The following is a 144,179-nucleotide window of genomic DNA, read 5'->3' on the forward strand; positions in this document are numbered from 1 at the left end:
TTGTATCAAATTATATCGTACTGATTGTAACACTACTTAAAATATTATATTTAGCCTAGTGCAATATATATTGCACAGTCAAGTCAGTAGACATTACATATATTACATATTGTAACGTATCAAATTGTAACGTATCAAATTGTAACGTATCATATTGTAACGTATCATATTGTAACGTATTGTAATGTAATGTGACAAAATGTAACATAATTTAATGTCAACTAACTTTACATAACTTTAAGTAACTTTAAATGACTTTGCATAAAACAAAATAACATCACATAATGTAGGAATAACAGCGTTGCTAGACACCGCCCTGTTGATTGTGGCTCCCTACTGCTCTTCTTTGTGTGTTTCTTGTAATTTTTTCTGTCTCTTTTTGGTCATCTTTATATTTGGAGTTGGTCATGACTTTGTACGGCTCATTTGTTGGTTGTGGACACCAAACTGGTTTTGTCTTCAGTGAAATTTTTACTACTTTTTCTCCTGTGTTTGTCTGGAGATCCTATATGTAACCATGGCCGCATTGTTTACATGTGAAATCCTCTGTTAGCAATCTGTAGCATGTCAGTGCTAACCAGTGCAAGGCCGGAGAAGGAGGTGAGGTTGACGTGCTGGTTCTCAGGTGTGAGCTAAGAAGGGACCACATGGACCTGTCCTTCTATCCAATGTTATTGGGAACGTAAGATCTATCTCCAATAAGATGGACAAGCTAGCCGTGCTAACCCAGCAACAGAGATTCACAGGGCTATTCACAGACATGGCTAACAGAGCTAACACTGGATCTTGGAAGAGCTTCACCTGCTGTGAGCAGACAGGATCCAGGAGACAGAGACTGAACAGACTGCTGAAGAAGCTCAGTCCTGGACCCTGTGGAGGTGGAGACTGGCTGAACTGGACAATGATGGACAAGCTGTCATCATCTATTTTTTTATGGACCTTTTTGCACTTTCTATAAACTTTCTGACTTTCGTTTTCTTGATTGCTGCTGTGACTCCTCCTGAATTTTCTCTTGGGGATAAATAAAGTATTTTCTATTCTATTCTATTCTATTCTATTCTATTCTATTCTATTCTATTCTATATCATATTGTATGGATCCGTTTTGTATTTCTTCACTGTACTGTGCTATAGTGTATTCCATTTTATAGTTTTCTATTCTAAAGTATTTCATTGTGTTGTAATGTACTATATTAAATACCATCATGTGTTCACCTGAAATGTAGGTCAACAGGCAAAGCAAGGCAGGTTTACATTTCACCAACAAGGCAATAAAAGGAGCATGTTGAAAATAAGTACCTCTCAAATACAGAGTCAATTTTTTGACAAAAGTTAAGCATATTCGCTTTGCTGAAACTGCCACTTTGATGGCTGAGCCAAAGGAACACATGTTGAGTACTCCAGCACACGATGACAGCCGTACTTTTGAGCTCAATCTCAAGTTTGCTTTCATGCTGAAATGCGGGGTTTGGAGTATAAACTTTCTGCTTGAATTAGTTTGTGACTTTTAAATAAAAAAGTCATCTGATTAAAAATGTGGACCCTGTGCTCAGAACACTGAAGCTGATAGTGTTTCAAACTTGTCAATTATATCAAGGATCCCTTAAAGTTTCCTCCTCATACATCCAACTTTCCTTCATTCAAAGGGTTTTCCATTTTTGTTGCAAGTAGTTTGATGTTTGAAATTGAATGTATTCTTGATGAGGGGAGCAGGGAATTGGCTGGCTGTCAGATCAGCACCATTATCTGCCTTTTAGGTTTGAAGCAAATTAGACTTGGGGTCCCTGAGGTGCCTGGACCCTTGCATACTTGCAGTGTTGAATTCTCACTGCGTGTCACTTCCTTGATGGAAATTCACTTTAATCTGAAGAAGATTCATGCCCCCTCCGGACTCGTTCACAGCCTTTTTTGATTTGTTTTCAGGGCATGTAAGATAGCATTTTTTCTCCACCTGAATATAAAAAATGCTCAAGCATGGAAGTAAAATACCTGATGACATTTTTGACTGATTATGAATCTGGTGCAGGCTTGCAAAAATGATGGAGCCATCACACCAAATGAAACATGAATGCAACCTCAACACACTGCAATACTTTGATGTTGCAACATGAGCCAGTAGCATGTCAGAAAATAAGAGCTAAGATCAAAAACATTATTAAAACATCAGCTGCATATGAAACAAAAAGGTGTAATTCATACAGCGATGGAGATTTCACTTGGTGCATGGATTGGAAACACTGCATGGGTACTGTGGTGATAGCTTCACAGGGCTGTGCAAATGATTTAATTTAATTGTATTTATCTTCAGGGGAGTGCTGGTGCAATTTAGTGCTGCACCTTGGGTAGGGACTGCTATGCAAAATTATCCTGCTGGTAAATCTTTGAAATGTACAACCCAATTTCTGTAATAGCCTTGCACATGGCTACAAATTCAATAGTAACAAGGGGAAATGCTGCTTTTTAATCCTGGGGGGTCTTTCTTTCAACCACGTATCTTAGATTAGTTTTACTTTTTTGACTGAAGTCCCTTGGATCCTTGGTGTTAGCTTATTTTCTGTGCAAAATGCATGATTCTGAAGTGAAGCTGAATTATTTCTTGTTTTTGAATCTACAACTTGAGCCTTGGCGACAGAAAGGAACCCAAACCCTCCAAACATACTCACACACTAACGCCCACACACAATTTTTCCTGCATCAAAAACATGCCTGTGAACTAACATAAAACACGCTTCCACCACCCTAAGTTGGACATTTCAGTCGCAGCACAGCTCAGATCTTGCTTCCCTACCACCGCTCCCATCCATCTTGTCTTATCTGTGTTTATAAGCCATCAGGTGCGTTGTGTCTTACTCATTCCCACAGGTAATTTGACTCGCAATATATTTTCAGAACATCTTCCAGGCGCCCAGAATAGTCCAAATCATTACGCTTTCTGGCAGCGTGAGCGAAAGGATTAAACCAGAGAGGAGCCAAGGAGTGTCAGGATTTGGTTTGTTTGTCCCAGCTGTGTTGTTTACAGGCCTCTATGCTGTAGTCTACAGACAGCAAAGAGAAGTCTGGGTCCAGGGAGCTTTGTCGAGCCTATCTCCCCTCACACTTATTTGCAGGCTGTGTGTGTCCACCATCAGGGAGTGATTGACCACTAGCCTTAGATTGAAATTGATTGCATAAGGGCTGCAACAAAGAAAGAGTGTTGATATTCTGGTGGCAGCCGTGCAGGAGTGTCACAGGACGGGATGCTGCTGTCACCAGAACAACTGGGTTCTATATTAACGTATTGTCTGGTAGTCAGATCCCTAAGATCAGACAAGGCCTTTGATCCCAGAGATACTGTGTTTCTAATTGGGTTGTATTGATCGTTGCTGCTCAGACTCATGACTGCACAGTCATGATGAATGTCAGTCTGTTGTGCTGAACAAAACAAAAAAAATGTTGCCTCCAGTTCAGCTGCAGCTTGAGTGTCTTTATGGTTAGATTCTGGTTCAAAAAGTTTGATAAGAATTAAACTTGGAAAAGACATCATCACCTTCTCAATTTGGCTCACTGAAGTTGGAAGAACAGAGCTCTCTTGCTTTCAGATTTTACATCTTACAATTATCATGGCCAGAAAAAAAAACAAACAAACATATATATATTTTTAATTAGACCTTAGTTTTACAAGTGATTTCAGTCAAACTAAGGAAAACTAATGGAAATGTGTGTTATTCCAATGAAAACATGGCATGATTTGTTAAAAAATTAAGTTGCTTTTAAGTGAGTCAGTGTTTTACAAGTATCCAATGGCATGGAAAGAAAAACAAAGTTAGTTTCCCAAACACTGTTTGAAATCATGTCCAGCACAACAGCTAAGTGAAGCCAAAACTTTAAGAGCTCCCCCTGGTGGTTGGCTGCAGAATAAGTCATTTCATCCTACTTTCTACATCTCAAAATAAAGAAACTCAAAAAAGTGAGTTCTGTTTCAGCAATTAGTTCAATTTGTTTGAACTAGTTATTTGATAACTGAGCTGATGTGATGTCCTGACCTGCAGATTAGTAATGTGAGCTCCACTTGTGTTATTTACCAAACCAACATGGCAATCTGCTCTACTTTGTGCCGTACTGATCTGAGGGACCTTTGGTGTTTAAGTGTGACATTACACAACAACACTTCACATGCACATGTCTCAGCTCCACTTGTGCAATATGTCAGTGTCCATGGAGGCTGTACTCCACGTCTCACAATAAGAAAAGATTGAGTGGTATGCTGTTCATACCAATATACAGTTTTTCCTTTACAGCTTTATTTACATTCCCTTTGGAACGTAAATCCCTGAATGTATAATATATGAACTGTTGAGTAAGATGTAAAGGATAAAAGTAATCCGGGCCTGCAGCTCATTGATTTCACATTGCATTTGTTATTTGACATTTGAGTGTGTCTATAGATTTACACACCCCTCATTTTCCTGACATGTTGTGTGACATTATGCCTCAGTTCCTGCGAGCAATTGACATTAACTAATCATTTAGCCCGGTGCATGTCTCAGAAAATTCATCTGACATTTAAAACAATCACCGAGTTGTACATACATGCACGACATCATTCGGATCATTACTGAAAGTTGCATTGACGCTGACGCAGGCTCCATCTGAGAGTGTGTGCCACTGACTCATTATGCTGCATTGGGTGCCCCAGGAGGAAGGAGGGGGCAAAGCTTGAAGGATTGCACAGCATATTAAATCTGTCTCACTAAACATCAGTAGAATGAAGCCTTTCCTTGAAGATCTGAATGTAGATGTTTAAAAACAAGGCAGTGGATGGAAAGGAATGACTTTTAAGTTGCATGCAATCCAGAGATGTGAAGTGCAGGCAACCATATGATGAATATAGAAGCAGGTTAATGTGATGTTCGTTTCAGTTTGAATGGGTGAGTCAGTTTCTTGCATGCAAAATATAATAGCTTGCAGAAGAAAACATATTAACTCATCATTTCATCCAATTATGAACACCTGCCTAAGCAATCAACCTTCTGGTGTTTGCAAACTCTGCAGAAACACAGTGAAACCACCCTAATTCCTGCTGAGTGTTTGCACTCAAAACAAAACACCCTCTTAAAACATCCCGCCCATAAAAGAGTCCAGACTAGACCGGGGCAGCCGAGGCCATTAGACCGAGGATAAATCATTGAAATGGTCCAGTTTAATGACAAGACACTTATCTTTATGTGCTAATCTGCACAGCTTTATTGCTCTGGCCTGGCTGTTTGGTAGTGTTTGCAGGTTCTGTCAGGTGGAAGACTCCTTTGTCACGTTCACGTTGGACTGAAATCAAATGTTGTGAGAGGCCTGATTCCTTTCCAAGTCAGCAGATCACAAGAAGGAAGAAATTTGGGCAGTGAAGATTCTAAGAGGATCCAGAGCTGTGCATTTAAATGTTTAATTTCTGCTTTAAAGCACATTATAGTTTGTAGGGTACTTTTCTGCCTCTGCCACTTTCCATCCAATAAATGCAGGATTCATCATGGAGAAAATCTGTTGTGTTGTTTGCTGTATTTGCATAATGTAACTGTTTATCGTTCTCCATTATATAATGGATCCATTTCTCACAGTCAGCTAAAGACATGCCCCTCAGACATGTTTGTTTCAAATGCAATGAAAAATCGCTGAGGTGATGAGGACTGAGTAATGAAAATTCAGGCTTTCTTTGCCTGGGGCTGCCGCAGAATGCGTGGAACCTCTCTGGCCAGGAAAACTTTGTTGGTGAACCTCATCGGCGGAGGCGTGCTGACGCCATCGAGGACAGAAGAATCGCATATTGTTCTTCACACTCCTTGTTCCTGGCAGGTTCAGGTTCACACCTGACATTCAATGAGTGTCAAAAGTCTCAGAAATGGTTGACTTTGAGGGGATTAATCAACACCTCAGTTCACATTTGCACCAGATGTAACATGCTTTCATATATATCCATATATCCAAACTTCTACTTCAAAGACGGAAAGTGAGCATTGCAACAGGTCTATAAAAGCACCAGCAAGATCTTACAGCTTGATCCCTGACACAAGGGTATTAGACACAAAACTAAAACATTTGGTGACTGTCTTCAACTTTGTATATTTTTAAACAAGATGTTAGCTTCTTCAGTTACAGCTTTCACTTAGCATTGTTTCAGCTTATGCAGTGACACTTTATATCCATGAAAGCATCTCATATTTTTACTGTTAACTATCAGGGTATACCCTCCTAAAGAAGAACCTGTCATCATAAGATATCCACTTGCTATCCTAAGACAATGATACAGCCTCCAGGAGCTGTGGTCAATATTATTTTAGATTAATAGAAATCTATGATGGATGATTGGGGCCAAAATCAAACAGATTTAAAGAGCAGCTTCCAAAACTAAAATGAGAAATCAGCAACCTCCAAAATAGTACTTAACTCTAAAACTTATTCAAAATATGAGTACTTTCAGCACATTAGCACCAAGTGTCAAAAGTATCAGGGGTGTGAATCAACTCTGCTACAAACTGAGTCTGTCGAGAGTCCACACTGTTTCCTTTTCTGATGGTGTATATTTGTAAGATTGACATTTTTTGTCAGGGTTTAATGTAAGTGGGTGTTTCTCTTGATAAAACAATGACGTTACTAATAAATTAGCCAATTACACCACAATATTTACAAAAAACAACAACTCATAATCACTCATTCTTCAGTCTGCACTATTATGCAACAAGAAAACTCTCCGCAAAGCTGTAGAACACACTGATTTAATTAGAAACACTTGATGTTATTTCAGGAGGCAGCAATTAGTTTTGTTTCATTTGTTGAATGTAATTAGTTTTTCTCCACTTGATTACAGTCTGTGGTTATAGAAATGGGAACAAGTGAAACATTTTTGCTTCCACTTTTTTAAAACCAAGTCAACCATGCAGGAGTAAAACATAACCTAATATTGCCATGTCATATTATTGGTATAATTTACGCCATCAGCATTCAGTCTCATTAAAGTAACTTGTTATTGCAGCTTCCATGTAGAACTGGGGGTTATGTCAACCAAATAAATATGACAGATAAAGGATTTTAAATCTGATATACTTGACACTTCAGTTACTTTAATTTCTTGTCTTTTACTTTATAAAAGTCATTAACTGTTTTCTGCACATGGGTTGCTGGTTTCATTTACCCCATTGTGACACTGTGTGTCTTGATAAACACAAGGTTGTGTTCAGCCTCATGTTTTCAGGGTGAAGTAACCTCAGCTGGAAGTCCAGACAAGCCATTCAGGATGAGCTCCGCAAGCGTTTTGATAAAACTAAGCAAACCTCACACAGTGGATGGTTTAGAGCTCAGTAACTCATTACACTGAAGGGCTGTCTAATTGTTTTGATGACTAATTTAGCTTTGTGGAAGCTGGTGTTTGTTTACTCTTCTCCCTGCGGGTCCTCTGTGTCTTTGCTGAGACACAGCAGCTTGTTTCATTGGGAGTGTATTAAGTGTCCCTGTCCTCGGAGCATCTGTTCCCTGCAGCAGGAGATGTTACGTCTTCCCTCAGCTCCAGACTACTCATGTCAAAGTCTGTTTTTTACAGCGCAGGGAAAATCTGAATGGGGACACAGTTGCAGAGGAAATAAACCTATACAGCAGCTCGTACAGGCAATTTCTCCCAGGGAGCGGTTCAGTTTTTCAATGCAGGAAAATAAATCTAAAAATAGACATCACATAAGACTCTTTTTTGGGGAGACAAACAGTAAACCTTTTTTATATGCACTTACTTCCCAGTTTTTAAATGTTCAGAGTCCCGCCCCCCAGTGAAGAGTGGGCTGGTTTGGCAGGTTTAGAAGTTCACTGCATATAGTGGTTGAAAGCAGATGATTTATAGCTCACTCTTCAGAGGCTCTCAGTTTGAAGTAGGTTGGATGGTTTGCGGTGACTCTTTAGCTTGAAGTGGGAAGAAAAAGCAGATTCAGACTTCTAAAACGTAGTTTTATTTCAAATGTCCTGTTTATTGTACTTTAAGGAGGTGTTCATGAGGTCGGCGCTGTTTACTGCAATACTAAATCTTTGCTCTGAAGATTATTAATGTATTTTTGAAAGCAACTCACATTCAAGTAAGAAAATTCACAGAAGTTCTTTTTCAAGACAAAAACAGACTTCAAAACTGTACAAAAAGTAGCATCTTAACTACGATCAATCTTTCATACAGTAGATCTTGAGGTACTACTTCAAAAATTACTTTAAAAAAGTAGGTAGTGTCATAGAGCCTAGGGAAGCCACACACAAATACAATCAATTTGTCTCAGGTTTTCAAGGTGATGGAATTTTTGCCAGTCTGTTCAGTCATATGTCAAATGAGGCTCTCCATGCTGATTGGCTACCATGGGGAAAAGGTTGGCTGGTGGTCAGATTTGTCAACACTTTGGATGAAGTAAGTAGATCAGGGAACAAAGCAATTTCACAGCATCTATGTGTATTATTACCTTTATTTGCACAAATATTGCAACTTCCATCAAAAATTCAAGCTTCCCAAAAGAAACACACAAATTTACATTGACTTCACTAGTAATTCACTTATGCAGACGATTTCTTCATGTTTATTGTGAACACAAAATAACACAAGAGTCAACAAACTTACTCTCTCTGCTTTTCTGACCACACAAAGTGCTTTTTCATTAAGTTTACCCCACACTCATACACAGGCAGCTCAGTCATGTTTGTTCGAGATGCAGAGGTATGACACATTTTTAGGTTAAGTGCATGTTCCTGACAGGCTGTAACAGTGGCTGGGATTATCTGGCACAGACCTCAGCTAGTTCAGATCATATCTCAAAGGCAAAGAATGGTTGCCCCTACCACTGACCATTAATCTCAATGGATCGCCTTGACACAGGGAGTTCCCCAGGGTTCGATGCCTGTATCACTATTAATCAACCTGCGTGGTCATGTTCCTTCAAGGTCATATCATACAAGACAGTAATGGTTCTAATCAAAGCTACACAGACAGCATCCACATCCCCCCAGCTCCTCTGCCACTGAATCAGGCTATCTGGGGTCTCTGCAGTGATGCTTGGACCAGATTGATAGAATAGAATAGAATACAATAGAATAGAATAGAATAGAACTTTATTGTCATTATAACAAGTACAACCAAATTGAAGTCACAGCAGCAATCAAGAAAACAATAGTAAGAAAGTGTATAGAAAGTGCAAACAGGTCCATAAGAAAATAGATGATGACAGCTCGTCCACCATTGTCCAGTTCAGCCAGCCTCCACCTCCACAGGGTCCAGGACTGAGCTTCTTCAGCAGTCTGTTCAGTCTCTGTCTCCTGGATCCTGTCTGCTCACAGCAGGTGAAGCTCTTCCAATGTGGCGTTGGTGTCCAGGGTTAGCTCTGTTAGCCAAGCCTGTGAATAGCATGATGCTACTCTGCCTTCTAGTATTCCCTCTGTTGCTGGGTTGGCACAGGTAGCTCATCCGTGGAAGGACAGGTCGATGTCGTCACTTCTTAGCTCACACCTGAGAACCAGCAAGTTGTCCTCACCTCCTTCTCCTCACCTTGTGGGAAGACATCAGGCCTTGCACCAGTTAGCATTGTTATGCTACAGGCTGCTAACAGCTGAGTTCACATGTAAACAATGCAGCCATGGTTTCATGTAGGATCTCCAGACAAACACAGGAGAAAAAGTAGTAAAAACATTGCTGAAGCCACAAAAAGTTTGGTGTCCATGACCAACAATTGAGCCATACAAAGTAATGACCCACTCCAAATACAAAGATGACGAAAAGGTCAATTAATTAATGGTTGATAGTGTGAAGCTATAAAAACTACCTTTAAGCAAAGAGACAAGTTGAAATCAGTATTCTATGTGTATTCCAGACAAGACACGTACAAAGTAATCATGCCTCTGGCCTGGAATTCTCAAAAAGACTAAAAACCTAAGCTTTAATGAATTTTATGGAATCAAATCTGTCTGTATTTATGTTTTATGGAGTTTGAACAATCTCTTGAAATGTGAAATTAACGTAATAAATCTTACATGACCAACAGTAAGTGTTGTCTGAATTCAGAAATTTTGTGGTTTTAACATTTTAGATCACCCTGTATGATAACTGGTTGCAAAAAAATCTCAGGACTGGGGTCCCTCAAGGAGACTGCCTGGATCCTCTATTGTTTACCACTTGAACCTACAACTGTGACCCAAAACACTACGACAGTGACACTAAAGTAATTGAACATGTAAGCGTACAGGAAGCCTATTCTGAAGCAAAGGGACCTAACCTTTGCTTAATTAAAACTTTTTGTTGACTTTGGGAAGATAAGGAGTATTAGACTTCCCTCCAAAGAAGGTGAAACTAAGCTTTCAGCTGATCTGGTGGAACGACGAATCATATCATTTGACATTCATTAACACTTTGTCAAAAAAACAACAACAGGAGCTCAGAGTCAGTTTAAGCAGTTGACATTATCTGCCTGGTTTTATTAGATCATGCTGTCAGCTCTGGGATCTCATCACCTCCATGTCTGACACCTTTGTTGTTGCCTGAAATAAATAGGTTTTTTTTTCTCCATATATGAGAAGAGAGCAGCTGCCGTAACAGGCATTTCATGCCGTGAATACTGGGGAGGTTTCAAAGCTCTTTTTTTTTAGAGCCAGGCAGCCAGAATACTTTTTCTAATCCAATATTGAACAATTTCCATTTTGTGTTGTCATGGCTCTAAGGAGGGCAAGTATTCTCATCCAGTACTTCAATACGTTATCAATATTCTGTACGATGACTTTTGATTTTCCTTTTTTATTAAACACACTAATAATATACTAAAAACTTTTAAATTACATATTTAACAGATAATCAGCTGACTGGATTACACTGATTGCTGTCAAGTGTATTACATAAAAAGATTTAAACGGATTGCAAAAGGAGCTAAATAAAGACCCCAAGTGGACTGCCTCTTGAACATGGTGAATATTTTAACAATTTGGAGAGGACCTCAAAGTTGCCTTTCCTACTTGCCAAACCTAAATGAGGGGATTTAAGTAATTTTGTGAGGATAAAGCGCTCTCCAAGGTGCTGAAAATAGGTGTTAGCTGCAAATGACATGTCCCAGGTACTTCTCAGATTATTTCAGGAGCCAGTGGTGAAAGCATCTGCCAGACTGTCTTCTCTCTTGGTTGCATATTCTTAATCTTTAGAGGCTTTTCAAAGTATTCCTTATAAAGTGTTCTTCATTAGTATTGTCAACCTTTAGGATTAGATCCCGTTTGTTGCCTCCTGCTCTGTCAAGTGATTGCCAAAGTTTTAGTTTAGTCAACCTGGTGGCTGCAGTCTTTACTCTCCTGCCAAGTTGTTTTTGTGCTTTTGCCAAGATAATAAAATCCATTTTTGAATCGTCTTCAGTCCCCTGCTTTGTAAAACTGCACTTAAATTCCGATTGACCATTTTTTACACTTTCCTTTGGAGAAGAATTGGATATACAGCCGGCTGGAATGAGACCCTGGATGGACTTATAATGTACACAGAGGGAGACAGCATATCTTGCTGGTCTGGGAGTGTCTGGGAATCTTAAAGAGCTCGGATAAGTTGCTGGAGAAAAACATATTTTGGCAACCCAATGTATCTGAAAATAGAAAATACATACATCACAAGAGGCATGCACAGGCAGCACTGAAGGCAGCACATATCCCCCTACACACAGGCATACACTCATACTCTTAGTGAAAACCTTCCTACAGTGCCTCACACTCTTGTTGGCGACTTGACAGTTCACAGAGATTTTCCCATGAAATTGATTTTTCATTGTATTAAAAAGTTTTCATTTGGATAAAACTGTCTCTGGTGTCTCAAAGTAGGATACATTAATTAAATGAGACATATACAGGTCAAAAAGTCTCATTAAAAAAGGAGAGCAGAGGATTCATGGCGGGGAGCTGTTAGATGGCTTGGACCAACCACAGTCAGACTGTAAGACTATATTTGTGCCTTAGATTCGTGACCAAAGCCAGCCTCAATTAGAACATTTCTAATATTTGCAAGGACCCTTTGCACTTTAAATCACACAGACTCTTTTTAACACAGCCCCCTACACAACCTGCACTTATGAATTTGAATATTTGATGTAAATATTCCCTCTGCAGTTATTCCCTTTGAAACAAGCCAATGTCACTTCAAAGAACCTCTCAAAATGTGGTGTCCCATACCAATAGGAACCCTTTGAACAGTGATGGCAGCCATGTTAATCCACTGTTGATCTACCCTTGGATCAAGCTGTTCCAAAATCAATAAAGCCCATGAAAGCTGGCCTTCTGGTCTCTATCACATCCTTTACATCCTCTAGCTAATACACTTCAATACCATGTGGAATGTGAAAAGACCGCTGGCATTTACATTATGTAAGTTCAGTAGAATCCCCATCACTGGACACAGTTTGTTGATATCACACTCAAGCATAAGAAAAGGACAAAAATATCACATAATACTTGTAATTTCTTAATATGTTTTACATTAGTAGAAATGTGGGATGGCTCTTTTGTTACATCACAGTTTGATAGAAATATAAATAGTTTGAAATCATTTTTGGAAAAAGAAATAAAGTAATTGAACTCCATTTTATGTATGCTTAAAAAATTCTGTACCAGCAATATGTTGCACCAGGTTATCTCATATCATCACCAATTTCCCAAATTTTATTATTCAACAAGTTTTGCGAAGTTCTGACATGCTTGTTGTTGACACAGATTTTCAGTCACAGCTCTATCATGGTTCTCTCTCCATCAGTTGTGTTTGAAAATGAGGTGAAAAGTGTGTAGTGTTGATTTATTTAACATTGTATTACATTATATGCACATATCACTATACTGCTTCTACAAAGAAGCAGTAGAAATTGACAGTAGAAGGTGTTATGATGGCAGAGATTAAATAAATAAGGTGTTTGCTGGAGTTGCCTAAGGTGCCTGTCTAAAATATACAGAGAATCTTCCAGGTATCTAGTACAACACCCTGTAGTAAGCTGTATAAAGGCTCTAAAATGTACATATTTTTATTTCTTTGGAGCTTTGAAGGTAATTTGCTAACACCAGATAGCCTGAGCTAGAAGACTTGCCTTCATGTCTAAATTTAAGAGCTTCAGGTCAATCATACTTTAAATTAAGTTTAGTCATGTGTATACCTCTCACTTCATGTGTTTGTTCTTTTCTAAAAGCAGAAGGTAAAAACGGGGCTGCTAGAGGTGTCCGTTAAAGCCCCACAATGGCTTAATACATTACCCTCTAAAAGAGGTTCCTACTTTATAAATTCGACAGTTTGGATCTAGGTGGAGCTTTAATACTGTTTTTGGTACATTAGGAGCTCCGATATGGAAACCTAGCACTACGCTAATGTATAAAGGGAAACTGCGTTAATATGCTAGCAGTTAGCATACAACAATAAAACTTTTGTTTTTAAGCAAAATTGAATCACTGAACACACAAACAAGTGTGATAGTCTTGCACAAGAGACTCTTTTTTAATCCATTCAACATGTTTTATAGCTCTTTATCTACCAAAACACAATAGAGCACTTGGTGCTAGCTTAATGCTAACATACATTGGAAATTGCATTGATATGCTAGCAGTTAGTACACATTGATAAAACTTTGTTTTTCCAGCAAAATATCAATATTCCTCACTCAACACACAAATATATGTACAAAACTTCCTCACAACAGATTCATTTTCAATCCATTCAGCATGTTATATCTCTCCTACACCACACAACAGTGGTGCGGAGAGAGAGCTGTCATTCCGTCTTGGACAGGCCACTTATGTACGATCACATGTATGCTGCGTTTCCATTTTTACATACTTGGAAGTCGGAATTTTTCCGAACGTCTCTGAGGTTGGAATTCCGGAGCTCCCACGCCACCCCTGAGTTCCCAGTAGGAAATTCTGAGTTCATGGGTAAATGGGTCGTCATTAAGCTCCAGTCATCTTCTTTTTATTATAGAATTTCTGGCTAGTGTTTGTCACAATAAATCAGCTGAATAGTTTTATTCAATGTTTATATACAGAAATACTGCTGTTAAGGCAATTTTTCCAATTCTGCAACTGGAACGCTGAACTTGGAGATGACATCAGTCCCGTTCCCAACTTCCCAATTCCGAGTACAAATGGATCGCAGCATTAGTCTACTTCAGCGTGTAAAAAATCAGGCTACAATTAAAACCATTAGCAAAAATATCAATATTAACCACACAGCAACGATAAAAATGCACTGTTTGGGATGATTTGATGACAAATTTCAGCTGTGACTGAAAATCTGCGGCAACAACCAGCATGTCAGGACATGTGCATCACTTTTAAGCGTCCCCTGGTCTTTGAAGCATTTCCTAAATGCTGCGCATGTGTTGTCACATTGATGATGATTTTTTCTTAACTTACGTGCGTTTTGTCTTTTTGCCTGTTTTCTTGAGTTGAAGTGCTGTGAGCTCTCAGGGCCACCGTAATATATGTATTTCCTTTCAAGACTTTTGTGTGTTTTTGTTTCTTGGGTATGTGAGATACTCACTGTGATAGCTTCCTTTGAAAATTCCCCTTCTACCGGATATAAATGTGCAGTTGATCTTCTTTTTTAGGTGTCGCCCATGTCAACATGCAGCCCACAGACATGGATGAGGCTTCACTCCACTCCATATTTTGTTTCCTGCTCTGCCTCGCCAGTATATCTGATCTGAACACGGCGCGATCCTCTCTGCACAGCATTTCCACTCCAGCACAGCGACCAGAAGCTTCGTCTGCCGGACAGAAGTTGAGTCAACACGCTGGGAAACGCGCCGCCTGGATTTATGTGGCACTTCCAGACTCACTGCCGATTTTTGTGCAGCTCAAGGGGACTTTCTTTATCATTGTCGCTAACTGTACACCCCCCGTTCTGCTCCTGGAAATGTGTTCATAGGCACTAATAGTTGAGTTGCAACCATTAACCGCCCGGTCATTAAGTACCTGCAGATCTGCTGCAGGGGAGTTTCAGCAGCACGCGGGACCTCACAGAGAATACGGATATTCTCACAGCGTGAACAATGCTCAGATTACAGACTATCATTTGCACTTTTTCTGTGCTGTCTGTTGCAGCCAGAGCTGATTTCAGAGCGCGGAACTGCAGCGAGGTGAGGGAGGCTTGCACCGGGAGAGGATTCAGCTTCGCGCATGTTCCTCTTCAGGAGATCCCAGGTAAGGCTGGACGGAATGACACCTGTCTGTCAGACTCATGAGAGCCAGAGTCTTGTAAATAGACTTTGGGATTGAAACACGTCTGTATTTGATGTTAAACTCTTATTGAAAAAGTTGTAAACCTCATTTTATTAAGTTGGTGATTTATTGTGATGCAAAGTGATTTACTTTACTGCAGGGCTTTATAAAGGGACTGTGAGCCTATCAGTGCATCAACACGTACATCTAAACAACCTGTCTAGGCTGCTTTAACTGAAACTGAAGTTATCACACAGTTATCTAACCAAGATATTCCCATATGGCCTGACTGGATTTGCACCCATTTCACCCTTCAGGTGGCCCTATCAAAGTGACCCCCCCCCCCCCCCCCCCCCCCCCCCCCACATTTAAAACACTTGGTCACACAATCCTGAGGCTATCAGTTTAAAAGAGCCTACATTCATGCTGCGATAACAATATATCCCATCAGCCAGCATCAATAACTCAGTGATTGTGCTAAGGCTCCCCCCGGGCAGCAGCAGATGTGGTGCGATCTGTCTGCCTGTGTCCAGTAGAGGTCTCTGACTGTGCAAACCAAGCAGAGATAATGAGTGGTCAGCTCTGCAGGTTAACTCCTGCTGGCCTGTGAAAAGGAAGTGATAAGGTGAACTGATTTAGCAGCAGTCTGTATCTAGGATGAGTCACCCGTTCTACATAATTAAAACAACTTCCCTTTGGAGCAATTAATTAAAATCGCCTTTTAATAACTTATAAAGGATTTCATGCCATTTTGCATTAAAGCAATACGACTCAGGAGGTTATGAAAAGACTCGCTGTAAGATGCATTCAAATTGAATTAACTCTAAGGAAACAGAAACCAAAGAAACAGTGACAGAACTGTATAAAATTAAGATTTTATAGCAGGCATATGCTAAGAGTGGACAAAAAACTTTCTGTTAAAGCATGCTGTTTGAATAGATCGAGAGGCCTTGTAAAGTGTAAGTAATGTGCTCTTAAATCCATAAACTTGCCATTCTCCTTGCATGTTTTTATAATTTGAATATGTCCAAATCTGCAGAGAAGAATAAGGAGTTTTATTCCAGCTGATTCTTCCCTCCTCATCGTCATTATTATGCTCCAGGGCCACAGTTCTCCCTGTAAAGCCATAAATCTGGCACAAGTAAAAGGCTGCATATTTGATAACAGGCACACCTGTTCAGAGCCGGGTTGAATAACTACCTGATTAAATCCTTTGGATCCAGGTCCCTGACATCACAACTAATCTGCCAAATGAGCGCAGGATTCAATCTCTCTCATCTCCCAGTGATGTCATTCTGAATGAACGTCTTTTGATCTGCTCTTTGAATGAGCCGTAACCTTACATGTCTGGAATAGACGAGGCATTATCAACAGCTCAGCAAATTCACACGCCGATGGCCGTGCCCTTCAAGGCTTGCCACTTATTGCTTCCTCTCACTCATGCAAACAACAATCAGGCTGAGACACATCACGACCAGAGTATTGAAACACCTTTCACTGAAAGGTTAATTGAATAGCATGCTGTTTGTGGAGCTTATTAAAACCTTCTTCACAATGTTTTTTAAAGTTCTTTAAATGGATTTCTCTGTGATTACAGAAAGCGGTTTTAGTCTCTCTGAAAGCTCCGATGAGGAGTTTTTAATCTTGTTATGAAACAATACTCAAACCAACACTATAAATTCTTAATCGTCCACAAAAGCAAATAAGACATTCAGCTTGAAGAAAGTTTTTAATGCTGCAGTGTAGGTGTCAGATAAAGCAATTACCATAAAACTTGGTTTACAGGCCAAATTTTTAAAACCTTTTTTAGCCATAAAAAAGTGAACTGCTTTCTGTACAGCTGTATTTTACCCAGACAAAATCTAGCAGCCACACTTTTTTTGCTTTTGCCCTCGTACTTTGTAATCATATATGTTGAGACAGAAGTTGAAAACCTTGAAAAGTGCCAGTTCAATGTGAGTCTTGGCCTCACCATCAACACCACCATAGGCTGTGCCCTGTGTGGTGAAAACTGATGCACCTAGAAAGAGCTGCACATCTGCACAAAAATTGCACATTGCTGAAAGCGACATTAGTCTTCATACTGGAGCATTGTTTGAGCTTCTTTTCCAATTGGAGCCCACCTAAACAGACCTGTGCCACTCATATTACAGGTTTTATGGTAACAGAATGTTGCAGAGCCAAAGCAAAGATTTATGGTGAGTTTTAAAAAGTTCCCAGACGAGTAAAAAAATGCAACATTACTATTCGAATTTATAAAGTCCTAAAAGGAAAGAATTTTTGACTGATTTATTTTTTCATTTGCCTCAGTGCATTGTTTCCAATCACTCAGCTCTCTGAAATAGGTGTTACCCTCCTTTGCATCCTTCGACAGCCTGTGCTTATGTGCTTCCCACCTCAGTCAGCAAGGTGCAGTGTGAGTGTAGTTAAATCCTTTGTGCAGCATTTATATGTATGTATTCCATGCAGCAGATTCAATGAGAGCTGTTTTGGAGCAGTCACTGCAGGGGTTAACAGTGCCCATGTGGCAGCCTGGGAGCATCTCCAGCGATGACATTACTCTGCAGTTAATATTCCTCCACTTGTGGATTAGCTGCTCCTCATGGGACTCTGCGTTGAGTGGCTCTCAGGCTTCCTGTGTGGCTTATTGTTTCTGTCAGCCTTACAGCTGCCATCGCTCTATTAACTCTGACGATTTGTAAGAAAGAAATGACAATAAAGACGCTCTCGCTGCTTCTGCGTCTCTGGTTTGAATGTCTTACCACACTGATATTTCCAGATAGATTTTTCTTGTACTCTTGTACAAGTTTGTATAATAATATCCAGAGCTTTCTGTATGTTTGTGGCCAGTTACAGATAAAGAAATAACAGGTAGACTTGCTCTCATCCACTGCTGCAGTATTTCATAAAAAGCTTTGTTTCTCAGTGTTTTTGTTGTTCCCATTGTTTGGTCAAACAGAAGCAACCAGGTCAGGTGAAATGACTGCAGGGTTATGACAGAAATGTTGTTATGATCCGGAGCCTAAAGGCTCAGCCGGTGCAGTAATTCCACAAGACTAAGCTGATGCTTCTGCCTGCTGACCAGGCCGCACTGGAAGCTGTCAGCAGCTACAAGGTGGAGGCATTTAGAGCATGGGAGCATGAAGTTGTGGATTGCTCTTCAAGTCTTTGAGTGTTTGCACATCTAAAAACACCCTGATAATCCTCCCCTCTGTAGCTGATTTATATTTAATTCAACTGCAAACAAATTCATGTAATTTCAGCTTTATTTGTTGCTCTAGTGAAAGATCAAACCTGCACTCAGCCAGGCCCCCCTGCCGTCTCAGTTTCACTCTAGATTACCAAACGTCTGAGGCAAGATGGGAGGATATGGAAAGTGAGTCACAGAGCAGGCTGCTGGATTCAATGGAACTTCTTAGCATGTCAAACTCTGCGCTATCGTTTGACGTCCGGCTCTGTTTACTCCCTGCCAGGAGGTGGAGGTGGGACAGAAATAACGGTGCTGATATTTTATGTGATCCTCAGCCGCCTGCACAACGATGCAAATGATCTCTGCTGGAGCGTGTGATGTGCACAGGTTCTCTGCTGTCATGTAATGGGATGGAGAGGATTAAAAAGGGCTAAATGGGAGTGCATTCACAGGAAAGGGCCTGTTGTTACCCCCCTTCAGCATACGCCTTTATTACTGTGATGCATCGTCAGATTATTGTGACCTTTCTGTCAGTCGCATGCACAAAGAGATTGGAAAATACAGCCGTGGCTGGGGAATTTATGATGGCTTGATGATTGTTGTATCTCTTCTGCAGACATCAAAATATTTGTGATAAACGATCTAATAATTGCACTTTCGGGATTTATTGTTTACTATACGGTAGCACTTGTATTTTGCGCTGTATCCTGCAACGTAATGTAATGCGAATGTTCCCCACTGTGAAGCAGAGGGTGGAGGCACTATCTGGGGAGAATCATCCAAACAATCATCATTTTCTCCCTGCTGCAGAGGGGGATTTCTCAAACGCCGCCTCCATCTCTTTGTCATCAATCATGTTCATGAATGCCAAAATGGCCTTGTGATGGCTCCTCTCTGCGGGTGGTCCCTCTGAGAGCTGCAGGAAACATCGTGTCCTGCAAATGGCTGTGGGGCTGCATGGAGAGTGGAGCATCACAGCACTCAGAGCATATTATCAGATTAAAAAAGAGAAATGTTTGATGGATTTAATTGTTTTTTCTGACTGTTTGTTCTAATTTTAAACACAAGAGATTCTTTCTGAATCATCATCAGATACATTGTAATTCACCTGCAGAGGACTGAGTTTTTATGTTATTTATATGTGCTTAAACAATATGTATGGTATAAATGTGGGTGTATGTTAAGAGAGACAAACTTCCTTCCTCAGTTTGAGTAGTTTCCCCACCCCACATGTGTGACAGTGTCAGCCTCAGCTTGACTGAGGGGCAGAGGCAAACAAGTAAAAAGGGCAGCAGCTGCATGCAGCGCAGCATCCGCCTATGAGACTTTTTGTGGAATTTAGATGTAAAGCCGCCTGTGGCACAGCCTTTAATGCTCTGCATCTTGCTGTGTCCACTTGAAGCATTTCCATTTGGCCACATAACTCTGGTTTTCGTCCTTTCAAGAGCGCCCTGAGGAGGACATTATTATGTTTACTCTACATGAAGAGAGTCTCAAGGGAACTGGGCTTCTTCATTTCTAAAATAGTTGTCTTTCTTTTTAATAGTTTCTTGTTTTATTTCTTAATGTCGGTAATAAGTTTGAATTTTCTGTTTTAATCTATTTTTCTTGAATGAGTTACTGACGTCAAAGGGTTATACTGTTTATGAATCCAAATCTGCCAAACACACATATGATAGTTGATATGCATCGCAGTTTTGACTGATTTTGTAAAACTCCGCTGTTTCAATTCTATCTGACTTGTTCGATGCTGCTTGGTGTTTTGCTCATAGCAGCTTCATGTTGGCTTTTGATGAGTACGGTAGACTTATGAAAAGTGTCTCAATCCTCAAACTTGTTGATAACTATTACCATAGAAATATAGATTGACTGATTTATTAATTGGTTTGGAGTGGAGTTGGCTCAGCTCAGACAATGCCACATGCCTCTGAGCTCCAGTTAGAGATGGAGAAACAAACAAATCAAAATATAAAGAAAGCTAATTTTGTGTGCATATGTTTGTAGCACTGTCAGTCAATTCTAAACAAACTGCACCCACACGGTGATTAAAAACCAGATGATTGAGTTTGAAAGTCTGCATTTTTAAAAGCCTTAATGTCACTGAGAAGTAAGATTTAAGTCCCTTAAAATGTGATTATGTTTACATTTTTTCTTATAGGACAATCCTTTTTCACTCTAACTAAAGTACCTGATCTGTTGTCAATTGATTTTTATCTCATCATCAGCATTGCAGCAGCTCTCTGTTTCTGCTCAGCACAGCACGAAAACATTTGAGATTCTTTGGAAAAGTACAGAAATGTCTTCAGGGTCTCTTTTTTTTTTGAAAACACCAAAAGCAGCCTGTGGATAATATTTTCTAAACCTTAATCCTGTCTGTGACCCAAACTTTCTATTTATTCTGTTTGTGGCCTTCAGCGGGGCTTATGTCCAACCCTCTGTTGCTCACAACCCTGGATGCTGAAATGTGAATAAAGCCTAAACAATTTAAAACCTACAGGGGCTTCAGCTGGCAGTTGAGCTGTTATTAGCAATGCTGTTTGCTTTGCTAATTCACAGAGTATGAAATGTGAATAAGAGAATCATTATTCAGCTATTTTCAGATCAATTGCCTTTATTCACACATAAAAGCCTACATCTAAGAGTAATTCTGAATACATTATGTTAGGGGACAAAAACACATGAAAGAATCATGGGTTTATTGGAGCTTGACCAAATTAAGTTAGCCTGACGCGCCTTTAATTACACAGTTCATCAGCAGCAGCTGTCATTGGGGTTACTGGAGGAACGATGCTGGGAACACAGCCTTGAAGAATGTTTGTCAGACTCATTTGAGATAAATCCACTGTTAAAAAAACAACAAGGAAATGGATACACGATTCCCCAGAGAGCACATGGCAAAAGCTGTTTATTGGTTGGAGAGAAATTTGAATGTCAAAGAATGAGCGTTCCTGCTGTCAGTATGAGATTGAAAAGATGTTATTTTGATCTATTAGTTTCTGTCAACAGCTGTCCAATTAAATCCTGACCTGAAGCGACTGAAAAACAGCTTTTGTTCCTTGTTTAAGAAGCCACATAGACACATTCCCTTTTTTCTCTCATTTTTTAAACTTAAAACCACTGAAATTCACAGAAAACACAAGCCACAAACCTGATCTGTTACAAAAATACAGCACCTAATACCAAACGTAAGGGGAAAGTTTGACTGGATGGGTATGTGAGTTAGAATACTGACAGGGTGAGCTGGGCCCTGCGACCTGCGACTTGAACAAGTTGACATATTACAGACTGGGTTCAGACACACACATCGGCTATAGCGGCCATATTGGTAGTGGCAAAGGCTTTGGCCGTTTTCCAATTCGCATACTATACTAGCAGTGCCTACTGATTTGACCAAAATGCAGTATGCAGTATGCAGTATGCAGTATGCAGTATGCAGTATGCAGTATGCGAACAAATGTCAGAGTTGTAGTATGAGAAAAACAACTGGATGACGTACTGAATCGGGAAAAATCCACAGTATGCATCGGACCAGTCTGCTTCGCCTACTGTTACCCACAATGCAACGCGCCTGGTCCCATATCAGAAGTGAAAATGGCAGAGGCGGAGCGACAACAACCGGAGTACCAGAGAAATATAAATGTAAGAGCCATGTCTTTTTTATCTTTAAATCCTCATCATCTCAACCGCTGAAAGTTAATATAAAATGCTCTCTCTGGCAATATATTTGCAGATAAGTTACTCGCAGTTTGTTTATTTTGTACATTTTCAATAAAGTTTTTCGGGGAAAAAAAGTCAGCCATAGCTAACTTCCGTTTTCTTCGAACTGAAGACCAGCGTAGAATACTACAAAAATTAAACCAACTGAACAGTCATACTACATACTACATACTGCTTATGAAAGTAGTATGTAGTAGGCAGTGCCTACTACATACTACTTTCATAATCAGTATGTAGTAGGCGAATTCGGAAACAGCCTTTGTACACCTGTCGGTCACGCGTCCCTGAGCTGTGCCTCTGATTGGTCGAGCTCCTGGTCTTAATATCCTCTGAACGGCTGAGTTGGAAAAAGATTCACCCCCTGTACTATGTGTGCTGATAGTAAAATTAGCAATTCAGACAGGAGACATTTTTTTGAACCAGACTGTAAACAGGTTAATTTCTGCTTTGAAAACATTTTTTTTGGCTTGGTGTGTATGTGACTTCTGGTACTTCTAGAGCCAGCCTGAAGCAGACACTAGAGAAACAGCAGATTTTTAGCACTTTCACATCAGCTCATATTCTTAGACCGGAGGTTGCTGCTTGGTTCAGTGCCACATATGAGTGATGTCAGACAAAAGTCAGGTCATGGTATGGGCTAGTTGGCGCTTAAACAAAAAATGTATAGGAAGTCATAGGACCTTAAAATGCCAAAACTTTGAGTCAACTTCCTTATTGTTTAAAACATGGTAGTGTACAATGAGCCTGTTTCTATGGCAGAGCAACCCCCCACAGTGAGACAAAGACCCCCAGTGACACACTGTTAGAGTTCAACAACCCACTCACTGTACACCATCCCAGAAGTCCTCAAGAATTCACTCAAGGCGCTGACACTGTTCCCTACTACTAAGCTCAAACTCTAACTTCTTACTCCCTCAAATCAAACTGTAAAGTACTTCAGAGACTTTGGAAAAAGTTTGAGATCCACTGTCATATTTTACTGTACCTCGCAAGCAAATCCCTGACTCCTGCTTCTCTGTATACATAAGCCGATCACACAGACATATCTGGCACATGCCTGTTCCTGATATCTGACTGCATTGTCAGATTGTGTTTATTTATATATTTACCGGACTTGTTGACACATTTTCACCCTCTGGTTTCAAGCCATCAGGAAAACAATCCCCAATGATCAATGTGCTTTTCTTCATTGACACGAGGACTGGTGTCACGGCTTTTAGCTGCGATGCGTATCTGGTTCTTTTCCCCGACCCTTCATCTGCCTGTCAAAATTTAGTCCATCGTGAAACAAAGCCCCCCTCAGATGCCTCTGTGCTGTCGTTGGATCTATCTTTAGCCTCAAGTCTGCAGCTCTTGGCTTGTTGTCAACGTCTGACTAGACATGATGTGCAACTGGAGATGATGTTTGCGTTCACATGGGGCAATTCGGTGCGGTGGGTCTCTGGAACTGGGCATGGGGAGCATGTAAAGGACACTTTGAGTGTTACAAGGCTAATAACTGCATTTGTTGGTAAACTGAACTGTAAATACTGACTGAAAGGTAATGATCAGTGCAGGTCTCCAGGCACCTTCAGTTTTTGCAACCCAGCTGCTACCTGTAGTGCTGCCTCTGCCATGCTCCACTTAGCAAACTTGTCGCAGAGGAGAGTAGCTCGCCTTGCTCTCGTCTCGGTCTCGGGGGCTTCCAGGCGTGCTGCCCATGTGGATCGAATATCCACACTAGTCCTCTCATGCCTCTGCTGGGCCTTTTATTACATGCTCCTCCAATAAATATCAAAGGCAGACATAGTGCTACATGCGCTGATTATGTGCTGCTTGTCATTCCAAAATGTGCTGCACATGGTGTTAGGGAAAGCCATACATTAATCTCAGCTGCAGTGCTACTGGGGCACTTTGCAGAACGGTATGTATGGCACATGAATATTCCTCAGCCATTACCCTTGAGGTCAAACGTATTGTACTTTTTGGTCGTAAATTTATCTTGTTGGCAAAGATTTATACCAGGAACAGTGCTTGTGTTCTTCCACGGAGAAGAGCATCCCGTACTGCACATTTGTTTTCCAAAGCTGGAGGTAAAATATTCACTTATCTGTTTTGTCTGTCCAGTGATACAAAACAGAAAATTTAACAGTTTAACACTTTTCCCTTCACAAAATGGAGACAGATTGTTTTCTTTTTGATGAAAATGACAGAAAAGTACCCAATAATTCTGAGTCCCCACTGTAGTTTGCAGATATCTTGTTAAAGGATATCTAAGGGAGGACCTCCTTAAGACTGTAGACTGTATTAGACATGGTTGATGTCACCCTATATGCAATATGCAAATTCCAGTTATCTGTCCCAAAGCAACTTACTCCCTCGACCTTTACATGGAAATTTAATTTCCAATTAAGGAGCCATTTACATGACAACGGTTTTAGGGTGAAATGGAAAAGTATTGTTGCATTTTGGCCTTGCGTTAACACGGGAACAGCGTTTTAGCTGACCTAAAATGCAAACTTTTAAAAACAGCTGGAGTGGAATTTTTCTGAAATGCTGCCAACACAGTACGCCAGCGTTTTCACTGCTCTGTTTCATGCATGGACATACAGCAGTACAACAGTACCATTGTTACAATTGTCACGGACTACCTTGTTCTGCTTGTGTTGCTCAATCTGCTGAACCTTCTAACTTTCTTTCAACAAAATGTAAATCTGTTGCACCTCTTCTGCACTTAGTATTTGCCAATACACCAAATGATCGCCTTAACTCTACTTCGCTGGAGATCTTCCAAAAAGGTTTCTGAACAAGACAGTTATAGCGCCAACTACAGGCCTGGCATGCTTACTAAAGTATTTACAGTCCCTCAGCATTTCCATGTAAATGCTGATTTTTTTTTTCACTGCATTTTAGCGTCATACTTAAGCACAGTTTATTTAATATTTGTTAAGCATGTGATTGCAAAACAGGTGGATAAAAATTGTCAAATTGGTTTGGCAAGAGCTAGCATCAGGTCTGTTTCTGATCTGTCACAGAACCAGAGCTGATCAGTTTGAACTTTAGTCATTTTGTTTATTTCAGTGGGTCTGCCCCATTGAGTTCCACCTCTGTGTTTGGATGTGGTAAGCTTAAGCAAAAATGCAAGACTTCCATTTTTGCTGGATGCTGGAGTACATTGCATCATGTTGTATAGACAAGGCACTGTAACCACATAAATACATCCAGGTGATTTTTAGAATAATGCACTTCAGAGGTCTAGCAGAGACAACTTGATTGAGATGAGGCTCAGTGATTATCGATCGATTCAGTAATTAGCATAGGAACTCCACAGTTGTATCACTCCAGCTGTCTGGCAGTCCTGCTCTATGCTGGTGGGTGTTATGGATAAGGGAGCACAGAGTGGACAAGGATCCAATGGAAGTCCACCATAACATCCACATACCTGTGCTGGTTAGGCTCAAGGGCCAAAAGCCAGTTCCGTTTAATATATTCGCTGTCAGCTGTGTTTGTTTACATCAGGGTTGTAGAGCATTATAGCATTGTGGTATTAGTTAATTACATGGTGTCTGTGATGCATTTACAGACACAACAAATGAGCAGCATTTCAGGCCTTTAGTGGTAAAAAAAAAAAAATTAGTAGTGAATTTACCTTATTTACTTTATCACTCATATTTTTGGTGCAGCCTTGCATGTGTGATGACGCACCAGAATTCAAGAGCATTTCTGAATGAGGATTACACAATGTATGCCTTTACAACACATTAACTGGGGTTATTTTTACCTGACACACATCTGTGCTTTGCAGATTTATGGAGCCCAGATTTAAGGACAATCACCTTGGAAGTGTTTTTCATAAGATGATAAAAAGAGAACAAACATCCCACAAATACCCCTTCAAAACATTTTCCTGTGCAGTTATAGAGGAAAGTTAATGTTTTCCTCTTCAAAGGCATTTAAATCTTACATGTGAAAATATTTCAGTATAAACAGTGTCCCATTGAGTCAACATTTGGCTGTGTTATCATGCATACAGCCTTGCACGTGATATGTGGCAGAGGAATATCTCAACATACTCAAAAAAAATATTACTGACACATTTGCGAAGCGCATGAAACCGCTCCAACATCTTTATTCCTGTCCTTTTTCCCTTCACGCTGACTCTCCTGAGGATGAAGAATACCATCATACCATTGTACCGCGCTGCTTTTATTGTCGACTGTTTTATGTCTGTGAGAATTCATTTCCTCTTGAACCTGTCCTCATTCACCCAAGGACATACACTCCTCTGTATCTGCATCCCCGGTTGTTTAAAACACGAGCCTGCCTTTCATTATGACTTCTGACATGACCCAAAATGTGATCGGAATGTCATTCAGTTTTTTTGATTGATGCCAGCTCTTCACTTGAGTGAGAAACTTTGCTATTCTGTACACAAAACCCTCTGGAGACATTATTAAAAGTGTAAAAAAAGATAGTGTGGAGCGTGGGCTTTAAGGATGCATGCTGATCTTCATATGTATAGAATCCTTCTCTTTTGTGCTGTTCTGTGTTCCTGAGAATGTCGTCTCTTCTTTGTACGTATAGTTTTCTTGTTAAAGTGTGATTATCCATCAGTCAGAGAGTATTTCTGGGCATGCTGTAGAGTCAAAGGTGAAACACAAACTGTGAATGACTTCAACATTTAAACCATGAAGGGAGATGAGACATTGAGAGAACATGAGGAGGCATTGTGATTTAACAAGCGGGAGGAACAAGTGAGCAAATACAGTCAGGCAGAATGAGATCCTAACAGTGTGTTCAAACAGGACGTGATGTGCATATTTATTTATTCACACAGTATATCCACCCACTTATTTGTTCCAGTTACTCATTAACTTGTTTTTTTTTTTTTTGTATTTGTATTAGTGCGCTCGCTCGTAGTTACCCTGTTAATGCTCACATCATGACACCACACATGTTCCAGCATTGTTGATTCATCTCCTTTCCGCTGTGTGTGCGTCTGCTTGTGTCAATGCTCTGGGTTGAATCATGTGTCTAGGCTCCAGTCGCACAGTAAAGCTTTGCCTTGCCTAAATCTCTTCAACTTGGATTTTGCTACAAGATCTTTATCAGGCTGAACATATGCAGGGAATCATTTACACCTACCAGCTAGGAGCTTGAATTAGGTTATGTAGAAGCTGTCGACACAACAGCAGAAACAAGCAGCTCCAATGTTGGAGTTGAAAGAAGTGTGGTATATTGTTGGAGCTCTGAATAGATGAAGGCCTATTCTTGCCCATCTGGCAGTGCAGGAAATTAGATTAGCTTTGGATAGGCTTGGATGATGGACTCAAGTACACGTCAACAGAGCTGTTTTAATCCACAGAGAGCAAAGCTAAAACTGGATTTGTTGACTTTCCCTAATGTGTTTGTAAACTGTTTCAGAGCTTTACGAAATTACCCCTTTGCAGAAAAAGAAAGGAGAATGTTAAGTGAGTGATCCAATTTTTAAGACTTTCCATGAACTAATGTCGAGCTGAAACTTCAAATCAGACAAGAGATTGTCAGATACCTCCAGAAAAGGAGTCGTCCCAATTCGTACGTGGTATGGCTGAGTTGTCACAATAGCCTACGTACAAGACCCGGTTCTGCGCATCCAGTCCATAGACTGTATAAAACATGGATGTAGTCTCCAAGACGTCACCCGTCTGTTTCTGAAATGGAAAATGAAGCACATCGGGAATAGCGGCCATATTGGAAGTGGTAAGGGCTTTGCATACAGCTATAGGGCGCCTGTCGGTCACGCGTTCCTGAGCTATGCCTCTGATTGGGTGAGTTCGCGATCCTCCGCCGACAGTAAAATTAGCGATCCAGAAAGGAGATGTTTTTGAACCAGGCTGTAAATAGGTTCATTTCTGCTTTGAAAAACGTTTTATTTGGCTTGGTGTGTTTGTGACTTCCTGTGCTTCCTGAGTCAGCCTCAAGTGGACACTTGAGAAACGGCAGATTTTTGCACTTCCGCATTGTCTCATACTCTTGGACCCGAGGCTAGATCCAGACAAGCCCCTGACTGCATTTCAGATTTGTAGCCACAGACCATATCTTCGAATGGACTGTTTAGCTTAGCTTTAGCTTTAGTCAGTTTCTAAGTTGCTGAGCAGAGATTTGCAAGAATGAGGCTAGAATACTGCTATTGCTTAGTTTAAGAGTAAGCTCAGCTAATGCTAATGTCTAGATGCTTGGTGTTATTGTTTGGTGACCTGCTAACAGGTTAGCAGGTTGGATGCAGTGACATTAGCATGTAGTTGTTCTGTGAAACTTGATTTCTTTGCCATAAGATATTGAGTTTTCACAGAGCAAGATTAATTTTTTGAGGTAGATGTCAGAAGAAGTTCTGGAGAGAAAGTCCTCGATTTCCAGTCCAGTGAGATACCGAGCAAATCTTTGAAAAAGAACAGTGTGTTGCTTAAGGTACCCACAAGTTTGTTGGGGAAACTGTGGGACACAGCAGATGCCAGAGCACATATGCTGAGAGTTTCTCTGGCCAGGTACACTGAGAATTGGACTACCTGTGCTGGTACTCAAATGCACCAACAATAATACCCTTCTGGAGTGAAAAATTGATTGCACTTGACAAAGCATATCCAGATTAGTTTACCTGAAGAGACATAAATGTGTAAAGTATTTTTACACTCCAATGCTTCTCTTATGGTTTTGTGCTATTGAGCTGCTTTTCTCTGCAGTAACATCGTGTAACTTTTATATTTTATGTTGTAACAGGAGAACTCTGCTGACCTGATCTTTGATGCAGCTGCAAGATGTGAAAGAAAACATCTAGATGTAGTTTTAAATGTGGATTTATAGGAGACATTGATGTTTGACTGAAGCAGAGAAAGCAGCTCAACAAGGAACACTTACCTTCTAATCCCATTACACTGCAACTGCATTTATTCTACAGACTATAAAAAGTGAGAACATTTCAGCACTAAGAGTCTTAAACACACGTATCTGTGCAGCGCCTCATCAGTACGGATAATAAGCGACCTGATTTGACAGACAGTCCATTTGATTACAGGGATTGAAGTGACATGAAGTAATTGCGACTTATGCCGACTGCTTGTACAGTAAAGGTGTTAATAAATCACAGAGAACATACTTCATCACTCCCTTCATTAACGCAGCTTCACAGTTTCCACAGGGTTGGGGTGTAAATTTAATGACATAGTATTATTGCTGTATTAACCTGCGGCTTGTTCTGTCGCTAAAATGTTAACAGAGAGGCGTATACTGCCTTGTAAACATGATGTAGCGCCAAAGCTTGATATAAACAGGGATTAGGCATCTTTCCTGGACAAAAGTAAGGATAAGGTCAGAGCGAGGTTTGGCTGGGAGGAGTCTTTTCATCTCCTTTTCCGTTCTCTTAATTACAAATGACTTGACAAGGCGAGCTGTAACACAAAGCAGCATCAGGTAGAAACAGAAGTTTGGTGCCATGCCAGCTCAAAGACAAACCCCATCAGTGTAAGTCTTAGTTCACTACACATCTAATAACTAAAGAAACAAGTTGTCCCAAAGTTCTGTGATGAGAGTTACCTGTCAACACGTTTGCATTCACAACTGTTTGGAAGTTACACTGAAACTTCTTTTCAGCCTGGAAGCTGAGACCTGCGGTGTTAGAAAGCTGTTACAATTTCACACTTTTTAATTACAGCAACAAAGGAAAAATTCTGTAATTATTTAGTCATTCAAGCTACTTTACAGTAAGAGAAAAGGACATGTATTTAATGATATGTCTCCAACAGAGGAAGTGAGAGATATAGTAAGAGTTCATTTGACATTTAGAAAGCACAACAAGCTGTTTATGTTTCACCTCTGCTCACAGATACAACAATTACAGCAGACTGGACGTGTTTAAGTGTTGCAGGTGTAAAATAAACATTTACCACGAAGACATCTGATCTGTATCAGGGACAATTTACTCTTCATTTTAACGCAGTTGCTCATTTCCAAATTTCATGGAGCTGTACAACATCTTGGCATCTCAGACACGCTTCCCCTGAAGACTCACTGTAATTATTCAAAGTCTCCAACAAACACAACTAGAAAAGTATTCATGAGTGTGACTTTTGACTTTAGGAACTTAGTGAGTAGAAGAATCATTGGCAGAGAAGTAGATTATCCCGCAGGACTGTTGAAGATGTCCCTGCTCCACGACTCTCCTAATCTTTGGTGGTGGGTTGAGATTTTAGGTTTAATAATATGAGCACTAACAGCGTCAAATGAACAAGTAAAAGTGTTTTGTAGCAAAGAAAGAAAAAGAAAGTGTTGTGCTTCTCCAAGATAACTCTTAGCTCACCATACAAGTTGCTACTCTAAATGCCCATTAAACCATTCAACCTGCAAAACTGGTGATAACTCCAGAATAAAATCCACACTGGGCAAAAAAAAAAAATCTAATTTTTTCCATTGACATGTTTTTCCCCCTTCTGAATAAGTTTCACCATTTTTCAATAAAGAAAATATGAGTAGGCTACCAAAGTGTATTTTTAACCACAATTTGCCTAAATTATTATACAATTCACCTTAAAAATGCTCAATTACTGCACAAATTATGAAAGAAAACTCAAGACAATAAAAAACTGAAAAGCAGATGCACAGCCAACCAATCTTTTTGAATCTCTCTCTGTAATTGACCTTTGATATAAGAAGTGAGAAAGCTAGCCAGAGAGGTTAAAGCACTGATTCCCGTCTCGGCTGTGCTCAGTTGTTTTTTTCTTGCTGTGTGAAAGTACATGAGGAAATGTCACGGTAATGGTCCGAAAGGGCCGTCCTGTAATTAGAAGCCGGGGTGGGGAAGTGGGAGTTGAAAGGGACGCACACTGAGCATCCAAGTACACTCATCGAGCACTTCTGACAGAGTAAAGATAGAAGTAGTTCTGAGACAGGTTTGCAAATTAAAAGCACTCAGTGACTGTTAGTTTGATTTAAAAAAATATCAACAGGTATCACATTTAATCATCCAATTTGAAGGAAGGGAATAACTTTTAAAAGAGTTTATTTTATGAATTATCCGGAAGACTAACTGATAAAGACTTTAGGAAAGAGTCAATACAATCATCTTCTTTACAACAAGACTAGTCAGATCTGTTGTTTTGAGGTTTTTCTGGTTGGTTGTTTGGTGAAAAAGGTGTTCTGACAGCTATTTTACCTTCCCAGGCAGTTTCTGGCATCATTGCTCGTCGATGTGTCCCAGTGGTTGGCAACATGTGTTTTCATGCATGGCAAAGGGAAAAGCTCTTTCCAAAAAATGTCCATGGCAGAGCAAGTTGTAGCAGATGGAGCAGAAATTTTGAAATGTATTTCTCATGACTCCAAAATAGTTATTTGATTAATTCTGAGCTCCAGGAATACAGTTTGTGGACTGACTTTGCATAAAGTACAACATGCTGATGAGAAGACTGTGCTTTGTTGGGGATATTTTTTAGTGTTGAGCTAAATATAAAATGCATGTTTTTCCTCTGCTGTAAAGAAGTGTCTGGTCCACACTCCAGCCTGTCTCCAGCTAATGTGTGGTCTGTGCTCCAGCAGAAAGATTATCTCTGAGGCCACGCTGCTGTTCTACCCTTGGCAAGTAAGGTCAGGGCTCTTTGCTGAGTGGTGAAGTCCCTTGAAAGCACCTTCCCATATGTTGTTATATGACAGGCTTTTATTTTAAAGTGATGTTTGGCTCTGGTGAGACTGCTGCGGCACACAGTAGGATTGTTGTGTCGGGATTGATTTTTCTCTTCCTCCTCTTGACATATCTGATGAAAAGTCCACACTCAAATTGCTCACCCTGAGGGACTGACCGGGAGACAGTTTCCGCAATTGATGAGCATCCTGTGTCCATTTTTGTTTATATCGTCACTTTTTCATAAGTCGGAGCATAAATAAAACAAGAATACAGGTTGAAAATTGAACATCTCAGAGAAAAGTTTTAGAACACACAAAGAAAGAGTCTTTGTTTTATCCTGTTTTATTCCACGCCTTGTGAACCCACCACAACAAAGATGTTCCCATGTTGCACACAATTTATGTCGTTTATTTGTGGATGGATAAGTGAGATTAGCGTTCAATTTCTTTCAGGAAAAAAAAAATATCACTGTGATTTTCTAGCCTTCAGAGCACATCTTGCACACACTCATTTGTCTTTTTACTGAACATCATTCAACTGAGGGTAACAGCTTCGAACTCCCTTTATCGAACATGTTTTGTCTACAGATAATAAGCCCCACAGCTATACATTATGTCTTCCTCATACCAAAACACACTCACAGTTTTTGCACTGAGAATTTATAGAAAAGCCGCATGAATTCCTCTTTTTCCACATGGGATCTTCTGTAAACTGTTCCAAAACCACATTTTAGCATGTGCAAAGTACATGTGGTTTAAGACATGTGATATTCCACTGGTTTTCCTACCAGCGTTGTAGTCAACTTGAACAGTATGTGACAGAATAATCCGTACAGTGTATGGTATTTTAGGAACACACGTTCTCCCAAAGTATGCCACAAAATAATGTCAGGTCTGCTTTTCATAGTTTTCACCCACGTCTCAGAATGTGGAGCTAGGTCAGGTGTCATGTTGAATACTTTAACATGACCTACATTACACTCTTCTCCCATGCAGTCATACCTGAGACACCATTTGTTGACTTTGATTGCCAAAAGTGGTTGAATGCACGCTTCATCTTATATTATTCCGTCACACACCATGAACACCGTTCCGACTCTTTATCTACTGCCATCTGCTCTCATCTGCACGACCCAGGCAGTGCACGGCACGCTTGCTCGTTCTCTAAAGTCATCAGAAGTGCAACAGACTGCGGCTGTAATGCACAATTTCCGCTTTTCAACTGCATTCATGCATCATTACGTGGAGTTTCTGCTGCAAGCTCAGACACATATAAATAATAAACACCTGATTTAATGCATGTAGATCAACATTACAGCCTTCATGCATCTTATATTCAATTTATAACTAAACATATTAGATTCAAGCATTAAAAGCAGGCGGTAAATCATTATTTTATGTCGTCTGAGCTAGGCATACCCTCACAAAACACCTTAAGGTATTTGAGGATTAAATTACCATTCAAGGTAGGATGAAATTATTATGTATCAGCTGATTTCCTTATGTTGTTTTTCAGATATGTCCAAGATGCTGCAAATTTAAGTCTGAATGTTGCTGCTGGTGTGGATACCATGCACAGTAAAGCTATTTTATGATCACTGGTGTCTTGTGCTCATGTCGTAGTCGCTCTGGCTAAGTGAACGCTGCTGCTGTGCAGTCTATCTGTTGCCAGGAGAATTTCACAGCTCTCATCTGCTCACAGCTGATTGCCTGATTAGAAGCTCACATTCATTGTTAATGATGTACATTAGATCTGCATTTTCTGCGTGGAAATCGTTTTCATGGTGAGAGGAGATGAGATTATGATGTATGTGCAGGGAAACAATCGAAATAGCAGAAGTGGTATAACCGGATGATATGACATGCACCACATTGCACAGTTTCGGTTGCTTTCTAATTTCAGTTACAAAGGAAATCTAACGGAGGTGCCACTGCTAACTACAATACATATGCAAATTTCACTTCATTTTGAGCAGAGTCTAGGATGAGCACACAGTCCAGATCATATGCTTGTTAAGTTTCTGCTCTTTTGATTTTCTCCTGGTTTTAGACTTCTCAAAATTGCAAGGGGCTGCTCGCTAACCACTTCTGACTCGCAATCTGCAACAGAGCATCCCCAAATCAAGATGTCAGGGTTATACTTTCCTGTCGTCAGCACACTTCCATGGTTTTAGAGTGTGAAATGGAGAAGTAAATGGCCTAACAGACCAAGTCTATTTTATCTATATCTCTATTCATATGGCCTCTAAGAAAATGGAATGATGTAGACCATTAACTTTTCATTCACTTCGGTATTTCTTCAGTGTCATCAATTATTTACAGAGTGAGGGAATATTTTATCAGCTCCCTCCTGTGATTTAACTTTGATAACTCCTCGTCAACTAATCTTTCTAATGTCAGACCATCTGAGAGACACTGCTGTAGTTCCCTCTCTGCTCAGAAATCACAACTAAGATCCAAATATGACTGTTTAACCATGTCCATTTCTGAAACAGGATCTAATGGTAAGTGGAGTTAAACAGTCCAGTGAGTATGCATTACATTTCATGAGGACTTTAAATACTCTGGTCTAAGCAGTGGAAAGTTACCCTGAGGAGCAGTGGCTTTAAGTAATTGTCACGTAGTTAATGCAGGATTTCTCTCAACCAAGTTTCAAGGGGAATTTTGTCAGACATTAGTTTTTTGAATTTTATTTCATTTTATTTTAATCAAATTATTTAAAATTTGGTTTTATTTATTTATTATTATTATTGTATTTATTTATTTATTTATTTATTTATTTATTTATTTATTTGGGGAAGGGGTTCTGAAGGTTTTAATTGAGCCCATTTTACTGCCACCAGAACGCAACTTCTATACTTTTGCTGTATAAATCTTATCTTTTGAATTGTTGTGTATGTGATATTCAGTCTTTTTGCTGCTAGCCTCAAGTGGTCACTCAGGGAACTGCAGTTTTTGGTACTTCTATGACGGCTTCATGTTTTGAGACCATTTGATTCAGAACCTTTCACGTAGCATGCAGTCAACAGACGCTGGATATGATTTGATGGTATGCTTCACAAAGAATTAACTAACCAATTATGACGTAAAACCAAAACACAAAAGGTCAGCTGTTTTGTTCCACCTGAAGCAAATTTGACATTCAAAATGTGATTTGAGTTAGGCATCTGTGATTTATAAAGTCACTCAGTTTGGCTCTTCCACCAATTTTCTTGAATGAAGCATTTTATATTTGGATGACATCATTGAAACTCTGGACACTTTCACTGAAACTGCTGAGAGAGTTAACATTGTCGTGAGTTCACTGTCTCCCTGTAGCCAGCTCCCCATCAGGCCACGGTATGCAAATAGTCCATTGATTTATGTACCAACTTTGGACTTTACACAATACAAATAACTCTTCCGAGGGCAAAGGTTAGCATATTATTAGCAAGCGACACTATGCAGGGTTACAGGTCATGCAAAAAAATAGTTTACACGCATAAATACAAAATTATAGAAATACTCCTCTATACATCGCACCTCTGGCGTTATTGTCCACAAACAGTCATCTTTAACTGGGACTTGCCCACTCAGAGCAGCTTACACAAGGATGCTGATATTTTCAGTCACCAGCCAGAAACCAGAAGACACATTAAGCTGTAAATCTGCCGGGGTTATATCCTGCATGCCAGGCAAGCTTTGCAGGAATCAGTACGGGATGACAAGGTTTAGCAAGTTATCAGTTTCTCTCACAGAAAGTTGGGTAAGCAGACGTAAAAGTGAGATAGTTGTCAAAATTCAGGAGGGGTTCCTAAGTCGTCAAGTCATTTTTAAGACCAAGTATCTACCATTAAGAGCCCTGAAAACAATGGAAAGGGAATTTCCTGAGAAGTAATCCTTATGAAAAGCACCCTAAAGTAACAAACACCATAAAATTCATCTGATTTTATTTACTTTACTCATGCTAGATGTGTTTAGACTGTCTACAGTCTCCTTCATTGTTATTTGCTCATAAAACATTGTTTTTCTATCTTTTTTCCAGGTGAACATCTTCGAGTGTGTCCTCAGGGAAGCACATGTTGCACCCAGGAAATGGAGGACACATTTGGCCAACAGAGCAAACAGGACTTTGAGAATCTGGTTGATGAAATGAGCCATGAGTTAAGAAGCACCTTTGTTTCCAGGCATAAAAGATTTGATGGTAAGATTTTTCTATCTTTCCTCTTTTTCTTAACTTGTAATTATTCTAAATTATGCTGATGGTCAGGACAAAGTGCTGCATTGAGTCAAATCAAAGGACAGAGAGACTGTATGTGTTCACTGTTTGTACTTCTGAAGCTGTCCTCCCCCGTGAGAAGATGAGATGTGAAAATCTCATTAATATGCCTTGGAGTGGAGAACCCTCTTGTTGGATTAGTCAAACATGGCTCCTTGCGCAGCAGATTGGCAGCTTGAACAGCAGCACGAAGCCAAACTCTGCATTATTAAGCCTGTTTGTTGGTCTTGTGCTGTGTGTGATCTTGCTTTAGCCTTTATTGTGACTCTCTCGGCCACCACACCATCGTCACGGAGCTAAGGAGGGGGGGGCGCTCTCATTACAGAGCTGAGCCCTTCTCTACCTCTCCACTTCTCCCCTTTGGTATCCTTCTCTATGGAGTCTGCTGCTCCTAGTTACAGTTTAATGAGAAATAATAATCCCTCCAGCTCCAGACATTGCACTGTGTGGGAAGCAGTAGCTTTATCACAGTGGACAATGGAGAAGGGTTGTGGAGGTGAAAATTGTTAAGCATGGCCACCTGTCAGTGTTGAACCTTCACATGAGTCACTAAGAAACCCTTAAAAGAAAACTATTTATCTTCAGTGGTTTCAAATGTGACTCTTAAAGTAAGTACGGATTGAGATTTTTTCAATTTGACTGTCTAAATATGTTCCATGTCAAGAATCAAGCAAGTTTCTCCCATAAATAGCACAACTCAATCCTCACCAGTCAATGTCTTGTCTTTCACTGCTCATCCCTTTCAAACATTTCACCATATCATATGAAATAAACACTCTTCAGTTACAGCATGTGACTCTCAGATGATGCTCATAGCCCAGAAACTCAATGTCACAGCGCCTCGGATGATGTCTTGTGTTTATTGTTGTTTTTTTCCAGGAAACTTCTTAAGCTCACATGTGATTCCTGGAAGCTCGCATGAATAAATAAGTATTATTTTGATCAGCTGCTGTCAGGATGGAGGATGTCAAAAGGAGGGATCCAGTAGGCGGTGGAGATGGGCACTTAGATGCATGACTCCAGGCGCCCCTCGTTCCTCTTGGGGTTTGCTGCCACTCTCCATAATTTCATCACTGTCAGAGCAGAAGCCAGATGCAGGTTCCAGCCCTGTTGCCCTCAGCTGATAGGGATTTGGTGTCTGCTGAGGGTCTCAAAGGGTCATCCGCTTTGGGAATCAGAATCCTTGACTGCTCAATTCTGATTCCATCTCTCTGCATTCTGTTAAAAACCTGCAGCAGCTTGTCTAAAACAATAATGCTGTTGTTGTTCCTGACTCTAAGCGCAAAGATCCAAACAGCTCAGAGCTATTAGTTCCTTGAGATGCTCTTTACCATCTCTTTAGCACCTGGCTCTGGAGTTCCACCTACACAGAGTCAGTGTATCTGTGTATCTTCTCTCTTTATGCAGAGTGTGTGTTGAGAGTTGCTGGAGCTGACAGTAGCTGGCCATCCCACGCATACCTGACACTACAGCCTGTGTGTCACAGTGAGAGGGCACAGTCTCAACTATGCTAAGACCAGCCGAGCAGAAACACAGAAATATCCATAACAACACAGCCCGTTATATACAGAACAGCGGGTGTAAGAAAGACGCAGGAAGTAAAGTCAGACATGCAGTCAGGCTGAGTTGAATTTATAAGAACATGTAGTCTGTGAGCAGACTTGTGTTTCTGAAGTCATTGTAAGGCCTTTTAATGTCCTACACCGATAATCCTGTTCATTTTTGTTTTGTTCCTGGTATTAATAGATGGTCAATTGTTGGCCTCCCTCTGACCGTGAACACCGTAGTGCTGGCTTGCCTTGCAGAATATTAATGTGTTCAGTCTTACACAATTGATCTTCTGTGAGTAACTGACTCACACCTTGTTGCCGTGGACAAAAATCTCCTGGCAGGCTGTTTTACATTTAGCAGCTGACACAAAATGCAGAATTAGATTCACATTTTTCTCCAACAACAAAAATTGCTAAGTCATGATTGATGAATGTTGAACCCATGAGTAGAAAACCACCAACTACTGCATTACCTCATTAGCTCCCAGGACCACATTTGATACCTGTGCATGCAGATATTCTTCTAAATGTACACCCAGGGGGAAAAACTCTGCCTGAGAAGACAACTTTCCAGGGAAAATGATAATGCCTTTTGGCTGATTTGCAAGTTGCAAATATATGTTGTTGTTGAAATGCAGGTTTGACTTTGTCTGACCTGTGGCTCTTGAATGGATTATGTTGTGCATTTGTTAGCATTCCCCCATTTTAAACACTTTCTCCTTGAGTTTTTGGGAACATCTTCAATCTCCAAAGAATGGGTTCAACTTGCATTAACTTGCATGCAAATAAACGTAAAACCAGCCAAACCAATGGGCTGCTTATCAAAGAAAAAGGGCAGCCTTGCTGTTGCTTGCCTCTGCAAACCAATTTACATTAGTGTCGACATCCACAGATGTCTTTTCTTATGAAGGACGGCATAAATATGGTCCAAGATAGTGGCACAACATTATAGGAATATCACACCCCCAATCCCAGCATAACATATTTGAAACGATGGACAACATAACAGCTCCTCAAAAGTGAAGCCAAAACTCTGCGATCAGCTCCTGTGACTGACTGCGATTTGAAGTTTGGTACAAGGGTTAGCATGTGTAATGAGAAAAACCAGTCAAAAACAGTATCTTGTGCTAATCTATCTAAATGTTTGATAGAGGAATAATAAGAAGGGAATGGGGGATTGTGCAAATTAGGATCCCAATGGTGTGCAGGATATTTGTTGTTCAGTTGAAAGTGGTGCTAAAATGCACCTCTTGATTAATCCAGCCAAGTAGATGTTTGTGTGAAATTGACTTGCAATTAGCATACAAATCATTAACACCTGTCTAGAAAACATTCAGTTTCAAAGTGTTTTTGTTATTGCTCAGTGGTTTCTTTCCAAGAACTGGACTTACAGGAACTGCTTGTTTGCTGTATTGTGGAGCAGAGCCACACGCTCTGTGGAGTGACATTCATGCATAGCTTTAATTCGATTAAGTACAGCATCTGATCTAAAGGTTGAATACACGAAAAAGATCCCGTTGAGCCAAATAAGACATCTCTGTAAACACTTTTCTGCCAGCATTCAGAGATGAATGAAAATCCCATAATGCTCTTGAATAAAGCGTATATTCTGTCTTTATGCTTGAAAATGTAAGGTGAAATGAAAAATATCTGCTCCCTAACCAGCCTTTATTCAAGTGCCCTTGAGCAGAGCACTTAATAAGAAATACAGCCATTCATAGGAGGCTGCAGTGTGTTTGTTGGCTACCTGGTGAGGATGTGTGTTGGTGAGATAAATGGGAAGCTTGGTGGCGCTGAAAAGGCCATGCTTGCTCAGCAAAGCCTTGTTCTGTTTGGAACTTATGTTGGAATAACTGGTGTCTTGATTGGAAGTCGGAGCAGAAACTTCACTTATGATTATCATTTTCAGTAAGATTTCTAATGGACCAGCCTTTTAGATAAGGAACAGAACAGACTGCTTTTACAAGGAGTGAGGTATTGTTACTTTTTGACAATACAGGATGTGATTAAACCATATTACTGGACCTTCTGGAGGGATATCAGCGAACGCTGTTACCATTTATTTTTGTCATTCGTCATACTGCTTTTAGTGGCCTCTTTGTATTTCCCAATGGGGAGGCCCTGGGGACTATTGCAAGGAAATTAATATGCTAAAGGTTATCCTGACGTCTTCTCTAAAGCAGCAAAGCAATCGCAGCCTCATGCAGACCGGCACTTCCTGTCAGACCAATCATGACCCAGCTTTTGATTGACACGCGGAATTAGAAGTGCTCTTTTTGGTGGCGAAAAAATTGCCACTTTTATATGCAGGAATGGGAGCCTAATGAGTCTGCATACAAAGCTGATGGCTTTATGCGTTTTGTACTAATGACTGATGATAGACGGGCTCTCTCTCTGATTGGCCAGAGTCCTTTGGAAGAGACTCTGAGTGTCTCTGTTGTAGATAACTAGCTGTTAAATCTGCTGCATGAGGTCCAAATGAGTCAATTTTGCAGATCACTGAAGAAAGCTCCAAATATAAAGTACAGATTGTTTTGTAAATATGTTTCTGGCAGGGTTGTGTTTCACGAGAAAACATCTGATAAATCATCAGGATACTAACAAGCTTTCTTTGTGTGTATTTGGCTCATTAGGTGCCCTTTATCGGTTTTCAGCCTTGAAATCAAATGCAGGACTGGAAGTAATAAAAACAGCAGACAAATGTCATCACACTGGAGCTCTAAAATACGGTGCTTTGAATGGCAGAGCATTTTTATGCCTCTGCAGAGGGGATAGTCATGAACAGTGTGTCTCTGCTGGAGATAACAGCACAAATAAAACCACTTTCTGTCAGTCCCTTCCTGTGAAGGTAATATCAGAAGAACACCTTGAGCAAATACCTTGAAATATGGTTCTCTTGAACGTGGGGACGAACTGATTAGATTTTGGTGGTCGTGGGTCAGAGTTTTTAGACCATGGCTTCAAGCTCATGTGAGGAGTTATTAGCTCTTTGTGAAACAGACTTCCTCTGACAGTGACGCCTTTTTATGGCCTGGCAGAGCAAGCAAGACCGTCACAGGGAAGATTGACAACATCGATATACTACCACTGAGACGGGGAAGGTGTCAGAACAGAAGACTGGCAGCACACAGTCAGATGTTTCACTCACAGAAAATAGTTGCTATAGGAAAGTAAAGAGGCTTTATTGGTTGGAAGAATTTGGAAGAGATTTTTTGGATCAGCAAATAGATCAGAGATATCACTTTGTCCACAGGGGGCGCCAAAAAATGACACAAATGAAAGCTTTTTTTCAGGAGCAAAAGGAAACTATGTTGGTTGTAACATAAATTCAATCATGAATGCATCATGTCTCCAAATAATTTAAAGCAGACTCCCATTCCAAACTTTTGTCACACAATCTCATGAATGCATCAAAAACTTTCAGGTACACAAAGTTTCATTTATCAGACGCCTAAGTCCAAAGCGACTTGCAACACAAGCAAGAATTTAGACAGAAATATAGAATGTAGAATAGTCTAACCAACTAACCATAATCAATTGATGCAACAATATACTTCAACCTTTAACATCATTCAGTAATTAGTGATGAAAATACACTGAGAGCTGGGTCTGAGACCTTCTGACTCATTCTACCCCTGAGGTCAAAGAGGAGAAGGGTCAGATTAAGGGCTTCAGTGTTCCCTGAACAGATGAGTCTTCCGACATCTCTTAAAAGTAGAAAGGGACTCTACAGATCGTATAGTTAGGTAATTCATTCCACCATTTGGGCCCAACAGAGAAGAAGAGTCTGGCTAGAGATCTAGAGCCGCGCTGGCCTGGGAGCACCAGGCGTCTTTCACAAGCAGAGCGTAGTGGGCGAGAAGGAGTGTAGACCTGGATGAGGGACCCCAGGCTAGGCAGGAGCCGTTCTTGTCAATGTTTTGTGAGTCAGAAGAAGAGCTTTGAATTTGATTACGAGCTGCCACTGCAGAGAGATTAACAGTGGGTTGACGTGCTGTTTTGGGCTGGTTAAAGACCAGACGTGCTGTTGCATTCTGGGTAATCTGCAGAGGTTTAAATGTACACGAAGGGCAGGGAGGCCGGCCAGGTGGGAGTTGCAGTTGTGGACGCGTGAAATCACAAGGGCCTGTACCAGAAGCTGTGTGGCCTGTTGCTTCAGGTAAGGTCTGATCCTCTTGATGTTGTGGCGGGGATATCGACAAATCGAGCAACCAAGGCCTCCTTAAAGGTCAGCTGGTCATCAATCAGGACACCCAGATTTTTGGCAGTTTGTGGGCACAAGACTTTCTTGAACCCTTGGAAGCTAACAGACAACTTTAACTTTTTCTTTCCTGTAACTTGTACTGTAATCTCCTCTTAACCCATCAAACCCAGTGTAGTGTTGGCACCACAGTTAGCATTTTTAAGTTTTGATTTATGGTAGATTTCAAACCAGATAAGATAAGTCTGTGGAGTTACGCTTTCATTTTGCTTTTTTAAACATGTCCCAGAGCACTGTTTTCTTCCACGAAAGTGTTTGCAGAAATCCATTATAAAGCATAAACAACAAACAATATTAGGATCCAAACCATAGCTGTTCACATCGCTTCCTACGTTGAATACACATTATGTTTTTGATGATACAGCCGTGACATTTCTGTGTTAAAAAAATATGTGTAAAACTTTCATGGTTTATTGCACTTTTTAGCAATTTATTTAGTTATTCTGGTCCTTGGTTTGTGCACTTTATTCAAGTTTGGGATATAAGGGTTGTATCCAGGTAAAGCAAAAGTTTTATGCAAAGTTGAAACTACAGCACTTACAATGGTAAAGATATTATGCTTTAACAGACTTGTTATGGTAGGTCATAAAGGGTTCAACGCTGGCATGCTTTTGACGTGGTTTAGTTTCCTATGTAATGTACTTTTCCCCAAACTTGACATGTAGTAAGAAACCTGTGAAAGTAAACTGTTACCTGCCTGGTTTGTGAAGACATCCAACACCAGTCTGTAATTCTAGCTTTATATGCAGCACTTTAGCATTCACCAGTCCCTCAAGGAGTCTCCGATTTTTAAATTTACAGGAATTAATGCAAATTCAGCCAGTTTCCCTCACTTTTGAGCTTCTCCAAAATATTCCTCTAAAATGTGTTTGAATAGGAGGGATGCTTACAAATGCATAACACAGTCCAGTCCAGAGCCAACCTTATTAACCCAGGTCCCACAAAATCCACCCTGAACCCTAACAGCCCAAATACTGCAATCTGTTTTTGTCCACAGGACATCATTTCCGTCTCAGGCAGCACTTCCTCCCTATGTGTGTATTAATATGGGTTTCTGCATGCACGGATGTCAAATGTGGTCCTGAAAGCTAATGCAGTAGTTTCTGGACCACACTTTCTTTTTACTTTTATAAATCGTTAACACTCAAATGAGGAAGAGGGGATTGTGGTGAAAGCGCGGCCTGATTTACCCTCCTCAGTTATGACTGGTCACAGTTCAGAAGACTCTGCAGTAATTAATTCTGCAGGCCACGTCCCTGTGAGGCCTCTCCATAGTAAATAATATCCCATCCAAAGCTGCTTCAATCTGCCATGGCCTTACAACCAATCAAGTCATATCAAATCAAGACTACTGAGGCTCCACTGCCAACAAAAATGTTACTTGGCTTGTCTTTTCTTCCAACAAGATTTAAAATAGAAGCGCTCTGTTCCAGGATTACTGAAAAACTTGACTGCTGACATCCCTGACATCTAGGAGAGCTTTACTCAGGAGGTATCTTTTAGAGCTTTAAAGGCAGAGAAACACAGGCTTTGTCTTTATCACAGAGAGAACATCTCAGTATAACCTCTGTGAGCTGTGAGGAATCAGACACGCTGAGCTTTATCAGTGTAATGTGAAGAACCTGAGTGAAAAAACTTGGCTTGGTCCAGGTTTTTGCATCTTTATCTTCCTGTTTGCAGCTTGTGTGTACAAACCTCTTGATTACCAAAATTTGTTGAAGATATATGACCATTTTACCTCGTTATTTTTTATATACTACTTCCCCCCTATGCACTTTCACTGATGAGGTTAAGCTGTCTCTTTTAGACTGAATGTCCAATTCATTTAGAGTGATTTCTGCCTTAATTACTTCAGATGTTTTAGTTTATCTTAGCAATAGCTTTAGCCTGAGAACTTGAAAGCATTAGGAAACATTCATGATCATTTTTAAATAAAACATATTTGCGAAGCCACCATTAATCAGTACCAAATCAAGCCCAGAGCTTTGAGTATCACAAAGTCTGCTCACTGTCGTTTTTGATTTAATACAGTCGAACATCCTTCCAATCTGCCCTAGTCTTACAAACTACATGAAAGAAAAGTCACGTGTTTTAAAGACACCTCACAAACGTGTGAAAGAGAATCTAATTCTCAGATCCCCCGAGGAAATGTTACAGTCACTGCTCAGCACTACCTGATAAGACGTGCTAATGAATGATAATTAATTGTGATAAGAATAGAGAGAGCCACCTGAAAACAAGCGCGGCTTTGATGAATAAGAAGCATTTTTTTGTCTGAATAGATTAATGCGGGATTAAGATCTAGCATTTCTTCTGTTGTGAATGTGACCTTAACCCTCCGAGCCGACATCAAGTGCGATATCGAATCTGCAGCTAAAAATAAATTTGTTTCATTTAAATAACATTGTAAAGAAAACATCCTGTGTGTCCTTCCACCTTGGAGATGAAGCGTTCTCATTCTTTTTGTTTTAAATTCGAGCCGTTTGTACATGTACTTGTACACTTGTGCAAAAAGTAACCAGATGTAATGCTGTTACGTTCACATCTTTTGTTCCCCTGAAGCTGTACCTGCACTGCTGAGCTCTTATGTCCACTTCAGATCCATTACAGTTTGAGTCAGGGCCATGCTAATGAGTGACTGTAATGTGCATGGCTCAAAGAGACAGACATGTGATCAGAGCGTGTTATGTGACCCAGCTACTGCGAAGTGCTTACAAATGCTAATAGAGAACATACTGATTGTGTGATATACAGTGGCTGAAGGCAGTTACTGGAAAATGCAGACGAGTCTCTGTGGTTAACATTGTCTTAATTATCTGCCAAGCTGACGACAGAGAAGAAGCATTAACATGGTATCAATGGCTGACATGCTGTTGCAGGAACACTCGTGCAGCTCATTATTTTTAATTACCTTCACCTCTTTCTCTTTTACTTCTGGTCTCCGTCCACACTGTCACTGCCCTTTAAGCAGCTTGTACCTCAGCGGCGCCAGAGACCATCAAGCTGCACTAATCAATAGTGTATTAACTATGGGTCAAATGTTGAAGTTGATGAACCATATATAATTATTAGCAAAGTCTGTAGAGTCCACTTTTATGGGGGCTTTAAAGATATTCAGCATATTGTTTTTAGGATTTTTTAGCCCACATCAGCAGACTGACAAAGTTATCTGATGAACATAATGCAGCGTTAAGCACAGAGTGACCAGAAGGACTTAGATAAGGGCTTTAAATTGTGTGGAGGACCAAAGTACAGCCCCAATGTACTGCTCATCTGCAAGCTGTGCTTTTTGCGATCAGATTTGGCGTATTGCTTTTACAAAGGGATAATATGTTCATTTCTTGTTTACAGCACATAAAAATCAATAAATGCAGCTCCAAGTCTTTAATACGACCACATATTTGACATAAACTCAAGAATGAAAATATTTGCACTCCAATTTGTTCACTTCAGTGCTTTTATAGGCTTGTTCTCCCTCTCCAACCACTCTCAAACTATTTCACTTTGCAGTGAAATCTGCAGACTTCTGAAGCCTGCTCAAATTTTAATATTGGTCCTTGAAAGCCAGCGCTGTCATTACGGAGAGCAGATGGTCAGAATTATTTGCATCTCATCCCAATTTCTGGGGTGTCGTGGAGGTCATGAGGCAAACAACAAGTGGTGGCTCAAAAAGTGCAGAAATGCTCCAAACTGCACGGACAAACTTTTATTGTGAAATCAATCATGGTGAAAGATATTTATTGCACTTCATTTGGCAGCCTTCTGCTCCCAGCATATGGAGCAATACTCGGGTATGAATCTATACATAGGGAATCTTTCAGCCATACATCTTTCTATCAGGGAACATTTGGGGTTTGTGTATGAGAAAAGAACAAAGAAAGACCTCATATAGTGCAAACAAAGAACTTATTGCTTAGCAGGACTGTATATGGAGGGCTCAGACCACAGTGTGCAAAGAGAAATGCTTGAGGAGAAATCAGAGAAGCTGTGCAATCCCTTTAAAATGAAAGTGTATATATGCTAGTTTGGCTCCAATCAAGAAAACTTCTTTTAAATTGATGTTATCCTGCAACTGGACACATGTGGTGCAAGAGGCTGATAGGAATTTCAGATTTCTATTTCCTTTCCTTGGATGAATGCAAAATCTCAGCACACCTGAGGTGCGTAAGAAGTGCTTATGTTGAAGCAACATAAGCACTTCATTTACACATGTGATTTCATTTCTTTTTATCTGAATATATCACTGGCTTTAAAGATATGAATAATAAAAACAATAAAATGAACAATAACATAAAAAGGTGTTAAAAAATGATTTACTTGTTATGAGCATGGTTTTTATTAAAGGGGCTGTGAGGAGTTTGAAAGTGCTCTTGAAAAAGTCTCCCTTCTAGATATATGCCTGATTGTAATCCACACTTTAAAATGAGATTATCAGCACCAATATTTCTGGTTATGGGTTATTTTAAATCGCTACTTCTTAGTTTCCAGTTCGGGTCGACCAGGACCAGATTGATTTACGGCACATCTAGGTCTCTACGACAACACCATGCGTGCTGACAAAGTTTAGTAGTGAGAAGAGATAGAACACAGAGATCTGTGTTTTTCTCTGCTAAAAACGATTTCTGTGATTAATTTTGTTGTGATGGTGGACACAGGAGCCTAACTGTCTGACAGACAAATGTCAGAAGAAAGATAAATGAGGGAGTGATATAGCCCGGGCTAAAGGCTAATCAGCCTTTAGCTCAGGATGTATCACTCTATAACCCAGGAGCTAAACTGTTAGTGATAATGTTGATTCCAGCTCACAGTCAGCAGTTATTCTGCAGTGGTCTGTTCAAACTTGAGAGTCTGTCAATAAAATGAAGAGTGAGGTTACGTTAGCTCTGATTGGTAGATGACTGGCAGGACATAACCAGGATTCACTAACGTTACACATTACAGACATGTCTTAGAGCACCGGGCTGCTAGCTGTGCTAAATATAAACGGCTACTAAACTATTTACAAACTGACAGTGTTAGCTTGTTTTCACGTTAGCCTACAGATATGTAGGAGCACTGGGCTGACGATGTCATTAACATATAGCTGACTGTTACAACGTCTGCTTCTTGTCATGTTTCAAACTGTAGCGCTAAGTAACTGTACTGATGATGTAGGTGCGTTGTATCCAGTGAAAAGTTGTCTTGAACAAAGAAACTTTGTTTTCGATCCGATCTCCATTTAATACCAAAACAAACACACACCTCGCTAAACATAATTCACAACAGTGTGCGTGAGACTCTGGGCCACAAGGTGGTGAGGGAGTGCAATTAAAACAGATCCTCCTCATAGCATTTTTGATTTTATTTTGTAAAAAAAATTGTTTCTTCAGAAATAAAAGCAAGATTCAGTCTTAAAAAAGAATTTCTCAAAAACTTAAATGTAGAAAATGGCATTGTTATATTCAGAACATGATGGTAATTTTCGTTTTTTCTATTCCCAGTGCATCTTATCAATTTGCGTGATGTACAGCACCCATAAAGTTGCACATGAACAAAAGCCAGACATAGACTAACTCTTCTCCTTTCTTCCTTCCCAGAGTTCTTCCTGGAGTTGCTGGAGAACACAGAGAGATCCCTGAATGAGATGTTTGTGAGGACTTATGGCAAGCCTTACATGCAGAACTCGGAGGTCTTTGAGAACCTGTTTGCTGAGCTGAAGCGATATTACACGGGAGGAAACGTTAACCTGGAGGAAATGCTTAATGACTTCTGGTCGCGGCTACTGGAGCGCATGTTCACCCTGCTCAACTCCGAGTATGTCATCACTGAGGACTATCTGGAGTGTATCAGCAAGTACACGGACCAGCTCAAGCCCTTTGGAGACGTTCCCAGGAAGCTGAAGGCTCAGGTTACACGGGCCTTCATCGCTGCACGCACATTTGTCCAGGGGCTCTCTGTTGGCCGGGAGGTCGCTCAGAGAGTGTCAAAGGTAAAAATGCTCTCAGCTATGTACTTTTTCCATAACTTCAGTTCACTTCTCCTGCTTTTTTCGTCAGAAATATTCATCATGAGTCTTTAGCTTGAAAATGAGACTTGATTTTTATCCCACACACATTTTCAACAAGCTCAAGGTCTTATTTGGTGATTCCACAGCAAGCGCACATTCCCCTCCTTGTTTTTTTTACTCTGTGAACAAGTCTAACTTTTCTGCCTAGCGTGTGCTCTCTTGGTGCATTTCTTCAGGATGTTTGGTGCTCGAGGCGGTTCAGGCTCTGTCTAGAAAACAGTGTTGAAGGCTGTGTGGATGGCTCAGGAGAGGAAAGGCCAAACAAAGAAAAGAAAAGGAGAAAAACTTCTTTTATCGCTGGTTATCACTGGAATCTATTCATCAAGCTGTAGTCTAAGTATTCTGTTTGATTTAATATGACCTTAAAACAGCTAATGCAGAATAAAATACTGCTGGATTTAGATTTAAGGGAAAGTAAAATGCTACAGATTGGACTTAGTTACACTTAACATTAACAGAGCTGTCTACACATTTTCCCTTGGGGTGGAGAAAAGCACAAACACACACCATGCTGCAAATCTGAATGTCTTCCTCTACTCTACTGACATAGATGAGATTATAAACACTATTAGAAATATTTATAGACCTACTGTACAGAGTAGAAACAGAATGCAATAAAAATATAATAACCCTCTATCATCAGAGACAGGGAGGAAAAAACCCAACCTTCATTTTCCCGTCGTCCCACCATATTGCACTCGGTGAACTCCAATCGCTCTCCCCCCCTCGCCAGTTGTAATGTTGAGGCTCATTTACAAGCAGCCGCTGAGGATGTGTTGTTAGTATGCGTTTACTGAGTTACACACCCAGGTTCTTACAAGCCAGCATGTCCCAGCTTCACCTCTTGACATTTCACTGAGACTTGAGATCCAGGTCATGTGTCTGGGACTGCAGCTCTTTGATCCCCAGGGTATAAACTCATCAGGAGGGATTGGGTGTAAGCATAATGGAATAAGACACCCCTGCTGGAAGGTGTCTGTTGCTCGGCTCCTCTTAGATGTGACATCCATGTTTATTGCTGCTGGGATATATATTGAATTAAAGAAGATGATGTTGTACTTTATTGCTCTTCACAGCTTAAGAGACAAAACACAAAACCCGGCGGAGCTTTGACAAGACGGTAACAACTGTCTGAAGTCTGCATCTCACACAGTTCATTCCGAGTCATTAACCAAGCGTTATATCTGCTTCAGTTGACTGGAAGTGATTAAAAACTTGTCAGCCTTCGTCTTAAGTGATACTTAAAATATTCCAAAACTAAAAATAATACTTTATCTGAAAACTTTCATGTACTTTATCTTGAAAAGGCTAAAAATCTGTCTCCTTTGGGTGCAGAAATACCTCCACTCCTCTCCTCTCCTCCTCTCTTTATGATTTCTCACCTGTCCACAGAGGAAGAAGTGAGAGTCCGGGCACATCAAATATTAACACATCATGTGGACCATATCGGTCCTCTATGTTACAGTCCTTGAAAAGATCATCCACTCTCTCCTCCAGGCTCGTCTCCTGTAACTCACTTTACTCTGGTCTTAGTGGATAAAACGTCCACCAACTACAGCCAAGACAAAATGTTGAGACTAGACTTCTCTCACATTCTCGACAAAATTGAGCGTAATAAACCAATCTTTTCTGCAGTGCACTTTCCTGTCAGTCCTCTAATTGATTTTAAGACTTTATTGCTTGTTTTTAAAAGCTTTGCTTGGTCAGACTCCTGCTCTGTGATCAGATAATTCCCTGTGAGGCTGATCGCAGCTCTAGATCTTTGGCAGGGTGCTTTTTTAGTCTTTCAGAGAGTAGAAAAAATGTGTTTGTCAGAGAGATTGGCCGGTTTTCTGCTGTCTCATCAGGCAGCCAAAGTTGTCTTCCTTGAAGTCTTATTTCTTTTGTTGGATTAGTACTTTGATATCGATCTTTAGCTTATTCATCAAACCATTTGTTGTTGTGTTAGCTAGCGTTTACTGCTAACGCAAGCTAAACCCAGAGTTGGGGCTACCATACATGCTCGATTCAGCTGATGATATGTTGCGTGAGAAAGTCAAGATGATAGGGCAGTGGACAGAGTAGGAAACAGGGTGAGAGTGGGGAATGACTTGCAGGAAACAGGCCCCAGGCTGGATTCAAAGCAAACCTCATGGGGCTAAACCAAGACCACGAGGCCATCATTAAAAAATTAATCATCGAAATCTTTTTCAGCTGAGCAAAACTCAGATCTCTCTTCTCACAGCTAAACTTTGTCAGCCAGCGTGTTATTGTCACAGAGACTTTGATGTGCTTTAAATCAATCAGTTCCTGTCCGACCCAGACGAGGAAGCCGTAAAATTAAGAAATAACCTTTATTGGCACCGATACCGTTTCAGGCCGATACCATTTTTTATTTTCTATTTTCTATAACTGACAGCATATACCTTCAATGGTCCAATCTTATTTCATTAAAAAACCATTGAACAATACTTGTAAAACAATAAAATCTTTATTTTTTAACTTAAACAAACAATAAAGTGTCCAGAGTTTTAGGTCATAAAGCAAAAAGCAACAATGACTGGCTGTCAGACCTTCCTGGAGGTATACAAGATCAGTTTCATGTGTCAGGATGGGCGGCTCACCGATCCCCCAAAATCTAGGAAATCATCTCCAATCGATCAGCCAGCCGATCGACCAGAGCATGTCTACTGATAATCTCATTTTAGGTTGTGGATTACAACCAGGCATACATCTAGAAGTAGTCTTAAATCAAAGTCCAGTACTGAGCATTAAAGAAATAAAGACATTTTAATTTAAGGCAAAGTAAAAAGTTGACTAACCATTAGAAATTTTCTTCCCTCTGAATCTTCTCTGACTCTTGAATTATTAAGACACAACAGTCGTTCATCTGTAGAGCAAGCTCTAGAGGCTAAGAGTGTATGTTCATCCTTTCCATGTACAATTACTTTCATTCAAGTGCTTTGAGTTCAGTTCACATCTTTGTAAAGGAAATGAGACATGAGTAAGTACTCGTATCCTGTGTCTCTGTATTCTAAGAATGTAGTTTTTTCGACAGATACTTAATAAGATGCTCGCTCGCGCTTCATGTGAAAGAGGAGAAAGTCCATTAGCTGCGACCCAGGAGCTTTGGCTTCAAACATCTTGACAGGCCTCCAGAGTGCGAGCTGTTGAGTGCTGGGGATGAGATGTTGAGTACAGCACGCTCTTTGGAAATCATGTAACAGAATCATTCTTACTGGGGCATGCTGTCAAGTTTGTGTTTGCTATCTGAGATGTCACTACACTGCCGTACACATGGTAAAACAGTTGATCGCCGAGAAGAAGAAAGACGATTCAGCTTGTTCTTGCACTGTCACAATAAGGCATGTCTTTATTGTGTGCATTGAGAAGGCCTTATAAAATCCGTAGAAACATTTGAATTGGAAAGTCATGTTTGATTTCAAGGGGGCAATGGCCACCCCACTGATTACCCCTGACTGGGGGGCTCGCAATGACAGTTCTGGGTCAAGTTTAGGTATAAATTTCATCCATTTATATTCCCACCCAAAGCCTACTCAGAAAAACTTCTAACACTTCTTCTATATTGTGCTTACAGCTATAAATCCAGCAACAGAATGCAATTCTCCTGGTGTTGTAGTATCTGTGAACTGCAATCAATGTGTGGAAAAGGAGCAGAATGCACTGTCTCACCTACAAACTGATGTATCACTGTCTGTTTTTAAGCTTTTTTCAGGGTCATCAATTCTTTTCACATGCAAGTATCAAGAAGTTTGAGTGAAGTGCAAAACACGTTTTATCACACATCTCAGATGTGGAGAGATAATCTGTGAAAACAAGATGCACACAGATATTTACGTGTATCTTGTTTTTGTCTGCGTCATTCATAGGTTTTGTTTTTATGGACACTGACATGACAAAGCTTTACAGTCCTCTTCAAACTACACCTGCCACACCAACAAAACATGTTTATTTCTCCTCCGAGTTCTTCAAATAAAAAAGAAACATTGATGACTGAAAAGCCAGACAGCAGATAAATATTTTATTGTTTGATATTAAAATGCAGGTTAAACTACGGTATGCTTACAGTAAACTCACTGTTTGACGATGCTCAGAAACCATAAAAACAACTCAAGTCAACAGCAAACATCTGTCTTCATACAGCTTTTGTTGCATTTTAACATTCAGTGATATTTGTTTCTTCACCTGATAAACTGACAGCAGCAGTCTGATGAAACTGCTGTTTCCTGTTCTCATGGATGCTCACTATTAATAACTCACTATCTGTAACTGTTGCAAACTTAGACAAAGTCATCAATAAGATGCTAAAAATGTTTTCTGAAGAAGTTGTGCTGATGACATCTGTCTCACTGTTTTTGCAGGTGAGCAGCGCTCCGGCGTGTATCAAAGCGCTGACCAAGCTGCTGTACTGCCCCTTTTGTCAGGGCATACCGGCTGTTAAAGCCTGTAAGAACTACTGCCTGAACGTCATGAAGGGCTGCTTAGCCAATCAAGCTGATCTGGACCCTGAGTGGAACCTGTACATCGGTAAGTGTTCCCACATTTCCCATCACACCTATGAGTCTGTTTTTAAAGGGGCTGTTAGGAGTTTAAAAGTGATCTTGAAAAAGTCTCCCTTCTAGTTATATGCCTGATCATAATCCACACATTAAAATGAGATTATCATCACCAATATAGGTCATTTTGAAATGCAACTTCATAGCTTTTTTGTAGCTTCCCAATCAGGTCAAGCAGGACTGAATAGATTTATGGCAAGTCCAAATTTCTATGACAACACCACGCCAGTTGATAAAGTTTAGAAGTGAGAAGAGAGATCTATTTTTTTCTCTGCTGAAAATTATTTCTGATTCATTTTGTAGTGATGTTGGATACTAGAGCCTAACTGTCAGACAGAAAAAGGACAGGAAAGCAGAAGAAAGAGAAACGAGAGAGTGACTATAAAGAGGCCAAAGGCTATAGCCTTTAGCTCATGCACTTAGCAAGACACAAGCTAAAGGCTAACACAGAGGCTAAACTGTTTGTGATAATGTTCGTTCAAACCCACATGCAGCAGTTTTTCTGAAGTGGTCTGTTCGAACTTGAGAGTCTATCAATAAATGAAGAGTGAGGTTACGTTAGCTCTGATTGGTAGATGACTGACAGGACATAGCTAACCAGGATTTACTAACATTACATGTCTCACAGGATCAAGCTGTCAGAGCTACGTATGGATGGCTACTAAACCACTGTACGAACTGACGGTTTGCTTGTTGTCACGTTAACTCATAGATACGTCGTAGCATCAGGCTGTTATTAGCACTACATATAGCTGGCTACCAACGTAGGTAAGAATTAACGTTTGCTTGTTGTCACGTTTCAAACAACAGCACTACGTAACTGAACTGATAAATACTGTACTTTGTCACATCGTATCTGGTAAAAAGTTGTGTGGAAAAAAGAAAATCTGTTCCAAAACAAAAAGGAAAGGTTTGAACATTTAGTTTCTTTCTTGCTTTACATTGAGGTGCTTGCTCACAGAAATGTATGAGCTGCAAATTATAATTCATCAAGAAGCAGAGCTGCAGACTGTGGTGTTGATTGAAGGAGATCTACATTAGCTGCAAGCAACACTTTGACATTTTACAGCGTGACTGAATTAATTTACAATACAAATATAGCTGTTCAACAGTTTTTTATTAGGTTTATGAAAAACCAAATACCTTAATGATAATAAACAGGTGTTCTGGGTACTTTGAAGCTGATGATGTTTTATGGAAATATAAATAACTGAAAGCCCGAAACATGGATACGAAGAAAATATATGTACTTGCATCACCACTTATCTGGATTTAGGTCATTCAAGTTTTCTTCCAATGACTTTTAGAAGTGATTCATGTTTAAACTAAGGTTTCTCATAGGGTTAAGCATATTTTGTTGGACCAATGTTTAGGAAACGGGTGGTTATGCAATTTAGACACAGCACAGTGACTGTAACACAAAGTCTTACAATGAAACGTCGGATCCAGGGGTCACATTAACCGAATTATTTTAAGTGGTTGACCTGTTTTTTTTTTAAATGGTGGCGGAAAACCTGAAGGCTATCTGTGATTTAGACAGATTGCAATTCACACTCTTGACCATTGGTGGCGAATAAACATATTAACTAGCACTTGTCTCTTTGGTAATCTTGTTTGCTTCATGCTGAAAAAGTCACAGCAGCTGAATTTCCAAAGTTTCTTTAATGGCTTAAGTTATTTTGTGACTCCTGGATTGCAGTAGAGATGTCCCAGTCCAATATTGAATTTGGATATCGGTATCGTATCAGAACGCATCTAAAATCTCCGATATAAGCAGTCCATTCCAGACCCTGCTCCTGCTGTTTTTATTTGATTTATTTAGGTTATTTACTGGGCCTTCTAATTTTTTATTTATTGTATTCAATTACTAGTATATTCTAAATGGGTCAGTTTTTCCTCATACCTACTGTTGCTGACTACTGTTCTTTGTTTGAATATCACCCAATCAAGCCTTTTCTAACATGACAGACATACTACAAAATAAGTAATAAAAGTATGCATGTTTAATGCTGATATCGTATCGGATTAAAATCGGTATCGGCCAATACTCAATGCTGCAGTATCGGTATCGTATCGGAAGTGAAAATGTAATATCAGAACATCCCTAGATTGCAGGACAGGCTGGATTGTTTCTCATTTTGTTAGGAATCTGAGATGGTTGAAGCCTCGTAGCTCCTTAGGTTGCTCTTTCATTTGTGTCCTGTAGCTGTCTTTCCTCACTATAGAGACCGGCCTGCGACAGGAACTAGCGTTTTGCTGTGATGTGTATATTTACAATGCTAGCATTTTTTGCCACAGTGTCAACAGGCAGAGATAAAAACGTACATAATGCTTTCTACAAAATAACTTTATATGACATGTCATTCGGTTCCTTGGTTTTGCGTTTGCATTTTAGTATTAATCACAGCTGTTATGGCATTTTGACCAATCAGAATCAAGTATTTAACATAACATAATGCTTATACATTGTTTTGTGATAGCAAGTTTGACAGACTGATCTTGCAGATATAATGTAAGAAGAGGTCGACATGTTTACTCTGTCAGTGTCCAGGATTACAGAAATAAGTCTGATGTTGAGAGATTTTTATTTTCTATTTTTGGCGTGGTTTTAGCTGCTGCTGTGTTGTTATCATGACTTGACAGCAGCAGTCCCATTGACACACACACAGAGACAGAGCCCCTTCAGATAAAAAGGTGCTTTATTTGTCATTCTTCTATCAACACTTTCCTGCATAAAAAGAAAGAATTTATTCATGGGATTCTGCTCCCCTGCTGGGCTAAATGGAGACTTGTAATAGGGCAGAAATGCACCACGGGGAGTGTCAAGTTTTGTGAGAAGAGAAGTTCAATGGGAACTTGTTCTTTTTCAGAGAACAAGTACAAACAGGAATTTAATATTTATGTTTCTGTTCAATATTTCATACACTGCCGAACAGAGATGAGTCCTGCTGTCATTTGGATAGACTCATCATGGAAGCAGTGATAGTGAAAGTCCACTCAGATGCATGGTTGAGGCTTTTAAAGGGAAAATGTGAGCTATGAACAGAAATATAATTATTATCCTTTTAAGACCCAGCGTCCACATATGTGGACATTACATTTCTGCCTCTCAGACTCATGATTCTCCATTTTTTTATACTTTGACCTATCAGCCACATTAAGGGACACTGCCCACATCATCTTTAGAGGAAATCACAACATTACACCCATTTTAGTGAAGAAAACAACATGTTTAAGTACAATAACACCAGGAACAAACACATTATAGAGAACTTATAACTAGGGATGCACGATATTGGATTTTTGCCGATATCCGATATTCCAATTTATCGAAACCCCTTTTGGCCGATACCGATACCGATAATCCCATTTTTGTTTGTTTTTTTCACTGTAAAGAAAGCTAAGTCTATCCTGTACTGGAATTTATATGTTACTCTTATTGTGACGGTCTTATTTGTTTAAGAAACACACATAAAACAAGACAAAAAACATTTGATTTTACCATAAATAAGAAATGTATTATTTTTTCAAACTCAAGACATTCAGTATTGAAGTACAGAAAAATAATTCCTTTAGATCACATGAACTTGAAATGTACAATGCATTTTTAAACATAACCAAGTTGCATTTGATTATTTTAGAGTTACTGTAACAACCTGGTGACAGACACAGAGCTCTGCAGTGCAAATAAATTAAGTGCTACATTTTATTTAAGGAGCTTATTTTTCAGATGGTAAATAATAATAATCCTAACTGAATCTCACCTTATCGGCTGTGCCTATCAGCAGAAATTTTCATATCTGCCGATACCGATAAATGTGTTTTTAAGCTTTTATCAGCTGATACCGATATTGTGCTGATAATGTTGTGCATCCCTACTTATAACACAAATAATCAAACCTCTCATGCAAAGACAAAGTTTAGTAACTGTACTTATTTGGCCTTACTAATCCAAAATAGCAAGGTAAATTAAAAAATGCAGACCAGACAGAAGCTCAGGTCTTAAGAGGTTAAATAAAATGACTGATATGTCCTTTCAGTAAGTGACAACGTGCAGCCACAAAGATCTACATTTTTGTCTAAACTCGAAGAAATGGTCCTTCTTACGGTATGTCAACACAAATTTAACAATCTAGTGCAATAAGTTAAGAGATCTCAACAAACTGAGATATTATTTCATCAAGTCCTCCTCAAGGTTGCCTGTTTTTCTACTTAAGTCAGAAAATGTCAACCAACCAGAGCCAAGGATGCTCAGTACTTAAAGTTTGACCACTCCTGGTGGAAGTGTGTGTGACTGAGGGGACCTGTCTGCGTGACTGAATCTACCTCCAGCTATCACTCACCTTTCAGTTCTTGTTTTGGCCCCCTGTTCCATATCCTGGCTGGCTTGATGTACAGTCTTCCTCACCAGTCAATCTTTGGCATTTGGCCATTCCAGCAGTGCATATAGAGTACAACCATCTTGTGTAAGCTTGTGACCTTGGAGCGGCTGCACAAAGTTTTGTGCCAGTCTTTGTGAGAGCCACTGGGACTCTTTGGGCTGGAAAAACAAAACAATGAGGGTGAAGGCTGCAATGAGTTTTAGAATAGAGTTGAGTCTCAGAAGGATCAGCAGCATTACAGAAAACATGATAGGGGACTCTAAAGCAACTTAAGCTTCCAGGTTACGTTGCAGTCACCTCTCTGCTTTCCGTCTGGATGTACACAGAGCTGCATGTTTGTGTATTTAACTGAGGGCTGGATTAAACGGACGTTACACAGCTGCAAGACATGAAAGATGACGTTTAGATTCTGTTTTTGTTGAGGAAAAGTAACTGGCCTCATCATGAATAAAAGTGTTATATAATAGAGTTTCAGGTGTGTTTATTATGTGATAAGAAATAACAGGAAATGCGTAGATGATTATCAGGTACGGTCCAAATTGACTGATAGTGTCTGCTTTTGTAATGTGCCCTTTAAATCCCGTTTTAAACCAGGAAAATCCCTGAAAGCAACCAGTAAAATCAGATTACCGCAATAGTGTAATACAATATGTCCTCTACCTCGACGCATGCTGTCTGACGGTTTATTTCTGTGACTTTACGCTGCACGACAGGCTGCACGGAGCAAAATTTGTGTTTGTTTGCTGTGGATACACAAATTCACTGATGTCAGTGTGGTGGGAGATCTGTTTCAAGATTGATATATGGTGGCCCGAATGTCTCAATATGTCACCAAGCACAGGGTAGAGCAGCTGCAGAGCGGCGGTCTAAAAGGACAAGACTGACAGATACCAGAGTGGGTCATGGTGGAGATATTTCCCATCACAGCAGGTTTAACAGTTCCTCAAAGTCCTGAATAAGTGGTGATTCAGACTTAAAGTCAGACATGAATAGTTTCTTTTATACCTATTACCCAGTCATGTCACTAATTTGATGCAGATTGACCTCATTATTCAGTCTTGTTTTGGTTGTTGCATCAAGCTTAAAATGTGCAAATATTTTTCATAAACAATATCATTTTTCTGTTTCAGTTTTTGATATCTTGTGTTTACATTTTTTATTTAATTATGGGGTTAAACTTTTTGCAACCTATTAAATTCTTTTCCTAGCATTTTGGCTTAGTTAGTTAAGACACAATTACCAATTTTGCAAGATGTAAGGAAAAGTATTATAATCAGTTGTGCAATACAGTCACCGGCCACTTTATTAGGCACACCATCCAACTGCGTGTTAAATTTCTAATCAGCCAATCACATGGCAGCAACTCAATGCATTTAGGCATGTAGACACGGTCAAGACGATCCGCTGCAGTTCAAACTGGGCATCAGAATGGGGAAGAAAGGTGATTTAAGTGACTTTGAACGTGGCATGGTTGTTGGCGCCAGACGGGCTGGTCTGAGTATTTCAGAAACTGCTGATCTACTGGGATTTTAACCAACAACCATCTCTAGGGTTTACAGAGAATGGTCCCAAAAAGAGAAAATATCCAGTGAGCAGCAGTTCTGTGGGCCAAAATGCCTTGTTGATGCCAGAGGTCAGAGGAGAATGGACAGACTGGTTGGAGCTGATAGAAAGACAACAGTAACTCAAATAACCACTGGTTAACCGAGGTCTGTAGAAGAGCATCTCTGAACACACAACACGTCCAACCTTGAGGCAGATGGGCTACAGCAGATGGGCTACAGCAGCAGAAGACCACACCGGTTGACCCTCCTGTCAGCTAAGAACAGGAAACTGAGGCTACAATTCACACAGCAACACCAAAACTGGACAATAGAAGATTGGAAAAACGTTGCCTGGTCTGATGAGTCTGGATTTCTGCTCCACATTCAGATGGTAGGGTCAGAATTTGGCATCAACAACGTGAAAACATGGATCCATCCTGCCTTGTATCAACGGTTCAGGCTGCTGCTGCTGGTGTAATGGTGTGGGGGATATTTTCTTGGCTCACTTTGGGCCCCTTAGTACCAACTGAGCATGGTTTAAAGTCCACAGCCTAACGGAGTATTGTTGCTGACCATGTCCATCCCTTTATGAGCACAGTGTACCCATCTTCTGATGGCTACTTCCAGCAGGATAACGCTCCATGTCATAAAACTGGAATCATCTCAGACTGGTTTCTTCAACATGACAATGAGTTCCCTGTACTCAAATTTCCTCCACAGTCCCCAGATCTCAATCCAATAGAGCACTTTTGGGATGTGGTGGAACGGGAGATTCTCATCATGGATGTTCAGCCGACAAATCTGCAGCAACTGTGTGATGCTATCATGTCATTATGGACCAAACTCTCTGAGGAATGTTTCCAGTACCTTGTTGAATCTATGCCATGAAGGATTAAGGCAGTTCTGAAGGCAAAAGGGGGTCCAACCCAGTACTAGCAAGGTGTGTCTAATGAAGTGGCCAGTAAGTGTATATTACTGTTGGCAGGCAGTAATAAGTAAAGCGTCTTTTTTTTAATAAAGTATAATGAGTAATTTCTTATTTTTTTCAGTCATGATAAATTGCAAAATGTGAATGAAACTGATGCAGATTCTCTTCAGGATAAAGCCAGCATGTCTTTGTACAACCTCTGTTGTATATCTTTGCATGTTTATTTCCAAAGATTGCAAAACAACAAAAGCAATGCAGGTCTAATGGCGCTCTTTCTTCTGTTGCTTTCAGAGACAATTGCATAAAACCAGTTGCTACGAGACACGCCTATCACAGCTTACATTTACCAAGGCATCAACAGTGTAAGACAGGGGCAGGAGCTACAATAATGTCCGTAAATGACAGCTTCAGCACGCACGACGGCGTGTCAGCATGTGGAGCTGTCAGTCTTTTTTGTTTTGTATGAGCTACGATGTTACTCTCCAACCATCAATTTAAAAAACCACTTATCTGGTTCAGGGTTGTGTGGGTTGCTTGAGGGACACCTTGAAGTACTTGAGAGAGATAACACAGATAAACAAACATGTTAACACTCACATTCACACCTCCACAAAGAGAGAGACACTATTTCACCTCAGCTGCATTTATTTGTGCTGCGTGGGAAAAAACTCTCTGAAAATAGGAAAAAAAGAAGCGAGCTCAAAGCTTCACTGCTTCTGTTAAAACATTTAAATTTACAGCACGGCTCTGTCAGTAATATCCCTACAGTTACACGGATGCCACAGCTTAAGCAGAACCTTCTACATCTAAAAGAACAGAGCTGAGTGGAAAAACTTTTCTTTTCCACCATTAATCCTGGAGCAGTGTCTGTTTTGTCTTCATCAGGACTCTTGTCGATTGGAATATCGTTCCGCTGTGTAGATTAAATGCCATTTCAATATCTTCCGGCTCTGACATTTTATGCTCATTATAGGATGAAAGATTTTCATTTAGCTTAAGGTCTAACCACAAAACAAGTATTGACTCTGCTCTTGGTGTTAAATTGCTAGGAGGCCTCTTTCATATTCAGCACAGACAGACAGATTAGTGTAATGTGTGATGCCATAAAGATAAAGAGGACTGTAATGTGAATCATGCCAAGCTGTTTTGTCTTTGTTTCTGTGGTCCAGTAAACTTAAAATGGGCTACATCAGCTCCGTGAAAATGAATAAGAAGCTTTGGCTTTGGGGCTCAGAGAGAAAATGGAACAAACACCCGAGGTGCCTGACACAGAGCGACTGCAGACCCGAAGCTAAGATATTCATCTTGATTCCTGCGGCGTCCATTCAGACCAACATCATATACCTGCTCCACTGACCAGAGAAGACAAGATATTGGAGAGGTGAAAACTAATCCAACCAAAGAGCGAGAAATCCTTAAAACCTAGAGGCTATGCTGCGGTGATAGCAATGATTTTTCTCTGCTACACCTCCTCACTGAGCCAATCCACCAGCAGGAAATAACACCCTCAGATGAAAAAAAGGAATCCAACTTGTGACAGAAACTTGGGCAAAAAAAAACTAAAAAAGAAAGAAAGGTGCCACATCAAATTCACCAAGACCTCACCTTCATTTATCCATATAAGTGTGATGCAGAAGAAGAGACTGCTGTGACACCCCCTGAGGACTGTAAAAACAGATGTGTGTTTGAGGAGCAGCCTCACTGATCTAAATTGCTAAGAAATGCAAAATATTCCAAAAGTCTTTGAAATAATCCACCAGTTTTCCTTCTCAGTGCTGCAGTTTCATAATGCAGAAAAAATAGCTGTTGGAGGTCTTTACTTTTTAACCCCTTGATACCTGTTGTTTTGTGACATACCCTGTCAGGTCTTGATGCAACTGAAACTACTTATGTGTCTCATTATTACCTATTGATTCATATTTTAAACATACCAGAGATCATATTAGATCCATTATATCACACTATATTGGTCAGGGGATGAACTTCTCATATCTATATATGTGCTGTCCTCACGACACGAGACCACGTATGTGAAGCTAGACAGCCAGCGAACTAATAAAGAAACTTCGTACACAAGGCGTTCTTTTCTTGCTTTTATGGAGGTCTCTTGTAGTAAATAAATAAATGTAACTGAAAGATACAGAAAAAATATACATTGCACTGTGCACTATTCGCCATATTACAAAATATAGGTAGCTAGCTTATTTATGCTAAACACAACATAGATATCTGTATCTACCTGTTTATATTAAGCCTTCAAATAAAATAAAATTGTGACCTCAAACTAATGTCTCTGAACAAACATATACTTAAAAAGACAAAAGTTTCCCAAGGTTCAAACCTTTAGAACGCGTTCAGCGTGCTTATGAGTCATTCTCAGACTTAACGTTTACCTTGCTCCTAGCTTAACTTTTATCAGAGATACGTCACAGATCCTCTATTTACGTACAGAGCACTCACTCTGCATGGAAACCGAACAATCCTCACAGGTGAAGAGGTGTCACGATTTTACTCAAAAAATTTTAACACCATGACATGAAATAAACATATTTCTAACTTTTTAACTAACTTATTCATCTTGTGAAATATACAAATCTTTAACCCAAAGACATGACAATATATATATATATATATATATATATATATATATATATATATATATATATATATATATATATATATATATATATATATATATATATAACTTTAGTTATAACTATTGTGTGTTCTTTACTCAAATTTACAATTTCCACTAAAATTGACATCTGTAAGACTGCAAAAACACATGAAAACAATCTATTTTTATAATTGTTTATTAATTCAGGCAGAAAGGGGTTAAAGATCTCATTTTGTAGAATTATTAGATCGATAACGATGGAAACTTGCTATCTTTCACTGAATCAATCATTTAAAGTAAAGGCCTGTATTTCCAATCTGTGTAAGTGTCTCTAAACAACCAGAGCACATATACTGAGAAGGCAGACCTCACAAGACATGGACTCTACCTGTCTCTTGAAAGTGAGCTTTGGTATCTGGCACCAAAAGGTTAGCATCAAATCTGGTCATTTTCTGGTCCTTAGACTTACGGATTAGTCAAAAGAAAGAAAACACCAGAAAACAGTCTGGACCGTGAACAGTCTAATTAACATTTAAAAACATTGGGTTTTCCTGCTGCACTGCGCTATCCGTCATCTGTGTTCGTTTACATCCAGGTAGTTGAGCGTCATGGCAGTAGCCCTTTACTGTAGCCACAGTTCTGGTCGTGAGCAGGAGGCTGTTTTACACCAGCAAAACTCACTTCCTGTGTTTTGTTCACTAAAGATGAGCCTCTAATCACTCATGTTGGACTGTGAAACCTCAGCCCTGGATTGGGGAATTTAGAGAGCAAGTTAACGCTGTATCGTCCTGCCACTCCTTTTCACTGCCCTGTGGTCCTGCGCTGATGCTGATGTGCCCATTATAGAAGCTTTCAGAGGCACAAGTCTGCCACTCCACCGCCCCCCAGCAATCCAATGAGCCTCGACCTCCAGTGACCTCATCCAGTTTTCCCCCTTGAACCACTTTTAGTAGGATTTGACCTCTACAGACTGAGAACACCTCACTGGAGCTGTAGTTTTGGAGAAGATCCGACCCAATCATTTTGCTGTCCCAGTTGAGCCCTCATCAAAGTCGCTCTCATCCTTGTGTTGGCCTTATTTTCCTTCTTCAAGGATAAAAAACGTAAACATAATGTCACCGCTCGTCTGTCGCCTTGGCCCGGACATCTCTCTCACAAGTAAATGAAGAAGGACAGAGCAACTTCATGATGAACCCAAGCTGAATCAGGGCTTCCAAAGATCAGTGACATCATATTTTGGACTTAATTAATATTTCTGATAATTTGAAAAGGTGTTGTCCCTGGAACTAATAAAGATTTAGTTCCTGGCAGTCATTCCATTACTCATACTGCCACGAAACCATTTTGTGGAGTAGACTGGCTTAATATTTGTTCATGCAGCAGTTAAATGATAACTTCTTCATAGTTTAACAGAGCAAACTTCACAGAGCTAGATCATCACTTTGTAATTTGTAATTCTGCCTTCATGTTAGACGGAATAAATTAAATCAGAATAAATCATACAGTAGATTAAACGGGCTCCACTGAGTAGCCAGACTTTAATCCATGTGTTCCCAGTGGAGGACAAATCCATCCTGACCTCTCATCAGTTTGCTTCTGAGGACAAGACTCACTTAGAGCATTAATTATTAAAACAAGGCTAATTACTGTGTGTTTTACAAAACCCTGTCAGCATTTCATGCGAAACGCCGTCACTTGATTTAAGAATTAATCTATCGGAAAATACTGTGTTAGAATTGTTTATGAAAATGCAATTTAAAAAGGAGACTTTGTGCAGTCTGATGGTTTTAATGATGAGATTAGATTTTAATTCACTTAATTAGATGAAGCATGAAGCGACAGATGTCAGTCTGTTCCCTGCACCTGAGAATCTATCGCCAAACATAACCACAGCCCTCTGGGATATATAATAAAGCATTCCTCATCCTGCATAAATCACCAGTTGTCTGTTTTTAGATGATCACATCCCCAATGTTTCCTCGCCTTTGTGCTGTTTAAAAGACGCCTCAGGTTTGGCGTTCATTTTGTTATTGTGTAAACATGCTGTTCTGAACCGCTTCTGATGTTATTCATCATGCTGTCTGCACAAACGTCTCTTTCCTCTGAGGTCGTTTGAATATCAGTCGCACGCTGTGTTGATGAATATTGTCCACTGCAGTTTACACCCCCGTGTCATCATCATTTTTTTCTCTCTGACAGGTTGTTGACACCCATGATGGAGCGTTTTCTCCTGCTCTTTCACTGTATGCACGCTGAGACTCACGGTTGGCCTAAAGTAATTGAACTTCTTGACTCCGGCACATTAAATGAAATCTTTCACCGTTGTTTTAATTTTTTTAACAGGCGGTTGTTGTTCTTTTTTGGTGAGACATGTCACATTGGAAGTGATCTGCATTAATTATTTCTGCTTATTTCTTTTTAATTGGGTGATTTGTTATTTTTGGTCACTGGGGCAAGCAGCAACCTTAATGTTTGTCAAATTCAAGTCAACAAAATATGCTGTTTTTAGCTCTTGATGAATTAAACTAGAAAAGCACTCAGAGAGCACAGACCTCCACCAAGCATATTGTGATTGTCACACAACACTTTAGTCCTACTTTAATGTTATACTCCCATTCAGCAGACTGTCTGCTACAATTTGGTGTTAGTTGCAGGTTTGTACGATAGTTTGTGACCTGACAGTGTTGAAAATTATTATGACCCAGTGCATATTTCATATTCCTGATCTTAGTATCCAGAATATTGCCAGGATCTGGATCGTACTTTTACATCTGTCAGAAATTATCATGGCCTTGTCTTGTATTGTTTTGCAAAGCAATCTGAACATTTATCATGGAGTTATATACACATATGGTGAAAACAGCCCTAACTCACAATGATAAAGAATCCTTTAACAAAGTCCTGGATCCAGATGGTGATCCTGATCACCTCCAAAATTCAATCACGTCTTCCTTATCACAATTTGAACATTTCCTGAAAATTTCATCAAGATCTGCTTGTAACATTTTGAGTTATGTTGTTCAGACAAACAGGCAAACTCTCCTAAAAACAAAACCTCCTTGGCGGAGGTAATGAGTTGAGGACAGGCCAAGTCAGACTGCATTTGCAATGAGCATGAATTCAAACGTCTCCAATTAACGCAACTTTCATCTACATCTTTGCCCACTCCGTGGGTTAAACACGCATTTCTCAGTCTATCAGAGTGGGTCGATGAATATCATTGATCCCAGCTTGCTGACCTTTTCCCTCCGTCCCTGCGTAATGGACAAAACCTGACCGCTATTTTGTTAAGCAAAGAATTCTCATTCAGAGGTATTTATATTTAAAACAGATTCAACAGACTTTGAAGAAAGGAGACAGAGAGCACAGGAGTGGGTGGGTGAAAGAGCGAGAGCATCGAAAGAGCAAAAAGTTGGTGCTTACATTGATGTCATTAGTATAGAGAGCAGTCACAAACTTGAGTCTGTGTGAACTGTGACAGGCAGCAATTACTGTTTGACAGCAGTCTGCCGTGAGTCACTTATAGAAGAATAATTAAAACTCCTTACATGAGTACAACTAAAGCTAAAAAAATACTCTTTTTTTAAGTGAAATTCAGATTTTTTCAAGTAGATCCTGTAAAGTCACTTCTACAGAACCAGCTTCTGTCAGATTCAGTGCCGTGAAGAGGGAAAGTCATCTGGGACATTTTTTCTGCCTCACTTTGAGTTCACATTTAAAAAAAAAAAACCCTGTTAATATGTTCTCTTGGAAGGGAAAGATGGTGTTTGGCAGTGTTTAGAAACTGTTGACTTGCAAAAATATTCAAAGCATACTGAAACAACCAACTCTAGATTTGTGGAAATCTTTACAGATGCTTCTTTTGGTTTCTCTACCCTAACCCTCCAACATTTTTTAATCCATCCAACACATTATCATATTTAAATGTCTTTAGCCTATTAACCGTAAAATCCAGAACACACGGGCACCATATGCTTATGATTGTGTTTCTCTGTGTCCCTGCATTCAGCTGTTTCTGTGCAGCCCTGTAGCTCTGTCCAGTACCATCATCAGGATCAGCACCACCCTGTCAGCTTCCCATACAGCAGTAATAGGAGGCGACCAGTTCCCTAAAACTCTCACCATCCCCCTCTATTGGTCATTTGTTGCCTTACATACAAAGAGGGGTCTCTTTTATCAAACCAACACTCCAAAATGTTAATTGCTCAGTAATATGCCACCATATTCTTTAAAAGGTTTTGACCAAATGAGGCTGGAATGTATTACATCTGGTGTGCTCAGAGCATTGCAGTTGCTCCCATCTTCTGGGTAGATCAACCTAACAACAAAAGATTAACTCTTTCTGGAATAGAAACTGCTGTATTTGTTGCACTGTTGTATTAAAGGCCTGCACAGTGAGGGTTAGCGCTGTTGCCTCACAGCAAGAAGGTTCCTGGTTCAGACAGGAGTCTTTCTGTGACGAGTTTGTTCGTTCTCCTTGTGTGGGTTCTCTCAAGGTACTTTAGGTTCCCTCCACAGTCAAAAAACTTTCCACAACTGTGAGTATGACTGAAGGTCTGTCTCTAGATTATGGATAGACCTATTATCGGGGCCGATATTTGGCATTTTGAGGCATATCCGCATCGGCCTTTTTTTTAATGCCATGGCCGATTAATCCCAAATTTAAAACTGCGTTGTTGCAGCTCTGATGCAACTACTCCGCCGTCTGCAGTCACTACTCAGTATCCAGCACTGTCCCACCCACAGTACCATCTGATTGGTTACAAGCAGAGCCGTGGCTTGGGAAACAGCCAATCAGCAGTGCAGTTATTACAGTTATTGCAGTTAAATTAAAATTTTGAAAAACTTTATTTACTGTAGAAAACTTTTGCTGTTTACTTTTTAATGTTTTCATTTAACTTTATAAAATAAGCCTGGGAGCTGTTTAATAAACTTATGCTTAAAGGTATTTGAATGAGGTTAAGTGTTGGAGTTTGTGTTGTTAAAAATGTTGACACCAATGTTTTCACTTTGACTGCAAATTAATATCGGCTTCAAACATGGATTACCGGCCTCCTTGACTCCAAACAATCAGTATCGCTATCGGCTTGGCAAAATCCATATCGGTCTATCTTTACTCTTGATGTTAGCCTTGTGTTAACCTAGCGTGTACCCCACCGAGTGTTGTTTTTGGTGACCTGTTTTAATTTTAGTTTTAGTCAAGTCTTTGTGTCAAACTATTATTTTAGTTTGTATTAGTTTTAGTCACATTTATACTCCTTTTAGTCAAGTCAGGTTTCAGTTGACTAAAAGTCTGAGCATTTTAGTCTTATTGTAGTCAGAATTATCCATGATTATTTTTGTATAGTTTTAGTCAATGAAAACTGATGACATTTTAGTCTAGTTTAAGTCAATGAAGATTGTACTTTAATCTCATCTCTTTTGAGCAATGCAATGCAACTTAACCCACTTAATTTAGTACAAGTACTCAGTATGGAGTAGATGTAACCAAAATTTTCTCTAAGTCATCCATTTCACAAGTCAAACATGGATATCTTATAATTATATTATTGTTACCTTATAGACTCAAGAATACATTTATTCATGTTATTTTACTATTTACCACAAGACACTTGGTTTTCTTGTCCACTTCTGCATAATGAAAGTGTGTCCAAATGTTGTTTCTTCTTTTTCTCCCAAAAACGAACCCCGCTTGGCTGGCCATCAATCCCTTTTGTTGTGTCAGACTTAACTTTGTTTCTTCAGTTGTCGTTATACTTTACTATCCGTAGCTCCGTCTTCCACATAATTCCGCACGAGTGGGGGGATAGAGGAAGTGACGTCGCCCGCGTCTGCGCAGTACGACCTGATGCAGCCGCTGAACTGCGACCCAGGAAATGGAAATAATACAAGATAAAAGTGATACTAAATAACGCAATGACATTACGTCCCATCTCGTTTTGGTTAACAAAAATGAAGACATATATTAGCAGAGTTTTCATCTTGTAAACCACATTTAGTCCCGTTTTTATTCGTCAACAATATTACATTATATATTTAATTATAGTTTTAGTCACATGACCACCATTCATGTCCCGTCTCCTCCCGTTTCGGTCACATGATAAAGGTTTGTTGACGTTGATATTAAGTCATAATTTTCGTTGACTAAAGCAACACTAACCCCACCCAGTCAATAACATCTTGGAGAGGCACCAGCCCTCTGCGACCCAGAAAGGGAAAAGCAGTAAAGATGATGGATGGATGGATGGATGGATGGATGGATGGATGGATAGATGGATGGATGGATGGATGGATGGATGGATGGATAGATGGATGAATGGATGGATGGATGACTGACTGACTTAATGAATGCAATGCACCAAGCTATTTAGATGAAAAGTGTTTTTTACCTTGAATTTTAAAGTTATTCAACCTCATTTTGATAAACATGAAGAGTGAAAGTTTTTGAGGCATACCTGAGTTGATACAATAAACCATTTCTTACCGGTTCCTGTATTGATATAATGTGATGCCACCTTTGATCACAGCAGGACGTACATGCTTTAAAACCCGAGGCCTCTTCGTCACAGCACAGCTGACTCATCGCTCTGCTTTTTGTGAACTTTGTAGACCTGTTCCATTTTAAGACTTGTGATAAATATTGTCTGGCACGCAGTGACTGATTTCTCTGATTGTCTGCGGATTACTTGATGAAAATCTGTGCTTTGTTCTTCCTGCATTCTGCATCATCAAGGATTTATTAGATGACCCCAAAAATAAGAGGAGAAAGAAAGACGCCTTCTGATGTGCGCCCTAATAACACATCTGATTGCGCAATCAGGGCTACAGAGGGTTTGAAATCAGAGAGCTCGGGCCCTCGACAGCAGCTGAATGCAGCCACAGGTCTTTATGTTGAGTTGGTTTTTCAGCTTCATCACCTGAATGTGAAGAAATGAAGTTTAATTACATGTTTAGTTTAATTACATGTTATATGACTTAGCATTGTTGTCCTCATTTAGTGTGTTTTTTCCCATGTAGGACTGTGTTTCTGATTTTCAATCAACGCTTTTGAGCAGCACTCATTTATAACAGTGCTTCCTGAAAGTCAGTTCAGCCTCGGCTCTTGAGATTTTTAATTCTTGTTTCATTGATTGGTATTTCAGAGTGTTTGAGAGGATCAGACCTAGTTTTTATCTCAGTTCCTGCACTGAAAAGCTGCTTTCAAGCACATTTTTGTCCTATTTTGTGTGGATGTTCCGTCAGTATTGATATAAAAGTAAGAAATATAAAGAAGTATTCATCTTAAACTTCCATTTTTTTCTTGTATTTAAAACTTTATGAAGTGTTTTTTTGTGCTATTCATGCTCCTTGCTTTTACAAAGCTTCAAATCAAAGTCAGATAATAGCTTCACTTGCACACCTTCCCCAATCAAACAGTTACTTCTGACCTCTGCCAAAGCTACAGATAGTGTAGAAGATATCCCACTCCTTCAACAAGACACAGAGCCCAATCACTGTGCTCTTACTCTGCTTTCTGTGCGAAGGAATCTGAAGCAACAGCATTAATTTCCATTCAGCTCCACAGTTCTCGGCTTGTCTAATCACTCACAGTTTCATGAAGATGTGGTTGAGTGGATCTTATTAGAGATTCAGTTCCCACCTGAGCAATTACCAATCTGCAGAAAAAAAGGAGAAATTTTGTGAGGAGCGAGAAATTAGTCTCTCTGTTCTCTGTGTGAGCACAAAGCATATCTTTGTCTTCGCTCAGATCTGCTCGATTGCCGTCTCTATCGAGCCTGACCGGGGTCTCATCTGATGTGCTCTGTAACATGTTGCATTTACAAAGTGCAAACAAGGATACAACCAGGAAGGGGGAAACCTCTTCTTCATAATTATTCATGAAACTGATTCAACACGCTTGTCAGCATCCGGAAGAAATTTCATGACATCTCCCACCCCGTTAGTAACCAGACCTGTTCTACATGCTTTGTTATTGAAATGTGCTGCTTCTATTAATTAGCCATTTTTATTTTTTGGATTTAACCTTTATTTTACCAGGAATATCACCATTGAGGCGCAAGATCTCTTTTGTGTGATTCTTTAATTAGGGGTACATTTCAGGTATACAAAAAAGTGAGAAAATGTGTGATTTTTTTTTGTTTCATATTCTATTAGATTGCAAATGATAAACCTGGAATGTACTTAATTAAATATCTTCAGCTCTAATGAATTTTTAAATATTTAGCTATTTTTGAAAAAATGGAGCATAATTTTGTCGACCGTGTTATGGAGAAAAGTTGTGACCATTTTTTCAACATAAATCCTATTATACTAAATTTAGAGTTATTTAACATTTCCATACAAGACTGTGCTCCCTAGAAATGTCTTTTATCATTTACATCACAGTTTAGCCAAAATTCAAAAGAATTATGGCACAAAAATCACCTATAACTCAGTTTACAACATGTGGGAACATGGTTGGCATTTTCTCCATTTTTTGGCTCTTGTGCTGAATACAGACCTTGAACATGGCACCACCTGACCTCAATCACCTCATATTTCTGCTCATTTTCTTCAGTTGTTTTTTTTTTTAATATATATTTATAGTAGGAACACCAGAAAATGTTAGTAGAACAGTTGACGAACAGCTCATGTGCCCCATGTACAGACAATCATTTTGATGAAATATTGATGAGGGGTACTTAAAATATGCAACACTTTCTTCAACCAAAATGGATGTGACTTCACTTGATTTAAGTCATGTGACTTTGGAGCAAACCATTGCTGATTTATCGGGTTTCTTTCAACAAGGTTGATGCAGATTTATCACACACACAAAGTGAATTAATTTATCCATGTAAATTAGTAACAACGTTTTTATGTTTTAATTATTATTTCAAGCAAAACAAAAACAAATTAAGTTTGTGAAGAAAATATTCACAAAAATGTATTCTAGTGTTAATTTATGAAGAGCAAACTTGACATTTGAGAAATCTGACAGCACAAAAACTGCAAATTCCAATATGTCATTTGCATTTTTAGCTAAATATATTATGGAATCTGTTAACTTTCTGTATTAAATAAAAGTGAAATATCACCCAAATGACCCACTGTAATATTGGTCATTGCTTGAAAATAATATTTAGTAAAGTTGATAAGAATATACCATGGACATGAAATGTACCCCTTATTATAGAATCACTCTTTCCCAAGGGAGTCCTGGCCAAGACTGCAGCGCAAAAAGTTTTACACAGAGGGAAAGACAGAAACATTAGACAACAATAAATAAACATTTTGGCAGTAAAATAAATGCATAGGCTCATCAGATGATCCTTAATCCTTGTTTTAAAATAGTCCAAACTAATATGATTGTCCACTTTTAGATGCCCTTGTAGCTCTGACAAAGATGAGGGAGCATAAACACTTGCTGATGGTTAACTGCACTCAAAAGATCCTGATGTGTAAAGGATGGTGTCATTCACATAAAAATAGAACTTTGCCTCTTTGATGCTTTTACATAAATTAGTAATGTAAATCAGAGTTTTCACTGAAACCCAGTGTTACTGAGCCTGAGAAGAATGGAGTGATGCTGCCCCTGTGTATGTCTCTCCCATGAGCTGCTTTTCATACAGCGTGGAGGGCTGTTATCACCAATGTGTGAATGTAGTAATGATGGAAAATGAGTTATAATGAATGTGCCTTGCTTTATTTTTAAACCAGAGAGTCAACAGTCATGTTTGCGCCTCTCTGAATTATGGCGTGCAGTCAACAACACAACTTGAGCTGGTAATGTTTATAAGTCAAGCCTGTAAAGTGCAAGATTATTACATTTGGACGTTTTAATCCAAAAATAACCACATTTCCTTTAGAACAATAAAATCGAGCAGGCAGGAGATGCGTCACATACGAGCCTCCACTTCTGTATCCCAGTGTGTCCCAGAACTTACGCTCTACATCGAGTGTCTCGTGTTCGTATCTAATCTTGATATGCTCTTTGAGATGCTTCTTTCTGCAGAGGGTATTTTTGATTTGCAGCACGCTGTCCTCTCCGTGGCTGCCCTTAACAAGTCACTAGAGGTTTGAGAGGAAGACGAGCATGTCCAACAGCTTGTCAGCGGTCGTCATGCAGAAATTCATCTTAAGGAGTTTTATCCTTCTTCATTCTTTTTGTTTATGTTTTTTTTTTCTTTAAAGTTAAATTATGGTTTGTTATCCTCTAGAGGTTGCCATCTCTCTTTTTTTATTATTGTTAAAGCTTTGAAATCTATTTTTTTTACTCCTTACCGCTAAACACACAAGGACGTGTGTTTGTGTGTGTTCAAGGACTCTTCTTACCCTGACAGCTTGTGACCAAGGAGCAACATGCTTTTTTCCCTTTCCCCACTTTTAAACCATTTCATATAGCACCATTAGTTGGTTGACTGAACCACAGATGAGCTATGCTTTGCAGAATCCAAATTACACCGAGGCCATTTTTCATCCTGTGAAGCTCTTCACAGGCAAAGAGCCGTAGATGGGCCTGTTCACTTTCCTTATTTGTCCTTGTCTGCTGGAGGTTGCCTCTGGCTGACATAGCCTGAATTTAAGTGGACATCAATCTCGGTAAAGAGCCCTGAGTTATATTACCTCCTCTGATTTTTTCCTTTTCTAGCTGTTTAGCCGGACAGAGAAAATAAGCACGTTTCACACCACAAACTGAATTATTAACCTCCAATATTTGTGGTTCACAGCGTGTTTTCTTTTAGTTTTACACGGCTGTATTCAGTAAAGCTAAGTCTCAATATCTTTCCAATCCCCTCAGCTTGGAATCCAACACGATGCGTTTATTTGCATGGCTGTTTGGTGATGATAAAAAGATTTCCTGCGGCTGGCCAGTGGCCCATCTTAGCACCATAAAGTGATGCAGGGAGAATTTGGCTCAGAGTGGCAAAGGTGCCACAGTGGACCAGGTTTCATGCAGTCATAAATGAGGGTCATTAATTCTCCATGTAAGCTGAGTTTTTCCTACATGCAGTGCAGGAGCTGCTTTTCTTCTGTGGAGAAGCTGTATCCTCGCCTCACGCGACCCAATCAGCTTCAGCTCTCCAGTTTTCCTCCCTTCTCTTCTCTGTCTGTGCTTCCTCACTTGTGTACAAACTTCCCGGCTGCCACTGTTTGTTGAGCCCATCTGATAAGTTGCAGATAAGTCACTATTGTTGGGAAAGATTGCCATCGTCTGTGATGCCAGAGGCACTCTTCTTGGTTCTTATTTTGAAATGTGAGTTTCTCCCAGTTGGATCCCTTTGACCTAAATTCAGTATTTGCACTTGACAGCTTTTGAGCTCACACTTGAATTTAGATTGTGCGTGTGTGTGTGGTTATGACAAAGTAAGCAGACTTACCTGAGGCAGCTGAATGAATTTACATCATAATTAGATTAAACAGTCGCCTGTATGGCAATGCCTGATTCCAAATATTTCAAGAGACACGAAAAATCCTCCATAAGTGACAGATGAGTGTCAGAAAGAACATTACAACCACTGATCAGCTCATATTCCAGGAGGGATAGATATTAAACCTGTTGTGTTTTTCTGCTGGTGCAGGTGTCATCCACACTCAGACCATATGGTAGCACAGAGAAACGATGGAAGTGCTTCTGTTGGAAATCACTGGCATAGACTCAGTCTGTATATTAAAAATCTCAGCGAGCATCACAGGCTATTTGTAATCTTCAGTGTAAACAAACAGAAGAGCTCTTCAAAGGCTCAGACCTTGACATAATTGGAAAGGAAATGGAGCCAGAGCAGAGCTAATGTTTCACAGCCCTTTTCCTCCACCGTTCGTAATCTCAGGTCCCAGAAGAATGGAGCGCTGGACGACCTGTTATCAGGAAGTCATTTGGATTTTCTTTCCACGAGTACAGTGTTTCTCCAGAAGATCTTTGTTTGCCCATCCTTACCCAGTACTTTCTTTCCACACAAAGACCCATTATTAGCATTTATGTGGTTTCAACAAAATTTTAGTCACGGCTTTGGCCCATTATCTGGAATATTATCTTTTAAATACACCGCTTGGGAAGACATTCATCCTCCTCATGTAAGAAGCCAAAAGAAACAAATCCAAGGACATCCAGGGTACTTTCTTTGAGATCAGGATGATTCAAAGTGACTGATTTCCAAGTCAAACACAAAATTAGATTCCAACTAGTCCAAAGGTCAGAAACCAGCCAGAAAACAGTCAGAATCAAACCGACCAATTTAACATACCACTGAAGCTTTCTTAACTGATTCAGAAACACTTGATTGATTTCCATCTGAAAAACGACCATTGAAATACTGATGACAATACTCAGAGTTAGGCCTGGATGCCAATATTTAGGCTGGCTTGCTGTTATCAATCAACAATGAACAGCCAGCAAACAGTGCAAACACACATCATATGATACTTAAATGACCGATGACACACTCTTGTTTGGTGAAATCCACATGTTAATTTGCTCTGGTGAAAGTCAAGAACAACAGCTGGATAAAGAAACACTCAAAGCTAGCAAAGAAGTTACAGGCACACAGCGTTAGTGACAGAGGTGTTCAGGTGTTGAAATGGTATTATGTATATACATCTCATCCATCCACAATCAAATTGACTCTTTTCAGAGGGCCTGATTTTAGCAATTTTTAGGCTAGATTTCTATCTTTTTTTGGAGTGTGTCTTTTTAAACAATGACAAGCTGGAATGAAACAGGAGTAGCGAGGCCGTTTTTAAAACGTGTCGAGTAGAAAGTATAGATATTTGCCTGAAAATGTAAGGAGTAGCAGTAAAAAGTTGGCTAAAGATAATCACTTAAGTATTGATACCCAAAATTTATACTTAAGTAAGGTAAAGTATTTACACTTAGTTACTTGACACCTCTGCTTTTATTCAATAGGACTGTGTTGTTCTTGTTGTTTTTTCAGCTGTTAAAAATGGACAAAGTGGCTGTTTTAAATATGACAACTGCAGATCCATATGGCTGAAAATCACCAGTTACAGCCTTTGAAAGCACTAAATCTTCCCACTCTAGGTTCCCTACTCTCTACATTGTGAGCTGACATTATTAGAAAATATTAATAATTAATTTGACTGAGTGATAATTATGACATTTAATCATTCATTTGACTTAAATGTGAACATCCCAATCAGAGTCCATGTATTTGCATCTTCTCTTTAAACCCTGTTTCCTCCAGTAGGAGTTGCTTTGATTTGATTGACTAATGGGTTAGCTGTTATCAATAAAATACTCCTAAAACTATAATGAGGAAAACCTTGGTTCACATACCTTTTTTTTTTTTTTTTTTTTTTGCCTGATACTTGTGTGTAAGTAACAATAAAAGCAAAACCTTTTGGAAAAGATATTTCTCTAAAATGCATTCTGCTCACTTCATGTTTGAAACAGATTTATAAAAAGAACAAAAGGCAGTCACCAAAATGTAAGACTCCTGTGTTTCTATAGTCTCCAAATGACAGGATGACCTTCTTTCATAAGGAGGTAATTGAAGAGTCATTATGATAGCCTGCTGGTGAGGTCTTGTCCTGGGAGGTCTGTGGACGTCTTCGGACAGACTGAGTAAGTGCTGCCTCCGGATCTGTCTCCCCGATCTGGGACTTTCTCAGTTATGACTTAGTGGTTTGCTAACGTCCAACTCCCTGTGGCAGGCCATTTAAATACAGCACTGCCATTACAGAGACTGTGACACATTAGTATGTAAACCCTTTAGCTCTGATTCATGGCGATGTCAATTAGCCCCGTTAGCTCAAAGGGAAACAGCAGTTGTTGAGCTAAAATGGTTTGAGCCTCAGTCCTTTCAGCACCATCATGGATGTAAACGGTAAATCTTTTGAACACATCTCATATAAAAACTGGAAGAAGTTTTAATTTAACGTGATGAGAACAAATGGAGTCTGTGAGGATGAAAATGCAGAGTGTTTTGTGTCCGACGCGGCCTCCTGGCTCGTATCTATGCGCTGATATTAATGATTCATTGACCTTATAGTATTCACAGCCTGCAGCCGAGGCAAATAAGTGCTTGGCTTTCTAAAGTTCTATTAAATCAATGACTCATGATCAGCGCTTTTCGATGCATGTTGTGTAACAGAATTTGTTGACGTGATTGAGTCAATCTACATAAAAATTAAATTTGCCTGGAGAAGCTTTCATGCTCCAGAAGTGTGTGTCGGTGTTGGTAATCAAAAGGCAAGACAACAGTTTGCTGTTTAAAGCTTTGACCTTTAGTGAAATGATGCATTCAAAGCGAACAAACTCGCTCATTATTGATTTTTTTATGTACTGAAAAAAGAAGTCATTTAAATTTCAGGAGGAAATCTCACAATGCAAAGCAGAGAAGAGCAGCTGATCTCGGAGTATTACAATCTATGTTACAATGTTCGTATGAGATTCTAGCAACGTGCAGCATGAAACTGCTATTCTTCAGGTTTTCTGTGCAATCAACCTTCTTCCTTCCCTCTTTCTTTGCAAGCTGACACAGTCTGGCTCGCTGCATCTTTAAAAAAAAAGAAAGAAAAACTCCACCAGCTTGAGAAAACAGAAATGAGTGAAGAAAACACTTTCCCCAGTTTGACAAGTTATGCATCACATTTCGCAAAGCCCTTCAAATACAGAGGACAGGAGCAAATATAGAAAACCCACATAAACAAAATATATTATGTAAAACACCTGCAGACCGAAACACATACAGCAAATACAGCAGCGCTGCGAATCTGTACATCTGAGCTGGACTGCAGCATGAAAGACATGTCTGTTTGGAGACGGGTGGAAAAGTTTCTGAACTTGTGAAGCTGCGCGTTCAGAGGCCCGGTGGTTACTTTTGTCAAAACCTTACGGAAAAGAAGGCTCGCCAATTAATTCTGCAGGCTGTGTGCGGATTGCATCGAAAATTCATAGAAGAATGATACACTGTGGGATGTGTTGGCTCTGTATCAGCCATATTTATGCTTAAAACATACAAAATATGACGCCTAGTTATTTTTTTTTCTGTTGAGAGACTCTCATTGTTCTCACACAATGCCTTGAAGTCATGTCCAGGAGAGTTATTTGGTGAATGGAGTAACTCTCACAGTTCTTTTTTCAGACACACAGTGACCTTTCTCTGTAAAAAATGAACGTTGTTGTGAATTCAGCTGGCTGCAGACATGTCGTATTAATTATTAGATAACATTACAGGAAATATTTCATCTTTTGCAACCTCTCTTTGCATCTATATCTTAGTGCTCAGCTTGTGTCTGTGCTTGTTTGAAGCAGCTGTGAGGAGTTTCAAAGTGATCTTGAAAAAGTCTCTCTTCTAGATATATGCCTGGTTGTAATCCACACTTTAAAATGAGATTATCAACGCCAATATTAATGGTTACAGGTTATTTTAAGTGGCCACTTCTTAACCTCCTCATCGGGTTAGGCAGGACCAGATTGATTTACGGCAAGTCAAACTCTCTGTGACAACACCACACCGCCTGACAAAGTTTAGAAGTGAGAAGAGATAAAACACAAAGATCTGTGTTTTTCTCTGCTAAAAACAATTTCAGTGACTAATTCTCTAGTGATGGTGGACAGGAAAAGGACAGAAGAGCAGAAGAAAGCTAAATGGGAGAGTGACTTTAAAAAGGGCTAAAAGCCTTTAGCTTGTGCACTTAGCCAAGACTAGGGTTGCCAACTTTGAGGCAGAGAGATACGGGATGGGGGGGGGTTCTCGCTACCGTACAGTCTATGCTCACTACACAGTAGGGACTGGGTCACACGACCGTTAGCATGGCCATGGCAGGCAGCCAGACACACAATGCATAGCGCACAGAGAGAAAAAATATATGCATCTTGCCTTTACCTCTGAGGCCAGGACAAACAACGTCCCGTACGGGACACGCCTCTTTTGGCTCAAATATGGGACGTCCCGGCTAATACGGGATGGTTGGCAACCCTAGCCAAGACATTAGCTAAAGGCTAACACAGGTGCTACACTGTTTTTGATTATGTCCATCCCAACCCACAGTCAGCAGTTATTCTGCAGTGGTCTGTTCAAACTTGAGAGTCTATCAATAAAATGAAGAGTGAGGTTACGTTAGCTCTGCTTGGTGGGGATGACAGCTAAGTGAGTTGCGTGTGTTTTGTTGTGTGGATGTTTCAGCAGGACATCCATGTTAGCTGGTAGGACATAGCTAACAAGGATTTACTGATGTTACACATTACAGACATGTCTTAGAACACCAATCTGCAAGCTGGGCTACTAACCTATTTACAAACTGACAATGTTTACTTGCAGTCACATTAGCCTACAGATACGTCGGAACACCAGGCTGCTGATAGCACTACATATAGCAGGCTGCTACAACGTTTGCTTGATGTCACGTTTCAAACTATAGCTCTACGTAACTGTACTGATAAGTCCCTTACCTTGGCGCATTGTATCCAGAAAAAAGTTGTCTTGAACAAAGAAAATTTGTTTCCATCAGATCTCCTTTTAATTCCAAAACAAACAAACTCCTCACTAAAAGTAATTTACGACAGTGTGCGAGAGACTCCAGGCCAGAAGGTGGCGAGGCAGTCCAATTAGAACAGATCCTCCTCACAGCATCTTTAAATGCTAAAGAAAACTGAGACCAACATCCAACATTTCCTAATCAGATTTCAAATCAGTTGCATAAAGTTTTGTTTTTCTTACCTTGACACTGTTTTAAAAAGATGTTTACCAAGTGTCTCTTGCTTGTTTGCACCTCTGCTCTCTTCCCCTCCATCACCCCTCCTTGTTTTTCTTCACCGCTGCTCTGACAGATGCCATGCTGCTGGTGGCGCAGAGGCTGGAGGGACCTTTCAACATTGAATCTGTCATGGAGCCTATTGATGTGAAGATTTCAGAGGCCATCATGAATATGCAAGACAACAGTGACCAGGTCTCCTACAGGGTATGTCAATTACTTTTTAAACCCCAGAGAACAAAAAACACCTCAGACAGGTCCAGGTTTGTCAAGCTGTAGAGAAAAACGAGTGAATCTTGAGTCAAGCTGAGCTGTGTCCAAGGCTGTCAAAGGTGTATAAACCAACATGTTCTAATTATGTCCAAGTTTAGGCCTCGTATTTGAATTATACGTTTCAGTTTGGTCAGTTAATCTTAGTTCAACTAACAGTAGTTAATGTGTTTCCTGTGTTTTACTGCATTTTTCTCTCCCCACAAAATTGTAGTCAGAAGGAAAAAAAAATGTAGGTGGTTGTGAAGAATTTTTTGTTTCTGCCTACACAGATCTGGATGCCAGCTCTCATTCAAAAGTGAAATGCTCTGCTGGCTTTCCCATGCAGCAGATGCAGTTTTGTTTATGGTTTAAGTATATGTGGTATTTTCCCAAAAGCCCGTAAAAACTTAACCCTGACATCTTAAATAGCATCGGTCACAGCCCCCGAGCTGAATCACCTATCAATGTGGTCACCCAAACTTGATGGAGAGCTCTGTCATGCTGGTGATGTGTGGGGGGAATTCGTCACAAACCTTTACAACAACAGCCCCCCCCTCCCTGTTTTCTCCCTCCAGTGTAATATAACCCCCTGACGACTGGGTGCCCGTGTTGTTGTGTAATTGCAGGTTTTTCAAGGCTGCGGCCATCCCAAACCCGCAGGAATGACTAGGTCTGCCCGTGGTGTTTCGGATGTGTTCAACGCTCGCTTCAAGCCGTACAGCCCAGAGGAGCGGCCGACCACTGCAGCTGGCACGAGCCTGGACAGACTGGTAAGCAGACCGAGCCGAAGCTGCTGTTTTCAGGCGAGACAGCGGTTCCCTGTAAACATCGTTTGTCTTTCTGACTTGACACTGTTGATTAAAGCTGGTGATTTGCCATGGTAAGCCCCCAGAGCCGGAAATTAATTCTTTGTACTCGTCCTCCATTCAGGCCCCCTCTATCGATCTGTGTTTGTTAACGAATCAACAGCTTTAGCCCGAGAGGGTAACGGAAGGTGTTCTGCGCTGTGCTCGGCGCCCTTCTCCTCTCTGTGTACCTGGCAAACAGAAAAGAAAGCACTGAAAGAGTTGACGGATAGATTCTGTGAGGCTGACCGTATCAATTGTTTGCCGTAAAGCACACCTTTATTTTCTCTCAGATTAGCTGGAATGTTTGCTGGATTGGACTTTGATACATGGATTTTCATTTCCAACAACCTTGAAGCCTAAAATGCTGCATCAGGGTAAAGGTTAACACGGAGCTGACAGACCAATTCGGCTGAGAGACAGTTCTCATCATGGATTACCTTTGCAGGCACAGTGCCCTTCCTCCCTCGCCTCTAGCCCTTTTCAAAGTGAATCTGTTCAAATTCAACCTCCTTTGAAGCTATTTTTAACCAAAAACCAAAGATTATTTGTCATAACAACCCTTTTAGAGCAACAAACTTGTTATGTTAAGAGCCAGTCTCCCATCATTTTTAAAAGGACTCATCAGAATCCTGATGTCAGGTTAATCATTGGTTATTTAGTGAAACATTACATAATCTGAGAAGCAGCAGCTTTTTGCCAGAAGGCTCCTGGAATCCCAAAACAATAAGTGAGATATTTGCTTCACTCAATACTAATTATGTTTATGCACAATCTCATTCATTTGCCACGCAGTTTCTGATGTCTTCTATACAGCGCTTTCCTTTTTCGCTTTGCATGCCCGTCAACGATTTCTTCCACCTACACTGAATAATTAAGCCTTTCTGTCTCCCTGCCTTTATGCTGCAAACCAGAGGATTGTTTGGAATGCGATGCAACACAGTGTAAGGTTCAAAAATTTCATACCTAATTCCTTTTTTTTTTCCTTCTGCTGCTGGAGGTGCTGTCCTTAACTGTTTAATGAAATTTGACTGGAAGCACATAACGTGCTTTATTATTCTGTGGTTGTGGGTACACAGGAATGCGCTCTGAGCAAAAAAGATTTACACTAAACAAGCACTGTGACCTGTAAATCCCAGCGGTATGCTGCACTTGGTGTGCTAAGTGTCACTCATCGTGTCATTTTCCCGTCACATGGGAGTCAGTGTCACCCAGTGTCACTGACTCTGCAGTGATGGAGCGTTTGGCTGGATTTTAATAGAGGGCCTGATGCAGGGCGTCTTCCATAATAGCTCCTGTGGTGTGCTGTGGCATTAGAATATCAGCTGTGAAACATGACATTTTAACGTGAGGTGTCCAATACACTGGGATTTGTTGAACATGTGCCACGGTGTCCACATCCAGCGAGGATTACTCTGACATGCATTCCTCTCATCCTCTGTTCTGTATCTATTTTGGACTCTTCCAAGTCTGGGCTATCATTGCCTTAAAGCTGATGGAGTCAACTCCTTGAGGAAAGGCGGCCGGTGAGCAGGTGACACGACTCCATCAGAGCTGGCAGAGGGTGAGCTGTGAAGAGCAGCTGAGAGGAGTGTCGCAGCCAGCATCTGCTCTAATGCCGGGGTGAAGTGGGGGCTCCAGACTGCTCATGAATAACCAGGCAATTAGCCTGCTGGGAGAATCTCACAAGATAGAGCTCAGTGACAGGAGCTTATTTTTGACAAACAGTAACTGCACCAGTGTGCAGAAGCAGATTCTTACTTTATTTACACTTAAAAATAGACAAACAGGATATTTTTAAGGGAATTTAAAGGACACTTTTCCAAAACAGCGCTCCAGGGGCTTGTAAAATGACTTTCTGCAGGCAGAGAACCATTATCAATGTCTGTGTGCCAGAGGAATCAATGCTGATCATGGTGGCCACAGGAAGCCGCAAATCGTGACATTTCTGTAATGTGCTGCAATTAAGGTTTGTTTACTTCATGGTGGGTAAAAAAGGAGAATTTGCTCGGTGTCTTTTCTTGAGATTTTAGCTGCAATCAGCTGATGGCAACCTGACATAACAAACACACACACTTATGGAGTGTTAAACAACTTTTTTGTCAGTATCTCTAAAGCTAATGTTATTTTAAGTAAAAAAAAAAGTGAAACTTTAAGCAAAAATGCACTGCTAAAAACGGAAATCTACTAAGTGTTTTGTCTTATTTCAATGAAAAATGTCTTTTTAGATTTAATATGAGCCACATTCACTTGACCAGTCCAGAAAAGTGTCTTATTTCAAGTTATTTAAAGGCAAAAATGAGGTCTGATTTGCTCGAAACAGGTCTTAATACAAGCACATTTTTCCTGGCAGATTTCTTTACTCACTACAAGCAATTCAAACCTCCTTTTCTCTTTAAACAACTTAAAAATAGGACATTTTTCTGGACTGGTCGAGTGAATGTGGCTCATATTTAGTCTACAAAGACATTTTTCACTGGAAATAAGACAAAAACACTCGGTAAGATTGCACTTTTTTGCAGTGTGTTCTCTTTTATAGATCCAGCAGATACAGAAAGTCATGTCCTGAGCATCTTTCATCCAATTCATCATTATCATGGGTGGAAACTTTTTTCTGTTGTTCTTAGGATGATTTTTCAAGCATTTGCAATGAGTTTCTGAACATGGGAAGTTGCATGTTCAGAGGCCAAATGGTTACTTTCATCAAAACCTTAAGGAAAAGTAGGATCACCAATTAATTCTGGAAGCTGTGTGTGAGTCTCAGCGCTTATGAAGTGTTTGATAGAGGTAGGCGAATCAATCCAAATATCCATAGTATCAATACCAACGTTGGCATTGATGTCGAATGATGCCAGTGTGAAAAGATCTATACTCTAGTTTAGTTTAGTTTTTTTCTCCTGCATTTTTCTCCTAAAAGTGGGGACCTGACTTTTTCTGCTCTCTACCTAAAAAGAAAAAAATGTTTTCATTTCTTCTCAAGTGATTATTTTTCACTTTGTTTATTCAAGAAAAAACAGAAGTGTACTAGAGGGAAAAAAATCTTTTTTTAAATCTTTTTTTTTTTTATTGACAGTTCTACTGGAAAAAAGAAATTTGTTTGAAAAAAAACTTTTTTATGACATTTGTTTTGGTGTGGTAATTTGTTGTGTTTTATTATTCAAAAAAAATTAGAGTAACAATGGGAGATTTGTATTTATTTATTTATTGTATTGTGGTCTTCAACTCTGTACCTCAAAAAGATTTTGTTTTAATTTTACCACAAAGTGATACTTTTTTGCACTTTATTCTCTTAAGAAAATAATTTAACACAAAAAAATGTTTGGGGGAAAATTTGTTTTGTTTCTGTTCTGTTGTTTGTGAATATAAATGTTTATCATGACACTAAATTATTTTGTAGTCACCTTTAAACTTTGCTCAAATTCTGTCCAAGGTTTTTACAACATAATCAAAAGAAAAAAATCACAAAACACCTTTAAGTCAGCAGTCTGATGATACATCAACCTTAAATATTAAAAAGTATTGGTATCAGTATTAGCGAAACTGGCCCTGTATTGACTTGCGATTGGATTGATACCAAAATTCCCAGTGTCGTCCACCTCTAGTGTTTGACAACTTTGTCGAATAAGACAACAAGAGAACACTTGCACATATTTTCTTTTCCATCTCCAAAAGCAGCACTGGTATTTTAAGTATTTTTAAGTATAAGTGTGAATTTTTAGCAAAAATGTGCTTTTATAAAGATCCAACAGATACAAAGAGTCACATCTCGAGCATCCTTCACCTCTGTTTTTCAGTCTCCCCTAATTCCCGAGGTAAACGCCTGACTCTTAAGCTGCTATCTGCTCCACTATGTTCACCATCTCGTCGTTAACTTTGTCTCCCTGCTATTTGGTGCTGTGCAGAAAGTGTCTACTGGGTTTATTAGGGTGTTTTTTCCCCCTGCTGAAAACAGCTGCCTGCTGTGTCTGCAAAAAACCTCAAGTGAACCCAAACAGCAGAGTTGCAAGCCGTAACACCAAAACAATGAGCTGAAACATGCTTTAAAGCTCAGCAGAGCCCAGAGAAAGTGCAGAATCAGGTAATAATTATCTGTTGGTTCTTCGCCAGAAAGGAGCCCTTTCACATCCACGGTGTCTGTCTGGAGATCTCGTGTAAATACAAAGGCATTTACAAACCTTACTTTGACTCACGAGCAGAGAAAACAAGTGTCTGAGGCTTAGATGTTCCCAGCGTTAACAGGAGAAGACAAGCCTCTGAGCTTCAACTCCTGGATGGAATAATAACTTGAGGTCAGTGCAGCGTCTTGGCTGAGTGATTAAGACACACAGTTCTGGTTCAATTTAAGTTTTAGCTCTTTGTTGCATGTTATCACCTTCTCCCTCTCCTCTTTTTCTCTCTTTGACTTCACGAGTTATATTACTTTAAAGCAAAAAGCTCCAAAGTCTGAGAGCCTGTCCTTCAAGCCTCTTTTTAAAATAATCCTCTTAAGGCTTCAACTATTAGTAGATTTAACGATTAGCCAATCAAGAAGAAGATAATTGCCACTTATTTTAATCATCGTATTTCAGCTGCAGTAATTGTTTTAGCACAAACGAGACATTTGCTGATTCAGCTTCCTAAACAGAAGGACTTGCTGCTTTTCTTTGATCGAGGCTCTTTGGTTTTTGTGAGTGCTGACAAGTGCATTCAGTCAGTTGTTAAATCTCCCAAATTAAAAGGGACCCTATGCTGAGCGCTTAAACAAAACGCTCTCTGCTTATCGTAAATAAAACACAAGGACAGTGTTGGCGGATCAGTCAGTCTGCATTTGGTATTCTGAACTTTAAAGTTATATAAGTCGCCAAAACCTTCATGTCGTGATGAGTCATGTTGTGGAAATATTGAGCTACTTCCACGGTTGCTTTGGTTTGTTCAGCCAGCATTGAATTATATATGTCGGTTGAGGTCGTATGTTTAAGATGCCACACACATCTGCTGTGAGCTCGTTCCAGCAGATCAAGCTCAAAGTACAAGTTCTGAACAGAAAGGCTGGTTTTTAACTTAAAGTGAACTAGATCACTGAGGAATACCTTCAGATGATGCATACGTTCCCTGGCCTTGTGTTATCAGCTCATTTTATGCTTTTTGCTCCATGTGTGTTACAGTGATGAGGGCTGGCTGACATATGTGCTGCAAAACAGGATATGTGCCTAAAACTAGAACAGTATATAAAGAAAAAAAAAGCTTTGGAGAAAATTTCTTGAGAACCCAAGATATTTTTGCATGCTCATGCTCAGGAGTGATCCAGATGGGGTGGTTCAGGCATCTGGTGAGGATGCTTCCTAGACGTCTCCCTGGGGAGGTGTTTCAGGCATGCCCAGCTGGGAGGAGACCCCAGGGTAGACCAAGGACAGGATGGAGGGATTATATCTCTCAGCTGACCTGGGAACACCTCAGTATCCCACCTAGAGGAGCTGGCGGAAGTGGCTGAGGACAGGGACTAGGGATGCACAGATCCAGATTTTCTGGTCCTGATACCAATACCAATTCCTGGGCTTGGGGTATCAACTGAAACTAATCCTGATCCGGTACCAGCGTTGAATAATAAGCTGCATGCTCTACTGTGGGATAAGACTGGTAATGTTTTGAGTAAAAGACATAAAATGAGTACATATGGAATTACTGAACTTAATATTTATTTAAACTATAAGTGTTTAAATGTTTAACAGCAGTTTTGTTTAAAAAAAGTGCTTCAGAATTTACAGAAATAACTATTTAATTGTAAAATGTTATACCTTGTAGACTAAATCATAGTTTAGCTTTAGTGTCAAATTTGGACCGATCCTTTCCAAACAGATACCAGATCCAGCTTTTAGGGGCTGGATCAGCGCCGATACCCGATTCCCGATACCTGATACCAGGATCAGATCGGTGCATCCCTAACAGGGACTGCTGGTCTTTGCTGATGGCATCCCCCGTGACCCAGACGCAGATAAGGAGTAGAAGATGAGATGAGATGAAATGTATGAGTGATATCGAAGTTACTAGGGGTGGGAGAAAAAATGGAAAATCGATATATCAGGATTTCAGAGTCTTTGTTTATAAACTGGATTGTAAAAATGTTACCACTTTTCTCCAGCAGAGGGCGAAATGTTTCTCTCTGACTCATGTGATGTGCATTTTATGGGAAAATATAGCTCCTGATATAGTCTGTAGACATCATCATCATTTTACTTTCGTATGGTCTGGTGTTAAAAAAGCAAACTAAAAATCACAAAATTCATAAATATCCAAAAATCGCAATTTAAATCAAATCGCAAGAATAGCATATTGTCCCAGCCTTAAAAGTTACAGTCAAATGAAGCCCACAAAACTGACCAATTCATATTTTTACATCAGCATTTTTATCTTTGTAGTTAATCTCATACAAGTGCACAGATACAAATACTCTTCTTCATTTGCATATAGATGTATCTGTCAGTATTTAGCAATAAGAGATCACTAACCGGAGAAATGAGAGAGGTCGTCAGGTTATGCTTCTTTCACTCAGATTACTTATATTTCTGTCTGTGTTTTTTGAGGTGAACTGATAGTTGGAAAGTTTTGTTGCTTTTCCTGAGTATCTTTAATGTGACTCTTTGTGTGTCTGATACACTTGAGACTTAAAAATGTGAATAATAATTACTTTTTGCCTGCAGCTGTCGGTGCATATCTTAATTGAAGCTGTTAGCTGTTATTGTCTGAACGCCTGTACGCCGAACACGAGGTGTGTCAGCATGAAGGTGTGAGTCTTGTCTCTGAGCTGCCTGGTGCCATCACTGAGGCAGCAGCGCTTACTGTATGTGTTTATCCTGCAGCAGGAACATGACAGGGATCTCTGCGGGAGAACATCTTTGTTGTCCCACACACTGTCCCCGTTTACATTCTGGCGCAGGATAATTACCCGTGACAGTGACACTGTTCAGCCCTGTGAAAGTTGACGGTAGTTTAAAGTGTCCTTTGATAAAAACTTCTTGTCTGGGTGTTGCGCTAAGTTTGTGAGCCACAGAATGTGCAAAGGATGTCGGGGAGGGCCTGCCTTCAATTCTTGTGTTTGCCTATAGAGCAGCCTGGGGGAGCGGGCCCACCTCCAGCTCAATGAGCCATGACTGTTTAATTGCCTGACATTCTGTCAGAGCACACACCCTCAAAGCTTGGAGAGAAATGGAGATTTGAAAGTCCAAAGAGGGGATAAAGGCAAAAAAAGACTGTCAGAGTCTGAGCCGTATTAAGGATAAGAGGCGGTGCTTTTAATTTGACATTTGTAACAAGTTTGGTGCAGTTCAATTTAGCCTTGTTTCTTTGTGTCCCCCTTGTGTAATACACGGCTCATATTTTATCTGTTTGGTAGCACAAACAATGAAAACAAGTCGAGACAAACGAGAGTGTAGAAAGACTCTGCAGGGAACAAGATTTTCATAAGTAAACGCTTTGTTCTTGGACTCTTTAGTGGCTTTTTATCAGGTCTTCGTTTCGCAGTCGTCATTCTGAGACGTGTTTCAATAATGTTTGAAATTAACTCGTTAAAAAATCCCCAGCAAATGCTATTCATGTGCACACTCATCCCTGAGTGTTAATAAATGAAAACCAAGTCCAGCTCTAACATCTATAATTAATTCACAAAGCTGACTTCTAGGAAAAGCAGCAAAATGAGATCATTTATCGTTCTTAAAGAGTTGTTAAGTTTTTATCTTTAATGAGAAACACCTGGAATTCATAGCTCTTTAAAAGGCAGTGATGGATCTGGACTGGTCATAACCACTTTCATTTTTTGTCACAGCCTGAGGAAGACAATGTTTTCATTTCACATTTAACAAGAGTGACTACAAGACCAGTTTTCCAGTAAATGTTCAAGTTGTGATTATTCATTGAGCACTCTGTCGCCTCTTTCTGTAACCACCTTTATTTCCAAGTCTGGTTTTCACTTGATTGTTCCTCAGTGGCTTCTCAATACCATGTTTTTTTGTTTTTGTACTCACAAATATGACAGAAGCTCGATGGCTGGACGTAGGCATCAACCCTAAAAGCTGTGATTGTACACAAATTGTTGCTGCCTTTCATCTGTGCAGATATAATTTACTCTCGACGTCCCCCCTTTTCTCCGTCTGTGGATAAGCCAAGCCAGACATTGTTTGAATAGTTGGAGAAAGTAAACATTTTTGAAAACCATAGTCAAAAATTCATTCACAAACACTCAGGCGTACACCCCCAAGGTTAGTCGAGACTTGCCACAGCAATTCCCGACTCCTGCTCCAAGCAGAAAAAAAGCCTTTCAGAATACTGTAGAAAATAATCTTCTTGGAAACGGGCAAGACACTTTCGAGAACACTCATATCGGTTTCCAATATGGAGTCAGAGCAGAAATATGTGAGGTTAAATGAGGGTAAAAAACAGAGAACTCTATTTATTTTTCAAGTTTTTCCTCAAACTTTGTTTGTGAAAGTTAGACTGACCTGTCCTGACTTTTAGTGGCGAAACAAACTCCAGGAGCAGCAGAATTTCATCTTCTCTTTTAGAAATAAGCACCTACAGGAATGTGATTGGCCAGGGAGCTGTGACATCACAAGTCATGTTCTCCAGCCCAGTTTTGTGGGGTTTTTCATGGTGCAGGTCCAATGACAATTTGTGGGTGCTGTGACCATGTTCACAGTTGATCATGAGCCCACGCAGTGATTTCCACTACAGAGTCACGTCTTTTGTTTGTGCAGTGCCCTTAGACTTCATCAGATTGTCTAATACTTTTAACAAAACATACTGTTGATGATGAAACCATCAAATTCTTTGCAGCTTAAGGTCAAGGAACATTTTTTGATCAAATTTTTTGAACTACTGCCTCACACAGTCTCTCACATAGTGGAAAACCCCTCTTTAAGTTTTCACCTCTAAGAAACTTTACACTGAACACCCTTTTTTGTACCCTGATGAAAATTTAACCAAATCAGTTGGGAATGTTTTTTTATGTTTTTTTCAGCAATGCGTAATTTTTTTTTTAGTGTTTTGATGTCGTAGTCTGAACTGTTTTAGAAATGTGTTGCTGCCTTCAAGCCAAAATCAAGCACATTTTTTCTGTTAAACACTAAAATTGTTCATTTCCAATTTTGATGTCATTGAATGAAGCATTAAAATGAGTTTCAAATCATCAAAAAAAAAAAATTCCCCACATTTCTTGCTCAAATGTTTTTGGAATTAGGGTTGTAATAGCAACAGACAGCAAACCAGTTTATAGGACACTCAGAGTCTTTTTTTTAGTTTGTCCTCAGCAATTATTTTATCGTAAAACTGTGAAATGAAAACAAGATGAGATTTTCGAGTTTTAAGGATAAGATAAGCAGTGAGAACAGATGCATCACTATGTCCACAGGGGGTGCCAAAGTTGACAATACGTAAAGTTCCCCACCACAGACTTGTTAAAATCCTCTATTCCTGGACTCACCTCCCTGTGATGCTGCAGCTGCTGTTTTTTCCAGACCTGTGCTGTTCACACCCCTGTTCATTCCTCCTAAAGAGTGAGACACAACACATGACGTCCTCACTTTTTTCTGTAACTGAGGGTATTTCAGTACACGTTAACATGTTTGCATCAATCCACCAGGGAAGATGGAGGCATGATGAGCTGACACCTGTTTGTGTTAAACCTGTAAAATGAGCAACCTGCCCACAGTCTCCTCCCTTAACAAGTCGGCACAAACACAGCTTCTCCAGGTCTAGTGTCTGTGTTGTTGCTCTTATAAGAGCATCAATAATTGGGAGACACTCAAGTCCAAAGAGATGATCACTGTTCTCCTCTTGGCTCTTCCTCTAAGAGTAAGAAAATGTGACAGCTGTGTGGATCAATGCTTGAGAATTTCTGCTTCACAGCAAGAAAGTTCAGATCTATTTTTTCTTTTCTCTAGTTTCTTGAAGCGGCCCCTCACAGGTCACTAATCTGCAGTTAGGTGTAGCTTTGTGATTGTCTGTCTGTGTTTGTTAGAGGCAGCCGTGATGTGACCAGGCTTTTACCTGCTTTGAGCTGCAGCCACCCATGACTCTGGTGAGGAGTAAGAGTGTGGATGAAGAAAAGGTGCAAGAAGGCGTTTTTTGTTTTTATGTGGTTGGGTAAGATTGAAGTGGATCTATTTTCATTCATGGTGGGTTATTTGAAACGATGGTATCACTTTTATCCTCTGCTTCCTTTCATGTTAGGATAAATTATTCTCCGTCTCACTTAGTACAGTTATGATTTGCAACAGTATCGCACTATGTGCATGAATATTCAGTTTTACTAAGTCTTCTTCTCTGTCTCATATTTTATCTGCAGTAGGAAACACTGACTAAAACATCCGTATGTGGTTTTTGAAGTCAGTTGTCTGGAAACAAAAAAACAACCACTCCTTTCCCAAAACCTTGACCCTAGCATTATACTCCTGACGTCCAGGAACAAGCCAGTGAAACATTCTTGTTTTGGATACAGCTTAATGGAAGCAAAGTGAGCTTATCCACAGCTCCATCCTCTGAGGAGTTGTATCAACGATTCCTGCCCAAGCTCTGCAATTATGTAGATTCCACAGATTCTAACCCAGCTCGTACGTTTTCGTTCGGAGACCTCGCAAAGCTGGAGAAGGCATTTGGCATGAGAGTTCAGGGAACAGTTTAACACAAAATAAAGACAGTTTTGTCTTCAACCTGCTCATTCTCAAATAATTTCCTGTTGGAGATATTTGAAGAAATAAACAAACCTACAGATACGTTTGCCAATCTCCATGTCCATTCATAATTTATCACTTTACAGGGATTCACAGATTGAGTATTTGTTTTTTCTTCAGGCTAACCACCTGTGCAGTAAACAGCAGTCTGTCTCGGTCAGTGGTCAGACACGACGTTTCCTTGAACAGCTGTGTTTATTGTTGCTGAAGTAACAGAGAAAGTACCTTCTATTTCTGAAAATGTTGCAAACTCAAATGTGAACCTTTCACCACCATCTACATTACACAACAGACGTGCGCCTGAAGGCACGTGTGTGACATATCGTGTTGCGCTGTTTGCTCACCCTGCAGTGAAAGTACGTTGTGTTCTCTGAGTCTCAGACCAAGCATCACGCAGTGCTGATCTACTTTTGCCTCCTGACTCATTGTCCATCAGCCACAGGTCTTTGAAAGGATATTTTCTCAAGCTGTATGTTTGTGTTTCAGGTTTACGGCTCGTCACCAGTTTGGGAAAACGGGGAAGCTTGGGTGGAGCTGGTGTGGGACAGGGTTGGATGCCAGTAAATGATATCTTGGGATTTCCCATAAAAATGTCTGCAGTAACCAGGGGTTTTTAACATTTACGGCATGTTTATTCACAAAAACACCAAATCCTTCTCTACATAAATTATTCCAGCTTCTTTGCTTGTTGATGAGTGATCAAAGTCAGGATGTAAAATCAATGAATGTTCCTTAGACAGTCACTTTTAGATAAAATTCAATGCAGTATTCAGGAAAAGTGTCAAACTTAACCAAAGCTGTCAGTGAGATTGCTTGTGTGTTACTCTTGATAAACTGTTTCTCACACTTCAAAAAACTGCTAAAAAAGCCTTTTCAGACTTGATACGAGCCACATTTACCTGGTCAGTCCAGAAAGATGTCTTGTTTTAAGTTATTTAAATACAGAAATGAGGTCTGAATTGATTGTAACAAGTTGAAAAAATCTGCCAATGGAACAAGAGAAAAGTTACTTGTATTTAGACATTATTTTGGTTTTAAGCACATTTTCTGCACTTCAAAAAAATTGAAATTTTATTTAGTGTTTTTGTCTTATTTTCATTAAAAATTGTCTTTTTAGACTTAAAACAGGCCAAATTCACCTGACCAGTCCAGAAAAATCTCTTGTTTCAAGTTGTTCAAAGACAAAAATTAGGTCTGGATTGCTTGTAACGATAACAAAAAAAATCTGCCAATGGAACAAGAAAAGTTTACTTTTTGTCGTTTTGTCTTTTTTGTCTTTAAACAACTTGAAACAAGGCATTTTTCTGGATTCATCAGGTGAATTTGGCTTGTTTTACGTCTAAAAAGACATTTTCTACTGAAAATAAGACAAAAACACTTGATAAAATTTCCATTTTTCCAGTGTGGCATTTTTTTCTTGCTCCATTGACAGAATTTTTTTTTACTTGTTACAAGCAACTCAGACCTCAATTTTGTCAAAAAACAACTTGAAACAAGACATTTTTCTGGAATGATAAATTGCATGTGGCTCATACCGACAAATTTTACTTAAAGCAAGATAAAAACACTTGATAAGATTTCAGCTTTTTGCAGTGCACTAACACAATGGTTGGAGGGAAACATGAAAATATGAGACTTGTTTATATTGATGTGTATGGAGGGTATTTTGCTTTTTTGGCTTTATACCGTCTCTCTGGTACAGCAGTAGTATCCTTATATAATTTACAGCACAAATAAATCTCTATTTTTCTCTCACTGGTAGAAAACCTTATTTAAGCCTGGTTTGTAACAAAAGCTTATAACAAGTTGTTACATTTTGGGCTTAGCATCGAAAAATTTTGGGTCGTCGTTACAAATCTGGCCCCTGTCTGGAACACTTTGTTTTGGCTGCTGTCTCTTTAAGGCTCCCTGCTCCACAGACCCCTTTCCTCTGATTGGCCATTCCTCTGGAGGCCTTACAGGGGCAGCACTATGGGCAGAGATTGGCATTTGAATTAGTGATGATCTTGTAAAAAAATATCATGCTATTTTAGGATGGAAAGTTTTAAACAGTTTACAGACAGATTCAGGGATTTTCACAACATATGAGTCAGCAGCAAGTTGAAAATCTGCACAGGTTTAGTTTGAACATCCGTCTTGTTACTTTATAACCATGTTTCAAATATGGGAAAGCAGAACACCCCCTCTTTCAAGCTGAATTAGACTTCAGTTTTTTTTAATAAACTGTAATTAAAACAATATCTTATCCACTTGATAAGATGAGGTTTTTGGAGACACAGGTTTCTAGAGAGTTCTTTGGCCAGAGGAACTACAGGTTGATTAATCTCTGCCTTCTGTCGCTTCAAACCACTGTTAGGATGATGCATTCATCTGAAACAGGCTGCATGGAAGAGTTAGGGTTGTATTTTCTGAATCTTAATTATTCTAACAGACAGTCGTAATGTGTGGTAGATCTTTAGGTCACCCCTCAGAGGAAGATCCTGCATTATTTATGTTTGTTAATGAACGAATGAACACTCTGAATTCTGAGGGTGGACTTTCACTTACTGCTGTTTAAAATAACTCACTTAAAACTGAATACATTCACATTATGGTGTTTCTACTTCTGTTCTGCAGGGGTAAAGGATCTTTATTCTTCATTTACCTTACATACATTAAGTCTAAATAATTTTTGAGGAGCCAGAAATGGAAGATATAAGTCTAACTCTTTCCCAGTCAGGGTTGGACTCCGCCAGGGCTGCCCTTTGTCACCGATTCTGTTCATTACTTTTATGGACAGGATTTCTAGGCTCAGTCAAGTGGCGGAGGGAGTCAGGATCTCTGCTTTTTGCGGATGATGTGGTCCTATTGGCCATGGTTCTCAGTTGGAAAAGGGTGGGTTACCCATACCAGGTTGGGGGAGAGTCTTTGCCCCAAGTGGAGGAGTTCAAGTATCTCGGGGTCTTGTTCACAAGTGAGGGGCAAATGGAGCGAGAGATCGACAGACAGATTGGGTCGGCGTTGGCAGTGATGCAGATGCTATACTGGTCCGTCATGGTAAAGAAAGAGTTGAGCCAGAAGGCAAGGCTCTCAATTTACCGGTCAATGTCCCGACCCTCACCTATGGCCAGGAGCTGTGGGTAGTGACCGAAAGAACAAGATTGCGGATACAAGCGGCTGAAATGAGCCTTAGAGATAGGGTTGGAGCTCGGACATCCAGGAGAGGCTCAGAGTAGAGCCGCTGCTCCTCTGCATCGAGAGGAGCCAGATGAGGTGGTTTGGGCATCTGGTGAGGACGCCTCCTGGACGCCTCCCTGTGGAAGGGTTTCGGGCATGTCCAACTGGAAGGAGACCCCAGGGTAGACCCAGGACACGGTGGAGAGATTATATCTCTCGACTGGCCTGGGAACGCCTTGGTATCCCCCCAGAGGAGCTGGTGGACGTGGCCGGGGGACAGGGGCCATTGGTCTTCACTGATGGCACTGCTGCCCCTGTGACCCGGACCTGGATAAGTGGTGGAAAATGAAACGAAATGGAAGATATCTAATAAAGGGGGTTTCTAGAGCAGGGGGCCTTAAAGACAGGAGCTAAAACAGTATTTCAGACAGAGATTGTGAGAAAGGTAGAGATTTTTTCATCTGTAAAACATAAAAAGCAACTATAGGGTGCACCAGTAGGACACTGTGAAGCCTGGAAAGATAAATCCCCTCTTTTTAATGTATGTAGGGCTCCTCTAATCCTCTCCTTAAGAATAACAAAGAGACTAAAAATATACTTAAATTAATGGAAAATCAACATATTTCCTCTGAAATTTAATTTTATTGCCTCAATTTTAAAACTCAATCATGAAATCTAAGTTAATGTTCTGTAAAGTGGCTCTAATTCCCTTTGTACACAGAGTAGCAGATAGCATTGTTAGGTCCCATCTCGGTCCTAAAGATGGCGCCATGATTGCTGAGTGACGTCAAGGGACAGCCATGAATAAATAAAACAACACCCCCCGGAGCAGGGACTCAACCATCCTCGGGGTGTGATCATAAATGCTTCACATGTGAAAACAAAAAGCTGACACAGTGCTGCCTCTGAGCGTCTCACCTGCAGAGACAAAGAGTGTGAGCTGAGTACATCGCTGAATACTTAGCAGAGCCCCTCCTCGTTACACGGCCGAACCTTCGTGTCATGAAGAAGGTCGCAATTAAATGAAAAGTCTGATGAACATGCGAGGTGACGTCTCCCACAGCCAAACATCTCCATCAAACTATCAGAGGACCCAGCTCACAGCCGTTCAGAGCACCAGAGCTCTCTGACCTTGTTCCTGTCGCGATAAGACATCACACGTGCTGTACAAAGCCAAAAGGTACAACAACAATAGAATACTTATCACACCCTTCACTGCTGTCATTCACCAGGCAGCACAAAGAGACAGGCTTCACCAGAACTCTGCGACCTCATAGAGTCTGTAACATGAGTTAAATACAAAGTAAAACATCACCAGTATTAAAAAATCTGCTCAGTCTTTATCACATATTTCATGCATGAGTTTTTCTTTGTATTGTACACCAAGGATAAAATTTCTGACACTTACACTTAAGACAGAAATTCCAGTGTTTAGTAAAAATGGTTGAAAGTTGATTTCAAAAAGAAAAACCTTTGTATCACAAAGAATCCAGAGGCTAACTCTGAAGAGCCAGTCAAGGAGAATATTTCTACACTAAAAGCCTCTTTAATCTGACAACTTGACTTTAGTTACAGCAAGTGTAGCAGCAGCTCCTTAGATGAACTAACAATCTATCTAGAGGACTTAAAGTTGTGTGGATTGCATGCAAGGCTATTTGTGACGTTGCTCACAGAATTGTGAAGTCTCACAGTGTGAATTCTGAAAACTTGTACAAAACTGTCCAAATTTTGAAAAAAACATAAAGTTTGTTTAATGTCTACCTGACGTGTTTCTTGGTATTGCACCTAGAAAATGAAATACACGCATACAAACTGGAAGGAAAAAAAAGAAAGAGTTGATGTAGCCGATAACTGTAGGTGGTGAGATTCACGTACAATTTCACCTTCCTTTTTGAAAAATATCCCCCGCAAGAAAGTTCACCTGATGCCACCTCTTCCTGCAGTCCTTATCAAAGTGTGGCAGGAAGCGACTGGAGACGAGCTTGTGCTAATTTACATCTACCCACGGGAAAAGACAAGACAGATGCAGTCGCATCTGTGATCGCAGTTATGAAGATGCATACATCTGTGGAGGAGATAAACACGTCATTATTTTATGGATTCAGACATTTCAAATGACAAGTGTAAATAGGTTCAGTTTACTGTATATACATCTTCAGTGTTTCCATCTCTGTTTGAGTCACAAGACCAAACAGAAACATCTGAGATTTAATCTGGAGTGTCCACCCTGTGAATAATCCTAACAGACAGGTTTTTTGTCCATCATCACTGATGTTACCTGGTTTGAGGTTATCAAAAGGTTTAAAGACACTTTCCAGAAATATCTTTGTCCACAATTTCCAGAGAGAACAATCGTTGATATAGAGCACAGGTGAAAAGATAAGGGGTGCTGGCAACCCCAATCCTAAAAAGTAACTTCAGTAAATTCAGTAAAGCGCACATTTTGTGGCGTTTTCACTGACTTATCCCGGGACAGATCCCTAAATAACTGAGACAGTCTGTACCACTTTTTGGCACCCTTCTGTATGGGTGCCAGACTAAACCAATCTGCTCAGCCCGAGCTTAAGGCTAATTAGCCTTTAGCTCGGGCAGTATCACTCTCCCGTTTAGCTTTCCTCTGCTCTTCTGTCCTTTTTCTGTCTGACAGTTAGGCTCCTGTGTCCACCATCACTACAAAATTAATCACAGAAATCATTTTTAGCAGAGAAAAACACAGATCTCTGAGTTTTATTGCTTCTCACTACTGAACTTCATCAGCTGGCGTGGTTTTGTCATAGAGACCTAGACATGCTGTAAATCTCATTTAAAGTGTGGATTACGATCAGACATATATCTAGAGGGGAAACTTTTTTAAAATCACTTTCAAACTCCTCACAGCCCCGTTTAGTAGTTGCTCGTCCTGAGAAAAAATTATGTTATTGAAAGTCAACAAAATATTTCAGTCTTTACCGTTTTCATATGTCATGACTCATCCTATCAGTAAAATTTGTGTATTCTGTTTTTTAGGACTTTCTAAGATGAAAGTAGAGGCCTGCTCACCAACATGTTTAACCTAAAGGGTTTCATTTTCAAAGCAGAAGGTCAGCGCTTCTCATAAAATTACTTAGTACTCAGTTCCTTTTTCCTCTGCCGCTAATATCGGTGCCATAAAGGCCTGGCTCAGTTCATATCTGTCAATACATTAATGAGGCACATTGGTCCTATTGCTCTCCAGGCTGTGTGTCTCTGGGGAGCACAGGCAGCAGGGAAAGAGCGGGCCCATGATTGCTCTGTTCTCCTCAGTGCATAGCTTCCCTTTAATCATCTCCCTTTTTCAAACTTCTCGTGTTCTAGCCCCGGGCCAATCACAAGCGCAAACTCACCACCGCTTCATCAATATTCTGTCATTTTCTCTCACTGTGGCATCATTGAGTGATAAATCTCACTCACCATGATGCTCCATATTGCCCTGTGGTTTGGTTAACAGGGGAATGGGCAAATGGTTTGAGGCAGTTTGGCGCAGAAGCAGTCAAACACGTTTATCCTATTGTGTGTTTGACAGTATGTAAATACTACATGAGCTACAATAACTCACAGTCATTTTTCATCTTAGAGAGGGAAAAAAACAGTACTAATGTACTAATTTTAGCACAGAGAGAAAAAAATAGAACTACATACTGAGAGACATGCTTTTGAGAATTGGGTTCACTGGGAACTTTGTCTGTTATGATAACTCAAAGATCATTTATCCCTAAAACCACAAAGACAGCTGCATTGTTTTTTAAGTTTAAGAAAATATCATGTTCTTTTGTGGTCTTTTCATGTATGAAAACATGATTAAATTAACCCAAAGAGACCAAAGCTGTTGGTCTGTCATCATGTGTCTCTTGTAACCAGTGACGGTCTTCTGACACCGAGGGGGCTCATGGGGCATATGTGTCGAAACCACCATGCTAAGCGCGGTTTGGTCACATGAGTCATGGCATCCAAAGTGTTTGAATGGTGTTTGAAGCTGGTGAGTGCTTTGAACATCAATGAATCACCTGGTTAGTTCTTGGTTAATTGGGTAATTCTTAGTTACATCAGTCTGTAATTGTGGATCATGTCTCAGGAATGTAGCCATTAAAAATTTGATAATACAAATTAAAAGTGAAGCATACAAAGGGATACAAACAGACATGCCAATTAAGACATGGTCTGCAATCAATATTGTCATTATTATAATGAGTATTATAACTGTTGTTGCAAGTCATTTGGTTGGCCTCTAATCTAGAGGCCAACCAAATGACCCTACTGGAGCACTGTGTGTGTTATTGAAGGCTGAAGTAATGAAACATGTTTTGAAAAATGTGTCGAAGCCTCATCAAACCCTCAAAAAGACTTCACTGTAAGGGGGGTAAGCTCCCTTTTTTTTCTTTTTTTTTTTATATATATTTTGAAGTTTAAAAAAACACCAAGAAATTAACCCTGAATGCTTCATTTACAGGGTGGGTGTCTTTAAAAAAGCTTGAGGAGTGTCCCGAGAGTGTTTCTGCAGTATTTTATTCATGGCCAAATTTCAATAAAAACATAAGAGGTTAGCCTGTCAAAAAGAAATTAAACCCTGAAATGTTACCCGTAGGGTGCCTTTAACAGAGTCCTAAGGCCCATAGTTTTTCTTAAAAAAAAAAAAAAAAAGATGTGTGGATTATGTTTTGTGCAGATTTTTGACCAAGAGTAAAAAGCCATTATAACACTTAACAGTAGGGGTGGGAATCCAAAACCGGTTCCTGTTGAGAATTGATAAGAAATGTTTCAGTCCATTGATATCATTAGCCTTTGTGCTTAACGATTCCCTTATCGATTCTTTACATTATGCTGGAGCTGCAGGACCTTGCGTGACTAGTCTGCTGCAGTTATCTTAGCTTCGCAGATAGATAACAGTTTCCCAAGAAAACTCTGATTCAGGATTTTCAGCTTGAAGTTTTACTGAAGAACTGAACTCACAAAGAAAAATACATCACTCTCACAAGAGATTCATATTCAATACATTCACCATGGTATAAATCTCTTTACTTACCAAAATCGATATCAACAAAATAGCTCTAGCTTGATGCTAACGTATATGGAAAATTGCATTGATATGCTTGCAGTTAGCATACATCACCATCAAGGAATTTCATCTCTCATCACAGAGACATATCGCAGTTATTCTGTGTAAAAAAAAAGAATTCTGAAAACTCCAAATGTCAAAATATTTGCAGTCAAATAAAAGAAAAGATATGTGCAGGCTCATACAGCAAGGGTACAAACAACTCAGAGTAATGCTGTTACCACTTCTAGACACTAGATGGCCTGCTTGAGTCAATAATATATTATAAAAAACATTACATCAACATCACGTGATGTGCAATTTTAACTCATTTCTGTATATTTACGTCCAGAGATATCCAGATTCAATGACTGGTTCACATTTATTCACTTTTAAGCTCAGGGAATCAAGGAAGAATCAGACTGAAAAGCCGAATCAATAAGGGCCTTGGTATCGATAAATCTCAAAAATACCCATCCCTACTAAACAGTGGGGTTGCCTTGTTTTTGAGCATCCAGAAGAACTATGAACGGATTTGCAAGAATTTACATGCACATTAGGCACTTATGATCTTTGTGAAAGTTGATGTACAGCTTGTCAAAGAGCTCATACAAACTTGGTGCTCAGCTTTCTCTTCAGCACCAAGAGTAACTTTGACAACAAAGTCAGGTGATATTGCAGCAAATCCACAGCCATATACTTTGGTGATTGCATTTACACACTGTACAGAGTTTTTCAAGGCAATAAATTTAAATCTGTAAGACTCATAAGTAATAAATATTCATTACTTTGGTTTATTGTCTGAAAAGTTTCTGTTTCTTCCCCTCAGAGTCTGACGGATCAGATGTAGCATTAAGATGTATCTCAGTATTTTTGCTGCTGTTCCAGTCAGCCAGATATAAACAAATACAAAGTAAAAGCCTCTCTGAATAACAATAACATTTCACTTTATGTCAAGTATCCATTCTCAGGAAGCAGCACAATAACCATCTGACAGTGCTGTCCCTGACAGAGCTGTCAGCCCCAGATATAGGAATAAGATATACACACTGGCCCGGCTCAGGCTTTGTTGAGATGTCATGTTAAATCATGTTTTAGTATTCTGCCGTGGCAGCTTTATGCCGGGACATAATCAGCTGTAATCAAGGAAAACAAGGAGGGCGGCTCCAGCCGAGGGTTGAAAAACAAGCGCACCGGCCCACAGAATGATGCTAAAAATGGGTTTATCATGAAGACATGGGCGTGTGAGCTGACGGCAGAAGACAGAACCCACCACTTGCACTGTCATATCAAACCACATTTAAGTTTGAGAGCGGTTTGGCTGTTTTCTTTTCCGTGTTTTCTCTGGTGTACCATTCCCATCTGCAGGATAAACATCTGGGCGATGCCTTTCTCGTCTCATCTGTCGTGAAGTCACAGAGGGGAAACATATTTGCTTTGGCTCTGTGCTGATGGATATTGATTGGATGAAAACAGCACACATCTATATGCACTCGGGTAGTTACCTGCTCTGACAGTCACCTTTTGAGGTGAATGTTTCCAGACAAGGACAAAGGAGAGCAGACAAAGGGGAGACAAGTGCTACTCAAAACATTAGCACAGAGGTCGTTTGGTTTGTGTGCTTTGGGAAAGCCAATGTTGTTTCTACTCTGCCGATTTTTTAATGCGCTAAAAATGCTTCTGAGCCAGATGGCACGTCTTGGATGAGAGAATCTGCTGTTTATGGGTAGACCTGAACCAATGAGCAGTGCTTTATGACGTGTTAGACAGCAGATTAAATAGCCCAGTCCAGAGACAAACACCCAGCGGGCCTCAGCACCCTGATACTCGACACTTTAGCTCTCTACTTTCTGTCTGCATCACCACTTCTTGGAGGATCTTGTAGTTTCAGGGATCTCCTCTGTCAACAATATAACTCTATCAAGAATGTGATGAAGAAGCAGAGCTATTCTTGCAGCGGCCTTCCTCTCTGTGAGAAACTATTCTCTCTGTCCTCAGAGCGGTCACTGGTCAGGGAAAGATTTAACAGCTCGGCCAAGGTCTCTGCTATGAGCACAACCCACTCCCTGACCTCTGTAATTGAGCCGCAGGAAGAATACTGCATTCGTATCAAATGAAAAACTATTTTAATGCAGACAGGAGGAGCAGTTGCCAGGGAAAATAAGTTGATCGAGGAGTTGTCTGCCCCTTGTGGTTTGGTGGCGAGACCTGCTGCTGCCGAGTCTATGATTAGACTGAACATGCTTTCATTTAGCTCAAAGTTGCAGCAGGGGATGTGCTCTGTGTTGATCGACAACATCCCGAGACAAATTCAGGGAAGATTTTAAATTTAAAAAAGGAGGTGTGATCACTTGTGTCACACAGTAAGAAATGAAAAGGTGTGAATTAGCAGCTGCCAGCTGTAGCTGAACTTTGGCAGCAGTTTTAGCGTAATGTGCTCCAAAAGGGAACTTCATTCACGTTTCCTTTCTATTTATTGAAAGGCAGATAGCGCACGCGGGCACGATCCCACAGCCAGATAACAGCTTTAATGCCTCTGACATTGTGATGTCGCCAGGAGTGAGGCTCCAGCTTCAAAGCCGGCGACACGTCAGCTTTTGATCCAAGAATAGGCAAGGGCATCTGCAAAGAACCGCTGGTCATAGTACACATTTCTGTGCCCGGCTGAAAGGTGGCACACAGCTGCAAGTGTGCTAACGTGCTCACAGAAAAGCCTGTCCTGTCTGTGTGAGCGCCCAGCTGCATGCACACACACAGTGACTTTATAAATAATGCAAGAAATACTTTGAGTGTCTGTAAACACACAGACTTTAAGCCTGCTAACACCATTATCTCATCGACTCATGCTGTTGTTTTTGGAAATCATCATATTCTGCAAACACTTCCTCATGTTTGTCTGTTCAAGCTAGCCAATTAGGATTTTACAGCGGGTAAACACGGTACTGTATACTGTCAGTGTGTTGAACAGGCTTTATTTATAGTGAAAAGGAAGAAAGATAATTTAAAGGTGAGGTTACTTTGAGATGATAAGCTTTCAGGCTGAACACTTTAATGCTTAATTAACGTCGTGCTGTGGTTGAGCTGCTTGGTAAACTTCCTGTTTGTTATGAAGGCAGATGCAGCATGAGCAGAATTATGGAGCATTGATTTGATTGTGCTTGTGATTGAATTAATAATTATCAAAAGATTGAATTCATGAATCATTAGGAGACGGAAATATTACAGCTCATTTCCGTCTCTGCACAGGAGATGCTTAAAACATACACAGGGGAGAGAAGAGGAGCCTGTACTCTGTTTCATCATTACTGAGTGAAAGTCAAGTTTTTTATCCATTAAGTAGCGTCAGACACAGACGGCTGGTATTTTCAAACCAAACATAAACCTCGACCTTGATATCAGCAAAAACATTTTATGATTAAAACATCCAGACATTTAAATAGAAGATGCTACAAAAAAAATTTGGTCATAGCCCACGATAGGCCTGGGTGATAATCCAAAAATTTACTGTTACTGAAATTCACTACGATAACTGATATCACTTTGCCCATGTCGGTAAATTTGGAGTTTTAATTAAAAAAGAAAATAAAAAGTCTTTTTTGGTCTGCTTTGACTGTGTGGTGCTGGTAGGCTCTGGTCATTTCCCTTTAAGACAAGTTAAAGCGTGTACAGGAAAACACACAAAAAAAAAGCGCCATGTTCTGACTCCTGATTGTAAATCTCATCCTTGTTTATCAAAACTACATCACTGGCACATGGCCAGGAGTCATCAGCAGGTCAGATCCAGGGGATCTGACGTTTTGGAGGAGTAAAAGTTAATCTTGCAGGTGAAAAACTTTGTAATTCTATATGACACAACAAGTGGTGGCTGGCCAATAGAGGGCGCTAGAGCGCCACCCCACTGTCATTACCATCAACGTTACCTTGAAGAATGAGACATTAAAAAAGAAATAATAAAATATAATGTTCTGTACTATATATATATATATATATATATATATATATATATATATATATATATATATATATATATATATATATATATATATATATATATATATATATATATTTTTTTTTTTTTATTTATTCATTTATTTATTTATTTATTTTTTCAATTTGCATGATGAACATTATATATTTCATGATTAGTAAAGTTGTTTCATTCATCTGCGTTATCTGATTGGTGACGTGTTTCCACCCCAGGGCACATAGACCATAGACCGTTGTTATAAATTGTACGTGCGCAGTGGCTCCTCTTCAACACCAGAGATAGGACCATGTCGGAGCGCACCTTTCTTGCGCCCAGAGCTGAATGCAGCTTGATTTGCATACCAACACCCCCCCGCTGTGGAGCTGACGTCACAGCTGTCTGTTATAAAGTGCGGTTGATTGACAGGTTGAGCAGTTGGAGTAGGAGACGATCAGACGGAGACGTAAAATGGAGAGAGAAAACATAAATAACACAGTGAAGTCGCTCATAGCATTACCTTTTGAGAGGAGAATGTATCAGGAGAAGGTGAATGTGAATGAATCTTAACAGTATGTTGCTTTTTTCTGTTTTCATTGGTGTAAACACAGGTGTGATACCCTAGCACGTTTGTTAGCTTGCTAGTATACGTCTATTTTGGAGCCAAACCCCCCCCTGGATAAAACTCCACCAGCCGCCACTGGACACAACACATCCTCTCTATAAGTACACAAATAGAAAGGAAAAAGGAGAGGGCATGGACTGAAGTTACAGGAGTTTAGGGAGGGCCAGGTGAGTTTAACATGATAATTAATTGCCACGCAAGTATGTTGTCATGGGTGTGATTACTGCAGAAACATGGTTCTGCTCTTTGGTGATCCCGAGTAGCCAGCTGCTATGGGGGTTGCCCCGCGCTGCTCCAGAATGGACTGGCACACTCCCAAAAGCCGAGCTTAGATATGTTTGCAGCATCCGACCTGTGATCAATGAGCTTGTTTATACTTGAATGGTCACAAGTAGACATGCACCAATCAATTTGCTGGCCGATCGATCGGTGCCGATTTCTTAAATTTTGGGGGATCGATGATCGATGATCAGAGATCGGTGACTGGTGATTGGTGATCGGCCCATCCTTACATATAAAACTGATCTTATGAACCTCCAGGAAGGTCTGACAGCCAGCCATTGTTGCTTTTTGCTCTGAGACCTAAAACACAGGACACTTTATCAGTTGTTGAAGTTAAAACATAAAGATTTTATTGTTTCACAGGTATTTTTCAATGATTTTCAATAAAACAAGTTTGGAACACTGAAGGTATATGCTGTCAGTTATAAAAAATAAAAAATAAAAATCGGTATCAGCCCAAATCAGTATCGGCAGGTCAGGCTTTTAAAAGATCGGTAATGGCTGCACCCCTAGTTACAAGGGGTTTTTATACAATGTAATGTGTGCCAGCTGGTCAAAAAGTTATTTTCAGATAGCAAAGATATACAGCAGTCAAGGATTTATTGTGCATTTATTATTATCAAGGTAATACTGTTGAATTTATTGTGATATTGATTTGAGGTCATATCACCCAGCCCCAGTCTGTGATGACACTTTCTGGTCAGGAAATGTGATGAAATCAGGCCATTTTGCAGGTGATACTCAAATTTCAAGATCACTGATCTGTCACTGTCACTCATCTGGCTCTGAAATCCTTGAATTTCACTTTCTGGACTTTGATAACTGAGAGAGAGACCAAAAACAACAGAATTATGTCAAGGAGGCAGAGAGACAAAGAGGGAGGGAGACGGTTATTTATTGATCATGACAGGAAACCTTGTGACCGAAAGCTGAGAGGGAAAAAAATATGGCTGATGAGGAAAGAACAGAGGGTACGAAGCAGCGTCATGCTGTAACTTTTCATCCTCAAGGTTCAAACCAGTACTTCATCATGTACTCTGTTGTGTATCCGAGACAGTCCCTGTGACAGCCACCTGCTGTTAGGGCCCCAAATGTAACGTTAAAAGATGTTTGAGCTGCATAAGAGGAGACTTGTTTGACCCAAAGGAAAAAGATGAGGTAAAAATCTTAATCAGGACAGAATCTTTGTAAAGTTAGAGAAAATCCATCTGCTGTAGAAAGCAGCAGGTCAGGGTTAAGTGCCTCAGCAGGGTTCCTGACACTTGAAGGCTCAGACTTAGCTGAATGGATGTCACCTATACAAATGCAGTACATGGTGACGTCAAGAATACTCCTGAAGCCAAGAACTTTTACAGCCTTTTCTGAGAAACAGAAGCTTTTTACACAATTGCTGGGAAAATTATACAGACGTGGCCTTAAAGAGCTGTAGAACGTAGATGCTGTGATGCATTTAGAGCTGCAGAGAGCCCTGCAGGGACTTCACTCCTCTGAAAGACCTCAGAGAGGTAAAACCATTTTTTTATCATTTTTTACTTTTTATTCTTTAAGTAAAAGGATCCAGATAGACGCAGACAAGCTTTAACTTTCTCCGAATTATAATTACATATATTTAGGAAATAATGAAAGCTTCTTGATCGCAAAGGAAAAAATAAATGATGGACGGAAAAAGACAAGTTTTATTCAAGTGTAAAAATACTGTTGAACTTGTTACTAAAGACCATCACAGGGTGAAGAAGCTCATTAGGTTTGACTGCAAGTTTGGTTTGTGCATGTTGATAGCCACATTATCCATTAAGGTTGGCAATCTCTCTTTAAAGAGTTTACAACTTATATTTCTTCCTACTCACTGCTTTTTCTGAAATCTTAACTGTATTTTACTGTAGTGTCTACTGTAACTTCACTGGAAAAGATATTTAGGACATATCACTGTAAATTAGAAAGAAAGGGAATAAATCACGAATTGTTGGAGCGATTTGCTTTCCTCTGTATGTTTTCTGTGTGTTTAACTCATGTTCCTTTAAGTTACTCGTCGTAGTGTTGTTGCTCTTGGTTGTGGTAAAAAGGAAAAACAGCCAAAGAAAATGTGGCTATGAAGCTCCTTGGTGGCTTTCAGGATGACTTCATCAGGTGAAATCAAGTCACTATAGTAATTACTCTGCAACTGAAGATACAGTTATGATACTTCTACTGGAAATTACTGGCAACTTGCTACCAGTTATTTACTGTAAAATTTACAGCAACCTTTTAACAGTGTTGGATTTAAAGCAAGCATAAGCTAAATGTTTAAAATGAACGAACAGTTTATCATGGGCATTTATGTTTGATACCTAGAGATGAGTTGTGATTTCAGAATATTTGAATAATCATTCAATAATAATAATAATAATAAAAAGAAATCAAACAGGTCATGTGACTGTTCTCTCATCTTGAAAATGTCCTTTTTTGATTGTTTTTAGCAGCCCCTGGCTGTCATGTGATATAGTCCCCAGACGGTGGTTGTAGGGCATCTGAAAGCTGTTCACTTTTTGCCTTTGAATAACAAAAAACTTCCACAACAACAAGAGAAAGCATAGGCACCAGCTGTCAGTGAAACAGGTGCAAGATCCTGCTGCCTCAAAGAGTTCTGGGATGAATTTTCAGGAGGAAAACAAACCATAAAGAGATAAACTTTGGTCATATCCATTGTTATATCATATTTAGAGATGCTATGAAGAGGTTCTGTTTTAATTGCACTTTCTTGCAACCTTGTGGCCCGGAGGTAATGTATTTTTCATAACAGTTACGTAGCACTATTGTTTGAAACGTGACATCAAGAAAACATTGCAGCAGTCGGCCATATGTCAGCCCAGTGCTGTGACGTACCTATAGGCTAACGTGACAACAAGTAAACACAGTCAGTCTGTAAGTAGTTTAGTAGCTGTTTCTATTTAGCACAGCCGGCAGCACAGTGCTCTAAGACATGTCTGTAATGTGTAACGTCAGTAAATCCTGGTTAGCTATGTCCTGCCAGTCATCTACCAATCAGAGCTAACGTAACCTCACTCTTCATTTTATTGATAGACTCTCAAGTTTGAACAGACCACTGCAGAATAACTGCTGACTGTGGGTTAGAATGAACATTATCACAAACAGCTTAGCTTCTGTGTTATGGAGTGATACAGCCCGAGCTTAAGGCTAATTAGCCTTTAGCTCGGGCTGTATCACTCTCCCATTTATCTTTCTTCTGCTCTTCTGTCCCTTTTCTGTCTGACAGTTAGGCTCCTGTGTCCACCATCACTAAAAAATTAATCACAGAAATCATTTTTAGCAGAGAAAAATACAGATCTCTGTGTTTTATCTCTTCTCTCTACTAAATTTCATCAGCCGGCGTGGTGTAGAGACCCGATCAAGAAGTTAAGAAGAGGTCATTTAAAATAGCCTGTATCCAGCAATATTGACTTAGATAATCTCATTGTAAAGTGTGGATTATGATCAGGCAAATATCTAGAAGGGAGACTTTTTCAAGATCACTTTAAACTCCTCTCAACCTCTTTAAGTAGCCTGCAACGGCTTAGCAGTGCTGTCAAATGTATTGTTTCCTTCTTTGTGGGGAGTTATTCAAACAACCAGTCCAAAGTTAGCAAAATGCTATCTAATAGTATTTTGGTCTGAAAAGCCCATCTATGGTGATTAAATCTCTTTTTACACATTCAAACAGCTGAAAATATTGTTTTATTAACACTGAAGTAAAAGTTTAAATGCAAAAGCTGATCTTTTTAACAGTTTTGAATTTTTTTTTTTTGCTTAAATTGGCAAATTTTGGATAAAATTATGAGCTGTTTTGAGTTTTTAATCTTTTCTTTTCACTAAATTTCCAGATATTTTTTTATTATAAGACAACAGTATTCCCACTCTTAGGTGTAAGTGTTTGTCCCCACTTTATTAAGACACAGTTAAATCATTGTTTTAAATCGGTGTCAGTGCACTGTTCTGTTATTGTGTTCAGAAGCTGTCTGTCATTACCCGGCGCCGCCTCCAACGATTGTTCTTCTTTACTTTACGAGTTCATGAAGTCAGGAGAAGGTAGAACAATGACATAAATGATGATGGTGTGCGCCCCCCCGTGCGTTAATGCTTCTATCAGCTGCTTTGTCAGCCCTCATTACGGCAGCGCGGGTATCTCACTCTGATAACACCTTTAATGTCAACACAGATTGCAGCAGCTATCACACACCGTGATTACAATCATCTTTTAGGGTGACGCTGGAAACAAATACAGTGCAGTATCCTGATGTGAGTGGGTGGGTGGGTGGGGGCGTTCTGTCTGTGATCTCCATTGTGAGTTTTTTTTTTTTTTCTTTAATGAGAATATCAGGCCTGTCAGTAATAGACAGCTGATTATAATGAGGATCTCTGCTCCACACACACTTCCTCTCCCCCCCCGCCCCTCACGCCGTCACCACAGTCAAATTATATAATGTGAGCTGCAGATTGTTGTGACATTAAGTGTTGAGTAATCATGCATGTGTTTGACCTTTCTTTAGGTCACGTTAAGAATCAGGTGCTGTCAGATGTAGAGGAGGATCATTGTTAAACGATTTTAAAAACATAAATTATGATGTATTCTTCACTTTCATCCCTCTTCTGTAGTTTCTCTGAGTGTTCATTTCACAGAAGCGTAGTGCCATCTAGTGTGCAGTGCAGCTAGTTGCAAGCCAAGGCTGCTTGTTGCAGTTAGATTACTTATATGTGTCATTTTTGTAGCATTGATTTTTGTTTTTATTTGAGATTCAGAAATTTGATGAAGTCAGAATTCACAAAATAATTTTATTTCTATATTTCTATAAATAAAGGGTCCCGTGCACCAGCAGAGAGCATGTGTTAGTTGTGTGTGGTTAAGTATGTTTCATCGTATAATGCTCTGGGAAATGGTAAAACAGCTGTTTTTCTGCAGCAGAAATCTAATAATCTGTAAGAGTCGTCTCGATTTGAAGTAATCTGACTGTTGAGGTGTTTTCTGCAGCTTTATGCTAAGTACGCTGCTAATTCTACATTTACATTTCTAAAATGTGACCACGCTAATTTTTACTCACTGAAGCCAGGTGCTGCTACCTGAACCCGACACAAACTGTGAATCTCCCCTCGTTTAACTAACTTGATATGTGAGCTTTAGTCAAACATTGCCAGTCAATCTCTCGCATTGAGCGCAGCCTTGACCCTCTGGGCAGTATCAGAGCCGCTGAAGTGCTTTGGCATCAGTGTGACAGGATTAACACATCAAAAGCTGAGTCGGGGCCTACAGCAGCGTCACACAGGCAGTACAGCACCTTTCATGTTCTGCTCAGGTTCACCACAATTTCACGTAAGCCAACAGCAAGTCAGACGGAAAAAGATAATGGGGCCAACCTGCTGCTATCAGGCTCTCCCTCAGCTTCAGTGAAATATGTCAAATTCTGTGTTTGATGAAAGATTGGGAGTTCAACAGGCTCAAGTCAGGGAACGATATCTGGCTGTGTCACATGGCCGGGATGCAAAGGAGCATTTAAGTCTGACACTGGAGCTGAAATTATTGCTGCGAGCATGCATGGTTTTACTTTTCGTGATGCAAACATTAGATAGTGAACACGGAGGGAAAATTAAACCTGAATAATTTGTAAGGAGGGGGGGTCAGAGGGTTAAAATGTCTCAGGGTTAAATCCTAACTTTTATAATCCTTTGATAAGATGTGGTGAAAAGTGGAGGGGAGGCAGTTTTATAATCAGGTTACAAATGAGATGTTTCCTGAGGGCTTCAGCGTAAACACAGTCGACTGTACCAGCGCTTCTTCATATACATTAAGAAAAGAGATCTTACTGTTCTGTATCTTCTTGGAGATTCACCAGAGATGTTTAAATACTTAATGAGGCATAGAGCTTGGAGGCAGAAATAAAAGAATCAAGCTGTACGAGGAGTTTGTTATGGAATTTTAAAAAATGACCCGGTCAAACTCTGAGTTATATATAGAGGAGCGGTTCATTCCTCGGGAAATATCATGTCTGGCTGAATAAATATCAAATTTGTAACTTTATTCAAGGTGAGAATTTAAAATTGCTTTTTTAGCAGGAATGAAATTGAGATACAATTAATAAAGTGTGAAGAAATAATGAGATTTAAAAGGAAATAAAAAGCACACGTGTCATGTAGGTTTTTTTTTTCTTAACACAGTTTTTTTTTTCCTCTCTTTTTTTCTGCCATAAAGTCATATTTTCCTCATCTTCTTGTAAATCTGACACTTTTTCTTTGACATGTGTAAAAACTCTGAGTGTATTTCTGTTTTTTCGTCAAAGCTATCGCGGCGTATGCCCTCATATTTAGGCCATGAGGTGAGGCAGTGCAGCTCTGACTCTACCTTCGCAGCGTGTGTCACATTGGGAATATTGTATCTCCTCCTCTGGCTCTGTGTGTGCCAACCCTCCTCCACAGTCGGGCTGAGCTCGCTGAGTGTTCAGAGCTTCTCTGTATTTAGGATATTTGACTGTAGTCAGGCTCTTTTAGGGTCAGGTGACTTGTTAGTTTACTCTGTGTCATTTGTGACTGTGACTCTTTAAGCTTTGTCAAACCTCAAACTGTATTTGTTTTTACAGCGTATTTCCCACGTGTAATGACCCTTGTCTTTGCTCAGGTGGTTGACATAAAAGAGAAACTGAAGCTGTCAAAGAAATTTTGGTCCAACCTGCCCGAGGCGATGTGTGTGGAGGACAGAGTGACCGCTGGAAATGCCAGCGAAGAGGAGTGCTGGAACGGACACACTAAGGGCAGGTGAGTGCACCAGGAGCTGGGGGCAAACGCAGGCTACATCAAAGGTTATTTTTTAAGTCTAAACTCATTTTAATCCAAGTAATCACGGAACTGAGGATCTGATTGTTTACTCTCACTGACCTAAATGTAGCTGTGTTACGACTTGGCCTGCTTTACCTGTGATGTAATGCAACGTGTGGTCTCCTGAACACAGATCTGACCATTTACACTTTAATGTTTAGTAAAATCAACAGAGATTATTTCTTTACATGTTTTTCCTGATTTAAGTTTAAATCCAGCAGCTTATGATTTGACCCTTGTGTCAGTTTGGATGTGGAAGAAAAGGATTCAGAGGTTGTAAATTACCCAGAATGACGTCTGCCTATGAGAAACAAGTACTGTTGTGTAAAGTCAGATTGAGGACTGCGCTCACATGACAGCTTGATGCTCGTGTTTATCGAACAAAAACGCAGGCAGCTGACCGTGTTTTTCTTTTTCCCCTGGAGAAATATCAGAATGTTACCCGCCATGATGAGGTCAAGTGTTGAAACTGCCAGCACTGTTTTATCCTCAGAGAGGGTTCCTCAGGTGTCCTTTAGCCTGTGTCTGACATCTCTGAATGACTTTGATTGAGTTTGATTTTTTTTTTTGCAATTTTTCCTCTAAAGGTACTTCCCTGAAGTCCAAAAAGATGGACTCACAAACCAGGTGAACAATCCAGAAGTGGTCGTAGACATCACCCGCCCAGACACCTTCATCCGCCAGCAGATCATGGCCCTGAGAGTGATGACCAACAAGTTAAAAAACGCCTACAACGGCAACGACATCTACTTTCAAGACTCAAGTAAGCAGTTTTCCTCTTTTTCCTGGACACAATGCATCTTTTTTTTCTTACTCAGGACTCTATTTTTAGTCCTGCCCCGCGCCGCCCCGGTCGGTCGAGTTCACCGACCCAGCTTGTCAGTCATGTTGACGAGCTGTCTGCTCTGAAATGCTACCTAACCTTGTGGCAGAGCCAGTTAGGATCAGAGAAGAGGCAGAAGGAGAAAATAATAACTATGGGTTGATTGTAGTGTAAAAGACTGAAGAGACAGTTAAGGCCCATTTGGAGACAGAACATTTTTAATGTCGATAACCTCCAAAAAAAAAGCCGTACAAACACAGGAAAAAAGTAATTTCTGGCACTAGAATTGTTATTTTGTTGGCTACCAGCTTTGAAGTTTACCTGCTGAGCTTGTTTGTAAATCAGTTTGGCAGAAATTTGAAATTTGTGTCTATTTAACAAGTGTTAGCCCAATATTTCCTCCCTTTGAGCTCTGTCTTGGGTCTCAACCGACTACTGGAAAACATATATAGTGAAATGCTTACTGTATGCTTGGTACGGCTGCTCGTGTCTGATCTAATCTCTTCTGTGCTCAATCTGACTCATATTCTGTCACAGGTGATGAAGGCAGCGGCTCAGGCAGCGGCAGCGGCTGCACAGACGTCTGCCCCACAGAAACGGACGATGCCCCCACCGAAGCCCCGGTGGTGGAAGCCGACCGGAGCGGGCCTGTGGGTGATTCGGCCCCACTCCGTGCTCCCTCTGTAGCCCTGCCAACCATTCTGGCCCTCTCAGCCCTGGCACTCCACCGACAATGGAGATAATGCTGGAGGAAGCAGCTAAACATGGACAGCAGGGTTCTCTCCTCTTTTTTTTTTCTCATTTTTGCAGATTTTGTATTCAGGCGGATTGGAGCTACAGTCGAGCAGACAGCATCCAGGCTGCCGGCCTCACAGCTAGAGGAGTCGGCTCTGAAAAAGAGAGCAGTCATGCATCATGATTTCCCACTTTCCCAAAGATCGTACAGTGTCAGTCTTAGACTTGATATTTCACGGCATCACCTCTTCATCTAACCCTGGTGCCGGCCCCAAAAACTCTGCTTCAGAGAAGTCTTGCACATATGGCAGGTGTTAATGTAGGTCTCCACGTGGAAAGTTACGACCCGTTCTTTGATTGTTTTGAGTTTTTTAATGCAAAAAAAAAATGTTTGTGTGTTTAAAAATGTTGAAAATGTTGAGAATGTGGTTATTTGATGCATCAAAAAGAGGCACTTGAAAACTGTTAATATATGTTTAACAGAATATTTTGAGAAATAGAAATATAAGGATGATGATCCCAAAGGGGAAAATTCAGGAACATGAGGTTTCATTTCATTCTAGCTGAATCCTTCTTTCATCAAATCATGTGCCAATCATTCATTTTTGGTAACAAGAAAAAATTTATCTCATGAATCCATGCAAACATCATTATAAAGTCACTATAGGTTACGTTTTTTCTGGGTCTGCTCATAGTTATCCACTTTAACCGTTTAACAGCCGCCTTGTGCTAAAAATCACATTTTGTACAAAAAAATAAGAAGGAAAAAAAAGTAAAAAGTTTAGACTGGCTTTTTTTTATTATGCATTCGCCTTGCAACAAATTTATAATCTGCAAAATATTTGTATATCATGCTGGTTTCTCAGGCTCGGCTTCAGGAGCAGACTGCCTGGACTGAATTAAGAAGGAGCAATGACTGACATGAAAGGAAAGTGGAATCAGAATATAGATTCCAGAGGAGGGATGGTGGTTATTGAAAGGAGCAGGTCCTGGTTTCCTCTTTGTTGATGTTAGAGAAGGTTAAACTGCACAGGCTCAAGGAGGTGAGTGTTTACCTCATGTGTTTTCATTCTGCTGATAAAAAGCATCTCAAACCTGTGCACTAAGCTGAAAAATTCAAGTAAATTTACAAATTTTATTCATCACAGATATCCAGACTGCTCCTAACACATAGCATTGTTTATTATAGATCCTTAAAGGTAGGGCTGCAGAATTCCAGGAGTTTTCAAAGTTCAACGGTTTCCATGGAAATTTTTGGAAAACAATGGGAATTATTTGGAATTAACAGGGAATTGATATCAACTACATTTACCTCGTCATATACATGTGTAAGTATTAAGCATTTTAGTTTGTTATAAGCAGAGGTTATTGAAAATATGTCTTTGACAATATTTTTAAATGACATTATAAATACATTTTCAGTAACTTCCCCTCACTGGATCTAACCATCATGGTTATAGGCATAAATCTTCGTCACAAGCAAACATACATGCAAATATGCCTGATAAAGCATTTATAAATTACACTGATCAGTTTTTAAACTGTAGAACTTTAATGTTTATTTTTCACAGTGCAATAAAAACTGTGAATGGTGAAAATTAAAAGAGAATTTAGGTATTCACAATAATCTGGACATATTACTTTTGTTTTGTCTGCAGCCTGAAAAATCCCATTAAAAAATGTCAAAATATTCAGTTTAGCTTCTTTTGAGGCCATTTTTTCTACCTTTAAGGATCTGGACCCCACCGCCTTCAGCAACTGCTGTCTTATTGTGACAGGTTGTCATCATCAGTGTCAAATTGGTTTCTTTCACAGAACACCAAAAAGCACATATGGTGGATTTTTTTTTTCATTTATTTAATTTTTTTTTTTTTTTTTTTTTTTTTTTTTTTTTTTTTTAGAAAAATTCAGTTAAGTTGGTGGCAACAAAACCCTGAAATTTTCCAGTTTTCCCAAGCTAAAATTCCCATTGATAGTTTCAGGAAATTTCCCTGAAATGTACCAGAAATTTCCATCTCTTTGCATCCCTACCTTAGGGACAAGCTAACATGGAAACCTCCCTCTTTTGGTCTACCACCATCTCTGAGGAAAGTCTTGCGTTGCTGTAATGTTTACGTTAATGAACTGTAATTAGGTCTTAAAAAATTCCCTTTTTCATTCTGTGTTTGGTTTTTGAACAAGTATTAATTGTTTTTTTCCTGGAATCCTTTATTTGCACAAACAGGGAGGACAGAAACCAAACAAAGATGGCATGTTGGTGTGTGTAATAGTTCGCCAAAGCTGATCCAAATACATTCACAGTCATTAAAATTCACATTGAGGTGTTTTTAAAAGCTGAAATTCTAGTGAATAGTATTATAAAGTGAGTAAAAAAGTTTATTATTTTATTTTATCGCCACAGTTATGCAAAGGTGCAGGACTTATTAAAGAAGAAGTGGCAAACAGCACAGGGTGGTTTACTGGAAATGCAAAGAAAAGGCACCTAAATTTATCTGTAAAGCTTGAATGGTCGTGTCTGCAGCACAGACAGGCTTGAAGCCGACCACAGTCACCTGTGAAATGAGAATCTGTGGAGACCGGACAGGCCTGAATGCTCCGCTGAAGCTCCTCAGTAGAGCGTACTTACAGAGAATGTGAGAGGCCTGGCACTGCTGAGGGGGGCGGACAAAAAGCAGCCGGGATGTACGTCCACTGTTCTCTGAGAGCCCGTCAGGCCAGCTAAGCTTACATATCCACAGAATTAACCAGTGTTACGCCCTCCGCAGTATATTCATGAACATGTGTTGAGCTTTTTTTAAATTATTGCACTCATGATAGTATTTTCATCAGCAGTGCAAGAAGAAGAGATGTGCCAAATGTGTCATTTAAAAGGATTCTTTATTATGAATAATGATCTTACAGGATGCCCTTTTTATGTTTTGTATCATTGAACTTTTCATGGTAATATTTTTGCAGAAAAACATTGAAAACAGATGTCTGTTCAGACAAATTACCTATAAAATAGAAGTAGCAGGAAACGCTGTAAGACAACATTTTTTTACAATCAATGCATCGCTGTATGAGGTCAAATCCTGATGAGGTAAAGTTAGTTTCATGTTTGAATTTGAATTCAAACCAAGAAGGGCAGAGAAGGAAGTAGAGAAAATATGCCTTATTGTTTTTCAGTGCAATTAAGATTTGTGTTTTGTTACTGTTCTTGACAATAAATATTTATTAAAAACATCCAAACAGATTTGTGTTTGTGGTTTTGTAAAAGAAATTCAGCAGTTAAAGTGTACAATGATTTGGATTAGTCCCACTGTGTTAAATCCCTATCGTTACTTTTCATTGGATTCTATTTGATTTACATTACTGTGTTATTAAATTACGCTGGAAGGCTACCCAGTTGTCGTTTTTTATACAGGATTATTTTCTCCTCTTGACCACAGAGCATTTTCAATCAGCTGCTCCATCTCCCTTAGGTAGGTATAAGGACTGAAGTGCGACAGGTGAGCATCTACGCTTCCTCTGTGTACTTTCTGGTTGTGAAGTCTGCTTTTATCAGAGGTTCAAAGCCTCTGTTTCTCCGCTGACGCAGCCAGAGCACAAAGATAAGGAGAAGCACCAGGAGACCGATGAAGATTCCTCCCAGAGTGGAGCCCAGAACAAACACGCTCGGGCCTCCGTCTGCCTCTGCAGAGAAGAACAGGTGGATGTGTTCATCTCTATACACCATTCACAGTCATACAACAATACTAACAAATGTTAAAATCAGCCAGGCTAACATATTTACTCTGATTTAAGATTATGCTAGCTTTGGACTGACCTTTGCTCTTACTATTTGCTGCTGTTTACACTGTATAAACAAAGCTAACTGCTCTACTAACTCTAATCTCATTTTTACTGCTATTAATCTCATTTAACTCTCAGAAATAAAGCATTTAATCGCATTGTAACGTCAAACCAATTGAAAAGTGAAAATAACACCTGCTTACCATCCAGGACTGCAGCATAGGAATAACCCAGCTGCTCAGACGGGATGTAAATTTCCTGATTCGTGACAGCGGGGAAGAAGGGAACCATGTTGTAGTCCTTGTTGTGACCAATGGGGGCCATCTGATCGGGGAAGGTGGCGTTCGAAGGAGTGAACCTTCTCATCCACTCGTCAAAAATAGCGTCAGTGAAGGCATGAAGTACCTGCAGGAAAACACACAGAAATTTCAGCTACAACAAGAAGACGACGCAGTCTTTTCAGAGTAAATCTTGAAATAAGAATCTGACCACAAAGATTGGGTCGTTGGCCGCAGAGTGAGACATGGAGCTGGTTCCGTTGACCACATCGTGGACCAGGTTGTGAAGGTTTGTGACGGACTCATCCAGCTGTCCATCTGGCTTTTCATAGCCTTCAAGAGCATTCCTGTCCCCAAGCATCAAACAGATCTCTTAAAACTTAAAGTTGAACCAGCAGATACTCACTCCAGTTTATCAACACACACATGAGCTTTACCTAAAACTGGAGGAGGAGTTTGTGTAGTATGGAGGGTTGTCGAAGTCTCTGATTCCAAGACAGCTTCGCACATCGTTCATGGTGGGCAGGGACATGTTTCCTCTGTCCATGATTCCTCTCTGGATGAAACCCTCATTGGTGCCGTTGCAGAGGGTCACCAGGCGGTTGTAGTCGTCCAAACTGTTAGAAAAATAAAACACAAACATATTAAATGTTTAAAAACTCTGCATCGTTTTCATCCAGTCTTCTTCTCTATCAGAATTTTTTTTCATGTTGACCTGTTGCATATCGTCCCCCATCTGGAGAATCTGGACTGGCTGCTGATGAAGGACGGGTTGTTGGGGTCTCTTCCTCCCAGCATGGAGTCAGTGCAGACATCACACTCTGTCTGTCCTGTGGCGAAGTTCCAGTACGGGATCGCAAAGTTTGGGTTGCCGGTCAACCTCTGGAGAAATCAAAGAAACACTGAAAATGTGTTTACTGATTGGCTCTCTGCAAAGTCCGGGCGGGACTTAGATGACTATAGCTATATATATATGTAACAGTTGGTTTCATGGTATAAAAAGTGGGATAATTTCTTTTGTTGATACTTTCTTACTGTAATTTAGTTATAGAAATAAATTCACAAAAAAAAAAAGTTGACACTCCAGGTTTGATTAGGTATTTATGTGCTTCTAAATGAATGAATGATTATACGCAGGAATATAAAATCTGTCTAGAATCTTGTTTAAATTAGTTGAAACAGAAATGATAAATGTTGACAAAAAGTGTATAAAAATGTTAATCAGATGCTAACTCTGCAGCCACCCTTGGATAGGCCACCCTGGTCTGGAAACTGTGGACACACCCCTGCTTTTGATGAGCTAGAAAGACGTTGAACTGTAAGTGCTCTGTTCTCTGAGCTGTAATTCCAAAAATGCCCTGAAAAAATCTTTCTGAACTTTCTCTGACCCTCACTTCTTTTTTTTCTATGCTCTTTGTAAGATTCTGCTTCTCACAGAGTGTGTGATTTACTGTAAGAGTTACACTATATAGCAAAACTCTTTTTTCCCCTGATGCTTTAAGATATCAGGCACTGATGTATATCTATTAAAAAATGGCACTTATGGTTCAGGGATTTGATATTTATGACAAAAATATGTGTTTTTATGAATCCATGCCAAGAAATGTAACAGCCAAAAACACACACACACCTGTAGCTCTCTTTCCAAGGTGAGGAGGTGATACCTGTGCCAGGTGATGAACGCCGGTCCTTTGTGTGAGAAATCAATGGCTTTGAATGGACGACCAGGACCTGCAGGGAAACAAAGTGATCCATGAGTTAATCTATGCGATCACAAGGCATTCATGTGCACATTCCACACCAATAGCTGTGAAAGAAATATTAATCCAATTGTAATCCACCTGGCTCTGATTTCACACAAGAAGCCTTAAAGCCAAAGTGGGAAACAAAGGAAACCAAAACACAAGCTTGGGTGTTAAATGAGGCGACAAGATGCATTAAATTTTACTCCATAGTTTTATATTTCTGCCTTTTTTCTGATACTTCAGACTTAAAGGATACACCAGACCACATAAACAAACCACTTTTGATGTGTTATATTGAAAATTAGCTTCATTTACCCAGGAGAGTGTCCCTGACAGAGTAGTAGTGCTGCCAGACGAACAAGTCGTACACAGAGATGTTGGCAACTTGGGGTTCATTGCCGTTTGGTCCCAAGAGCCCCAGCCAGTGCTCAGTGGCAATGACGTAGTCCGGGTGGATGGTGTTCTTCGCCAGATCCAAAGCATCCAAGAACTCCTGGAGCTCCTCAGGGGTCAGGGAGTGGATGTTCTTCCTCACCACAGGAGTCTTCCTCTGGTCACAGTTTGGTCCTATCCAGCCAAATTTACACTGCCCGCAGTCAAAGCCTGAGAAGTTTCCTGTAACACAGAGAGTGACTCCCCCCTGTTAGATCATTTCTATACAGATGATGTTGTAAGTTTAACCTGAGTCACCTGAACAGCTTTTTGATAACAGGAACAAGACTCACCATTACACCGGCATGTCTGGTTGAAGAATTTGGTCGGCCACCTCTCCCTGTCATCCACATTCCTCAGACTGTACGGTCCTCCCCAGGGCTTCTCGTCCACTTGAACAGTCACACAGCTTCCTCTCCCCGACAGCACGCCACACACGTCGGCAGGATCTGAGCCCAGAGCCGGGCAGCACTGCTTGGACTGGATTGCCTGGACTGTGCAGCAGGCACGTGGAAACTGAGCCTCAGATGGCTCCGGCCAGAGCAGCAAACACAGAAGATTCAGAAGAGTGAGCCCCAGAGCGTTCTTCATGTTTCACCTGTTTGTCTCCACAATCTGTCAGATCAGGTTGTGCATTGAATTAGAGCAGAATACGGTCGATTAGCTCCTCCAGAAGAGTGTGGAATCTCAGTCTGCTACGGTCCACAGTTGTGTATCTTGGAATTAGATTCAGTAATAGTTTTTAACATCAGTGGAAACAACACTTAAAGCCGAATCATGTCGTGTTCCACTTGGTTTCATGCACATTAAGAAAGCCTCTAATTTCTGCTCTTGCTTTTGTAGAGCTTTAGGAGGATTAAGCCACTGGTCTTGTGATGATCACCTGACGGCAGAGCTGGGAGCTGGACTCAGATCTGGGTGAATAGGGAGGAACAGCCTGGAGGGACTATAAAGTGTTGTGTAGCGACTTTGTTCCAAAGACTGAATTGGGTCTGATTTCATGCTTTGTGGAAAATACAAGAATGAAGAAAAAAAACAAGAACACCACACTGGATTTGTTTTTAATGACAGGGAGTGCACAGACACCTGTAGGCACATCTGGTCAAAAGCAAACTACAGTATATCAAAAAATAATACATCAAAAAATAATGTTTGTGGGATTTTTTCGGACAAATATTTTAGAGGAACATTGACTCACAGCCTTTACATTGACTAATGGAGTCGCCCTCAGCTGTTATGACAAAAGAGTGACGCAAATAAAAAAGAAAAAAAGAAAAAATCAATCAGGCCTCCACTGTAAACTGTAGTGTTAACCTTTATGGGGGGCAAATCTCTTTAATCCAACCACTAATAAGTTTTCACATCTTTTTTGGAGCTTGCCATTAACAAGGGTCTACTCTCGTTGTCAGAAAACTTCCCCCTGAGGTCTCAGCTGACACCCTTTATGGCACATGTGAGCTGTGAGAGCATAACCGTAAGCACTGTCTTATGCTCTGGTCTTTACAGATCCTCTGGTATTCTTCCAGTTGAGTACATTGACTCAGAGCTGCATTGTGATGGTCTAAAACGCGAGATGCTTCCCACAATTTGGTTTGAAATGGTCTCTTCCCACACATGTGTGATGCTCATTGTCCAGACTGAGATAACCTTGTGAACAGAATTTAATATCAGAAGTGTAATCCTCTGCTTTCCATGAGCAGCGCCCGACTGTGGCCTTTTGTTAAAATTCAAGTTTTTGTACAATAAAAAGTTCCCTCAACCACTTTTCACTGATGTCTGTTGCAGACTTTTCCTTCACTCCTTTTTACATAAATCACCTCCAAATTCTCCGGATTTGTCCAGTGACCTTCTGGAGGGAGCCCAACCAGGTTAGGAGCCCATGGATTAGTGTGAGAATAAATACCAAGTAGCACAATGCTACACAGGCATTGATGAGTAAAAAAAAGGTCACATCCAAATGTTTTAGATCTGTTGGATTTATGTTTCACTAATTTGAAATAAATGTGAAATATGCAGTAAATTCAAGTCTGATAAACTTTATTTTAAAAAGGAGTAAAAATCTCATGTGCTGGGTGTGGAATTTTTTTTCTTTCTTTGTTTCCAGAGTTCTGCTCAGATTACTCCTCATGCATGATGGAAATTTATAGGCAGATTACTCACACCATGCATCCCCTTTTTTCCATTAGAGATGTTAAACAATACAAGATTATGTGATTTGTATTTAATCAACTTAAATTGACCGAAATACTTACTTTGTCCAGGGCTCAGCACTTCCCTTTAAGAGTCTTATGGGCAGAATATGCTTCCTTTGTCCAGCTCAGTCAAACAGATGATTCTCTGATTACATGGCATGGATTTAGGGGCAAAGTGGCCACTAAAGGCTAAAAGTAGTATTGGAGAGAGGAGGAAAGAACAGGGCCTTTAGGCAGCTTTAAATCACTGTATTCCCACAGGTCAGAAGGTCAAATTCTCAACCTCTTGATCAGATAAGGAGCCATGGAGACAGTGGACAGTGGAATCCAGAGAGAGATCAGTCTGTATTCCACAAACAGTGTTTTAACCCTTTATGAACCACTAAACCAAGTCTTTCTATGAATCTTTTTTTTTTTTTTTTTTTTTTTTTTTTTACATTTTTTTTACATTTTTTACATGCTGTAGTTTCATTTTCTGCATAAAATTTTGCTACAGATCAATAGAAATCTTACATCCCCAACTTAAATAAAAAATAAAAAATAAAATTGCAACAAACCCTAAAAAAAAAAGAAAAATTTACACGTATTTTTCTCTAAAATGTTAATGCAAAAAAATGTGATGAGGTAGTTTCAACACAGGAAGAGATGTGAACAATGACAGTCTGGATTGTGTTTTGTTATGTTTTTTTGTTTTAACCTGGATTTCTGCAAACCCCTCAGTTAAAGGATCAGGGCTCTGAAACATGTTGAAAATGCAATATGAAAGTTTAAATCCTCTGATTTTATACACAAAAATATAGCATGAGCACAAAAACTGTCTGATAGTTAATGTAGTAGTTGTAGGACAGAAAAGATGCTGCAGCAGGTTGATTTTTTTTTTCTGCTGGTTTTATAATTTATAATTTTCTCTGTTTTTTTCACCCTTTACATGAAGAAAAAAGCTCATCTTGATTAATCTCTTTTATACTGTAGCATTTAGGAGATTGCACTTGTGACCAAGTGTGGAGAATCACCTGCTCTCTGTTTGCATCGCTGACGGTCTTAAATCTGCTCTTATCACGTCGAAAATCATTATGATTCTGAGAAAATGTCTTTAAGTCTTATTTAAAGAAAACCAGAAGCTTCAAACATATCAAAGCCACATTGTTGAGAGAGAAAGAGACTCCTGCTTACATTTTCCTCTTTGACCTGCTCTGCTGATACATTCCTGCGGCGCAGCATGTGACTGCTGACAGTATAAGTACATGTCGTATTAAGAGTTAAGGGCAGCTTTAGCCCACCGTACTGAATAGACGCAGGTCTATGATTTTTTTCCTCTCATTAAGGTTGTGAAAGTTTTCTTATTCTTGACAAAACGTTTTAAATTCAGAAGCTTTTTTGTATATTTGAAGGTCTTCTTTAGAGTTATGCTTCCACTATGTGACAGTTTTTTCTTCCTGATATTTCAATGGTCAGATTATCTGCTCACATCCTTTGTAACCTTAATGTAAAACATGCTTTAAGTTACTTATGGTGTGATTATACAGACCTAAACTTAACATTACATTTTCAGGTGTCAAAACCAGCACCAAACTGCTAAACACCCTCAGAGTGTTCAGTATCAGACAGACATGAGAGCCCCCGTGCCTGAGACAGACAGAAACATGGCCCCTCTGACAGAGAGCTCATGTGTGACCACTGAGTCTTTTACACAAGCGACCCTGTGGGGTTCACTGCGCTCCAGAGGATTAGTGAGCCGAATTCCAGGAAAGAGTCAGATGGAATGCCTGCGCAGAAATAATTTCACATAATTTTTTCAGTAAACACGTCAACGAGTGTGAAAAAAGCAGAGGAAAATTAAGGGAGAAGCCCTCAGGTGGTTTTTATGACTAATGAAATTACTTAAGACTTGATTGTTTTTATCACAGTTGCGGTTTATCATGTGAAGGAAAATCAGATGTTAAGCAGGCAAATGAGGAGTCTATTTCAAAGCAGTATGGGAATATGAATCATACTAAAGAGAGGACAAAAAAATCAAAACTATTCTGTGGAAAACCAAAAGATAAGAACACCTCTTCACAAACATAAATAGTTGCTTTTATAACAAACAACACTTTGCATAAAATCTTCGACATACTTCAGATATATGTCATAAAGGCCAAAAATTCCCATGAATCCTGAAAACCACCAGTAGCATTTTCTTGAAGCAAAGCTGCTGATGCTTTATTTACAGGTTCTGAATTTAAAAAAAAGGGAAAAATATGAAGCTGAAAACAGTGGATTTGAAATATTTGAAGAAATATCATCTGGAAAAAACTTCCTAAAGTGGCATTTTTCAACAGATTTTGACACCGTTGTAAGTAATTTGTGCAGTTTTCCTGTGTGGTTTTCACTCAAGATGGTAAGACTTTGAATGGCTGAATCATCAGATTAACCTTTGTTGCATAAATATAAATGTAACCTTTTATTATCTAAGCAAAATGACCTGTCTTTTTCTTAGATTCTACTAGTAACCTTAAATTTTATTGACTGAAAGCTTGAAAATGTGTAAATAACCAGAATCCATTATTTCCTGTGAAACACAGGATGGTGCCAGAGAGCCACGGAGAAGCCAGCTGCTGCGTTTCATGGTGCTCCAGACACACCGAGTGAGTAAAATAATGTTGTTTTAATAAAAGAACCTTGAGTCTTTACTATCAAAATTAATATGTTTGTTTACTATAAGAATGAGGAAAATATCTTTTTCTGAGTTTGAAAAAAACAACGTGAGGACGTTTTATCATGAAGAGACTTTGATTTGCATAACACTCATCCAACTCTTTGCACCCATTCAGCATCTTTTCATACAGTTCCTCTCCATCATAAGGATGAATAATACTCAGTAATGCATCATTAAAGCAAAACAAAAGGAACCATTGAGTTGATAATGTTTCAAAAAGGGGAGTTTCAAAAGGAGCTGATGATTCATTTCTGGTACGATCCACCTGTTACCATGAGGATGGAGAAATGCACCGATTTGTTTGACAGCTCTGAATATTACACTTAACCCACTCTGCATACATTTCAGAGCGGGACCTGTTGGTTAGATAATAGGAGACCTTTTGAAATTTGAATTGTGGGTACTTCAGTTACATTTAGAGGGGTGAGTGTAGGAGATACTGGTGGTGAAAACAAACACTTCCAATGTAAATAATTGTTTCAGTCTTAATATCTATATAGCAGCTGGGGCATTACTTATAAAATAACATGTTACATAACACATGCTTATATTTTTACACATTAAATGACAGCAAAAATTTTTTACAGGCTCTTAAGATCAGACATTCTTGCTTTAAACCTCATTTATTGAAGGTTCATCTGCTGTAACCTTCAAAATAAAAGCCAGAGCTAAAATGATCTGCTACTGTTTTTATTGCAGCTACTTGACGAATAAACTCATTGCTAAAAATGGGTTTTTAATTATCTCAACATTGGTATTAGATGTACTAGAGCCATGTTTGCATTTTCTGCCTTATTCTAAAAAACATGTTCAAAATTTAGCTTTAGAAACAGGAAACATCCTTTCTAGTTTTCAATCTGTATGCATTCTTTTGCTGTTTTGAGGCAATTTTTGATTTCTGAGGTCTTTCAGTAGTTATTTTTATATGTTTTGGGTTAACATTTTGTGTTATAGTTTGGCTTTTACAAGTACGATAGTTTTCTGAAAAAGGAAAAAGAAAAAAAAGGAGAAATTTTTTTTTTGAGCATTTCTTTAAATAGAAGCTTTCGAAATATGAAGTCGTTTTTGTGGCGGTGCTCGTATGCCACTCTTCTGTCAGAGTATTTCACACTCAGAGGAAAAGTGATGCTGCTCACTCAGAGGTTCTGGATGCAGTTTCCGTAGACAATAGCAGGGGGGCAGTGTTGCTGTTTCTGGCGACCCCAGTTCACTGGAATAACTGGCCCTAACAGTTTGCATTTCCTTCAGGATGCTCCACGAAATACGCCATGAAATAGTCTAGGATTGGACATCTTTGTACTTTAACTGTCACCATTTCAAATTTCAACCATGCCGAGCGGTGACTGACAGAATATACAGCGGACTGGGTGGTATGCAGCCGTATGAAATGACTAGCCTGCATAGAGTTTTAATCCTCTTTAAGACTCCTATCCATCTCCAAATTAATATCTAGGGGCCACATATTCCTCTGCACCAGTTTGTACTCTGTATAACCCACTTCTCCTGCAAACTGATCAAATTATCCACTGGAAAATAAGATTAATAGTTGTGCTGTGAAACATGCTTGAGGTCAATTATTTGGGAGATTCCTGCGATATACTCATTACGCCATAATGCTGATTTGAGGACAAGCAGCATGAAGAACAGAGCGGTGGATTAATTGCCATTAAAGGTCAACATGCGTTCAAATTGATGAAGATGCTATCCGTTTTCATCAGTATATGGGAAACCTATAATGCTCATTACATGCATTTAAATGAGTCTGTCCTAATTACTAATCAGTCTCTTGTACCATTAGAGATGGAAATTAGAACTACAAAACAGACCCCTGGGCATCATTCACTCAGAATATATTAGAGTTTCTTTTAACTCCAGTGTTGGCATTTAAAAGATGGAAAAAAAAGCCTCGAAACTTTGTCAAATATTAGAATATTTCAGGCAGAAGTGTCAGTTTTTATCACTCAAGCTTAAATCTTTGCAAGTGTGTGACACTAAAGAGCACTTGTTTGTGAACATAACAGAGCAGTGTGATATATTTTGTTCATCCGGCTTCTTAAAAAACAAAACTATACTGTTTATTTTGCTATGCCCCAATCAGAATATTGGCTAGACCCTTCAGTGATTCTTTCTTCAGTGATTCCCGCCCACCTCTCTGGCAGCTTACCGATTTACATTTGAGCATAATGCAGGCATTAGAGGAGGCACAAGGCAGCCCTGATAAGTTACAAAGTGCTCCAGGGGTAAACCTCGTAAGAGAGGGTTTGGAGTTATTTACAGCGTTCAAATCCTTCAAAAATTCATGTCTGGAGGATGAGATTGGTTTTGCAGTTGATGCTTTGCACACAAAGCAAACACAATACACATGGAGGGTGTTTAGCTCCAAATGACCAGATGACATTAATTCTAATTGACTGATCTCATCCCATGCTTAGGACCAGTGTGTGTGATACTGCTCAGGACACAAGGGCCCTGTCAAGGCACAATGTTCCGCACAAAGCAGCAAAACACAAACACTAAAGACTGGCTTAAGAAATGAGGAACACACAGGGCTAAAAATGATTTTTTAAATGCAATTTAATTTTCAATGAAGCAATACTTAAGTTGTATGGCATTTTCTATTCAGAGATATGTTTTGATTGTGCAATTCTCATAATAAGAGTGCTCGGAAATTGCAGAGCCCTTACAAAGGAGGTTAAAGGCAATGGAATTCCTGCTTATCAGAAATGCTCTCTGTACAGTTGTTCCATTTGAAATGCATTTAATTGCAAATAGAAAAGAGGTGAGAGAAAGGCAACAATGCGAGGGTCTGAAGCATTTTCTCGTCTGCTTTGAGTGAGCGTATTCAAATCTTTGCAGGGCAGACAATGAAGGAAAGGAATCGTGCTCTGAATAGCCTCCCTCTCCCGCTCTCACTGCCTCCCTCTCTGCTTTTCATTCCCAAGCCAATTCACAGCCGTCTTCTTCTCCTCTGCTTGTTTAGGGCGGGATTTCCACTGGTGGCTCAAACTTCCTCGCCACCGTGGAACAACGCAGTCCACCTGATAGCGCACATATGTTGTCACTCGGAGACCAGGGCGTCATCTGCATATCGTTGTTCTCGCAAATCTTCACGCCACACTCGGAGGCCACGTTGGGTTTTTCACCCACTTGTTCGACAAGGATGACACTCCTCACACTCAGCTTTTTCCAGGCCTTTCCCTCATAAGCCATGGCCAAGCCCTGACCCAGGATCCCGCTCCCCCGCTCGCTTCACCAGAGGGGAGGAGTATCTGGGGGATCATGGGACACTAAGTGCTTGAAGGCTGCGCCTTTGTTGGGTAAAGCTAGGGTAGAGAACACCCCCAACAGATATGCTGACAGTCTCAGGGGAGCAAGAAGGAGAAGTTGAAGCAAGAAAAGTGCACCCTTCAAACTTTCCAGTGCAGTGCTAGGAATTCTATTTTTTCTCAACAAAGATTTATACATATTTATACAAGCCCAAATACTGATAGGAAGGTGGTCGGAAAAAAAATCTTGGAATTGCAGAGGTAAACTATATGTAAATGCCATAAAGTAATAGACTTGTAGTGCAAATCACACCATTTTATCTTTAATTTTGCTTTCGTACCCTCCCCACTCCCCCCCATCCTCTTTCCTCTGGCTTAAAGGTGCATCAGAGATATGCATTTAAGCATATTCAGAACACGGGGCGTGAAATTAAATGTGTGGCAGAGTGAGAAAAATATACAGACGCTGGAGATGCCTTAAAAATAGTCATTTATGCAGATGGAGAGGAGTGAAATCATTTGCAATGGGATGACCCTCTCTCCAAGCATTTCTCCCCTCACTGTTCTTCCCTAATCTTGCACTGTATCTTCATTTTTCATTGAACTCGCCAGTTTGCTGCTAAGCAGCCTTGTAGATAAGGCAAAGTGCTAAAAGGAGACGACAGAAGGAGCTCAGTGGGCCCGTTTCTATTGCACTTTCACCCAAGGCAATGGGCAGAATTTAACGGATTCCTTCCAACATATGTTTTTGCCAGATAAGTAAACAGTGTGTGTCGGAAATGAAAAAAAAGCATTTGCAATTTAATGACATTACAGCTCCCAGCTTAGCCCGCCGTGCTGCGAGGCGAGGAGCAGAGAAAGGGGAGAGCGGAAGAATGGAACCGGGTGTCATCAATGTTTTTTTTTCTTTTCCCTTGCAAGCAGCAGCACTGAATTCTTCTTATTCTTTTCAAACCCCTTCCCTTCTCCATCCCTTCCTGCTATTTTGTTCTCTTGCCCATAGTTTCCTCGCCTTTGTCGGAATGAAATTATCTATTATTTTATTCAGAAAACTTGTCTTCCCTCTGCCATTCTACCCTCTCCAACATCTGATTCCCTCAGATTTCCCGAGCTAAAAACACATCAACCCTGGCCGAGGGTGCTCTCACTCTCCCTCCTCCTCCCACTCCTCCCCCCCTTCACCCTCCTTTGTCTGGCTTCATCAAAGTGCAATAGATGCTTGGCACAATAAAGAAGAGCAAGCCTCCATGTTGTCATATCGTTGGGACCAGCAGTCGGAGATGAGTTGGAGGGAGAATCACCTCAGAGAGTCTATATATCACCCATCCGTCCTATGTGAAACTCACTGATTTTCCTCTTTTCTCCCTGCCGGCTGTCAGGCAGCTGCCTTATTATAGAAGGCTAATTGTGCAGGAAAGCAGATTATGAGAGTGGTAGGATGTACTCCTTGACCATGTGCTAATGTGATGACAAGTTTGGGGACCCTCTAAGCAAAAGGCGTCGCACGCCAGGGCACTTTTGGCACCGGCTATAATCTGCCTTTGGTATTAACTCAGCAAACCGGCTTGTTTGAGTATGGATCAATCGCTCGCTCATTATTTTTACAAGAAAGCTTTATATTCAAGGCGCTTTCCTGGTGTTGATCTCTCATTAACCATGCTATGTAAATGCACTGGCAATCCCTGTGTAAGGGATACGTCACCCCAGGGCCTGGGCTTGCAGAAGCATGTTAAGGAGAAGAAGAAGGGGCAGGAAATTTGGGTCAGTCGCCTTCGCCAAAACTTGAATTTCAGGTTCTTTTTTTTTTTTTTTTTTTTGCTTAAAGCCCCCCTGCTCAGCTTTTCTCTTTTAATGTGTTTTTGTTTGGTGATGTTATGTTTTAAATGTCAGCCCCGGAGCTGTCCAGCAATTTAGGAGGCACAAAAAGCCCTGTCTCAGTGTCGCTTCCAAGTGTTCATGTTACCTCTGTAATCGCTGCTGGCTGCAACATTACACACACTCCATTCACTGCCGCTCTTTTATCACCTCCCGCTGTATTCACCGAACAGGTAGAAGGTTAGACGGGGTCAGAATCAGGTGATAATATTACAGGAAAAATACAATCGCATGATTAGCCGTGGCGAGTTATTAGCCGCGTGCTAAGCTAACCTGTTTTCTGAGCGGGAAAGGACATGACATGTGACACTGGATGCGGAATCTGCATGAATTGAATTGGCTGTCAGGATGCATTGTGCATCAAATTAAGGAGGAAATATTTCAACTTGTTTACTCATTTCTTACACACACATACTAACACGCTGCTTAGACATCTGTTTGCTTGACAAGAGATCAGGTTGCACGTGGTGCGAGAGATCCAGGATTCTGCCATATTTGGCTCTGCTGAGCGGCGGCATGGTGAATGACGCAACAGGAAAGTGAACCTGACAGCACCAGGCAGCGGCTCGGCGTTTCTTTAGCGCCCTACATACATAAATCTCTTATTACTGCTGTTTGTGTTAGCGATGTATATTTTTACACCTGTCTGCGCTAATATCAAAGTGTAGAGGTTGGCTTTTAGACGTTCAAGTTCATTTGTGTCCCCCTGTAAGAGTCTGTATGGGTGCCATCTCTTTTTGAGGAGTAGAAAAACATCGCAGCTATTCCCGGGTTTCGTTTTATTTTGAAAGGGCCTGTCAAAGGGCACTGTTGCACTTGACCCATTTTTTATTATTATTTATTTTTTTTGTACAAGCATGAATTAAAATGCTGAAAGTTTGAGAGTGATCCGTGGAGCTGTCACACAGAGCAGCAGTTCAATGCTACAGGCTCCATCTTTGTCATCACTTCATTTGCCAGTGGTAACTCAGACAGATATATACCTTGCAGAAGCTGAATGAAAGCATGTGTCTTTCATGTGCAATATAAAAAAAGAGTAGATTTTAAGAGGAGGACCTCTTAGTTGCTCAAAAGCGATAGAGACAGATGTCTCTCTGTCTGAAGGTACTTCAGTTTCTCCCAGCCTTGCCACATTTTGTTAGCAGCACAGTGAGAGTGAAGGCCAGACTTTTGATTGCTTCCCCCTGTTTCACATCCTTTTATGGACCCCTTTTCTTCCTGCACACACAAGCAAACAAAGCCAGCATAAATACAATGTTCAAAAGCCATTTACCTTCAAAAATAACCCTTTTTCTGGTAACAAAGAACATGGAAAATTTTTCCACAACACAATGCAACTTGGCACAGCGTGATGATGCGGCTGAAGAGTACACAGGGTGTCTGAAGGACCCTGCCGTGTGATGTCTGGTTGGACCATTCATAATAGATTTGTTCTGAGGACCTTCACATTGCCTCCCAATTAAGGTATGAAGTCATGCTCCTTCATCAGTATAACTAATGGCACGTTTCACCAGGGCGGCCATGTTTGGGAGATTAAAGACATGTTTTTGCACATGTTGGATTTTCTGCTGAATACGATAAGGTGTCCACACAAATTATTGCTTTCCTGTTGTTGAGGCACAAACACTTGGATTCTTTATATCGTCATCACTGAGGCATCTATACACTTGTTCCAGTGCATTATAGCAAAGCTGGGGGGAATCTGACAGCTGCAGACATGACACTAACGTCGACATGAGAATTCAGAGAACACCTCTTTTGATTTCAGACTTCAGACTCTGCACTAAAACTTCCCAACATTTCAACTCGCAGAGACTAACCAAGACGTATCATTTGGCAAAGATCTATTGCGCCGCCGTTAATTACAACAAGACTGCAAAATTTGACTGCTAAACCACGATATCACAATACAAGGTGTGAATCCCAAATCAAGCTTTGCTCCCTATAATCCTGTTAAAATGTAATAAATAATCCCTGTGAATTAATGTTGGCAATATTTCATTTTAATAAGTTCTTGTAAAATGAAGACTGAGAGAGACAGAGAGGGAGGGAGGGAAGAAACTGATGGCATTACAGCTCACTCACTTCAAGTGTGGCTGTGAGTGTGCAGGCAGCAGGAAATCATTCCTTCTCATTAAAGGTGCAATCTTGGAGCCCTGCAGATCTTTGTTGTAATAACTGGGGAAAAAATAATCTCTTTTTATTGATAGGCACATGTAGCAGTGAGTATGCCAAGTGACAGGTACTTATCTTTTCTGCCTGTGTCCTGTGTTAAAGGAAGATATAATTCTTTGTGACTGCTCCTCGGGGCATCGGCTCTTCAACTTCATTATTTCGACTCATGATAGATATATTTTTCCTTAAAAACCTGAGAATTAATGGGAGAGCCGGCAATCTCTGCCAGCGGTCATTTGGAAATGGAACAAAAAATGTCACGTCAGTTTAAAGAACATTTTTTAAGGCTGCTCGCTTACATTATTCTAATTTCCTGATGGATTCACAGAGTAATCCAATGCCTCATGTTTTAGGTTATTAATGTAATGATTTCAGAGACTACCTGGCAGCTACAGGAGCTTTTGAAGAAGTCTAATCATGTCAGGAATTCAATTGTGTCACCTCACAACATCTGAACTTCCTTTTTTCCTTAAGTTAAGAGCGCTTGTGTACAGTGTTCTTATATGAAACAGCCTTTATGATGCCAAAACATGCCTGTTAAATCCTGCTGCTTCTTATAACACTGGATATAAGTTGGAGTTATTAGTGCAGTGAGTTCCTTCTGACAGCAGTGGGAGCTTTAGAGTCAGCCAGCCTGATCAGCGTCTCACTTCACACATTTCACATTGTTTTAAAAACGTCTCATGGAGGTCTCATGGCACAACTTAAAATCACCTCTAGTATCTTTAAAAATGACCTGAACATGTGTTTTAGTCACTTTCAAGATCATCTTTTTTAAATTTCATTGTTTATCTGATTTTAAATATTTCTAATGTATTTCCCTCAGGCTCCACATTTTGATGACAGAAGTCATTTTTACTGCCTATTTCTAGTCAGATCTACCCGTCATGAATCTAAAAAAAACCTAAATGTTTCCCCAAATTATTTTCTTTCCCAATTTTTAACCTCATTAGATCAGAGTTCATAAAGCAGAGTGATATTCAATAATTGTGACAAAATCCTGAAATGATGTGAAAGGCTTCCCTTGGACTTTTTACTTCAACTCAACCCTCGTACCCCAAATCCAACAAAGTAGAGTTTGTGTTGTACATGGAGTAGTTTTTACTGCATTTTTGGCCAAATGGAGATTGTTTCATGACAAAATAAAAATAAAAATAAAAATAAAAACACAGACATATCTGAAGAATTGATATATTGGACACCAGAGAATAAACTTTCCATACAAGACCACTCAGTTTATAAGTATATCAAGGACAGCAATGCATATCAAAACCTGTGTTAGCTTTGAGACGTATTTACATCCTGCAAACCTGTTCCAATATCAGAAATTAAAATTTGGGAAACAGTGCAAAAATCAACATATACAGATAACATTATGTTGATGAAATAAGATAAGACATTATGTTAGGGGGGAATTCTGAAGCTCAGTTTAACAATATTTCCTGAATAGCACTATTACATGTGTCTTTCTACTTTTAAATACGTCAGTGACATCTAGATTTTGCATAAAAATAGAGTAAAACTGATTTATGCATTTTCAGCTGTTACAAAGAGCCCCGGGTCTCCAAGAACTATAAAATCCAGGTTTAAATTTTTGCACATTTTCCTTTAAAATTCATCTTTGTGGCCTTTAAAACACATTTTGGAAAGGACTCGTTCAAAGTTGTCATGTTGCATCTGCTTCTTCTGCTTTGAGGGAAAAACGTGTGATAAATGTCAACTGCCGTGACCAAGGTTTCTCATAAAAATTTGATATCGTGCAAAAAAAAATCCTATGAATATGACTTGAGTAGTCTGCTACACTGTAAAAAAATGAAATTTTAAAATGATTTTAAACCAAAAATAGAGAGAAAGCAGCATACCGACATGCTCAGTACAACAAAACCAATATTATCAAGTTTGTAATTAAAAATAATAAAATATTCTTTAGGATTTTACAACTAATAACTCATTTTATCAGTAAACCTGGATAATTTCTAGGAAGCTGAATGATCAAACACCATTTGATAATTTAATGGGAATGATTCTTAAATTGGTCAAAATTGATAGAAATGTCATATAAAATACTACGATACCAACAGAAACTACTCATTTAAACAAACATCTTTTTTAAAGTATATCAGTTTTAAAGCATATTTTTGATACCAGCTCTTATTTGTCACTGTCCCCTTTAACAGTGTTTTATTGTCTTTGTTATTGTTGAATTTCTGGTATTTCTTGTTGATTCTGTATATATTTTCAAGGCCCAACCTGAGTGAACATGGCAAAAAACAAACAAACAAAAACATCTATATGTTGCATCAAGTCTACAGGCTACAAACATGTCCAATACAAAATGAATCGTGAAATAATTTAAATAATAAAAGATAAACAGATAAATGCTCTGTTAGTAGAAGGTGTGACCTTTAAAGTGCGTCACAAACAGTAAACAAGAGAGCTGTAATGTTTTTAATGTTTTTGGATTCCAGACATTCTTTCACTGCAGCTCACTCATCTCACCTGCCTTAACTTGGGATTTACTCACCTACTCCCCCCCTCCACCCTCTCCTCCCTCCCACCCACCCACCTGCCCCCAACCTAATCTAAGCACTCCCCTCCCTGAACTCCGGCGGGGGTTCATCGACTTATTGCATTATGTACTATTAAACAAACTTGGACTTCTTAAAGGCAGAGACAGACTTCAGAGGCTGTGTGCCATGTTTGTAGGGATGGACTGTACAGTACACACACATACACACACACACACACACACACACACACACACACACACACACACACACTTTTCTCATTTCTTCCGGTGACCTTGGGCACAGTGACATGTACGGTTTTCAGGCTTTGATTTGCCACGTCGAAGGTGTTGCGGAAAAGGTGCAATGCAAGATAATTTTGGGCATTTTTTCCCTCCTGGGAGCATAGAGAAGTAAGAAATAGAGCAGGAGATTACAGGTAATATGGCACACAGCCTTCATAGACATTCTTGACCCGACCCTGATGATGGAGAGATTGCTGGAGGAGAGACTTTTCACACTTTGATTTAGCTAAAATGAGATGGAGAAGCCAGTGATCAGACTCTTTGAGGTTCTGGCTGTGTATCTCACAAACGCTACGACATCCCAGGTGAGCAAGGAGCAGACTTCTGCAAACAAATAGAGGAAAAAAACATCCTCAAAGAGGTGATATTGATGTATTATTCATGTCAGAAAAAAAAAAAACTAAAATGATCTATCTCCAGCCATTGAAGCCAGGTGATAATCCACGCGCTGGTGGGGCAGCCTGGGGCGAATTAGGGATGAGGAAACCATTGTACATCCCTCTGAGGTCAACATGGTTGAACCGGTGATACATATGTATGTTAATTTGCCTAATCTCACTTCTACAAATGTCTTACAGGCACATAAAGGGTTTAACACTAAGACATAATGATATCAGGGCATCAGACGGGCGGCTTATAAAAACATGAGGCAGACACAGCTTTAAATCTGCTGTTGAGACCTTTGTATCGCCTGTCACTTTAACTGCAGTAAATACTGAGGCCAGCTTTAGCATGGTGTTAAAATTTATTCAACCATATTTATATTCTTTAGTCTTTATTTATCCACTTAAAGATAGAAGCGGATGCTTGAGTCGTTGCTTGTGATTTGAAATAATCCCACACATTTTTTGGCCTTTTCTGCAGATTTATACTTAACATTAGAGCGTTTCCATTAGAGTGATGTCATTTGAAAGCAATATTGCCTGTAATTCTCAATAAAATAGACATAAATCACTTTAATAGTGCAGCTTTTATAGACGGACACCTAAATATTATGTAAACAGTAATATTTTCATCTTTGACTCTCCTTCAAGGCTAAAAGTTGGAGGCGTGATAACTGACACACTCCTGCTTCTCTCTTATTTAGTGACAAGTGTGTGAAATTCAATTTAATCTACATTTGATAAGAAAAACAGCTTTATTTTAAATTTTTAGTCTTACATTATTCCACATCTTTAGTGCTTTACATCAGGGTGACATCCTAACTAAGCCCCAATGCAAAGTTGTTATCCATCCATCATCTATTCAGCAATGTGAGATTATTTCTTTTGAGTAAATTTCTTTCTTGAAAAATATGAAGTATGGATACTTTTGAGCCAGAAGTGGCAAACTTTTTAACACCTCGTTCTTAGGTTTTCAGTGAAATATTTTTGAGGAATTTCAAAAATGATCACACTGTGTGCATCAGATTTTTGCCCCTGATTGCACTCTGAGAAGAACTTTGACTCAAGAGTGAAATCATTTCATAAATTCCAAAAAAAAAAAAAAAAAAAGGACTCTCCCTCTCATTTCCATATTTGCATCCCCACCTTTCACATCCTGCCTCCAACTTAGAAAGAAGAAAAAAACATAGGCTATCTATTCAAAAGGCATTTAGTCCATTTCTTTCTTGGCCGGTAAACCCATTCATCAATTGTTCTGGCTTGTAGATTGCATTCTAATGCTAATCTAGCGTGTTAAATATCTTTTTGTTCCCCTTTCACCGTTTTGTCATTCAGTTTATCCAGTTTTGGCCACCCATTTTATTTATTTATGCGCCTGCTTCTATTCATGCGCTCATGTATTTTTTATTATGTTGTTTCACTGTCATGCAGTGTCAACTCACTCCATTCACTGTGGGCTACTTGAAGGGCTTGCAGGGACAAAGCGTGTACACATTGCACTGCTATTCACTCCGGCCAGCTGGATCGGCTGAAAAAAAAAAGCTTGTGAAAAGAAATCCTCCACAACGGACACAGAAGAAGTGCACAATGCTAACAGTTTTCCAAATACCACTGATTGCTTTCATCACAATGAGGGAGAGCAGCCGCTTTTGCTGAGCTCCACTTCAACAAACAACACCCTCACAAAACCTCCCAACCCACGTTTTGTTCCCACACAAAACCTCCTCGACCGTCTAAACGCTCCCAGAGCTTAAAAAAAGTTCCCTCGGCTTTCTTCCCCCTTTTTCTTTGGGGAAAAAATAATAAAAGGCTAAAGAAAGAGAAGGAATGGGCACTGAACTCATAATGCAGGTCCTTTTACTGACTTGACGACCTTTTATTTTACCTTTACCAAAACTATTTTTAATCAAACTTTAACATTTTTAAACTTCCACAACCTTGTAAAATTTTTTGGAGTAAAAAAAATATACAAATTTTACCGTAAAGAATTAGAAAAATTAAATCTAAGCAGAAAATAAATAACAGGTTCGTCAATTTTCCTGTAAGCTATAATTTCCTGACATGAAGTGTAAACGCCACTAGTTTTGACAGCTTTTTTATTCAGACTGTAAATGCAACACAAGGTCACTCTGCGCGTCATTTTCGGGGCCAAGAAGGAAGTTCCGTGGAGAGGAGTGATCGGGGTGTCACAATGGAGAACAGAGTGCTCAAAGGGTTTAATTAACCGTGACGGAGATAATTATCCCTGGACTGTCCAAATTAGTTTTGCATAATCGCTCTGATCCTTATGAATTAATCTCTCAGAGCCAGCTAGCGGGGCCGGTTAGCTGGAGAAAACGTACATTACACGTTTTGGATGTTTAAATTTGAATTTTACGCGCACGCATAAGACCACGGCCTCCATCGGACAGGTGATGCTTTCATCTTACAATAAACGTTTTCCTCGCAGCACACATTGCAGTTTGTTTTTTTTTAACTCTCAAAGAAGAGCTTGTTCCTGATTTCTCCTCCTTCCTGGGAAAATAAAAGCCTCTAGTACCTCACAGTTTTATCTTCCTCCCTATTCACGATTAAAATTGTGATAAATAAGGTTTTGGCTCTTGATTACAATGGCTTGATTTAGACTTCCCCCCTCACACACACCCACCAAAGTAATGGCTTTCAAAGCGCGGACAAAAGCGGCCTTTAGAGGATACCTTACACTTCACCTGGGCTGCAGGAGGAAAAAAGAAAGATAACAATCTTGTTCATCTCATCAAGAACTACAGCCGCTTTTCCCTTCCGTTTCATCCGAATACGCTTTATTGTAGTCCTTTTTTTGCTCAACAGGTGAACAGTAGCAATAGGCTGAAGTACAGAACGGAGGTTAAAGAAAACACAAAACATACAAATCTCATAAGAGTTAGTTAAAAATGTTTTTTTTTCTGTTGCACATGATACGAGGAGTGGGAGTGAGGCATCAATATGAGATCTTTGAGTAAACTTCCATGTGCATTTTGAATCAAACCTTTTCACTGTTTGCAAGAGGGGAGAAGAAAAAAGTTGCAATGCACAGGAAATGACCTTCAAAATAAATTACATCTTCTACGTTTCATGTGCAAATGTCACAGAACTAGTCGTGTCCTTTTTAAAATTGTCCGGGTCACCATAGATCCACTAAACAATAAATATTACAGACACCTATAAAACGGTTTAAAAACTCAAAATATACACCGGATTTCTAGTGAAATTCGTAGGTCTGCTGGCCCTAGATCTCAAACACTAAGCCTATAACGGCAAATAAACTAGAGTCATTTTTATCTGTACACATTTACAGTCAGTGGAGAGGGCAGAAATGTTGTGACAATCCTCCTTGATCCGTGAATAATAACCCATTGAGGAGGAGATGTGGTGATCCTGTGATTGCTGCGTGTGCTGCCCTTCAGTCCAACAGGTTATGTCAAGCAGGTGCAACTTGCAAAAAGATATAAATGGAATAGGGTACCTTTGCAAAAAATGTTTTCACACAGAAGGGCAAGCTGCTCTTCCTCCTTTGAGTCTTTTCCTCAGAGCTGATAGCTGAGGAATAATAGATTAGAGAGTTCTCTAAATAAGCATTACCTTAGATAAAGGCAGTAATCAATATACACACACATGTGATATCTGAGACGACGAGCACTTCATCACATGTACAAGTTTGTGCATGCATAATAAAACTCTTGCATGAATAGCTTTTTTGTTTGTCTTTTCACATTGTGTTTTCTTTCAGGAGTCCAATCTGGGCCTATCATAACGCTGCAGCATACGCAGGGTACGGTTCAAGCTGAGGTTTGCCCATCCCGGGCAGCAGGATGTATGCTAAGGGCGGCTGGAGTCCCGCAGAGGGCCAGCCCGTACAGTTACAAGGAATCATGTAGCCTGGATTTCCAGGAGACGGGTGCGAGTGAGTGTGGGTGTGCGTCCCGCCACCTACACTGCCAGTCCCGGTGGTGAAAGCCGTGGCGCCTCCAGGAGGGTAACCCAACGGAGACGCGTATGGAAACGAAGGCGGGGAAAGCTCGGTCATCTTTGATCCCAGGTCGAAAAAGGAGTATGGGTTCGTGGACATGGATGGGTTGAAGAAAACCCTCGCTGCAGCGGCCGCCGCAGCCGCTGCAGCCTTGTCCGGGTTCCCAAGCATTGACTCGGTAAGAACTCCGGAGGAAAGGCCGCTGACTTTGAGCGCGTCGTGCTCCCCGAGGTTATAGGGCACCGGGAAGGAAAACTTATCTTTCTTCATGAGAGTCTTGGGCTTCCGCCTCGGTCTGTATTTATAGTCTGGGTGTTCCTTCATGTGCATGGCGCGCAGCCGTTTGGCTTCGTCGATGAATGGCCTCTTCTCAGACTCGGTGAGAAGTTTCCACTCCGCTCCCAGTCTCTTGCTGATCTCGGAGTTGTGCATTTTGGGGTTCTCTTGAGCCATTTTTCTGCGCTGGGCTCTGGACCAGACCATGAAGGCGTTCATTGGGCGTTTTACGTGATCCATGGGTTTAGACATGTTGGCACAAACTCTAAGCGGAAAAATCAGAAATATAACAAAATAAGCTTAAATCATGACAGATGTACTCACAATTGTCCTTTTAAAGTCTTACATTACAGTTATTCTCATAAAAGATTCACAACAGCAGCATCTCATGCTTTAGTCACTTACTTGAGACTTTAATTCTTCATCCCACCGCTGATTATCTTCCGTAAAGTATAAATGGCAGCGTCCTTACGAGTGCGCAACTTTATGTTTTCTGCTCCATGATGGCATCCATCAGTGATACGCCTTTAGCAAAGAAGAGGAGGAGGAAGGAAGAAGAAGAAAAAAGCCGCTGTCTTGTTTTCCTCCTGTCGCCTGAGACTGTCAACCACCACTCAGCAGCAGCAGCATTTACGCAAGTGGATGATAACTCCCGCTTGCCCCATGTGAAATACAGGCTTGTGTGGCAGGTAGTGAAAGTGCCGCTGGCGCATGCGCAGTTGCAGTCGGAAAAGCGCGCAGACGGCTGCCGAGCGATGTTTGGAAGAAAAAAAAAATCCCACCCTGTTTGAAGAGGAGACGCAGCTCGTATTATATATCTTTATTTATGCTATGATTTTTCATTCTTCATATATCAGAGAAATGACCTCGGAGTTGTTTGGCCTCATTAGTCTCACATTCTGGTTTAGATTTATTCTGAAGAGCAGCTGCCATAGCAGGATTGTTTAGCTCAATTAAAATAATTAACTCATAGTTTGACTAAGGATACACCTGAAATACCTGCCTCTCATCAGCACACTGACAGGTTTGATGACAGCTGCAGCAGATATGTGAAAAGAAAGTTACTGTATTGTTGAACTTCAGTTTTAACTTCCATCTAAAAGCTAACGTGCATAACTTTGCACGCACGCGCACGCTCCCTCTGTTTCCCTCTGTGGATGTTTACTAATCACCTCTTCCTCTCACCTTGTTTCTCTCATTTGTTTCATTTACAATCAAAGCAGCTTGAATGCGCCCGTGTCACCCACTTTCTCACACCGGTGGCTCCCCCTCCTCTCCCCTTGGGTGTCTCTACCATTAAAAAGTAATGTGTAACAGACGACAAGAGAGGTAAAAGGACGTCTTCTTTAATTTCTGATATTGTTGCATTTGTCCGTAAATGCGCAGAATGCCGAGGAGGTCTGAAGTGTTTCTAATCGCGCGCGGTGAAATTAATTACTTTCTTGAAATCCCTTCTTTTCACTTTCACTTCAAACGACTTTCCCAAGGGCAGCGAGTCGACAACTGAAATTAGGTTGTCGAGTATTCAACCAAGCAATTACAGTTATCTGCGGGACTTGTTGAGTAAATTGTAGGTTTAAGTGGTTTGTTCTCGCACCTTCTATCCGTTGTGCGTAATTATATATGTACATAAAAAGGAAATTGAGAAGGGAGGTATCGAACAATATTATAAATGACAAATTAGGATGAAGGTCGAGCGTTTAAATCACGACACAAATGGATGTCAAATTCAATTCAGTGTGCTGTTGTTCTGTTTTTTAACGGTTTAAGCTTATCTGACGCAGTCTACATAATAAACAAAGCGGACTTTTTATGTTATTATTACTGTTGTTATAAAATTAAAAAAATACAGGGATAATATTTTTTTGTATAGCTTAATAATTTCCCGGCTCGTGAAAGACTTGATGAAAGTTGATGACGTTCACTCATCGGGACGTGTGGCGCATTTTTAAAACCTTTTCAGCCTACCTGCACGTGAGCCTGAGGTTGTTTAAATATCACGTTAAGGAGGATTAAGTTTGTGTTTTATTGCCTCTCAGTGAGGCTTCGCTCTGTTTTTTTTCCCTTTTTGTCTCGAGTAGAGAAACCTGACAAGGTGACGATGATACGCGCGCCAGGAGGACCAGCTGAGAGACAAACCTGCAGCCTCCAAACTGAGGAGCAGCATCTCTCAACAGCAGCGCGCGCTCCTTTTGTCGGCTTGTCAGTCACCTCGAGAGCATTACTCCCAAGTCACTCTGCACGCGCGCGTGCCTCTCGTGACACAAATAGGTAAAAATGAGGTTAATTAAAAGACGAAGTTATGGTAGAAAAGTTCTTATCGGGGGTGACAGTTGCAGATGTGCAAACCAGTCCCTGCACACATGTATGCTTTTTTCACTGCTCCACTGGAGAGGTGACTTTTTCATTTATCTCTGCAGCTTTTTAAAATTTCTTTATTTTCTTTACTTTGTCTAACCCATTCACTTTTTTTGCTTCTAATTTATGGCCTCTTTTTTATAGTTACATGTGTTGCAGGATTGCCAGGCCCTGTAGTGGAGCCTGCATTAATGTGAGCAGCATGTTTTACTGATCAAAACTGTAAGATTCGTTGTATCTATTTCCCTAAACACCCAATTTTTATGCAAAGAGAGAAAACATGTTTTTTTTAATTTAGTAATTAAATAAAGATCTGATAATTGGAGGGGAAAAATCACAGAAAAAAAAACAATCCACAGTGTGTTTCCCCCCTCTTTTACCTCTACCTGGGTGCTGGAAATAACACTTAAATAATTCAAGATGAGTTAGTGAGAGTGGGAGAATTACCTGCCGATAAAGCCCGGGTCCAGCCTCTGAGACGGAGCCAGCACTCCCACCTCACAGCACACTGATGATAAGACTGAATAGAAAAATATCATGCAAATATAGAAGGCAGACAGCAGCAGCAGCAACAACAAGCCCATGGGGACATTTTTCCTTACCGGGAGAGATCGCACACAGTTCACTCTAAAGTGCTAAAGCCATCACTCTGAAATATAGGAGCCCCCCTGGAGGTGTGTGGATCTTCATGATAGCAGCAAACAGTTTATTCTGCTCAACACTCCACTAACTCTGGGAGAAAAGCACAACAAATTATAGAGAGAGTTGATGAGGATAATCCCAGTTTGCATAAAAAGCCCTCATGTGTAAAGAATACTGTAGGACGTGTACTCCACCTGCGTTTTCCCAACAAAATGTGCAGCTATTCTCCAAAAAGTGGAGGTAGAGGGAGGGGAATAAATCAAATTCAACTTGACCTCCTGCGATCAGATATTTTCTTCTAACTCGGGTGGGATAAACAAGAATATCTTCTGTTTGCCACTTCAAACACAAGAGAGTTTACAGCCACATGAAAGTTTGCTCATTATCAGGGAGGTTTGAAGAAAAGCAGGAGGGAGGGGACCTGATTGTGTACCTGATGTGGTTTTCTCTCTGCTTGTCTGATCACAGCTCAGCCTGGATCTTCCCCCTTTATTCCCTCCTCAGCTTTATATATACGTATATAAATATTTCTGCAGGAGCAAGAAAGAGGAAGCAATAAATGTACCTTTCTAATTAAAAGCTTTTATTTCATTAATCCTTATATGAAGACGCCAATTGCTCCACTTTTTACAGCTGATTTTCAGATTAAGGGTTCTCGCTGCAGATAAATGACACAAATCTGGAGCAAAATATTTCATTAGTTTTGCTAAAAAGCCTTTCATAACCATGACTGATATAATAACAGTCAAGCTTTAAGGAAGGGGGAATCTAATATTGTTTGAAACATAATTACTGTGTATTTTCAGTTAACTCTTTTCATCTCCTAGGCCTATTTTTACGGGATGCATTAAATTCCAATTGCAGAAAGGTGTTCACATAAAAGAAAATGACTGAATATGGAACAAAAAAATTGTGAGCACATTTTGCAGCAAGGCAAAGATGATGCACACTCTGCAGGACGAGTGTTCCCCGCATGATATGGCGAGTATTGAAAGCCAATTTGTCACCATCACACGCTATTAGCTGCAGAATCTTATCTTAAGTGAGCTTTTGATAAAGTGCTAATGACAAACAGTTTAGGGATCCAATTGATTACTATTTAGAGATGATTGCATTTAGATTAGAAGTCATTTTGTCTAATGAGGTTTCCTTACAGCACCTACAATACGTAGAAAACGTGCTTAAGTGCAGGGAAACATAATGATCAGATTGGTTCAGAGACAATGGCGACTTCAGCCTCACTCCCAATGAGTCACACGCAGCGTCTGAATAAATACATAATTAATGTGAATAAAGTTAATATTTTTTGTGGTTTAAATATGTGACCTATTTTGCACGTAGTGTTCTCTAAATATATTCAATAAGTGCCAAATTAGTTGTGCAGTTCTTTAATCATTCTAATTATACAGTCTTTATTGCTCCTTAGGGCAGACTTTCGTGTCTTTGTCTCAGTGAGAATTATTCTGGTGGAGAACCAAAATATTTACTCAACCACAACCTAAATATTACGCATATCAAGAGGAATTGAGAAATAATCCTCTCATAGAGCACAGTATTAACTTAATCACATTAGTGGAAATACTATTGATAGTGGTCATGATCCGCGGCGAGGGAATCTGTAATTCACAATAAAACAGCCATACAAGATAGAGAACACACTGCAGTGTGTGTTTAAGACTGGGGAGAGGAACAGGCAAATGGCCCTGAGGATGGAGTGTGTGTGAGTGTGTGTGAATGACGGGTAAAGAGGGAGGAAGGAGAGGAGTGATTGTCAGTTCAATCTTCGAGGACCTGAACTGACAGATACAACAAAGTTTGAAAGCACATTATGGAAGGAGAAAAGGCTTGCACAGAAGGACGCAGAGTCCACCAGGGTGATAAGACCTTCATCTTTGAAACCGCCGCTTGTCAAAGTATTATGTGTAATCTCACGCTGCAGAATATCTCCTACACCCTCAGGGGCAAACAAAACAGCAGCGGCAATCAAACGGCCTCCTGGATCATTAGAAAAAAATCACACCTTTTCCAAAAAAAGTCAGATTTTTGAACTCTGATTACTGTCACCCCCTGCAGGGCGTGTGTGTTTTCAGCCCACATACACACTCTGTGGTTCAAATCCGCCGACTCTTGTCACCCTCCAGGCTCTGTAGATGACTTTTCCCATGATAGACTATTTTCAACCATTTAGCGGATACATTATCACCGGCCTTTCTTCCTCATTATACTCCCCTTATCGCCACAGCATCACTGCAAAGCCCCCAAATAGAGAGTTGTAATTACCCAGACTGCCACCTGATAGTGGCCCCTTCTATCAGCTTTATCACTGCAGGTCCTGCTAACTCATCATAGGGACAGAGGGAAGAAAAGGCCCTGCTTGTGGCACCGATAGCTCATCTCTGGGATACATTTATGGTTCCAGTCAGGATCAGAGAAAAACTGATGCACCGAAGCAATTTTTTTTATCCACCCCTTCCCTTCAACCCCACAAAGACTGCTCTCTCTCAGTCCCTCTGCGATGCTCTCGCTCTTTATGTGGAAACTGAATTGAGGCCACACCGCAAACAAAAAAAGTGATCCAATCTCCTTGAACCCGTGGCAGCGCAGTAACACGCTATTTGGGCTTTCATAGTGCGCTGGCGTCCTTCAGAGCAAGAGGAGAGAGGAAAGAAAAATCAGGCTGACTTCATCTTAACATCGCACACAAACGACAAACACTCTTCTATAAAAATTTGACAGAATAGTGCTTCCAGCATATTAACGATCTTTGACCCGTATTGCAAGTTTCCTTGGTGTTATAAAAAGGAAATAAAGACTGTGAGGCTGAAGTTTTGTTGAGTGAACAGAGGGTGGAAACACAAAAAATGAATCCGTTAAAGGTCATGATTAATTCATATTCAGAGCCTTATTCTTTCAGAGCACAGGTTTACAATTATGAAAAGTTAAATGTGATCAAATCAAATTGCAAAACTGTTTGAAATTGTTGTCACAATTCTTCAATTAAAGAGGAACTTTTGAAGCTCTTTTTCAAACAATTGTCTTTCTGCTAGACCTCAACGCAACTTTTGGAAAAAAGAAGGTGAAGTAAAACTAAAAAATCAGGTGTTTTGATTAAGTTTGACTTTTGGGCTGAATGATGCAGCAAATAAATATTTCTTTGAGTGGAAAAATTCACTTTGAAGTGTTCGGAAAAATATTTCAAGAGGTCTGAGAGCGGTCCGGGGGAAGTTGTTGGATGAATTTTAAAATTAAATTCATTAAATTCAGCACCTTGAAGTTTTACTGAGTTGCCTTGACGATAAAGACTGAACATTCATCTCTTGTCACTGAAAATATATAGCAGCCATGTTCCTCATTAAGGTCTTTGTTTTGCTAAATTAGGACACAAAGCCAGACACCATTCATCCCACTTGGCTTACAATATCTAAGTCTATAATTATCTGCCAATTCAGTG

General features: G+C 40.0%; 3 protein-coding genes across 4 annotated transcripts; 1 reads left to right on the forward strand and 2 right to left on the reverse strand.

The window, feature by feature from the left end:
- Window positions 1-14,684: 14,684 nt before the first annotated feature.
- Window positions 14,685-114,728, forward strand: LOC141808875 (glypican-6-like). Of its 2 annotated transcripts, XM_074695634.1 has the most exons (10): window positions 14,685-15,176; window positions 35,756-35,914; window positions 47,377-47,768; window positions 52,208-52,373; window positions 78,645-78,775; window positions 79,447-79,590; window positions 80,580-80,609; window positions 110,083-110,219; window positions 110,867-111,042; window positions 111,640-114,728. In XM_074695634.1, the coding sequence occupies exons 1-10, from the start codon at window positions 15,026-15,028 to the stop codon at window positions 111,843-111,845; spliced, it is 1,692 nt and encodes a 563-aa protein (XP_074551735.1). In that variant the 5' UTR covers window positions 14,685-15,025; the 3' UTR covers window positions 111,846-114,728. The 2 variants fall into 2 exon arrangements, with proteins under 2 accessions (XP_074551735.1, XP_074551736.1); XM_074695635.1 differs by lacking the exon at window positions 80,580-80,609.
- Window positions 114,706-119,688, reverse strand: dct (dopachrome tautomerase). Its single transcript, XM_074695636.1, has 8 exons — window positions 118,357-119,688; window positions 117,947-118,246; window positions 117,517-117,617; window positions 116,602-116,768; window positions 116,324-116,503; window positions 116,098-116,233; window positions 115,812-116,013; window positions 114,706-115,509 (listed from the first exon to the last, which is right to left on the reverse strand). Exons 1-8 carry the CDS (start codon window positions 118,652-118,654, stop codon window positions 115,334-115,336), a joined length of 1,560 nt encoding a protein of 519 aa, XP_074551737.1. The 5' UTR covers window positions 118,655-119,688; the 3' UTR covers window positions 114,706-115,333.
- A 16,538-nt stretch (window positions 119,689-136,226) lies between these two features.
- Window positions 136,227-139,356, reverse strand: sox21b (SRY-box transcription factor 21b). The gene is made up of 2 exons (XM_074695610.1): window positions 138,134-139,356; window positions 136,227-137,993 (listed from the first exon to the last, which is right to left on the reverse strand). The coding sequence occupies exon 2, from the start codon at window positions 137,978-137,980 to the stop codon at window positions 137,231-137,233; it is 750 nt and encodes a 249-aa protein (XP_074551711.1). The 5' UTR covers window positions 137,981-137,993; window positions 138,134-139,356; the 3' UTR covers window positions 136,227-137,230.
- Between the last annotated feature and the right edge of the window lie 4,823 nt (window positions 139,357-144,179).

This window comes from Halichoeres trimaculatus, unplaced genomic scaffold, assembly GCF_033239565.1.
Source record: "Halichoeres trimaculatus isolate MK-OKI-2021-1 unplaced genomic scaffold, fHalTri1.1 fHalTri1_scaffold_19, whole genome shotgun sequence".
Lineage (NCBI taxonomy): Eukaryota > Metazoa > Chordata > Actinopteri > Labriformes > Labridae > Halichoeres > Halichoeres trimaculatus.

Excerpts from the sequence above, each read along its gene's own strand:
- LOC141808875 (XM_074695634.1), top strand. The coding sequence starts at position 15,026 with ATGCTCAGATTACAGACTATCATTTGCACTTTTTCTGTGCTGTCTGTT. Across the intron at positions 15,177-35,755 it reads TCCTCTTCAGGAGATCCCAG|GTGAACATCTTCGAGTGTGT; the intron begins GTAAGGCTGGAC and ends TCTTTTTTCCAG. Across the intron at positions 80,610-110,082 it reads GGAATGCGATGCAACACAGT|GTGGTTGACATAAAAGAGAA; the intron begins GTAAGGTTCAAA and ends GTCTTTGCTCAG.
- dct (XM_074695636.1), bottom strand. The coding sequence starts at position 118,654 with ATGAAGAACGCTCTGGGGCTCACTCTTCTGAATCTTCTGTGTTTGCTG. Across the intron at positions 118,247-118,356 it reads CCAGACATGCCGGTGTAATG|GAAACTTCTCAGGCTTTGAC; the intron begins GTGAGTCTTGTT and ends TCTGTGTTACAG. Across the intron at positions 115,510-115,811 it reads CTATGCTGCAGTCCTGGATG|AGGCAGACGGAGGCCCGAGC; the intron begins GTAAGCAGGTGT and ends TCTTCTCTGCAG.
- sox21b (XM_074695610.1), bottom strand. The coding sequence starts at position 137,980 with ATGTCTAAACCCATGGATCACGTAAAACGCCCAATGAACGCCTTCATG.